The sequence below is a fragment of the Pinus tabuliformis genome, chromosome 3_1 (genome assembly GCF_031772625.1).
Source record: "Pinus tabuliformis cultivar Carrire ecotype Pingquan chromosome 3_1, CPIR1, whole genome shotgun sequence".
Taxonomy (NCBI): domain Eukaryota; kingdom Viridiplantae; phylum Streptophyta; class Pinopsida; order Pinales; family Pinaceae; genus Pinus; species Pinus tabuliformis.
The window spans coordinates 340634545-340778723 of record NC_142301.1 but is presented as its reverse complement, the minus strand read 5'-3'; the positions used below and the strand labels follow the sequence as shown (position 1 = coordinate 340778723).

At 39.2% G+C, this 144179-nt stretch overlaps 1 protein-coding gene and 1 long non-coding RNA gene across 2 annotated transcripts; one reads left to right on the top strand and one right to left on the bottom strand.

Moving 5' to 3' along the window:
• Positions 1-24027: 24027 nt before the first annotated feature.
• LOC149187113 (vesicle-associated membrane protein 721-like) lies at positions 24028-130865 on the bottom strand. The gene is made up of 5 exons (XM_089412749.1): positions 130422-130865; positions 128067-128208; positions 127847-127967; positions 24400-24462; positions 24028-24247 (listed from the first exon to the last, which is right to left on the bottom strand). Exons 1-5 carry the CDS (start codon positions 130609-130611, stop codon positions 24098-24100), a joined length of 666 nt encoding a protein of 221 aa, XP_089268875.1. The 5' UTR covers positions 130612-130865; the 3' UTR covers positions 24028-24097.
• LOC149187114 (uncharacterized) lies at positions 47344-48634 on the top strand. The gene is made up of 2 exons (XR_016256181.1): positions 47344-47507; positions 48417-48634. It is a non-coding gene; the product is annotated as an uncharacterized LOC149187114 (long non-coding RNA).
• Positions 130866-144179: the final 13314 nt, after the last annotated feature.

Below are 144179 nucleotides of genomic sequence, written 5' to 3'. Positions count from 1 at the left end.
AAAACATGCTTCGTTGCCTTCCAAAACAGCTTGGTAGGTTGAACCATAGCTTGACTTAGCTGGTTCACCGCATAGCACAAATCTGGTCGTGTGTTCACTAAGTACATCAGTGAATCCACAAGCTGCCGATACATAGTAGCTTCTACTATTTCTCCTAAATTAGCATCCTCCTTCCTCCAGTTACCTGCTAGAGGAGTCTGCATGGGCTTGCACTTCTCCATGTGGAATCTCCTGAGTATCTCATTGGCATACTTGCCTTGAGACACAAACACTTCTCCATCCTTTTGCCACACTTCCATGCCTAGAAAGTAGTGCATGAGACCCATGTCTTTCATCTTGAACTCTCTTGCAAGGTCCTCCTTGAAAAACATGATCAATTGATTATCACCTGTCAATATCAGATCATCAACATAAAGAAAAATGATCAACTACTTACCTTCCACCATGATGTGGTACAAGTTCGCATCCGCTTCACTCTTTGTGAAGCCCAACTCGGTGAAGTAGTTGTCGATCTTGGTGTACCAAGCACGAGGTGCTTGCTTCAGCCTGTACAAAGCTCTCTTGAGTCAGCACACATGCGACTCACGATCGAAGGTCTCAAAACCTTCCAGCTACTCTATGTACACCTCTTCCTCAATATTGCCATTGAGGAATGCAGTCTTCACATCCATCTGATGGATCTTCCAACCCATCTGTGCTGATAGTGCCAACATTGATCTGATAGATGAGTACCTTGCTATAGGAGCAAAAGTCTCATCATAGTTGATCCCCTCGACTTGTGAGAAACCACGGGCAACAAACCTTGCCTTATGTTTCTCCACACTACCATCAGTAGCTTGCTTTACCTTGTAAAGTCAACGGGAACTCACAAGTGACTTGTTCTCTGGTCTTGGAACCACATCCAAAACACTGTTCTGAACTATGGAGTCATACTCCTCCACCATAACATCAACCCAAATCGGCTGTTGCACTAATTCCTCAAAGGAAGATGGCTCGGTCTCAACATATTCCCCAACAAGGGCCATGTATCCAGTGTACCTATCAGGTGACCTCCTCTGTCTGCGCTGAGAAGATGGTTCTCCCACATTCTCTCTCGCATTCGACAACAATCTATCAGCTTCTCTCGTGCGCTTCTGCCCATCTATGGAAGACTTTGCTTGAGTGGATGTCTCCACTCCTGGAACCTCTGCATGTGGCTGCTTCGCATCAGTCTGAGACTCCTCCTCCTTAGGAACCAAAAGTTCCTCCACGGCCTGTAGTTGGAGCTCCCTCTCAAGGGAAACTCGCATGGCCTTCTGCTAATCAAACTTAAGATCTCTGCAAACCACTGTCTTCCGACTGGTAGGCAAATACAACCGATAGTTGTGGGGTGTATCAGTGTACCCCACAAGTATCCCCAACTCTGCTGTTGGCTCAAGTTTCTTCCGGGCATCCTTGGTCACATGACAATATACCGATGAGCCAAAGATCCTGAAGTGACCCACATCTGGTCTCTTCCTAGAGAAAGCTTCCTCTGGTGTCTTCATCCCAAGAATGCGATGCAGGCTTCTATTCTGAAAATAGACCGCTGTGTTGCATGCCTCAACCCAAAAATGAAGTGGTAGGCCTTGGTCATGCAACATCACCCGAGCTGCCCTCACAATCGTTTTGTTCTTCCTCTCGGCCACCCCATTCTGTTGTGGGTTATGAGGTGCCGTCAACTCTTGTTTAATTCCTTCTGCTGCACAGAAGTCCTTAAACTCTTGAGAGACATACTCTTCAACATTGTCGCTTCTTAAGGCTCTGATCTTCTTTCCTGATTCTTTCTCAACCAAAGCTTTGAACTCACAAAACTTTGAGAAGGTTTGATCCTTCTTCTGCATGAAATAGATCCAACATTTACGAGAAAAATCATCAATGAAAATCACATAATACCTTTGTTTAGCAGTGGAGGCTGTCGAGAATGGTCCACACACATTTGTATGAACTCGCTCCAAGATTGCTTCAGCTCGACTGTCTCGATCATGAAAGGAAGATTTTGCATACTTACCCAAGGTACAACCTTTGCATGTGTCCACTTGCTCAAGTTTACCTTTGGGAAGTCCAGTAGAAATCTACTGCATTATCTTCAAGGCCCCATGATGCAAGTGGCCCAACCGTTTATGCCATAACTCGCCAATATCTTGGATTTGCACCAATTCTGCTTTGGAACTCAATGCAACATAGTCATCTACCTCCATCTTGTAGAGATTCTTCACTCGAATCCCAATCCTCTTGGTCTGACCCATGGCTATGTGTCTCAGGAACACCTTTCCTTTACTGAAGACTACATCATAGCCTTTGTCTTCCAACATCGTGATCGATACCAAGTTTTTCTTCAGTCCAGGCACATACTTTACATCAGTCAGGGAGAGAGGAGCTCCATGCTCCCTCTGAAAAACAACCGTACCTTCACCTGAAACATATCATTGTCCATCTCTATACGCATCTTTAGGTCTTTCTCCTCCAAGGTACTGAATAAACTCTTATCATCAATCATGTGGAATGAGGCTCCACTATCAAGGTACCAAACACAACCCACCATTGATGAAACCATGCATGCGATGAGGGTAAAATCCAATTCGAACTGAGATGCTAGTGCCTCAATTTCTAATCCTTTCGAGGATCCCTTCTTAGATTTCTTCAATGGACAATTAGTTGCATAATGGCCCACCTCATGACAATTAAAGCATCTCACTTTAGATTTGTCAATCTTCTTCCCACAGTGGGAAGAACTCGATTTGGAATGGGAAGCCTTCCCTTTCCCTTTCCTCGCCTTATTTGCTAAGGCTAGATTTTCTTCATCATCATGCTTAGATGGAGAACCATCTCTGGTGTTCCTCCTAATCTCCTCCTGCATCAGATCCGACCACAGTCGTTCCCAATCCGTCAATTTCTCTCTTCCATTCACTAAGTCCTGGTAGCTATGCCAGCGCTTAGGAAGACCGAGGAGAGCAAGACTTACCATCATCGGCTATCGTGATTCCTACACTTCCAAGCTCATCTCTGCAGGTGGCGAGCTTTTTTAGATATGTAGAAATCATGTAGCCCTTTTCACACTTGATTTTTCGAAGCTAGTCCTTCAGTGCTAGCTTCCTCTGATCGCTACTGTTATGATATAGGTCCTTCAATGTCTTCCACATTGAAAACAGAGTCTCATTCCCATGGAGACTCGAGACAATATGGTCTCGAACTCCCTCCAGAAGAATCATCCTCGCTCTTGCTACACATTTCTTCCATTCCGCCAATTCTTGGGCATTCGCTGTTGCTGGCTTGGGGACTTCTTGATCAATGAATTCCTTCAAACCATTGTTTTCTAATACTGTTTCCATGCGATCCTTCCATGCTATGTAATTCGAGATGCCATCTAGGGCATACTCGAGTCTCAAGCCATTGAACGCCATTGATGAACTTCGGGATGTGATAAGAAATTGATTTTGTACCTGCAATCAAGAACTTCAAACTTGAACTTTTCCCTTCTCAATATGTTGTTCACAGCTCTGATCACCTTTGCTCTGATACCATGTCAAAATTCTCACTGTAGATTAAACTTATTATGCAATGTACTAAAGAAAAATACTTAATCTACTTCTACAATCAAACTTGCAGAAGCTTAATCGATTTTGAGCAAGATCAAACATAACACATATAATAGAGAAGAAGATTCAATCACACATGAAATACAGAAGAATACTCTGGGGAAAGCCTCAGCTAAAAACCCCGCTATCTGTATTATCATACAAGTGGAAATATCTCAGTATTACATAAAGTTTTAGCTCTCAAGCTATCCAACTCTCAGTACAATCCCTCACTATTGCTCATAGAAAGAATAGACAACACATATGCCTTCTCCTCTATCCTCCACGTTGTTGAGCCCTGAAACTACATCTCTTCTACACACTTTTCTAGACTTTTTCCCTTCACTAGTGCCTCACAAGCTATCAAAAATCATTACATATTGATTCTGAGAGTGCATTTAAGTGGTTTCCTAACTATGTTTTTGTGTTTGCTATTTGACTTAGATTTTGCTCATCAGCTGCGGAATGCAGCCACTTTCGGCAACTGACTTGAGGTTTCGTAGCTGTTTTTGTTGATCTCTAGGATGGAGGGGTTAGCAAGAAAAACAAGGCACATGGGCAGGTCAGAAATGATCTGGACATGGACCAGGTCCTATTGGTTTAGCCAGATTCGTAAAGGAAAGCCTTGGTCAAATAGTGGTCAAACGAAGGAGTTCTACGACAAACAGGTCTCTGTTTCAACACGTAAAGGGTTCGAGACCGTTCCTAGATCTGTGGATTCATTTTGACAACTGTAGATTGCCTCCAGGACGCAAATCCAACAACCACCTTTTGGTAGATTGAATGATCATGGCAACCAACACGCTAAGCTCACAGATGCTGTCTTTTTACGTGTCTTCTGCTGAAGGAGTTCCATAGGAAAAACAGTTATGTAATTTCCCTTATAAATAATGTGTATGAAAACGCATGTAGCTAGTTTTTGTTGATGTAATCTTACTGTTAATTTTATGTACTGTGCCGTGACACTGGTCCTGCTGTGATAACGAGAGGATCCTTCCTCCGTTTTGCAATATAATAAGACTCTGTTTTATATGACTGTGTGAGCATAATCTCGAACTGACAGCATGTTAACCAAGGCTGTGCAGAGGGCCCCTGCTGGCTAAGGTTTCGTTCTTTTATTTCTGTAAAGATTTCATATGCTGTAGTTTTATTTCCAATGTAGATATTTCGTAGTTTGTTCACTTGTGTATATTTCACATTTCAGTTATGGTGTTAATGTTTCATTCATGTACATGATTTTCCAAGCGTTGTATATTTTTGCTAACACTGATCAGTGTGTTTCAGGTTAGGATAGGCCCGTGCAGTAAATAGTGACATGAGATTGTCCTCTCTGCTGACTTTGTTTTCTTAGCTTTCAATTTCAGTTATGCTTTGATTTCAATCTTATTCATTTGTTGTTGATAGTTAGTTTAGATATCAAATTCTTCATGTCATTTAACGTTATCTCCAAAGCCATGGCTTAACCCCGAAAAGCTACTTGGCGAGCTATCGGATTTTGAGTGAAGTAATTTGATTCTTCATGTTATTGACGTTATCTCCAGAGCCATGGCTTAACCCGGAAAAGCTACTTGGCGAGCTATCGGACTATAAGTGAAGAGACTTGATTTTATTTTCATTTGCAAGTAGATAATTTAGATATCAATTCCTCATGTTATTGACGTTATCTCCAAAGCCATGGCTTAACCCCGAAAAGCTACTTGGCGAGCTATCAGACTATAAATGAAGTGAATTGGTTTTCCTTTTATTAGTTTGCAGTTTTTGATTTGTTTGAATGCAATAGTTTAAATTTTATTTCTGTATTTAGATGAGCAGTAGAGATAGATATTTCATGATCAGTAGTTCATCACTTGTTTGATTCAAATAGGTGCACATTTACATTCTTCTTCAAGTATTAATCTCATCATTAGCATGTTTTGAGCTCCTCTGAAGTGTTAAGTTCTGGAAGTCATCATAAAGGACATAATTGCCTTAAAATCTATACCCATACTTGCCTTCTAAAGTATTCTTAAAACTTAGGAATAGGATTTCCATTTGCATTAGGAGACAAACCAAGATAAAACCCCCAAAAACAAGACAAAATTGAAAACAATAAAAAGTAAGAAAGAGGTTGTCTTGCACATATAGTGCGCCACACTTCATCAGTTTACGACTCCCAGATTGATAATTAATGTAGAAATTTAGGACATACTAAATTGACTAAACACAAGCCTCCTATTTCCTTGCGCAGTTTTCCCTGGGTCCTCCAGCTGTAACCTGTGTGATACTCACCTCAAACACTGCTCTGACCTCTGTAGAAACTACACAATCCTTAAGGAATGAATTCCTTCTGCATGCAAGAGATTTCCTCATGGGAATATTCTTGCAACTAATAATACACTGTCCCTGCCTTTAATCTCAACTGGGTCTTTGTTTGAACTGACATGCATGAGTTATTTATGAGAGAATATTCAGTTATCTGGACTACACTAGTTTCATGCATGCATGCATTAACTGATTGAACTCACAATTAGTTCCATAAATTGTTTGGAACTAATTTAACTGGACTTAACTCAGTTAACTGAGCTAACTAATTACAACTCAAATACAACTCATCCTTATCTCCTTAATTAAGGGATAACTTCCTCAATCAAAGGGATAATTGTTGCATGTCTTCTTTTTTTGCTAAGGCAAGAGCAGATCCTTCTATTCAGTTGGAAAAAAAGAAATAGTGTACAAATGGTTTAACCCACAACTAGTTGTTAGATCCTGAGCTAAAGATCCAATGGAAGAGAAACATTTCGAGTGGCCAAAAAGCGCACCGTTTAACAAGCAAAACGGACCCGATGAACTCATTAGACCATAATTGATAATTCTATCGGGTCCATTTTTGACATAACCTTCGTTCAGTTTCACCTCCCAAAATCCGCCATATGCGCGCGATTCCAGATAGGTCGAGCGAACAGCTCGAAACTTAACCTTTGTTTCGGACCCACAAACAAGCACGATTAATCTTGGCCATAGATTGACCGCGATTGATCCAACGGTTATGAATCATATCGCATGGCCTTAACTCACCGATGTTTACCGCGCGATGAGGGCAGTATTTCCTCCCCACTCTGAGCCACGTGTTGCGTGGTGAGTGGAATCACATCCAAATGAGAAAAAACCGCTTCTGGCATGAAGGTGGTGCGATACACCGGAAACTACTTCGAGGGCGGTAAAGTTACCGCAGGCAAAAAAGCGGGGTTTTGCAGCTGCCGCGAAAGACCGGATTCCGGCGCCTGGGCCAAAGGAAGGTGAAGATCCCTTCTTTCAGCCAACCCCATAAAACTTCTGGTTCGTTGTTGCCAATCAAAGACTTGCATGCCTAACTCTGCATGAAAGTCAACCAGATCCCATCTCTATGGCTCTGTTTTGGTATACCTTATTGTCCTATTCTGCCTGACTAAAATACTGCTCCCTTAATCTGTTCTGAGGCATCTCTTGCCAAATCCACTTGACCCTGTTCTTAGTGCAAACCACTCCTTGATTGGCCAGAATGTCTACCAATTTATTGGCTGTCCTACGCACATGGGTGAAACTCACTGTGCGTAAGTCTAGGAGGTGAAATTGGATCCTTTGATAGACCTAGATCAGCCTCCAATGACTAGAGACTTTTTCCGGCTCTATGCCACAACAAATTCTTTTAACCGAGTTAATGATCAACTCAGAATCGGCTTCAATAATAATATTATGGAGATTATCCTGCTTCAGGAAATCTAAACACTGTTTAAGAGCCATTAATTCAACCATATTGTTTGTAGCTCTTGCCAGATGACAATGGAAAATAAAAAGAATACAACCATTACCATCTCGTAGCACTCCTCCAAACCCAGCAAGACCAGGGTTGCCTTTTGAGGCCCCATCAATGTTGAATTTCATAAAACCTTGAGGGGGGGGGGATGCCAATAATATGGCTTATTTGTCGGATTCATAACCTTCCTATCCATTTCCTGTGGTATAAGCCCCTGCATACCCAGCTGACGAAGTATCTGCATCTCATTTTCTAAAGGTGGATTTTTTGAGGAATTTTGCCTAATAGTGCCAACCGTCTCCTTGAGCTGTCTTAATATCTTCTCAAAAATGTGTTGGGTGGTGCTACAAACATTTTTGAAGATTCTATTGTTCCTTTCTTTCCAAACATTCCGAATTATGAAGCCTGGAATTAAAACCCAAGCCAAGCGAAGAAGCTCGTACTCAGAGAAGTTTCGTCTCCAGTTAGTCAGGGTGTTGATAATGCCTTCTTTGTCCCTGTTCATCTGTTGGAAAATTGAGGCAAAGGTATCCCACAACCTAGAGGTAAAGATGCAGTCATTGAGAAGATGCTCCATTCTCTCCTCTTGGGTTTCACAGAGCTAGCATCTAGAAGGTCCCAGAACACCCCTCTTCCGGATATTTTCCCAAGTCAGAATTTTCTTATGATGAACCAACCACATGAAGAGTTTAATTTTCATCCAACCTTGATGCTTCCAAAGGTTTTGCCAAACCCTATCCGGTACGTAGGAATCCAGCTCAAGGAATATCTTCTTGGCTTCCTTAATATTGAAGGTACCTTCTTTATTGTTGCCCCATCTAAGTTGGTCATGCCCCTCTGAAATAAGAATCTTCCTTTGGTCCAAAATTGTCAGTAGTGCATCTACTTTTGTTTTCAAGGGGTTGTCATCCCCAAATTCTATATTCTTCTAGGTTCTCCATTTGTCTTCTATACTGGTTTGTTCCCAAAAATCTTTAACCCTGAAAAGCCCTTTGTTATCTGTTTCTTTCTTGAGGTCTAGAAAGTCCTCTCTTAACAGTGTAGGTTCTTGTTGCCATTTATCCTCCCAAAACAGAGCAAGGTCTCCTTCTCTGATTTCCCAGAAACTGTTTTTCTGCACCAAGCCTCTATTCTCCCAGGCCTTATTCCAAATGTGGGATCCTTTTATGGTTTCCGTCATCCTTATGTGATCATTATCTTGCCAATTGTTGGCATATTTTTCTTTCCATACACTAGCCCACCGAGCCTGTGGATCTTTTACCCAACACCACCATAATTTTACCCATAAAACCTTGCCGAGTACATCTGGATCATCCAATCCAAGACCCCCATGGGTTTTCGGTTTGCAAATCTTATCCCAGGCTACCAAGGCCCATTTCTTTCTCCTCCCCCTTACCCCAAAGAAAGTCTCTTTAAATGGTTTTAAATAGAGGCAGGTGATCAGGTCATAGGGATGGTCGATTCCGATGCTGGGTCGCCACAACTTAGATCGCTATCTCAAAGATTGAACTACTCATATTGCAACTAGAATCAGGAATCACAAAGTTGAACAACTGAGAGGACCTTTAGGTGCTCTACCATAAGGGCCGCCATCGAGAAGGAGAGGAGAGAAAGATGTTAAAACCTCCGCCTCAGGGGATTGGGTGGGTAAATAGTGGTCGAGCCTGTTGTAAAACTCCCTTTGGAGCAGGAAGTGCTGAAAGCATGAAAATGGGGATTGATTGCAAAACAGCTTTTGTAAGCACCAACCTGCCTGCCAAGTTTAAAGATCTGATAGTCCATTTTCTGATTTTATCCTGCATCTTATAAATTACCGACTCCCAGATGCCTTTGTGCAACGGTTTATCAGTTAGAGGAAATCCCAGGTACTTGGAAGGAAGGACCTCCCTTTGAAAGCCCAGAATTCTGGAGATATTTCTCTAAATAGTGATATTAGTATTAAAGAAAAAAATCTTAGATTTGGATAGATTTACCTCCATACCTGTGGCCATAGCAAAGTCACACAATATTTGTTTATAAGCAAGAGCTTCTTTTACCGTGGGGACTCCCTGCAACATAGTGTCATCAACAAATTGTTGATGGGACAAAGCCTGTCCAGTTTCAGAAAGTTGGATACCCTTGATGTTACCCCCTTCTTTTGCATGCTTGATAGACCGCCCAAGTCCTTCCATCATGAGGATAAAGAGAAAGGGAGAGAGCGGATCTCCCTGTCTGAGACCTCTTGAAGGAGTGAAGGTCTTGGAAGGAGAACCATTGACCAAAATTGAAAAGCTAGAAGAAGTGACAAGTGCCATAACCCATCTCACCCAATTGTGATCAAATCCAAAGGCTAGAAGGACCTTCCTAAGATAGGTCCAATTCAACTTATCATAAGCTTTGGCAAGGTCCAATTGCATAATCATTCCCGACTTCCTATTGCTTAACAATGAATGCACCACTTCATGTGCTTGAATGATGTTATTGAGTATTTGTCTACCCTCCACATAATCTGATTGCTCCACAAAAATTAGAGTGGGAAGAAGGGGTTTGAGTCTATTAACTACAAATTTGGATATAATTTTATACACCACATTGCACAAAGCTATGGGTCTAAACCTGTCTGGAGTTTGAGCATTATCCTGTTTGGGGATCAAGGAGATGAAGGAAGTATTGAGTGCCTTTAGAAGGGTTCTATTCAACTTGGAATCCTCCACTACATTCATAATATCTTGTTTAACAATGCTCCAACAGGCTTTAAAGAAATCCAAATTGAAACCATCAGGGCCTGGTGCTTTGCCATTCTGCATTTCCTTAACTGCCTCATTGACCTCCTCTTCAGTCACTGGCCTGTTGAGATTGAAATTATTCTCTCTTGATACTAGCCTAGGTATATGCCTTGTTAAATCCCTGATAAAGTGATCTTTGTCTACCGTACTCTCCTTCACTATACCTTGAAAGTTCTAGACTAACACAATTTCTATCTCTTCATGGGAATTGCGAAGATGACCTCCCTCATCCTTGATTGAAGAGATCCTATTATGGGATCTGTTCACCATGGTGGATCTGTGGAAAAAATTGGTGTTTCGTTCCCCTTCTTTTAGCCATTGAACTCTAGATTTTTGTCTCCAATATAGTTCTTCTTGTTTACATAATTTCGCCTAGTCTTGATGAAGTTTGGTGACTTGTTCCTCTCTGACTCTATCAAAGCCATCTGTAATAAGAGTTTGATTGAGTGTTTGCATTTTTCCTTCAACCTCAGTTTTCACTGCAAAAATGTTACCAAATTCCTTCTTGTTCCTGTCTTTGGGTCTGAGTTTGATGTACTTTAGTCTTTTTTGGAGCAGAAACATTCTTGTTCCCTGAATATGCAGATCTTCTTTCCACCATTTTGCTATATTGCTGATAAAATTGGGGTGGGTAAGCCATATATTCTCAAATCTGAAAGGTCTGTTCTTGGGGGTACCAATGCCCTGTACCTCCATTTGTATAGGCCAATGGTCCGAGCCACCAAAGGGGGGGATTCTCACTATCGTTTCCTTGTCTGTGAGCATAAGGTCCTCTGAAATTATGAATCTATCCAATTTTGAGGCTACTTGAGACTCCCCTTCTCTCTTATTGTTCCATGTAAAGAGGCCATTATTCATTTCAGTTTCAACTAGCTTCATATTATCAATGAAAGTTTGAAATGCTATAGAATCTTTGCTTAAATTTCTTGTACCTTTTTTTTCCCTCTTTTTATTTTTATTTTATTTTTTCGAAAGTGATTTGATCATGTTGAAGTCCCCGCCCATTATCCATGGAACTACTGCATGTCTATTTCTTAGTTCTACAAGAGAATCTAGAAATTTGAGTTTATCATTCAGTCTTTGTGGGCCATAAACATTCGTGACCAAATAAGTCTCGCTGTCTCCCACAGGTTGAATAACCACTGATAAATAATTCCTAGATGCCTCAGCATCTATTATGCCAATCTTTTGACGGTTCCAAAGAGTGAGTATGGCTCCTGTTGTGTTATCTGCTTTAACTTCTAAAAACTCAAATCTATTGAGCCATTTTCTATGAATTTATTTGATTTTTTGAATGGAACATTTAGTTTCCTAGATAAAGATCATATCCGGAGCTTCTTGTTTCATTTTATTGCTAAGTATTCCTTGTTTTCTTTTACTACCTAAACCTATGATATTCCAAGATGTGAACTTCATTATTAAAGATTTGTAAAGGAGTAACTGGATAGGTCTTTCATCTTACCTGAATCTATCATTAGTTTTCCACATTCCATCAATAGCACATTCTGCTTTTTCCTGCCTCTTTTCTTTCCTGGATTTCTGGGAGCTAATCCTGGTGTGGTTTTCATAGTTTTCACTCCTTCGTTGCCCTGCCTTTCATTGTTTCTTTGCTTTTCCAGCACTTTGGCCTGAGTTTTCCATAGGAACAGCTGTTGTACTTTGTTGAACTCTTCTTGAGGTAATGAGTCTACTTCTCCCATGGTTCCCTATTTCAAGAATCCTTCCAGATCTAGGTTTTCTCTATCCAAAATCTCCTGCAGTTCATGATCCTCCGTTTCCATCTCACTCTGAGTCATTTCTTGATCCATCTCAAGTTCTCCATCGCTCACCATTGTTTCTTTTTGTTTAATAACATCCTGTGCTTGTTCCCTGTCTTCTTCTTTCTCCTTCTCCCTTGAGCTTCCTTCCATTGCCTGATCTGCTTTTGATATTCCTTCCTCTTCTTCGAGAACTTGGAATCTGTTCAGACTGGCCTTTTGCCCTTCTGTTTGCTGTTGCTTTGGCCCCTTTTTGCCCCCTTTTCCTCTATGTCCCACTTTGTGAAAGATTTTAGTGTCTTTCATTGTGGTTGCTTTACTTCTGTTCTCTATTTTGCAGAGAGGGTAGCCTCTAAAAGTGCCCATTCTCATGGCATCTGCGACATCTGAAAAGAATATGTTCATAATCTACTATTTGCACCCATTCTTCATCAAAAGCTTCCAATATGACCTCATCTGGTAGGGCTCCCGATAGGTCCATCTCCACGCATATTCGTGAGAAGGAGGTGTATTTTCCCCTTCTAGTGGCCTCAAAGGCTTTAACAAAACGCCCTAATTTATTTCCTATGGTAGATAACGATTCCGTTTGCTAGTAATCAAGAGGTAGGGAGTAGAGTCTTACCTAGACCGGGACCGAAGTAAAATTTTCTCGCTCTGGGAAAAAATTCATCATCCACGGTGGCATTTAGAGCCCTGCTGCTGCGTAGAAGTAGGGTCCTCCTTCAAACACCCTGTCTTTGTCCTCAATATCTGTAAAGACCACAGTGAAGAAACCCTTTGACCCAAGGTGTAGGTCTATGCTTCCTTTCGGTTTCCAATGGTATTTAATCCATGCTTGTAAAGCCTTTTTAGTGGGCCATAATCCCATGAATTTACAAATGATAGCATAGGTCTGCATGTGGTCCCTGTGCGCCTGCAGAGTAGGATCATTTAAAACTACTCTCGGAGTGACCTCAGCTTTGGGTTTACATGGTCCCTTGTATGCCTTGTTTTCTGCTCCCTATTTTTTGTCTTCTTCCTCATTATCTTTCATGTTGTTGTCCTCCCTTGGTTTGGTAAAATCTTGATCCTCTTCCAGATTCTTTTTCCTTTTTTCTGAAGGTCCTCTGACAGATTCTATAGGTTTCTTACCTCGGCTGGCCTCTGCCTTCCTGTAGGAGGGAGTGGAGCTCCCCCCTTTGTGCGCCTCCATGGAACTCAGAAACCTGAAACCCTAGTTGTTTGTCCGCTGTTCGCTTTTTTCGCTCCTGTTCGCCTCATCAATTCATGTCGAGAGAGGGGAAAGTAATTCCTAATTGTTGCATGTCTTCATAAAGACTTCATGTTTGAATTTCACCAACTAATTAACTCAAGATGAATTAATTAATTATTTTTCAAACAGCTGGTGAGACTAAATTCAAATTTTAATTCTCAATTTTAATTAAAGGACAAATTAAAATTGGAATATATCCTGAAATGCTATCTATAACAATGTTATTTATAGCATTTCTATTTCTAGCATTTCTTGTTGCTTTTTTCAACAATCTCATCGTCGCATTTGGCCCAAAAATGTAACCCATCTTTATGCATTAACTTGTGGGTGCATATTTTCTAGTTCCTTATTTTAATTTTGTAGTGTATTTTATTTGCGAAGAATACATCAGTGAGTTATTTGATATTTGTCGTAAACAAATAAACTGCAAATTAGTGAGGAGAACAATTTCCAGTGGTCACATTTAAGGAAATTTCACAATTCCTTGCCTAGGGTCTTGCAAAAGGTCTCTTCTAACCCTTCTAAGCCTTAGTAACCTTTTCTTAGCATTTTAATTGAATTACTGAAATGTGTATAGTTTGGGATACTCCCAATGGCATTCTATGAGTTGGCCAAAAGTGAGAGGAGAGTGTGTTCAGGCGACAATAGGTGCATATTTTGTGTGTTTACCATTTAGCACCTTGATTGGATCATGCCAAGGCTACTAATCTGGGCAATAACACATCCCACAATTGTTTTCTACAAAATTTTGTTTATATGCACTAATAAAAACATTTTATTTTTTTTTTATTTTTATTTTTTTTTAACTTTTGAATTACCATCACTCTTCACTCTAATTATTGCCTTTGCTCTTAAACTTTTCTACGATAACTACTTGGATGGTTCAATGTCATGGTTATTCCCATTGCTTTTTCCGTCTATCTCACTTCAAGAGCTTAGTGCTCAACTACTCAAATGCCAAAGCTTTATTAGCACTAGTAATGTTAAGGTTTCAATAAAAATTGCATAGAAAGAAGGCAAAATTTTCATAGTTATAAAAATCATATCTTCTTCTTTCATTGTCCCATTAATTGATCTTTAGTATTCTTGATTTTTAACAAATGATGATGCAAGGGATTTTAATTGTATGTAACATATTTTTAAGGAAAAACACTACTTTTGTATGAGGTTTCATGCATCTTTGACGATTCCCCGCATGATAAATGCATCATTACAATCTTGAGCTTCAAGAAACATCTCATTTGTTATTGAGAGCTTTAGCAACTTCATAGACTCTCAATGCTTCACATCATACTTTTCTTGAGCATCTACATGATTTTCACTCTAGATTTCTTTGAGCATTAAATTTTTTGTTCCATCCAACATTGTATAAGATAAATTGGCCATCTCTCTAAGATTTGAATACACCAAAGAGTTTTAGAGCTTCATACCATGTAAGGAAATTAGAATGGTCAATCATCTAGATCACCCCTTTATCCATGTCAGAATGCCCAAAACATTAAATAAAAGCACATGATATCAAAATGGTTAAAACACTAGCTGGGCGATGACCCACCTTCCTTCAAAAGGAATGTCAAATGATGAGAAGTGTCTGACCGGTGCAAATGGTAGAGGAATGCGACATATTATCATATACTAAGCAAATATAGGGTTGTTGGTTGTCCAAAGCAGTGTTCTTAGAACCAGTGGAACTGATTGGTCCAACTGGTTTGAGGGTCAAACTGGTTTGTTCGAGGTCTGTAACCGGAAATGGATGGTTCCGTACCAAACCGACCATTTTCCACTGAATGGGTCGATTTTGTACCGAACTAGATGGTTTCGTACAATGTGACGAAAGACATTCCAAACACGATTAAAAAAATAAAAAATTGAGTGGGGTAGCCTAATATTCAAGCCTATGGCCTTACTATATTTCATTTTCATCCTTTTACTCAAATACTTAACATTACCATGAATTGACTTAGGATGCTTGAGAGTGGTTTCGACCTCATTGGATTTCATATGGAGAAAGTAGGATTTTACATCTCACTCAAAATCCAATAGACATTGTTTCAGGATTTCAGGATTGGGGGGTTGCAATGTTTCCATTGGATTTTGTCATGTACGAGGATGTGGAACTAGTATTTAATTGAGAGCACCAAGGCCTCTATGTACCTTGATGTTAGTGGCATTGGTTTTCGAACTTATCCATGATGATCTTACTAAAAATGTGCCCATTACTAAAACAAAATTTTGAATTGACATGCTACATTTTTTCTATCATATTTTAATGATTAGAGGGTGATATTGATACAAAGATCCCAACATAGTGAATGATTTTGATAATATGTATGCATTTGTTGTAGCATGACTTTTTTTGGATGCTATAGGCCATCTAGAGCTTGTTTTTTGATGTATTTTTAGTTCAAAGATGGATTGCCTTCAATGCTATTTTAGTTGTATGCACCTTTACATGCTACATAAATGAGAACTTTTGCTTATTTGTGTATAAATGGTTTGGATTCACACACACATATATATGTTTTTATTTAAAATTTGAATATTTTATGTGCTTTTGGTTGACGAGTTTTCTGATCGAGTTTTTTCACTGGTTTTGGTTTAGTTCTGATAGGTTCGGTTCAGAGGGTTTTTCAGTTCGATCACCAGTATGGTTTTGATAACATTGGTCCAAAGTATGATTTTTTTTTCTCCTATGGGGTTACCCACTTTTGGTGGGTAACAAGAATAACAAAATAACTTAATTAAGCTAAATATTAACGCGTAGTACCTTGGCCTTGAATTTTCATTAACTTTACAAAAGTTAAATAATTTGCAATGTCATAAATCACAAGATGTGTTCTCATTGAGTCCACATGAATTAACATCCAACGCAAACTTATTGCACCGAGAGACACTTTCCAACACAATATGGTAGAGGTTGTAATGTAATGTTTAACATTTTGATTAGGTCAAATTACATAAAAATAAAATAAATGTTTTTAAAATAAAATTAAATAAAAATATTAACTTAATGTAATGTAAACATTTTAACAGGAATAAAAAATTTATCTTTAATAGTGAACTTGTTGAGCTCCCTATAATCCGGACACATGCGCCATGATCCATCCTTCTTGTGCACCAATACTACTGGAGCAGAGAAAGAACTTTGACTAGGCTGAATTATACCAGTCTCTAGCATTTTTGCAACCATACGTTTAATTTTACTCTTTTGGGCATAGTGATATCTGTAAGGCTTGATGTTTGGAGGAACACTTCCTGGAATCAAATGAATAGCATGATCATGATCACGAATAGGTGGGAGGCCTTTGAGAGTCTCAAATACCTTGAAATGATTGTCCAAGACTTTTTGAAGATACAAAGAAATAGATGATTTTGATGTGGGAACCTCTAGCGAACATAATTGTGCAATTACGCTTCGTTGTTCTTTCTTTAGAAGCTTTGTTATTCCGTTAGAGCCGATTATCTTTCTCGGTTTCCCTGCAATACCATTTAATTCAACTTCCTTTCATTCCGAACAAAATTTCATGAAAGGTTCTTGAAAATTAAAAGCTATTGTACCCAAGGATTGTAGCCATTTGACTCCTAGTACAACATCAACACCCCCCATTGGAATGGAAAACATTGGGCTATTCAATACATATACTCCCATGGATAGCCCAATATTATGGCACTTTCCAAAGCAATTTATGGTTCCTCCACTTGCAACCATCACTTGACACTCTGGTGCTGGATATATGAAGCAATTCAATTCCTTGGCTATATTACAATGAATAAAATTATGGATACTGTCCGAATCAATCAACACTATTACCTTTTTCTTCTTGATATGTCCTTCTATCTTAATAGTTTGAGGAGTGGTAATTCCAGCCAATGCATTACATGGTATGGTCGGATTCATTTCTTATAATAATTTCTTCTCAACACATTTATGACCTTTAGTGTATTTGCTATCACAATTGTAACAAATCCCCTTTGCTCTTTTTTGCTTCCAATTGTTGTGGTGTCAACCTTGTAGGTTGTGGAAGGCTAGGAGAAACAACACTTCCATTTTTATAGTTGTGAGTGGTAGGCTTCTTGGTTGCCATAATTCCACTTTCCATTTTTCTTGCCAACCTGAATGCCTTGTCCAATTAATCAAGTTCCCAAAGGTGAACCTCATGTTGGATGTTATCCTTTAAAGTCCCTATGAACACATTAATCATATGCTTGTCTGGAATATTTTTTACCCTTATATTCAATTTTTGGAAGTCCGCAATGTGCTCCATCATTGAACCATTTCGTTTGAGATTTATCAATTGGCTAAAAAAAGTGTTGATTTTGTACCCTCATAATATTCTATCATTTCTTCCGTAAAAATTGCCCAAGTGACAATTTTTCTACGAGAGCAAAGCCATCGATACCATACAAACTAATTTGGTTCCAAATATAAAATTGCAATATGTACCTTTTGTATGTTTTGCACATTACAGAGATCGAAATATTACTCCATCTGTAGTATTCATGTTACGAGATCCTTGCCATCAAACTTCCTCATATCGATCTTTCGAACATGGTGGGTCTTCAATCCGACGTTAGACTCTATGAAATCATGATTAACATTTATTTTGTTCTCATCATGAATTTCCTTTACTACTTTTTTCACCAATAGTAAACATTTCTTATAGCAACTTTGTCAAATCTATCTTCAAATCTTCCATTTTGCCTTCCATCTTAACTTCCACGTCATCCATCTTAGCTTCCATGTCATTCTTTAAACCATCCATCTTAGCTTCCACGCTTTTCTTTAAACCATCCATCTTAGCTTCTGTTACTTTTTGTGAAAGTGAATTTTGTTGCACTTGGTCTCGTAATTTTGATATATCATGTTGCATTTCTTCCTCTTCTTCATGAGTCATGCTAGAGTTTTCATGTTTCTTACTAGGTGTTTCCATTTCTTTCTCTGGGGCATCAATTAATGATAATTATGCTTCACTATGCCATTTGAATTCCTTCAAACTAATTTTTCAAACCAAACTTATGCAAAATTTAAGAAAAAAAACTACACACTTTTTTTCACTTTGTAGGAGCTCAATATTGAATATGATGTATTTCTTAAACTTCGGATCTCCAAGGTCTGAAATTATGAAATGTGGTAGCCTTTTGAGTTCTCTTTCCAACGCCACCAGTCTGATCGAAATTGGATTCCCCAAGAAAGAGTTATGCCCAATCTGCCAAGATGATCTGATTATACATTTTTCAGTAGAAACAAACTTGTACGACGTGCCACGTGTTACTATTTTAACCTTGGGACCTGAAAACGATGCAAAAAAAACTACAATGCATCCTCATTCTATAACTTCTTACGAAATTTCAATTTGATACTCAGAAAGAAAGTTATGATGATTTTCCCAAGGTCACCTGTTTGGGATGTAATTCGGGAGTTTGCAAAAAGCCTAACTTCCTTCGATCATATCTCCAAAAATATAGCGAGACAAGATCTGGTATTCAGACCTGAGGATCATCGAGATTTCGGCTCAATGGGTTTTTTTTAGCTTTTGAAACGCCACAGAAAAAAAATTTATAGCAAAAATGGGACAATGCCCTGTTTGGAGCATCGAAACCCTAGAATTCAAAGCTTTGATACCAAATGTTATGAACCAGCGCACAAAAAGATAGAAAATATAGATCAACAACTTCAAAATCAACCTCTTCGAGGGGGTAGCCTCCTTTACATTACACAAATGAACAATTCTTTGATGATACAAATGACTAAACCTCATTTCTGTATATAAGAGTCTAAGGGGTTCCAATATCATCAAAGTCGACATAACAATAATAATACAAGGACACAACAACAACAATAGTGGGCTTTTATGGAGCACACTAATAACAATACGGGGACAGTAGGGACACAATAATAATAATAAGAGCTACAATGACAATAGTAATGGGGAATCACTAGTATTATAGGGACCTAACAAAAGATGGATTGCATTTAGTGCTATTTTGGTTGTGTGCACCCTTACATGCTATAAAAATGAGAACTTTTGCTTATATGTGTATAAATTGTTTGGATTCATATGGATGCAAATAGATATATATGTTTTTCTTTAAAATTTGAATATTTTATGTGCTTTTGGTTGACCAATTTTTTGGTCTAGTATTTTTACCAGTTTTGGTTTGGTTCTCATAGGTTCGGTTCAGAGAGTTTTCCAGTTCGATCAACAGTTTGTTTTCGATAACATTGGTCGAAAGTATGAGAATTTTTTCCTCCTATTGGGTTACCCACTTTTGGTCTGTAACAAAATAACTTAAGTAAGCTAAATATTAACTTGTAGGATCTTGACCTTGAATTTTCAGTAACTTTACAAAAGTCAAATAATTTTCAATGTCATAAATGGCAAGATGTGTTCTCATAGAGTCCACATAAATTAACATCCAACCCAAACTTATTGCGCAGAGAGGCGCTCTCCAACCCAGTACGGTAGAGATGTTGTAATGTAATGTTTAACATTTTGACTAAGTCAAATTACATAAAAATAAAATAGAAGTTTTAAAAATAAAATTAGATACAAAGATTAATTTAATGTAATGTAAACATTTTAAATCGATCAAAATAAAATAAAAATAACTAAAAATAAAAATAGAAATAGAAATAATCTTATGAAAATAAAATAAAAATAAAAACGGCCCATAGTATTGAGAACCCATGGTATTCATGTGGAATGTAGCCTATTTAAAGGGGGAAATTAAACCAGTCTTAATCCATCTTAACTCTAGATATACCAAACGCCTAGAGGGATCAAATCTCTGGATATGCAAACCTATTTTAGAGTGAAAAATATTTGATCCTTCTTGAAGCTTAATAGATCTGGAATTAAAATGTATCTCGGCTAGTCTATTTACACATTAGTACATTCACAAAATAGACATAAGAAAAAATATTAACTAGATGATGGACTAAACCACGCTTCGCTCTCTTAGGGACATCGATAATAGAAGAGGAATTTATTTATTTATTTTTAAGAAGAGGATTGATTTATTTTTTTTAATATCACTAAAATGTGTTGAAATCTCCACACATTGGCTAATTGGCTTTATGCGAAGATATACCATCCAATGCCAAAAGGTTAAATGTTCAATAGCATTATTCGATGCAAAAATATTGGTCACTCAGTGAGGTCATCAAGATTCAATGAAATCCATACCTACCTCTAGTTCAAATCTACACATTGCTCAATGCAACAGATCTTGGGTCATAATAAAATCCCTTTTCCTTGTGTTCAATTGAAAAGCAAGGGTGCCAAACCATATCAAGTTAAATGTTGTTATTGTCAAGAAGCCTAATACTTTAACTCGGTATGGGAAACTAAATTAATGCTCTAAATAGGATAATACATTACGCCCTTTCCATTGGGGTCTTGTAGACCCTAAACATTCCATAAGAACACTTTCATTGGGAGGGGATGTTCTTGTTCCTCTATTTTCATCATCCCCTGTCCTGTATTTACTCCATCCATCTCCTTTAGAAATTTGAAAGGGTTGGTCTACATGGCTAAGTCGTACAATGATGTGTGGTTTGACAGTAAGTCTACTTGGGCGAAGCCTGTGACCATAGTTCAAATCTCATTGAGTAAACTGGCCTGTTGTGGTGGATGCTCGAGAAGCAGATTCCCCACCCCCACCTTGGTGGCACGATAGTCTCGCTTTGCTAAAACCATAGGATCTTAGTATATCGACTTGCAGGTAGTTGGATGTACTCTTGGTGTTATAGTGGCAGCTACAAGGATTGATCTTGGGTCTCCCATAGATTAGGACTGGCAATTACCGATTCACCATGTGGTTAAAAAAAAGTCTACATGGCTAAGTCATTCAAGTCAGGCTTCGTCGATGGAATTTTTCCTTTTTCCGTAGGTGATGCAGTCATTTGAAGGCCATGCCCTTTGGAGCTATTGTCTCGATTTGCATGTGCCTCTTAGGATCTATTGAGCTCGGTTTGGGCTGAAAAGCAACCTATGATGGGCTCTGAGGAGTTTATTGGCATGCTAATCTACTGTGTCCCCAAATACCAACTCTCTTGGTTGGTATTTAGAGCAACAGGAACCTAATTTTCCTACGTGGCCTGAGGCTCAACTAAGGTTGGTGGTGTTTTACCCATAACGGGACAATTCGTGATCCAATAATCAAGAATCTGACAATGGAAGCACATACACGAGATGTTAATAAACTGATACAACTTGGCTGATAATCTATTTCTGACCTAAAATTCTATGAATTCCTTCAAGTCATATGACAAGTTAACTTGCACACACATTCTCCAGGCCTTTGTTGAAACATTCTCCCGAAAACATGGAAAACATATTTTTCTATTGTCTAAGCTAAGCTCTCTAAAAGGGGCCAGAATTGGACTAGCAAACCTAGGAATTCCCCCCACACGGGGCAATGAAACTCAATAGATTTCTCTATTGAGAAGTTTTCAATCCAATGAGGACACAACCAATGGATTGTGGTAGACACTTAGGTGGGGCTGCATAACAATTATGCAGCTCACAACTTCCTTGAACGTAAACATAAAGTCCATTTGGTCATATTTCAGATTCACTTTACATGCCAACCACAGGACTCCCGTCTCGTCACTCTCTAAACCAAGCCCTAATTGATTATCAAACGAGATTCAGCCCACAAAATAGTCCACTAAAGCATGCTTGTCATCAGAACAAGCGTTGCACAGAAACAGAGTCAAAACCATTACTTCGTGGTAAACTTTTGGAACAAAGTTTCTAGCCATTTCCAGTGCCATTATTGGGCAGTTAGGTTGCCTAACTCATAACGGTAACATCTAATGAGGAAGGAAACATCTAGGCCTAGGCAACTTATATCATGATACAACAAAGGAGGCAAGTTCTAAATAAGTATTTGTAAATCTTTTTAAAAGGTTATCAAGCCTCGTGATAATAAAAGTGGACATTAGAGTCTTTTATCTCATCTTGTGTGATTGTGTGTGATTCATTTGTTTCTGAGTCAAGTTTTTGGAAAATCCAACTGGGAGGTGAGGCTTAGAGAGCCTCACCTCTGATCAATTGTAGATCAATTGGTATCAGAGCAAGTCGCTCCTTGGGGTCTGATCTAAAAAAGAAATTATGCTCTAAATTTTTGCTTTTAGCATCGTCAATTTTCAGTGGCTACATGTTCTTATTTTCTAGCCATTCTACATTCACCTTCTTTCTTAATATTTATCTTTTTCTTCACACATTTCCTATCTATGATGTCTCAGTTCCTCTGCTTCATCACAACATCTACAACATCCATGGTCACTTTTGTTACAAATTCTGCAATGCATTTATAGTTCAGGTATATCTCTGGTGTGGCTTGGTTCCGTACCCTACCTAGAATCCATGAGTTTTTATATCAGGAGCAACATTTGGAACAGGTTTCTTTTGGAGACGTGTCATCCCACCCCGCTTTAGTAGGCCCCTGATTCACATTTATCAGTTCAACAAAGCAGCATCAGGCTTGAACTCATTTGGAGATGTGCCCTCCCACCCTAGGCTATGTAGGCACCTACTACTTCATCAACAGTGAGCATCACAACACATCAACTCTAGCATCTAAAATATTTCATCAATGGCTTCACACTTAAACCAGGAGGTGGAACGCAGGGGACACTTTCCATCTAAACTGAGAGGCATTGGGCAACCAGGCTGCCTGACTCATAACGGTAACATCTAATGAGAAAGGAAACATCTAGTCCTAGGCAGCTTATATCATGAAAGGCAATATTTAAATAATGTATTTAGCTTTTTCCTGTTTGGTAACTTACAAGAAAGGAGACAAGTTCTAAATAAGTATTTGTAAATCTCTTTAAAAGTTTATCGAGTCTCATGATAATACAAATGAATATTAGAGTCTTTTATCTTATCTTGTGTGATTGTGTGTGATTCATTTGTTTCTGAGTTGAGCGTTTGGAAGATCCAGCTGCGGGGTGAGACTCTCTAAGCCTCACCTCTGATCAATTGCAGATCAATTATCCTCCAAGGTCACTCGTAGAATGAGCAATATTCAGAGCATGGGCTATTTTTAGGCCCTAATTTACTTGTAGGAAAAGTCAAATATGCAAAATAGGGAACTAAATGCTGACTGTAATGCATTAGATATAGCATAAGAGAACTTAGTTCCCATAGAGAAGCTTTAAGGTCACAGGACATCATGCAACAGCTCAAAACCCCGACATCTGCTTTGTCTAACTGGGATGCATTTATAAATTCAACGCATAATGAATCTATCTATTTTTTCAATTCAAGAACCAAAGACAAATAGCAAAGATCAATGTATTGAATTCTAGCAGGCCATCAAAGTTAAATTCAAACTTCTAATGGCATAAATCACAATCTACACTGAAGAGGATAAAATGCAATACATAGGAATCAAGGTGTCCCAAAAAGGTTTTTAAACTCAAATTATTATTAGCATTAAATGGATTCCCTAGAAGACCGAAAACCAAAACATGGTATATAAATATTTAATTTGTGTGTTTCATTTTCATTCATCATCTGGAAAAGGTCATTTCAAATAGTTCTCACCCTTCAAAATTGAGAAATACAAATAAAATGGACGTTCTTGCAATGTGCTCCACTATAGCATTTGAACTTTTCAAGCGAGCAGGCAATGATAAAACTTAACCACCTCTTAACCAACTACATTATTAATGCCAAATGAAACTAGAAACAAGGCCTTAACCATGATAAAATACAGTGCATCTAAGCAATCTAATCATGAGAATATAAAACCACTTGCCCCCAACCACCATGTAACACAAATTTTGAAATAAAGAGTGATACTCTGAAGAAACAGGAAAAAGAACTACCTTTCCAGCAAACACCATTTACATGTAGAGAGAACAACAATAGAAGAATAAAGATGCATTGTATAGCCCTTCACTAAAGGTTAGTCATGTTGATAGCTACAAACTTATTAGTTCAGACATGGCATTTGAATCCACGGCATAGAGAGATCCATATCATGAGAACTACAAAAAGCAAGAAACTAAGACAAATTAGCTTGACTTTTGTATTCCGGAACCACATTTTCCTGCGTATCTTAGTACCCTGATTCTGAAAATCCTGAGCCTGCAAAAGTCATGAAATACTAAGTTTTGAGATCTTTTGAATCTTAATTAAATCATATCAGAGCACAGAAACTTTTTCCCTTCATAACCAAAACAGATAACACTGTAAAATCATTAAATCTTGTAGAATGGTAGGCTAAACTGATATTGAACCTGGAATTGAAGTTGCTCTGTTTTATCAACCATCAGTTCTATCTTCTCACCACGATCAAGGATCTGCAACTCAAAGATGTTACATCAAATTTAGCAGTGGAACTCACAGGAAGAAAGGGAAAAAATGCAACCCTTACAATTTGCCAGCCCTCAGAAAAATTTTACTTCAAAATATTTGCCTTTTCATTTTCAATTGTATTTCTTCTCTTTTATGGCTATTTCACAATCAAACTGACTGCTATTGAAAACCATCTTCCATCACCACACTTCATTTCTCGTGAATGCTATCATCCAAACTTCTTCACACAGTATGAAAAACAAATTCGTGGTACACAATCATACTGCAAAATTTCTTACCTATCTTTATCATTCCATCTCTTATTACTCCTAAAACACTCTTATTACTCTCTTTGGCACTCATTTCCCCCGACAAAATCTAGCTGATTGCAATTGATAACATCTGAACTAGAAATTGAGTATCATCCATATTTTAACAAATACAATATAAAAATCAGTTAACTGCTAGTGCTTAAGCAAATACTGTATTAGATAACCAAACAGTTTACAACCTTTGAAGTAGATCAGAACTTACAACCAAGGACGTTAGCCTCCCCTAATAAAAATCAACCATGAAAATACCATTTGCACAAGAATACTGGTTGCTTGCACACCTAGGTATACTGTAGTTTTCAAAGTAAAAGTAGCACAAAATCTCTGACAAGTAACAAATTATACCCAGATTTGGAGCAGAAATGACAATATGTTTTTCAAGACATCCCATTAAATTGCTTCTACTTCTTTATATAGTTCTGTCTACTTCCTAGGAACATTCTAAAGGAAATTTATAGTAGGAAGAACCTTCTAATAAGCCTTATTACAAATATCTCTCACACTATATCTACTACATGGGCCTTATTTACTAGAGATGGTCTAAATGCATAGCAACCTATCTATCTACTTAAAGGAGTTGGAGTAGGACCCTTAAATGCCCTCCTGTTTATAAAGTAGCACTATCCTCAAGGCTGGAGATGAGGGAATTGTCGAGGGATCTCTGTTGGTTCCTGTTACCCACCAAAAAGTGGGTAACCCCTAGGAGAATTTTTTTCTTTTCTTTGGACAGCCAGCTAGTTAGCAGCCCTATATGATCAGCACATAACATTATGTTAGGATCCTCCACTTCTTGCTCCAGTCAGATTTCTCTCCCGTCTGGCATTCCTTCTTGAAGGAAGGTGGGTCATCCATTGGAAAATACTTTAACCATTTTTGCAATCATGTGATTTTCATTTCACTTAATGTTATGGGTATAGTAATATGGATCAAGTGGCAAACTGCATAATTGACTAATCTTGACTGTATTCTTGTTCCCTCACTTCACCTGAGGGGCTAGCCTTTGACTCTAGTCCTGTGTGACCTCCCCTAAGGTCTTAGGAAGGATACTACTGGAGAAGCACTGATTGATGTAGCATTTCCAAGGCAATACAAACTTACCACTTTCCATCTTTCCTTGTTATTCATCTCCATTCTCAGGGCTAGTGATCAATGGTCATTGGGATTGGCACCATTCATCCGCATCCATGAATTTGGGCCTAGAAACCTAGCCCTAGAGGTTGTTGCAGCTAAAAGAAAGGCAAAAGCATAAGAAAGGCACAATGAAAGAAAAATGTAAAATGCAAAAGATGGCTGGGACATTTGTTTAGTGCATGGGGAAAAGCCTAGCATGAACTCTACCTCTCTCATTAGCCATCACCTAGTTCCTCAAGCATTTAATGCTTCATCTGTAGAAAGGAACTTTTGTTTGTTCCAACCCTAATGAGCAATAATCTGCCTCATCTTAAAGGGGTAATGAAAAATCTCAGAAAGCAAGCTTGGGCCGCTAAGCTATGCATCTTATAAAAACAAATCATAGAAAATAAAAGGTGCACTAGGGTGGAAAAAGCTGGATGCAGAAAGGGGTAACCCATGCCTCCACGATTGCTCCTTACATCTATACACTTAGGATGTTAAAACTCCATTAGCTGGTCACATGGCTATGGCACCTTGCCTCGAAGTCCTTCCCATTCTACAACCATCATTATCACACACACCTACAGATTGATGGGCTAACCTGAGACATGCCACTCCCCTTGGGAGCTGGAAGCACTTAATAAGGTTGTTGATTTAATCATCCCTACTATAACTGAGATAACTTGTTTACATGTCCTAATCTAATTAGACATTTGAAGGTTTTGTGTGAAGTATATTATTGTGCCCCTAACATTACGTATGGTCCATTATGATGCATATATGATTATTATCCCTAATGATTGATGATTTCACTTGATCCTGACAAGGTTTTTTCAAGTAGTGTTGTTACAGCAACACAGGTCTCTTGAGAGATGATTCTCATCCCATTCAGAAACACTCCAAGAGGCGTTTTACCCAATCCAGAGAGTAATTATGACTTTGATGATGCAACGTTTCCCATCAAGAGGTGAGCACTGGGTTATGAGATGCTTTCACATGGTACTTGACTCACTTGAGTACCCCTAAATGCAGAAATGTTGAACTACTAAGGTTGGGAGTTGGATTTATTGATGATGTGCCCCCCACAACCACCACTAGTTAATGATATGCCATATATCTCCACTACTTGCATCAGCCATTTTCTTCTCACTCGTCTGGTAGAGCACAGGGATGAAGGTGGGCTTCCACTCAAAAGGTACTTTGGTCATTTTGCAATCAGGTGCTTATATTTGTTTGTTCTTGGGCATTTAGTATGGATTATGGGGTGATCTGGAAGCATGATGGGATTTGATCATGCTCTTGTTCTCTCACCTTAATTGGGGGGTTAACCTTTGACCCTAGTCCAGTGGGACCTCCCTTAAGACCCAATGGGTATAGGAGGGGCACTACTTGAGAAGCCCTGATTGAGATAGTGTAGTTCCATCTTCCCATATGTCATACTTAGAACTTTCCATCTTACATTACAAGCCCAAATATCACCTCCATTCTTCGAGGTCAACTTGTCATTGGTACTCTAGGATTTGGCACTCATCTATCCACATACCTGAGTAGGGCCCAAAAACTTCACCCTAGGAGGTTGATGTAGCTAAAAGAAATAGAAAGAGCATATCATGGCCACAACAAATCTAAAGAAAGAAAAATCAAAATGCAAAAGATGGCCAGGGACATAAAGATTAACATGTGGGAAAAAGCCTAGCATGAGCTCTACCTAACCCATTATGGCCATCACCCAATTCTTGAGCATTCATTCCTCCATCAAATCAAAAGAAGGAACCCTTGCATGTCCCAACTCTGATCAACGATAAACTGACTCATCATTAAGGGGTAATACAATGCTACATCATTCAAAGCAAGCTTTAACCCTTGAGCTATAAGTAGTAATACAAAGAAAAATCAAGAAGAAGTAAAAGGCACACAAGAAGGGTGGAAAAACAAAGGCCGAGTTGGTAACTCATGCATCCACGAATGCTCCCTCCTCACATCTATACACTCAGGATGTGGACACCCACATTAGTTGGTCCCTTTCACCATGGCACTTGGCCATGAAGTATTATCCCCTCCATTACCATCATTATTATTCACTAACACCTATCAATTGAAGGGTGGACCAGGGAAATGTTACTTCCCCTTAGGGGTTGGAAACACCTAATAGTGTTGCCCTTTAGCCACACCTACTAAGGGAGAAAACACCATTACAAGACAGGTTCTTGATTTTGGAAGGGGATCCTTGTTTGAAGTATTAAATAGCCCATGACATTCAAGTTTGGTTCACTTAGATGCACTAATGATCTTTGTCCCTAATGGTTGGTTGCTTTCACTAGAATTCGTGATGTTCTTGTCAGTTGGTTCAGTGGCCTAGGTCTTGGGCACCTTCTCCATAAGTACCCAAGTCCTCCAGAAAAGCATATTGGCACAAACAGGTGAAGTGTTGAGACTCTTGGGCCCCATAGCAACAACATCAAATGACATGTATCCTGGGACACTTCCTGCACCCAAGATGTTGGATGACTTTGTACCAGATTTGATGATTCTTCAAGAAGACACAGTTGGATCCAATTTGCCCTAGGTTGGCCTTGACACCAATTGATGGATGACAATTGATTCAGAGCCTAGATGAGGTTGGCCTCACCATAAGAGACTATGGAGGGCTTGTTGCACTTGAAAAGCCCTCAACACTGGAGTAGAGGAGGTCACTTTGAGTAGTTGAAACTTGAAGACCCATGGAGACCACTTTGTGGTGCCCCAATTGGATCTTAGGACACCACAAGAGGCAATGAGGTAGATTTGAGGGTCAACCCTCAAATTATGGACTTGACGTGTTTCTACACCACTTTGGACACCTCATAACCTTTAGATGTGCTATTTGGAGCCTTTTCATTGGATGACGTCAACCCTAAAGAGCTTACGGCTCACACATGTGGGCTAATTAGGGCGTATTTACATCAAGTTAGTGTATTGGCTTGTAACCCAAGTACATTGTGGCATCAAACTTGTTTTAGAGGTGTTATTAGGCTAACTAGAATTCATCCTCTTCATATAAATAGATGAGACTATCATTGTATCTCATTATCATCACTTGTGACATAAATTCGACCCTATTAGATATTACAACATCTTGGATTCTTGTGGAGATGTGACTCTATGGTGTATTTTGGCATATTGGAGCTATTCCTTGGCATTGAAGATATTATCTTGGATCAATAAAGGATTGTTCATGCATTTTGTCTTGTGAGTAAGCCTTGTATTGGATAATTTTTTTGATTCTATGTCTAATGTATGGAATGAATTGATTATATAGGGTTTCTCTATTGTGCCATTTATTACTGAAGATCAATTATATAGAATCTAGACACTGTAGATTTTTATGTAGATTCAACAGCTCCTGTGATATACTAAAACATAAGACAAGAATCTACTCCACTCTTTACAACAGAAACCAATAATGATCGATGAAAACAATAATCAGAAAGAGGAAGAATATCAATTGCACACAACACAATATTTCTCTGGGGAAAGCAAATGCTCAAAACCCTGACCATCTATATTGCATTAACCAAAAGATCTGAGATTCACACTAGAACAATCCTCGCACAAGTATGATCTAACTCTCTGCCTCACAAGCCCTCTATAGCCAACACTTAGCCAATTCTGCTGCCTGCTAAGCCCCTACTTCCTTGTGCAATTCTTGAGAGAATCAACCCATCTTTAATTGGGAATCCTTCCTCCATAACTGCGCAATCCAAACTTAGTTCCTCAACTGATTGCATGCACCATCTTTATAACTCGAAAAATTATACAACTAATAGTACATTGTCCCTGCACTCTAGTCTCAACTAGGTCTTCCTCTGAACTAACATGCATGAGTTATTATTGAGTGAATCTTCAGTTAGTTGGTGTGCAACTGAGTATGCATTGACTCACTACTAAACCTCTACTAGTTCCTCCAACAGTTAGAACTAGTTTAACTGACTATAACTCAGTTAGACTGAGTTATCTAATTACAAATCCAATAAACTCAATCTGGACCCCTAAAATTTAGGAATCACACTTACATGACTCCAAATAGACTTCCAAGTCGAAATTCCTTAGTCAATTAAGTCAATTTAACTTAATTAACTATTTACAAGTTGCTATGAGAATAGAATTCGATTTTAATTCACAATTTAATTCAAGGACAAATTAAATTGGAATTTCTTGTTGCTATTTTTAACACTCCCTCTCAACAAGAAAGGGATTATCAGCTACCCCAATCCTATCTCTGTGAAACTCTAATTTACATCTTGACAATGCCTTTGTCAAGATATCTGCATCTTGCTCCTCTGTGGGAATGTACTCCAACAACATAATCATCCTCTGCACACAATCTTGAAGATGATGATACCAGATATCAATATGCTTGGACCGATCATGAAAAACTGGATTTTCAGAGAGTTTGATACAACTCTGATTCTCACAGTAAATCACAGTTGGATCCATTTGCTAACCAAACAAACCAACCAGAATCTTCCTCATCCAGATGGCCTCACAAGCTGCTTGACTAGCAACCATGTACTCTGCCTCTGCTGAACTGAGTGCAACTGATCTCTGTTTCCTGTTGTACCAAGAAACAACCGCTGACCCAATACTGAAGATCCCTCCTGATGTGTTCTTCCTGTTGGATGGACTCCCTGCCCAATCTGCATCAGTGAAGCCTTGAAGCTTCGCTCCCTCGTCCGTCTGTACCACAATCCATACTGAGTAGTGCCTATGAGGTATCTCAACACATGCTTGGCCGCCTTCCAATACAGCTTGGTCGACCTAACCATTGCTTGACTAAGCTGGTTAACTGCATAGCACATGTTCGGTCGTGTGTTCACCAAATACATGAGTGAACCCACAAGCTGCCTATAAACAGTAGCTTCCACTACTTCACCCAAAGTAGCATCCTCATTCGTCTAGTTACTTGCTAGAGGAGTCTCCATGGGTTTATTGCTCTCCATGTGGAACCTTTTCAGTATCTTGTTGGCATACTTTCCATGAGAGACAAAAAGTTCCCCATCACCTTGCCGTACTTCCATGCCCAAAAAGTAGTGCATGAGGCCCAAGTCCTTCATTTCGAACTCTTTTGCAAGATCCTCTTTGCAAGACTTGATCAGCTTATCATCACGTGTTAGAATCATATCGTCGACATATAAAACAATAATCAACAATTTACCTTCCACCACAATATGGTACAGGTTCGCATTCGCTTCACTTTCGGTGAAGTCCAACCCGGTGAAGTAGTTATCAATCTTGGTGTACCAAGCACGGGGTGCTTGCTTCAACCCATACAACGCTCGCTTGAGTCGAAACACATGCGACTCGTGGTCAAAGGTCTCAAAACCTTCAGGTTTCTCAATATACACCTCTTCCTCAATCATGCCATTAAGGAAGGTTGTCTTTACATCCATCTGATGTATCTTCCAACCCATTTGCATTGATAGTGCCAAAATGGATCTAATTGATGAGTACCTTGCAACAAGAGCAAAGGTCTCATCGTAATCAATCCCCTCTACCTGAGAAAATCCTCGGGCCACAAACCTGGCCTTATGTTTCTCCACACTACCATTTGCTACTTGCTTTACCTTGTAAATCCATCGAGAACTCACCACTAACTTGTCTGCCAGTCTTGGGACCACATCCCAAACATTGTTATGAACAATGGAGTCATACTCCTCCACCATGGCATCAACCCAAATCGGTTGCTGCACTGCCTCCTCAAAAGAAGATGGCTTTGTCTCAACACATCTGCTCATAAGAGCCATGTATCTAGTGTACCTCTCAGGTGACCTCCTCTGCCTGCGTTGTGATGTGGGTGCTCCCACATTCTCTCTCGCATCCTGCAATAACTTGTCAGCCTCTCTAGTGCGCTTTCTCCCATCTCTAGAAGACTCTGCCTGAGTGGATGTCTCCACTCCCGGATCCTCTACATGTGGTTGCTCCACATCAATCTGAGGCTCCTCCTTAGGAGCTAAAAGCTCCTCAACTGCATGTAGCTGAAGCTCCCTCTCAAGGGAACATCTCATGGCCTTCTCTTCATCAAATTTGATATCCTTGCGAACTACTGTCATCCTGTTGGTCGGTAGATACATCCAATAGTTGTGAGGTGTATCAGTGTACTCCACAAATATCCCCAACTGGCAACTCTGTTGTCGGCTCAAGCTTCTTCCATGCATCTTTGGTCACATGGCAATATATTGATGACCCAAAAATCCTGAAGTGACCCACATCTGGTCTCTTCCTTGAGAAAGCCTCCTCTGGTGTACTCATCCCAAGAATCCGATGAGGGCTTCTATTATGCAAATAAACAGTTGTGTTGCATGCCTCAGCCCACAAGTGTAGTGGTAGGCCCTAATCATGCAACATCACTCGTGCTGCCCCTACAATGCTTCTATTCTTCCTTTCAACCACCCCATTCTGTTGTGGGTTATGGGGTGTTGTCAACTCCCGTTTAATCCCTTCTACCACACATAAGTTTTTAAACTCATTTGACACATACTCTCTACTGTCATCACTCTTGAGAGCTTTAACCTTCCAGCCAGTATCTTTCTCAACCAGTACTTCAAATTCACAAAACTTTGCAAAAGTCTGAACTTTCTTCTGCATGAAAAGGATAAAGTATTTACGAGAAAAATTGTCAACAAATATAACATAATACCTATGTTTGGTCATGGATGTTATCGAGAATGGTCCACACACATCTGAATGGACTCGATCGAGGATCGCATGTGCTCGACTGTCTTTGTCGTGAAAGGAAGCTTTGGTGAATTTTCCCAAAGTACACCCTTTGCATGTGTCAACTTGCTCTAGTGTACCTTTGGGAAGACCGGTAGAAATTTGCTGCATGATTTTCAAAGCGCCATGATGCAAGTGACCCAACCGCCTGTGCCACAACTCACTGATGTCTTGGCTCTGCACCTTCTCTTCTTTCATGCTCAAGGCAACACAATCTTCTACCTCTAACTTGTAGAGATTCTTCACTCGAATCCCTATCCTCTTTACCTGTCTTGTGGCTATGTGATGAAGGAACACCTTTCCCTTACTAAAGATCACATCATAGCCTCTATCCTCCAACATGGCAACAGATACCAAGTTCTTCTTCAAACCAGGAACATACATAACATCTCGCAAGGTGAGAGGAGCACCCTACTCCCTATGAAATGTAACTGTACGCAACCCGGTAGCACTATACCTCCCGTCATCACCCATCTCAATATGCATCTGGAGATTCTTCTCCTCAAAGTCACTGAAGAGCTCCTTGTTACCAGTCATGTGGAAAGAAGCTTCAGTGTCTAGGTATCATACACTACCCATCATCGATGACACCATGCATGCAATGAGGGTAAAGTCAAATTTGAGTTGTGAGGCAAGAGCCTCCCCTGCCACGCCTCTTGAGGACTTCTTGAATGGACAATTTGTAGCAAAACATCCCAGCTCGTGACAATGAAAGCACTTGACTTTCGACATGTCCTTCTTCTTGCATCCATGACAAGAATCCGATTTGGAATGGGATGCCTTCCCTTTCCCTTTCTTTGGCTTACTCGCTAAGGCATAATTTTTCTCATCATCAGTCTTTGATGAGAATCCGTCTCTGGTGTTCCTCTGAATCTCTTCCTGCACCAAATCCGACCATAATCGTTCCCAATCTGGCAACTTCTGCCTCCCATTGACAGAGTCCTAATAACTATGCCAACTCTTAGGGAGTCCTAGAAGAGCTAGGTTCACCATATCATCCTCAACAACAGTAATCCCAACACTTCCAAGTTCATCACGACAATGAGTGAACTTGGTCAAGTATTTCGGAATAGAGTCGCCCTTCTCCATCTTGATCTTTCTGAGTTTGTCCCAAAATTTGCAGGGAGGCTTGGACACATGTATTCCACAATACCTAGAAATCGTTTTGGGAAATTCCACTCGGAGACAATTTTATTAAAATAATTAATTATTTTTAATGGGTGTCGAAGCCTAAACTTAGGAAATTAAAATAATTCAACAGTATTAATCTAACTGTGGGTGAAACTTCTAGAAGAAGACGAGGATCAAGCCAAAATGATCTGAGCCATTGATTAAAATCTAATTTGGGTCGTTGGTTCTCAACTGGGGGATTATAAGAGGAGGCTTGATGGCCGTTTGGAAAAAAATTTGAGTGGGAGATCAGAGACCAAATTTCTGAAGAGAGCAGCGCTGCAGTTGCTAGAGAGAAGTTTGAAGTGATTTCTTGTAGAGAGGGGTAGGGATAGTTTCGGTTGGAGATTTCTCTTGATCTAAGAATACTCAGGAGAGGAGGCAGAAAGAGATCCGAGAGAGGCAACGCAGAGGAGGCAGAGAGAGATCCGGGAGAGGCAGTGCAAAGACTACGCTGGCCAGCTAGGCTAACACAAAGGAGGCGCAAAACCTTGTGTAGATATGTATTTTTTCTGGAGAGATCGATTTCTGAAGCCGGAAGCCGGGGTGTGAGATCGAGAGGATATAATTGAAGTCTCAGAGAGGCAAATCGATCAACAAAGGGAGTGACGCAGTCCTTAGGAGCTGTGACGCTGGGCTTACATAGTGATTGCGCAGAGGCAGCAAGGGACTAGCCATTATGTGGTCGAATTAGTCAGGATCGCCAATGATAGTGTGAGGTATTTCTCACTAATCTTCTGTCAGTGATATTCTTTGTACTTGATAGTCATCAAGGCATCCAGAGATTGTATTCAGAAAAACTATTGCTTAATAATACAAACCCTCAGTTGCTGCACCGATTTTCCCGAATTGGGTTTTTCTGGGGACTTTTGTCCAAAAACAATGGTGTAATGTGTCGTGTATTTCCTTTTTGCTCAGTTTCTTGTTTCCACTTATAATTTTAATTGGTGAAGACCGCAGTGTATAAGTTTCGGTGTGTACTATAGAAAATAATAAATAATTTGTTCAGTAATTAACCAATTGAAGGAACTTAATCAGTTGTTGCAGTGGTGATTCAGGTAATTGAATTTTCACATGGTATCAGAGCTGCAGGTGAAGCAAGAGAACAACGCCAGAAGAGCCCAACACTGAAGAGAAGGAGGGTCGAAGTGCTGAGTAGGCAGCAAATCGAATCCCCAGAAGGATTGAGCAATCCAAGCCAGGAGGGAAAAATTTTCGAGGAAGGTCTCTCTCTGAGTGAGTCGACAGAGAGGTAAGGCTTCTAGATCAAAGTTTGCTAGTGTCACAGGGAGAAGCACAGAAGCTTCAGCGAAGAGGTGGTTTCTAGTGTGACGCAGTTTTCTACAGTAGTTGTTGGGGTAGAAAATCATCAGAAGGAAGAAGGGAGACATTGTTGGGGGAATTCTTCTTCAGAGGATTTCCAGCCAAAAAGTCCAAATTCTCATTTGCTGAGCAGCTACAAGGAGCAACAGATCTACTAACTCCAGCTGGCAGTGCATAGGCCAGCTTAGTGTTGCGCATAGGAGAGAGGAAGCAGTTCGACACTTTCGTTGGCAGAGATGGAAGCTAGTGAGTTACGAGATCAGGATCGGTTGGATGGTGCATCCAACTATGTGATCTGGAAGGCGAGGATGTCATGCCTTCTGGATGAACATTTTCTCAAGAACTACATCGACAGTGTGGTAGTTGTACCCGCGAATCCAGATCTGCTCAAAAAGTACAGAGGAGAGATGGCAAAGGCCAAGCGGATGATCCTCGATGGAGTGAAGGATCATGTAGTATGTCACATCTCTGGCAAAGGGACTACCAAGGAGATGTGGGATGCCTTGTCCACGCTATACAAAGGATCTTTCGAGCAGTGGAAGATGTACTTGGAGTAGAAGATGAGATCCACACAGATGCAAAAAGGGGAACGCATTGATCTGTTCGTTATGAAGCTTCAAGAGATCTGAGACTCATCGGTAGCTGTGGGGTCAACACTTCAGCCTATCGAGATGGTGAGGCTGGCCCTAAATTCAGTCTTAGAAGAATGGCAAGTGTTTGTCTAGAGTATCCTGGGTAGAGAGAGATTGCCAGATTGGGAAGGAATGTGGGCCGCTCTTCAGTAGGAAGAGATGAGGAGAGACTTAGTCAAGTGCAAACTTAATAGTAGCAGCAACAGCAGTGGGACAAAGCCAAAGGAGGAGGATGAGAATGCAACCCTCGCATCTAAGGGGCAACAGGAGCAGCAAAAGGAAAATAAAGTTGTTTCAAAGATCAAGTGCTTCCGGTGTGGTGAACTTGGTCACTACGCTACACAATGTCCTCTCAAGAAGAAGGACGAGGACGAGAAGCATGATTCAAAGGCTGCATCCGCACAAATCGAGGAGGAGGAGTTTGCCCAGAGGTGGGGTGATATAGAACTGTAGTTCGAAAGAACTGCAAATGGGCAAAATTTTTGAGGAGTCCACCTCTTAGATCAATACCTTGCTACGGGAGCCCAGATCAGAAGTAGTAAGATGAACCAGTGTCAGTTGGTGCAGAGGGGTGCCAGAGTGACAGTTGCAGTGGCTAGGAGTGCCAGAGACTGAGCAACGCAGAGCTATAGTTGGTAGCAATTGAATTGGCACAGAGCAGAGTCAGCAACAGTGCAGAGGCTTCAGAGGGTCAGTGCAAAGACTAGCAGCAGTCAGAACTCTAGCAAAAGATGCATCATGTTGAACACCTGTTTAGTAATTTTGGATGATTTTCCGTTGTTGATGCAGTAGCAACAATAGTTGGAGAAGGCTGCGGTGCAAATGCAGTATTGGCAGTGGTAGTGACAGCAGCAACACGGATGCAGAATTTGAGAGTTGCAGTACATATGCAGTGTTGGCAGTGGCAGGGTTAGTAGCAATACAGATGCAACATTTGCGCGGTAGTTGATGGTCAGTGATCTCAGACATCAACAATGCAGAGGGAGATGTTACAGAGTCTCGGTGATGCTTCAACAGGTTGCATTACTAAAGCACATTCCTTGCTAAGAGGGAGTGTTGATTTCTGGTAGCATAGGATGTGCTCTAAGCCTCAAAATTTGCAGGGAGGCTTAGACGCATGTATTCCACAATATCCAAAAATCGTTTTAGGAAATTCCACTTAGAGACAGTTTTATTAAAATAATTAATTATTTTTAATGGGTGCCTAAGTTTAAACTTAGGAAAATAAAATAATTAAAGGGTATTAATCTAACTATGGGTGAAACTTCTAGAAGAAGGCGAGGATCAAGCCAAAATGATCTGAGCCATTGATGAGAATCTAATTTGGGTCGTTGGTTCTCAACCGGAGGATTATAAGAGGAGGCTTGATGGGCATTTGGAAAACAAATTGAGTAGGAGATCAAAGATTGAATTTCTAAAGAGAGCAGCGTAGCAGTTGCTGGAAAGAAGTTCGAAGTGATGTCTTACAGAGAGGTGCAAGGATAGTTCTGGTTGGAGATTTCTCCTGATCCGAGAATACTCAGTGGAGGAGGCAGAGAGAGATCCAGGTGAGGTAGCACAAAGGCTATGCTGGCCAGCTTAGGTTGACGAAGAGCCTTGTGGAGATTTGTATTTTCGCTGGAGAGATCGATTTATGAAGCCAGGGTGTGAGATCGGGAGGACAAAATCTAAGTCTCAGAGAGGCAAATCGATCAACAGAGGGAGTGACGCAGTCCCTAGGAGCTGTGATGTTGGGCCTATGCAGTGACTACGCAGAGGCAACAAGGGACTAGCCATTCTGTGGTTGGATCAGTCAGGATCGCCAGTGATAGTGTGAGGTATTTCTCACTAATCTTCTATCAGTGATATTCTCTGTACTGGATAGCTAGCAAGGCATCCAGAGATTATATTAAGAAAAGCTATTGCTTAATAATACAAACCCTTAGCCGATGCAATGATTTTCCCGCATTGGATTTTTCTGGGGACTTCCGTCCAAAATCAACGGTGTAATGTCTTGTGTGTTTCTTTTTTGCTCAGTTTCTTGTTTCTGCTTATAATTTTAATTGGTGAAGACTGTAGTGTATTAGTTTCGGTGTTTACTGTAGGAAACAATAATTAACAAATAGAAGGAACTTAACCAATTGCTGCAGTGGTGATTTGGGTAATCAAATTTTCACACTTCAGTGCCAACTTCCTATGGTCATTGCTATTTGAAATAGGTTCGTCAATGCCTTCCACATAGCATACATAGTTTCCTTGCCATGGAGACTTGAGACAATGTGGTCTCGAACTCCCTCAAGAATAATCCGTGTTGCCTTTGCCACACACTTTCTTCATTCAGCCAGATCATTAGCATCCATTGTTGGAGGCTTAGGAATGTCTTGATCAATGAATTCTTTGAGGCCAATGTCTTCCAGCATTGCTTCCATCCTGTCCTTCTAGGCTATGTAATTCGAGTTGTCTTCCAAGGCATACTCAAATCTCAAACCGTAGAAAGCCATTTGCCGACTCTAAAGTATGAAATGCAAATTTGAATATAACAACCTCGAAATCTCCTCTTCTATACTGTCTTCAACTCTCATACCATGTAGATTTTTTTATAGATTCAACAGCTCATGTGATATACTAAAATATGAGACAAGAATCTACTCTACTTTTTACAATAGAAACCAATAATGATCGATGAAAACAATAATCAGGAAGAGGAAGAATATCAATCGCACATAACACAATATTTCTCTAGGGAAAGCAAATGCTCAAAACCCCGACTATTTATTTTGCATTAATCAGAAGATCTGAGAAGAAAATACAATGCTTTTTCACAGTAGAACAATCACTGCACAAGCATGATCTAACTCTTTGCCTCACAAGCCCGCTATAGCCAACACTTAGCCAATTTTGCTGCCTGCCAAGCCCCTACTTCCTTGCGCAATTCCTGAGAGAATCAACCCATCTTTAATTGGGCAATCCTTCTTCCATAACTGCGCAATCCAAACTTAGGTCCTCAATTGATTGCATGCACCATCTGTACAACTCAGAAAATTATACAACTGATAGTACACTCTCCCCGCACACTAGTCTCAACTGGGTCTTCCTCTGAACTAACATGCATGAGTTATTATTGAGTGAATCTTTAGTTAGTTGGCGTGGCACTGAGGATGCATTGGTGCAATGACTCACTACTAAACCTCCAGTTCCTCCAACAATTAGAACTAGTTTAACTGACTATAACTCAGTTACACTGGGTTATCTAATTACAACTCCAATAAACTCAATCTAGACCCCTAAAATCTAGGGATCCCACTTACATGACTCTAGATAGACTTCTAACTCGAAATTCCTAATTCAATTAAGTCAATTTAACTTAATTAACTATTTACAAGTTGCTATGAGAATAGAATTCGATTTTAATTCACAATTTAATTCAAGGACAAATTAAATTGGAATTTATTGTTGCTATTTTTAACAAATACATCATTGTATGGGCTACTCATGTATGAAATGTGAATGGAAATGCCCTTGGTGAATATTTGGAATAACTCTCCAAGTGACCTTGATCCCTCACAAATATAATAGCTAGGGTTTTGAGCTAGGGCATCAAAATTCCCTTACACCTTACCAAGATTTAGCAAATATTTCACCTCCATAGACTCTATCATGCCAAGGACTAGGCACTGGCCTTGTCATTTTGGTGATCACTCACAAATTTATCCCCAAACACATGTTCATTCTCCCTTTTCTGATTTCGGCCCTCTTAAGGTCAAGTCACTAGCTAGGGCTAGGGTGCAAGTTGACTTAGAGGTGGAATTTTAACTTGGGGAAAGATTCAACATTGAGGGGAGATTTGATTTCCTCAAAATCAACTTCCTTTAGTGGCTAATCTATCCATCTTAAGGCCTAATTCTCTTGCCCTAGGTACACTTTATCCTAGGAAACCCTAGTTAACCCCAGGTTTCTACTTGGGTGCGTATTTGAGGTTTCTTGTTCATTTGGTTGATGGTATTCATTGTTGGAAACCTTTTCTTGGCCTCTTGATTCTAGGCTAGTCCATTTGGCTTGCTATCTCTCAAGCCCTAGATCAATTATGCCCTAATAAGGCCTTGTTAGAGGATGTGAGTTACCTTTCTTTGCTTGTTTGAGCCTTGTACTTAAGAAGAGCCATCCTCTATTAGCCTATCTTGTCACCTTGATCCTTGAACCTAGCATACCTCTCATAGGTGACTTATCTAAAGGGAAGCCTCCCATTGGTGAAAGTCCATAAAGAGCAGGAGGTAGTGGTTGTGGTGACAGTGGGCCACACCTCATTGTTGTCCCTTAGTCTAGTTTTTGCCTTGTAGGTTATCCTCTACAAGACCTGCTAGATTTTGAGGCAAAAGTTCCGAAGATCGATTGTGATCCTTCTTCAGCCATTAACCCAGTGTTACTTGGGAGCAGGAGCGAAAACGGGTGCAGGAGCGACATTTTCAGAAGCTCTCGATTTGGGAGTGAATCCCTGAGCGTTTATATATATATATATATATATATATATATATATATATATATATCTATATATATATATATATATTATATTTTGATACATTTATGTCAACAAAAACATGTAGAATGATGAATTAGATATAAAAAACATAAAAAAACATAGATTGAACCATATAACAACAATCATCTAGAAGTTATAATCTTCATCAACCACGTCCACAAGTTAGTAACATAGTAACATACAACATATTGAGTCTCATGATTCATCAATCTTAAAATTTCAAGGTTTCAAAATTCAATATATAACATTTATCATCATTGATCACCAAGTTTCTACTTGTAAGCTAAATGTAACCATTACAACAAATAATATCTAACATGAAATGAAATGTTATAAAATGAAATGAAATGAAACAACTTTCAACTTTCATGAAGCATCATATTCATAATTCATTACTAATGAGTTATAATTGCCAGCTTCAAACTTAAATTGTCATATATTGTTTAAAAAAATATCATAATAAATATGAAAGAGTCAATGGTTATAAAAACTACTAGAAACTAGAAAAGACAAGTAAATCTATTATCTATTTCTTATGCTTGGGCCTCTTGCCACCACAAGAAATGTCTAATTTTTTAGTCTTGTTGGAAAATCAGGATCTTTGTCATTAATATCACCCTCTACGCATTAATATCCAGAGGTATCTTTGTCATTACCTCTGTATCTATATAGGGATCTTTGTCATTAATATCACCCTTTAAGCATTAACATATGATAGAAAAAGCATAGCATGTCAAGTCTAGATTTTGTTTGAGTGATGCGTACATTTTTAGGAGGGTCCTGATAGAGGAGTTCGACAACCAATGTCACTAACATCAAGGTACATAAAGGGATTCGTGTTCTTGATTAAATACGAGTTCCATACCCTAATACACGACAAAATTCAATGGAAACATTGCGATCCACCAATCCTGAAATCCTGAAAAACTGGTAAGTCTGCTGGATTTTGAATGAAATCTAAAATTCTACTTTCTCCATATGAAATCCAATGAGGTCGGAACCACTCTCAAACATCCTAAGTCATTTCATGGTAATGTTAAAAATTTAAATAAAATGATGAAAATAAAGATTAAGGAGAATTAATCTTCATTTTCACCATTTTACTTTAAGAATTTAACATTACCATGAACTGCATATCAATACTAGGGCCATAGGCTTGATCATTAAGCTGCCCCACTCAAAACTTATTTGTTTCTTTAAAAACAAATTGCATTTGGAACATTACTACAAAAAAAATTGCAAAAAAGGCTAAACGCTCCCGAGTCACTCCCGCCCAGAGTGTGGATTGGAAGCGGGATAGGGGGGGGGGGGGGGCGGGCGCTCCCCCGCAACACTGATTGACCATGTGGTAAAATTCAAGTATGCTTCAGGGATCAAGATGGTTCATGAGAATGCTCTAATGACGTTGTTCATCAATTCTCTTGGGAAATACCAAAGTGAATAGGTTAAATACTCTTGTGAACCAAAAAGTAACTTTTCTATTAAGGTATTTATTGAAAAGTTTCTTGAGTATTAAGGGGCAATGTTTCAGAGTTGTGAAGATACCCTTAAAGATTTGGCCAAGGCCCCTCAAAAAAGTGTCTTTTAGATTCTTTTGAAGATGTAAAGGAGGAAGTTGAAGAAGAAGATCACAGTGATCAAGAGGAGACCTTTCTTGATAATCAAATGAAGCATGTTGAAGAAAATCATGATCTTTTTATCTATGAAAAAAGTCATGGTAGTGATGAAGAGGATCCTATTAAAGATTCACCTGCACACAATAAGATGATCAAGAAGATGATTGCTAATTTGTTTAAGCCATTTTCATTTCCTTTTGTTATCATTCCTCAATCATATTCAGATTCCATGGATTATGAACGTGATGAATCGACTTTGGCTGCCCCTTTTGAATGTGATTTTTGTGACGAGTTGTGTGTTTCTGGAGACCTAATCCTTTAGTCATCTCTCTCCACATGCCACTCTCAGCATGTCCCGAGTGACATCAATGAGAGTTGTACGCTTGAGATAGCCATTGGACAAGAATGTTTAGAATTGATCATTGATTAGTCCATACTTAGGTTGCAAGAGAGGATCCAGTGGTGTGGGCAAAGCTTTTCTTTTCCCTTTTCATCTTCAAGCAAGGGTGAGCGATGTTTGTTTTATGATAATTTTCCCACAAGCCACCCTTATTTCTTTAGCTTAGCATTTAAGTATTATAAGATAATGTTTGTTGATTGTGATATTTCCTTGTTCTATCTCATGATTAAGCATAGGGGAGAAAGGTTGTCAAGGTGACAATGGCAACCCTTTATCTTGTTGCCATAAGGTCTCGTTCTACCCACTGGAGCTTTGCACTAGGCCTCTTAGATTTTGCAGAAACAGTTCCCATGTGACATCCTTAGGCAATGTATCCTTCCATTGTATTAGGATCCCTTGGATAGTGTGTTGGTAGAAATGAAACTCTATTTTATCAAGGGCAACCTCAGGCTACCACTAAATGGAACCTTATTTTTCTAGTTATGGAAGGTTAGTATGAAAATGGTAATAAGATCCAACCACTTTTTTTAAGCAAGGGACATGAAATATTGGATGAATTTTTGAGTGGCTAGGAAGCGCTAATTTATAAGCCATTGGCCCAATAAGTTTAAGGATCTTACAGGGACCATAAAACTTGGAAGCAAACTTTTAGTGGTGGTTGTCTTTGAGGGAGGTCTACTTATAATGTTGTAGATAAAGGAACACTTGATTCCTGTTACCATGATACATTGTGATAATCAGAGTTGCATTAAGGTCTCTGAGAATCCAGTGTTTCATGATCGCTCAAAGCATATCGAGATCCAGTATCACCATCTTAGAGATTGTGTGCAGAAGGGGATAGTCAAGCAACCGTACATTCTAACAAGGGAGCAGACAATATACATCTTGACCAACGCATTGGCAAGACACAGTTATGCAAACACACAGATAAATTGGGAGTTGTATAGAATCCATTCTTCGCTAAGAGTGATTGTTGAAAAGTACTGAAGGAATGGATTCCTTGATCTATGCCTTGATTCAAGGAATCGATTTGGAGATCTTCTTAGTCATGTATGAGTTCCAATGACGAGGACGAGTTCAAGAAGCAGTTTGACTAGTGCAAGTTTGTAGAAGACCAAGTTAATTATCTTCTGGTGTGAGTTAAATTGGGAACTGAGTGAACAAGCGGAGTTAGCCTCCTAAATTTTAGGACGATCTAGTTAACTAAGTGTGTTGACTTTTGCTAACTAAAAAAGCTCCAATTCAACTCCTAATTTAGAAAGCTCACTAACAATAGCCTAATCGAAAAGCTTATAAGGAGATCGAAGACGCACAATTGATCATAATGGTTGAGCACGAGTTTGTGAGCAAGAGAGCTTGTGAGAGGAGCAAGCAAGAGGATTTATCTTGTGCGAATTGTTGGAGGAGAATTTCCCTTGGGAATTAGATTAATATTCTTGCAGAGTTGTTTCAATCCTACTCCAAGGCTGAGAGATCATATTGCATTCTCTATTGAAGCAGGGTTATTTGTAAGAGATCTATAGCCTATTTTTCTTCAATAAAATTCTCAAGCAAGCAAGGGTTTTCCCTGTTGGGTTCCCTAGAAAAATTGTGTTGTTTTTGTGTGAATTTTGTGAAATTATTTCTGTTCTATTCCGCTGCTATTTGGTAGAGAAATTTTGTGTCTGTGAAAATAAAAATTAGTTTCAGATTGTTCATAACAACAGATCAGAATTTCGTGGAAATTCTACACATCCTCCTCCAATTTGGAAAGTGCTCTCTGGCCACAATGCCATGAATGAATCCATCCCATTTCTCAGTGAACCCATCTAATGCAATCTTGACCAACTGGTTCTTTGGGATAGCCTCTTCCACGGCAGCCAACTCATCCTTCACCTGTGAGATCCTAGTGAGGTATGAGGTCACATTGTCAGTCTTGGTCATCTTGGTGTTTCCTAGCTTTTGCCTCAACACCATCTTCCTGTTCTCATTGGAACTTTGGTGTAATGTGACCAAGGACTCCCACATTTGGTAGGAAAATCTCATCTTGGTCATACGAGGGAATAAATGCTCCTTGATGGCATCTAGAAGGATCCTCTTAGCCTTCACATTTTTCTTGTTGAAGTCCACTAACTGAGTTGGATCAGTAGGTGGTTGCACAGGAGCCTCTACAATGTCCCACACTTCAACTTCCTCCAGTAAAAGCATCATTCTCTCCTTCCAAGGGCCAAAATTATCAGCCCCTGCCAATCTGTCCTCTACCCTCAACCTTGTTGCCATGACCTTCACACCAACAAAATGGAGCAAATATGATACTAGGCAATCCCCTCCCTCTTAACCAACAACACTTTAGGTTTCTGACTGAGGTTTAACGACTGTTGTTCACTGAATATGCAGAAGTATTGCTTGCTGGTCTTTGTATCAGCTGATGAAAACTTTCATATCTCACTACTATCAGGTTCTGATACTATGTAGAAAATAAATGACCTGCACCCTTTCCCAAATTTCAAATTTTGCTAGTGTTTTTCAAGCCCAACCAACATGTTTTGACATGCTAATATAAAATCTCTAAGCATTCATTTGAAACATAAAAGAGTGCTTCTACTATTTACTTTTGCACAACCAATACTAGAGAAAATAGCAAGCACACACAATGATTTAACACACTTTGTTTTGGTCAACTTGACCCTAGAAAAACCCAATAGTGGGGAAAACCATTGCTGAAGGAGGATTTTTATTTTGCTTCTTTAGAGAAATTTTCACAACAAGAGATTAACTTATCTCTCCCCTTTAAACTTCTTCTCGGAGATTGCTTATGCATTGAGTTCATTGACTGATGATTTGATGCACCCTCAGTCTTCTCTCCTTAGCGAAATACACAGCCTCTTATCAGCTTTTCATATAGAGGAATCAAACCACAAATTAATGTCTCTTTTCCTTGAGACTCGATCTTACATCACTACTTTTATACATAGGTTGAACAGGTTGTTGCTTCCCAAAATTTACACTGTTACACACTCAGACAGACTGCACAGTACTCACGACTTCCCTCGTTGACAAACCAAGATTATCGATGTGTGTAACGCGAGAATCTCACTGGCAAACATAGGAACTCCAGTTGGCTTGCTGAGATAAAAAAATGTGAGCTTCTAAACCCTGGCTTATGTTGAGAAATCACTAGAACAACCTTCGACCTGTGTGCCACAGTGGTGCTTAAGTTTTAAAAAACGGCTGAATCGAATCCGAAACGGCCGAGTTGATCCAAGTCATTGGGATTTTTTGTGACCTGGCAGAAAAAACGGAACGGGAGGCCGAGTCATGATTGACTTGGCTGAGTTATTGCATGACTCGGTCAACCCGGCCGGTTCTACAATAACTCGGCCAAGTCAATGAATGCTGCTTGTAAGTTGTAACCCCAAAAAAATGCGATTTTTCATATTTTTTTTTTAAATTTTAACTGTTCGCTGAGTGTTGGGGACTCCAAGGTGTTTTCTAAATTAGTTAAATACTATTTGGGGTCCATTACCCTCTCCTAGTATTGATATGCTATTCAAATTTCATGATAATGTTAAGTAAAAGTGACATTCTCCTTAATCTTCATTTTCATCCTTTTACTTAAATTTTTAACATTACCATGAAATGACTCAGGATGTTTGAGAGTGGTTCCGGCCTCATTGGATTTCATATGGAGAAAGTAGAATTTTAGATTTCATTCAAAATCCAACAGACTTATCAGTTTTTCATTATTTCAGGATTGGAGGATTGCAATGTTTCCATTGAATTTTGTCATGTATTAGGGTATGGAACTCGTATTTAATCAAGAGCACCAATCCCTCTATGTACCTTGATGTTAGTGACATTGGTTGTCGAACTCCTTTGGGATTAGCTCCCAAACCAGGAGCTTCTGAAAATGTCGCTCCCGCTCCCGTTTTTGCTCTCGCTCCCCACTTTCGCTCCCGCTCCCAAGTAACACTGAGCCAGACGATGTTGGCAACTCTAGCAATAGCCAGTAGTACTGGTCACATACTTTTGTTTTAGAGGCCATTTATAGCCTCCTTGGTTATATGTTTTTGTTTTGATCTCTATATCATCATCGTGTATGTATTGGACAGTGCACTGGGTGCCATTTTGATATAATGGATATATTCATGAGCCTACTTTGATCATATGTTGTCTTCTATCTATATTCTAATGCTGTGTGCTTGGAAACATGAATGAAAATCTTTAAAATTATGTGTTTTTATAAAAAATAAATATTTAATATATTTTTTACAATGACCGAGTCATTGAAATCGAGCCGGCCGAGTCGATACGGATTCGACCCTCGGCCAAGTCGGAGTCGGAGTCAGAGTTTTAAAACATTGCTACCTTAAATTTCATGCTCCCTGTCTCAGCTTTAACTCTACCTTCTAGGGAATCAACTGTTGTAGCTTCCTTATCTTTTGTTGTAGTCTAATTTATTCATAAATCCTTCCTCCTCCTTTCTCTTAGCTCCTCTCCTCTTTTCTCAATACTCTCATGAGAATAATGAGCCTCCAAAAACTCTTTTTCTCCTTTTTTGTCTTCCATAAATGTGGAGAACCCTAACCCTTGAAATTAATGGCTGAGTTAAATCTCAACTTAATGAAATCAATGGATGAGATCAAACCCCTACTTGATGCCTCCTCATGTGGTACCCCTATCTATTAATGAGCCTCTCTAGTACTTTTTAATGTTTTAGTACCATGGTCACTTTTCCTCATAACGTAACTTTTAGAATATAAAAGTTACTTCAATAATATAATGTGTTTTTTAGTACTTTACACATAAAGTCACGTTTAGAAACATGTGATTTTAATAACTTAAAAGTACCTAGTACATCTCCCCATAAACAGTACTTTAGCCCCTTTGATATTAATAAATTCATAATATCACTTAGACAAAAGGTATTAATGTGTCTCCCTAGGCCAAAAGGAGAAATGCCTAGGAAACACCTCCTTGGTACCATTTTCAACAGTTGATATATATTTTTGCCATTTGGATATTTTTTTAACATTTTTCTCCATTTGTGTTTGTAGGGTATTAGAGGTTTCCCTTTCTTTCGAAAATTTTTGTTGAATTTCCCTTCAAAACACTCTTGCAGACGGTTTTGTTCTGGGTAACAATCTACCCTGGCTCGAATAGTATTTGGTTACAGGGTCACGATGCTCTTTAATCTCCATATGCAGATAACCCAGGTGAGCTTTTCACTTGTTTTTTCTTAATTTCCACAGTTGATATGATTCAATCACGAAGGTTTTCCTTTACTAAGGTTAGCATAAAGCCATTTAACCGTTTATGGTTCCTTTGGTAGATTGTTTCCTGATGTTATAATCGGAAAAGGTTTTCAAACCCTTAATGATATGTTCTTTTTGGTATTTTTTTTTAATTTACCCTGAACCCATTTGGAATATTTTTATCAGGTAATACTATAGAAGGAAAACGTGTTGACCTCGAGGTCTTTGGTTCAACTATAACCTAGTTCTTTTTCCACTTCGCTTTATTTTACAGTCAGTTTGCAAGGGTTTATACCCTTATCATCTTCTGCTATAAAATCAGTTGGCTGTAAGAAGCCATTCCGCATCCACTGTCCCTAAAAAAAAATCGACAGGATTCTTTTAACACTTGTGTTCATTACTATAAATCTCTCTTTATAGCCTAACTGGGTTTTCGTCTAACGCTTGATTTATAGAACGACATTATTGAATTTGCTATAATTTCCGGTTTTCTTTTAAACCCTAAGCGTCGAATGTAACAATGTTCTTTTGTAGTTGTGAATATTGTTCTTTTGCGTGGCATGCTTTAATCTTTAGATGGAGTTTCTCTAGCTCTGATTTCCATCTACAAGACTCATTTCTCAGATGACACTGTAGCTATCTACAAGGGTTTAACAGTGGATAGATTTTGACATTGAAATTGACATTTACTTTCTCAATAATGAACTACTATATTGGATTTACATTCACCTGTAATTCTATGCTTACATATATAGTTATTCATTTCATAGCTTCCTCCGATACGCTGCAATTGTCTTAATCTATTAAAAAAAATACTTGTGCACATTTTTAAGTACAGTGGCTAATTTTATTTTTATTTCCACTGTGCAGGCAAAGCGAACGACTGAACCTTCAAATCTGGACTCAGGGATTTTACTCTTACTCCTTTGTGTTGATTCTCTCAAACTCAAGTCTCTTTTAAGTTTTCGGTACAATTTTTTTTTTAATGTTGGTCACTTATTCTATTTGCGTTTCATTTCACAGGTACCGATACCAACTCAATCATAGCATATGAGGTCTTGTTTTTCGACTTACTCATTTCATTTACAGGTTGTGGTCTCCCAACCCCTGGTTTCTTCTCTGCATGGACGAGATTTCCTCCATTTGAAGACCAAACTCTGAGTTGTTTATTCTAGACGTGTTTATGCACGTATTCTTTAATGCCATTCCTGGCATGTAGTTCCTCCAAAACTAAGATTACTTGGACAGGCTACGAGCCTCTTTTTTTGTTTGTAAAATTGTTATATAATGAATGGAAATTTTCTATTTTCTAATTTAAATTTATATTTGATACAATTGCCATGAAATTGTAGATGTTTCTTGTTTCAGTTGGTTTTTCTTACACTTTGGTATTACAGAACATCCAAAATTTCCTTGTATGATTATTTTGAATAATTAATACTATAAGGTTCGATACCATTTTGTCTATATTTCGAAGTGTCTAAATAAAATTTATAATAACACAAAAGTTTTACATGGTTTCTCAGTTTACTTTTACTCATTCAGAAATATTTCTGTGGTCTTTGTAACAAATCTAATATTTAGCTATATTTACATTTACTTTCACAATTCCTTTCTATTTGAAAAATCCTATTTCAATTTATCATTACAAAATAAAATTTTACTCTATAAATTTAACACTTTATAGCACAGTCTCCCTCCCCTTTTTTTTCGTTTTTTATGAATCAGTTTTCAAATAGAATATAATATTATTTATTTTTCTTCCTTCTACCAATTCATGCATTTTGTTAAATTTTATGTTGTACAGAGTAGGAAAATAAAATATAATATCTAAAAACTCCAATAAAAATCATTTTTATTTTTCTAATGCATAAAGACTATAAGTAACACAACCAATTCCATTCTCTTGATAAACAAATAAGTACAAAAGCTAAAGATACCAACTTGAAACAATAATTTATTTTCAGGAAAATTAATAGTCAAGTACTTGGCTCCTCCCAACCTTGATACTGCAAAACAACCAATGTCCCCCTGAGCATACCAAGCCTACAAATTTTTCTTTCTGTTTGCTATTGTTTGTTTCTCTTTAGTCTCCTTTGTTTTCAGAGTGAGACAAAGCAACTAAAAACAAAAGATATTATCCATCCCATCTACCACTCTTTTGGTGGTTAATAATTGCCTCCACCTCACCAAGAGGTGTCAGGGGAATAATATGCTCATTAATGAGCTCCTATTTCTCACTCTTGAGGACAACTCCCTGTCTTCTAAGAAACAGTTAATTGGCCAATATCATAATTCTTCAATTAAATCTTGAGGACAACTCCCTGTCTTCTAAGAAACAGTTAGTTGGCCAATATCATAATTCCTCAATTAAATCTAATCATCCAGATTAGATGCCTTGGACTTATTGATGAGCAATAAATATTCCACAATAATTTGCAACCTCATCTCATTCAACCCTCTGTACTCAACAATTAATTTTCTAGATTTTCTTTATTAACAAATATAAAACATCATCAATTACAAACTTATACATAGTTACTATCAGTAATTTATTACTGATAATTAAAATTTCAAATGTTTTTCAAACCAACATACTTTAACATGAAATACAAATATGTACATTTAATTACATAATTTATCAATCCAAAGGATATTACATTTCCCTCGGGCAAACCCTAGTTTGGTTATAGATTCAACTTGGGGGATTCTTGAGGGTTTCATGTGCCATAACCTTGTTTGAATACATTGTGGGAAACCCTTTTTTTGTACCTAGACCTTTGGTCATTCCAACTCTCAACCTATCAATCAAATCCTAGGTCTTGGGTTGCCCTAATTTGGCCTCTTTCAAGGAAAGTGAATTGCCTCCTCTTGAAGCCTTGTACCTAAATTGTGATTTTACCTTGGAGGTCTTCTTGTCACATTGCACCTTTAAGCTTACAATACCTATTAGGTGATCTATATACATACGGTGTGGGAATTTACAAGGTAAGTTCCTCAGATAGAACACCGAAGGACACCGCTCACAAACAGATCACATATCAATACACCAATATTCTTGATGTGGTTAAAACCCTCAAAGAGGGAAACAGTCCACCGCTTGAGCCAACACAACCACTTCAGGCAATTTATTAATAAAAGAAAGAAAATTTGCATAAGCTTCTCTCATGAACGGTCACCCTACAAATGACCCTCCATGCTCTTTAAATATAGATAATGGACCAATAAGGTGTTAAGCCACGGATCAAGTGTCAGTAATACCAAGGAAAGAATGAACCGTCAGATCACTTATGCCTAGAACATATCATGATCGTCGGATTGTAAGTTACAAATGTACATAGTAAAGAAACACACTTTACCTAACTCTACACTAGACCAAGTCATACTTAACTATTTCCTATGTGTTGAAATAACCTAACACCCCCCCTAAGAACAACTTGGGATAGGATTGAAGGATGTACAAATATGACACAATAGGAAAAAAAAGGCGGCGTTAGAACATATCCCCCCTTAGTGACAACTTCCTGAACTCCAACCATAAATCAAAGTTTAATAAACTTCGCCTCTGTGAGAGCCTTTGTAAAGATGTCTGCAACTTGATCATCGGTTGAACAATATTTCACTTCAAGAACATGGTCATGAATGACCTTTCTGATGAAGTGCATGTGTAGTTCAATGTGTTTGTTGCGCTGATGTTGGACTGGATCTTTGCATAGTTGAATGGCACTTTGATTATGACACCAAAGTGTAGTCGGATGTTGCTGCTGAAAGCCAAACTCTGACAGGATCTGATGAAGACACATGGCTTCCTTACTAGCTTCTATGGCGCCATGATACTCTGCTTCTGCTGAAGAAATAGAAATGGCACTTTGTTTCTTGCAAGCCCATGTAATAGGTCCAGAATCAAGAGTGAAGACATAACCTGCAATAGACTTCCGATCATCAGGGTCACCAGCCCAATCGGAATCAGTGAAACGAACCAATAAAGGAGATGCTTCTGCAGTATAATGAAATCCAAACTGAACTGTACTTCGAACATAACGAAGTATTCTTTTAGTTGCTTTCCAAGGACTTTCATGTGGGTTTTGCATACACCGAGCAATAAGGCCAACAAAAAAGGAAAGGTCAAGATGAGTATGGGTCAGCTACAAAAGTTTTCCTACAAGTTGACGGTATAAGGTAGCATCAACTTCAGGTTAAGTACAAGTGACTGAAAGTTTGGCTCCAGACTGAAAGGGAGAAGGGGTTGTCTTACAGTCTTCCATGTGAAAATGGCGTAGAAGATCACAGGCATACTTGCATTGGGAAAGGGAAATGCCTTCCTTGGTTTGGAAGACTTGAAGACCAACAAAATAATGCAAGTGTCCTAAGTTTGTCATTTCAAACTTCTTTTTAAGGCTGGACTTGACATGGTTTATAAGGTTGGGATCACTATTAGTAAGGATAAGATCATCAACATAAAGAACAAGAATCATAAGATACTTACCCACTTTCTTGGTGTAGATAGTATTGTCAGAATGACACCTAGAAAAGCCAGTATCTAAAAAAAAGCTTCCATTTTGCAATACCAAGCCCGAGGGGCTTGCTTGAGACCATAAAGGGTTTTCTTAAGCCGACATACAAGGCTGGAGTCAGTTTGTATAGAGCCAGGAGGTTGTTCCATATAGATTTATTCATGCAAGTCCCCATGCAAGAAGGCAGATTTAACATCCATCTGATGGATTCCCATTTGAAAGAGGCAGCAAGGGAAAGAACAAGGTGGATAGAGTTCATTTTGGCAACAGGGGAGAAGGTTCCAGTATATTCAATGCCTTCAACTTGTGAAAAACCCTTAGCACAAGACGAGATTTATGTTTATCAACTTTTCCATCTGGTCCAAACTTGGTTCTGTAAACCCATTTGCATCTAACAAGTTTTCGCCCCTTTGGAAGAGGAACAAGATCCCATGTATCATTTGCCGATAATGAACGATCTTCTTCATTCTTTGCGGTGTCCCAATCTGGATGGCTGAAGCTTTTGCAAAGGTGTCAGGATCATGATTCGCTGAAGCTTGAGCCAGTAAAGAAGAGGCTCTATCAAACTGAGAACATGTACGTCGTTGATCTGTAGGATCACCTACAAGAGCACCTGCTGCATCCCGAATAGCACAAACCCATTTTGGAAGATGAGGAGCTGAAGGAGGATCCTGAGAAGGTGGGGGAGGATTGTCATCCTCGCTATCATAATCTGAAGAAGAAATATTTTCAGAAATAGAAGGGATAGAGAGACGTGGCACATTTGTCGAACTAGGCTCGTAGGCCGATATATTTTCAACAAACTTTACATCTCTTCTAATCATAACATTTTTGGACTTAAGTAGAATAACCCTATATACATTGACATCTTCAGAATATCCAACAAAAATACATTTTTCACTCTTAGGTTCTACGGCTTTATGTTTCTCATGGGGAATGTGGGCCTATGCTTCACTTCCAAAAACACGAAAGTGACTTACATATGGTTTAATTGAGCTCCATGCTTCTTCTGGAGTGATATTTTTTAAAACCTTAGTAGGAGTGCGATTTACTATGTAATTTGCACAGTTAATTGCTTCTGCCCAAAAATTAAGACCAAGTCTTTTAGATGGAAGCATACAATTAGCCATTTCCTTTAAGGTGCGATTATTCCTTTCAGCTACACCATTTTGTTGTGGAGTATATGGAACAATATGTTGCATTTGAATTCCATGCTCAGTGCAAAAGTTGATGAATTTGTTGTTAACATATTCTCCGCCATTATCATATCTTAGCTTAAGAATTTGATGTCCAGATTATTTCTCAACAAATGCCTTAAACGCCAACATGTTAAATACTTCACTCTTGAGTTTTAAGAAGTATACCCAAGTGCGTCTAGAGAAATCATCAATGAAAGTTAAGAAATACTTGTAGCCAAAAAATGAAACAACTGGAAGTGGACCACATAAATCACTATGCACACGCTGTAAAGGGGCTGAAGCGTGCCAAGTGACACGTTTTTCAAAACTATCACGATGATGTTTTCCAAGTACACATTCAGAACAGACACCATCTCTGCAAGATATCATAGGAAGACTTATCACCATATTTTCTTTACATAGATTTTGAAGGTAGCGATAGTTTAAGTGACCAAATCGCTCATCCCAAAGTTTGCTCACTTCATTATCAGCGACAAATACCGAGGGAAGAGTTGATGACCCAAAGTTGTTAAAATTATACAACCTTGTAGAATCATTAGCAATGCCAGTAGCTAAAATTTGTTTAGGATCTCTTAGGTCTTTAATTACAACATCATGAGGTGAAAATTCAACGGTTTTACCTTCACCTGAATGAGTTATCTGATATATAAATAGAAGGTTGCAAGATAAGGTTGGAACACATAATACGTCATTAAATTGACCATTGTCTAGATGAACAGTTCCAGTCCCTACAACACTAAGAGATCTATCATCACCAACATATATATTTTTGGTGTTACAATCATTTAAAGAAGAAAACATGGCTTTGTTTTTGGCCATGTGATAAGAAGCTCCAGAATCAATGAGCCATTCATGAGAATGAGAAGAAGAAGATACATTTAGTGCATAACCAGACCGAGATGCTTGACAACCACATGCAGAAAGTGCTATTCTTGAAGATGAAGTTGAAGTTGAAGAATGCTCCAAATGGATGCTATGCTTCTTCATTGTTGCTTCCAAGGCTTCCATCTTATTCTTAAAGCATTTGGATTCTAAGTGGCCATCTCGATTACGAAAGTTGCAATGCCTATCAATCTCGATTAAGAAGCTCCAGAATCAATGAGCCATTCATGAGAATGAGAAGAAGAAGATACATTTAGTGCATAACCAGACCAAGATGCTTGACAACCACATGCAGAAAGTGTTATTCTTGAAGATGAAGTTGAAGTTGAAGAATGCTCCAAATGGATGCTATGCTTCTTCATTGTTGCTTCCAAGGCTTCCATCTTATTCTTAAAGCATTTGGATTCTAAGTGGCCATCTCGATTACGAAAGTTGCAATGCCTATCAATCTTCTACCCTTTGCTTTTATTTGCCTTATCATTTTGTTGAATTGATTTTTCATTTTGAGACTAAAATTGCTTAGGACCTTTGTTTGTTTTAGGACCATTCTTTTTAGGACACTACTTTTTAGGATTCTTTGAATTTGGTTGTTGTTGGGCGGCTAAGGCTTTCTTAGAAGAGTTTCCAAGATTAAGAAGACAAAGATGTAAGAGTTTTTCTTGTGCTCTTATTAAAGAATCACAAAGAGCATCAAAAGAGGGGGACTTGTAGTCTTGTCCTTGAGAAATAAAGGCTTCTCTAGTAGAATGGAAGGTGGAAACAAACACAGAGTAGGCTGGTCCCAACTTAGTAAGAATGGAATAAATAAGGCTACCATCTTCTTTCTTAATCTTAACACCTTCCAAGAGAAGTCTAAGGGTTTTGAACTTGGACAAAAAATCTTCAATGGAAAAAAAATTATTGGAGTCCAACGTAAGCAACTTATTTTAGAGTTAATGAGCTCTAATTTCATTTTTAATTCCAAAAACTTTAGTGAGTTGTTTCATTGCTTCATTAGGGGTATCAGGTTCTGCGATATGGAATCTAAGGTCTGGAGAAATAGACATCCCTATTAACCCACGTGCTTGATCTTGCCTATTTTCCCATTTGGTTTTCTTATCTTCATATTTAGGTTTAGTTTCTTGGCTTGAGGCTATTCTATAAAGACCTTTACTTCTAAGTAAATCCACAATGTAGAACCACCATTGGAAGTAGTTGGTGCTGTCAAGAATAACTTGGCATGGACTCTCCATTTTAACAGAAACTGAAGTTGTAAATGCTGAAACTAAGTGTTCCAATGGAAAGATCGCGAAAAATTACGCTGATTAGAAAAAAACGGCTCTGAAAACGGCTTCCAGATGAAGAAGTTATGGCTTTTTGAAGAAAAGTTGTTGAAGATGCTGACGAAATGCGTGAATGTGCGGAAGTGAATGATAATGTTATATTTAAAAAAAATCCTCCCCCTTTCCAAACTTAATCTAATTAGCTCACTTAAAAAAAAAATATGTGACCCACTTTTATAAATAAGTGAAAGTCACATTTACAATGGTACTTTGTGAGCTATCCATTAAATTGTAACTTAAATAAAAGATAAAGAGACTTTAGAATTATAAGTGACTCACTTTTTATAATGGGTGAGAACATTTTTACATAAAGTAACTTTAAAACATAAGTTACATGTGTTTTTTGAAAAAGTAACTCAACAAAAAGAAAGACTTGAACTCAAGACCTCTATTCTCATAAAGTAACTTTGGACCAAGTGAGCTAGTTTACAAAGTCAGTAATTTTTGGAAAAGAGGAAGGGTTTTTTTTTTTAAGTCACTGAAGTTTTGGGGTGCGTGCTTACTTGAAAAAACGTTTTTTGCCTACAAAACAAAAAAACACACAACCCAACGCAAACATACAAAAAAAATCAAACATTATGGCTTGAAGTTAGCTTTTGCTGCAAACTAAATATTTTTCTCAATGTTTTTAATTTTCCGAGATCACATTGAGGCGCGGCGGAAAAAAGCATGTGTATGAGAAAAATCCTTCCTTTATGTTTTTTATTTGCCTAGATCACACAGAGTCGCGGGGCAAAAAGCATACGCAGAAATAAAAGGTATAGATCCGGTAATAAAAAAACAAAGAGATAAATAAATTGAAATAAACAAAGAGATAAATAACTAAAACTACAAATAAACACTGTATACCTCTAGATCTTAAAAATGACGTAGCTAGGGCTACCAGAAACCTTTTCGCGTGAAACAAAATGGGTTCCTCACTGGAACAGATGCTTCTAATACAATAGAGTAGTCCACTTGGCCCAAAAGCAGTAAAAAATAGTAGATCTAGGAAACGACAGTCGGATGCAGTTGTATCGGCTTCTGATTTGGATCACCGTCGGATGCGGCCCTCAAATAGCTCTGATACCATGTAAGAATTTACAGGGTAAGTTCCTTAAATAGAACAGCACACCGCTCATAAACAGATCATAGATCAATACACCAGTATTATTGAGTGGTTAAAACCCTCAAAGAGAGAAACAGTCAACGGCCTGAGCCAACGTGGCTACTTCAAACAATTTATTAATAAAAGAAAGAAAATTTACATAAGCTTCTCTCATGAATGGTCACCCTACAAATGACCCTCCATGCTCTTTAAATAGAGATCATGGACCAATCAGGTGTTAAGCCATGGATCAAGTGTCGGTAATACCGAGAAGAGAATGAACCGTTGGATCACTTTATGTCTAGAACATATCGTGACTGTCAGATTGTAAGTTACAAAATTACATAGTAAAGAAACACACTTTACCTAACTCTACACTAGACCAAGTTATACTTAACTATTTCCTATGTGTCAGAATATCCTAACATACGGGGATTCCTCCCATTAGTGAAAATCCGTAAAGAGCAGGGAGTTTTGATTGTGGTGACAGTGGGCCATTACCCCATTGTTGTCACTTAGTCTAGTAATAGCCTTGGCCCTTGTAGGGTACCCCTCTCCAAGGCTTGCTAGATTTTGTGACAACAGGGCATTAAGATGATTCCACATGATGTTATATCCCTTGATGAGCCTCCGGATGTTGGAATGTTGAGCCTAAAGGCTTGGGTGTTCAACTATTTGATGATGTGCCTAGATGGACCCATGATGCCCCCAGGCTAGCCTTGACCCTATTTGATGGACGATACCTTGCTTCAGAACCTAGATTCGAATGATTATCATTGAGATGACTTAGGAGGGTTAACACATCCCTCTTTGATGCCAACGCTTGCCCTTGAAGATGCCACATCACTCCCACATGCTTGTAATGGGTGACGTAGTTCCTCCCTTGGATGACATCATGGTGGAGGAGGCACCGTCTGAGATGTACATGCACTTTGGGAATTTCTTGGAATGAGGGGCACTCTTGGACCTGTTGACCATGCTTTGTCAACAATCCAAGGAAGTAGGGTACAAAGCAGTGAAGAAAATTTTTCGAAGATCAAAGTCATCAGCCAACATTATTGTATCATTGTAAACCCAATTTCTGCAAATTGTATTGTAAATGATGCTAGTATGACCATTTAAATATGTAACAACACCTAGGTAAGCCTTTGATTTTGGAAAAGAATTTCATCCTAGGAAGTTTTTTAACCTCCCCGAATCATGTGTGCTTCTAAACATAAATAATCGACAAAGTTTTTCTTCCAACTTAAACCCCAAAGCTAGGGAGGAATTCCTTGACAAAGTCTTAGGTGAGTCCTAGTGTTATATAAAGTCTTTGCAAAAGTGTGTTTGGGAATAATTTAAGCATATTTGGCTAAATTATTTTATTACAAACACACTTGGTCTATACTAGATCATATTGTGTTGCAGAATTAAGTAATTTCATGAGGGTCTATAAAAAAGGTGTATTCTCTCTTTGAGGGTTGAATTAATTGTAATATCTTGACGTAAAAAATATTTTAATGCATGGTCCCTCATACTTAGACACCATGGTTAAAATATTTGAAGGGGAGGGAACAATTAATCCCCTCTAGTGTCAATTAATTATTTTTTTCTGGCAAAAATAAATTAAAATCCTAAGCCATAAATTAATTAATCTTGAGTCTAAAATAATTATAGAGAAATCAATCTCTCCAAGTGGAAAATAATAAAAAATTCGTGGGTCAAAGGAAAGTCAATTTTTGGAGGTTCACCACCAACGCAAAAATGGATATTTTAAGAAAAATTGAGCCCTTGGACCTTGGTGGTTAAGTCAAAGTCAATTTTTTTAGGAAATTAATCCAAAATATTAATTTTGGATTAATTAAAAATGGGTTTTAAAAAAAAGTCGAATTTTTCCTTAAATTAAAATTTTGATGGTGGAGATTAAAATATCATCAAGCTATTTTCAATGATCGAGATTATTTTGACGGAAATCAAACCAACTAGCCGTTATTTTTCACTTGGAAAGATTTATCTATAAATAGAAGTCATTTTGCTTCTATTGAATATCTCTTTGGATGATATAATTTTTGAACGCTGATATTGAGCTATTGCTCTGCTGAGAACATTTCTTTTTTTTCCAAGGAAAAAGCGTAATTTTCATTAGAGTCTACTAGGAGCATTTCTATATCATAATAGAAAGACTTTGGGGTTTAGTTCATGGTGTGTTTCTTCCATTGATTTGTGGTATGTGCTAGTTATGTGCTATCCTATATTGTGCTAATTTTTTTTATGAATATGTTATTTCATTTGTCGATGATAAGAGCATTCTATTGGTAATTTTTTAACTTAGGTGGTCTGGTTCACCATATGATCTAACAATTCTACTGGAGAAATTTATAGAGATTTGCGGGTACACTGGCCCTTGGGCTCCAAGTTCACAGACTGTGGGGAAGAGCCGACTATGTTTGGGCTCTAAGATTTCTATATGGTATTTTAATTTTGTAGGAGGGTTTTTGGCCAATATTCAATTTTTTCGAAAAATATATTCATCCATTGCTATTACTCAAAAAATATTTCTCCAAAATTTTTAATTTGCAAACGTTGTATATTTATAAATTATTTGTAAATTATTTCTAACTCATTTGTTTTGCAGCGCTTGGGGTTTTATTTTTGGAGTTTTATAATTTTGTATATATTTGGGGTTTTGGCATTTTTCTATTCATTTGTGCAGGTGAATTTCAAGTTGATCAAAGGATTTCGCTGGGGTTTTGAGGCAGATCCAGGCTTAGGAAGGCAAGATCTAACCTCCAAGCTAATCGTCAACGCAAGAAGGAAGTCGTCTAGCTTTTCTGCAACAAATTTGTGGACAATTTTTCATTTGTAGGGGTTTTGAATTTTTTTTGGCCCTAAGGCCTGTCCGACTCTCTTTCCTAGTTGTTAGCCCCTCCTCTGCCTTCTTTTCCCTTTAGCCTCCCTATTTTGGCTAGCCGCAGCACTAAAAGGGCCACAACCTCCCTTCTTTGCCCTAGTCGTCGGCTCAAAGAGGCCTCAACCTCCCTTTTCCTTGGACAACAACCCTTTTAGGGTTTGTCGTGGGCCTTTAAGGCTCCTCCCTTTAAGCGCAGGCCCTAGGGGACTTTCCCTCCTAGTTGCAAGTTTAATTAGGCCAACGATTGCCCTTCTTGGGCCTTCCCTTGCCATATGTCAGCCCTATTGGGCTTGACGTCAACCCTAGAGGGCTTACTTTCCCTTGTCGTGGCCTTTCTTGCCCTCATTCCATTTATTTCTTCCCTTGTTCAGCCCTTCTAGCCTCTCATTTGCCATTTCTAGCCCTAGTTGGGGTTTTCGAGCTCTTTGGTCCGTGCCCTAGCTTTGTATTCAGTCATTTCAGATTTTTATATTATTTGAGTGAGCTAACATTGTGGTTTTGCAGCAATATTAAAGTAATTTGGTGGGTTGCAGGTATCCAAGCTCATTGGGGATCAAAATAGCTCTCAACTAGGTCTCTAGGCCTCTTGGTTTGCCTCTTTTCCCTTCACCATCTTCTCTATTTTGCTACAGCCATTTATGCAGTCATATAAACTCAAATATAATCATCAAACTTGACTTAGGATAATCCAATAATCATTCAACCTAATTAGCTAATCATTGGAGCCATTTGGGCATTGATAATTTGGCACCTTGTTGGTTTATTAAGCATTGAATCACTGATTTTTTGAGTTGTGTTAAGTCTGATATATGCCATTTTGAAGTCTTTGGAAGTTAAATGCATTGAGTTTCTAGTTTATCTTGGGCATCTTGCATCATTTCTTGACTGCTGATATAAAATTACAAACCTCTGAATACAAGGTTGTAGTAGTAATAAAACATATATAAGTCTCTAAAATTGGCTAATAGGCTCTTGTAACTCATAATCATTTGTGGTTGAAGTGATTTGGGCTAAGCTTTGGTCATTGGCATTTAGTTTCATTCTTGCATCTACACACACAAGTGCTCTAATTGAATTGATAAAGTTTTGGCTAATTGCACTAATTGATATTGTGGATAAATGCTCTGAATTTTCTTATTGCCATTATTGTCATTGGATAAGTGGATTTATTGTTCATGGTTAAATTGAGTATCTCTTGTGATAAGTCATCTAATTCCTTCTCTCACATATCTAATTGGAATATTGGCGATTTGTTATAATCTTGAAGAAGCATTGATCATTAAAGCAATTGTCTATTGGTTATATTGGCTACATCTTCTGGCACCGTTAAGTTTGATCACTTTCTCTTGTGGTTGGTATTATCATTCATATATTGTTTAAGTACTCTATGTCATTATTGAAGATCATTGTAATCTAGTACTTGAGAACATTAAGTAATCTCACCTTAAGAGCTCTCATCCATCTCTTGCACTTGCATACTAGGATTAGTATCTTGCATTAATTAATCTACTTCCAAGCTTAAGCTTGATCGATAGAAATATAGGCCCACCTTTCTCATCTAGCTTGAGGAGCTCAGCACCTCTTTAGTGGTTAACATGATGACCTTGTAGCCGTTAGAGCCACAGTGTCTGCAGCGCCGCAGGCATTGGGTGGTTAGAACCCCGAGGGAGGTATCGTTAACCAACCCTCATCTTGCTTCCCCCCAGTTTCTCTCTCACAACCTACTCTAGAGACTAGCTTCAAAATAGTTAAGAGGAAGGATACACTTAGAATAGGCATATAACTTAAAATAAACCAAGATTTTGCATCTCACCCAGATTGTAGGATTTGCATCTCATTTAAGATAGTGAAGTATCCTTAAGCAACAATTGTTCATCTGGTGACTTGGTAAATAAGTTATCTGAAGCAAGTAATTAACTCCATTTAAGGCAGTGGTCTTTTAAGTCAAATCCAATCTAATCTTCAACTTGCTAAAATTAACCAAGTTGCTAGGCCATTCGGTCGTGTCTCCCAGATTTGTTGGTTGCCAACAAATCTCCCATCTTCAAATTTCATAGGGACTACCCCCCATAGCTAGTTGTAGGGAGAAAGCTAGAACAGAGAAGGAAGGGGTCAGAGTGACATCCCCCCCCCCTTTTTGTCGCATTTAAAAGTACAATTCGGGCAACAAGACCCTTGTCTCATGTTCCTTGATGCCTATTTGTGTCTTTTGGAGGATGATGTCATGGTGGAGGCCATTTCTCCCATATGTGTGGGCTATTTTTGGCATTTTGTTATCCTTTAGAGTTGTTTTAAGGTCAATTTGTGGCCTTTGACCTAGTTGAATGCTCAAATGAACTTTTTTAGGGGATTTGCTTATAAAATTAATGAAATAAGTCTTGGCTGCCCTCATATAAATAGGGGAAGCCTTGTCAATCAGGGCTTTTGTGAGGAGAGTTGTTTAGAGATTCTTCTTTCGGATCCATCACATTAGAATTTGTTGCTGTGACAGGAATAAATCCTAATGTGATGGATCCAGAAGAGGGAAGCCATATTAATTTTGGATAATCACTCATTCATCACACTTCCTTCTCTTTGGAAGTGCACACTAGCTCTTTGTCTCTTCTACTAGGACACAATGTGATTCCTATGGTGCGAATTGCTTTTGGAGGTGGATCTTTTGTTTGAAGTTTGTTTATTGGAATTGATTGAAGATATTTTTGTGTAAATTTTGTAAGTTTGTTGGATATCTTCTATATTTTGTTAGGGTTTCTACATGTGCCATGGTTAAAATTGCTAAATTTATCTAAAAATCTTGATCCTCTATGCCATGCAAAATTGTTTTCCTTGAATTCTTTAAGAGAACTCTGATTTGTGCATCTTTTAAATTTAAACTTTCCCTAATAAGGAAACCGCCATGGTCTAGGTGGTGGTACTGGTGATCAAACCTTCTATTTTTACTAATTTCTCTCTCTTCTCTCTTAAATTCAAGATATCTAGAGTTAGCATTAGGGTTTCTTGAAATATTGCTAAAAGAGTAATTATATTTTATGTCTTTTTCCCTTTTAATAGAATTGCATTAAGTAATTGATAAAAAGCAAAATCTAAATTGCATTGTAAAACACTATTTCTAAATTCTAGGGTTGACATCATCGTTATATTGTTTTGTTTTATGCATGTTTCAATCATAAAAGCTCCATTGCAAACCCTAAACTCTACATGTCTAATTGATAGTCTCAATCCTTTGTTGATTAATCATTGTAATATTATTTCCTCCAGATGTTATATGACAATGCATGCCCTATCATTGAAAATCTATCAAACCCTAACTTATTACTACCCTCTAATTAGCTTAAGTGGTCTAGAGACAGAGTACTTGTACTTTGGAAAAGATTATCTTAGCCCTCAAGGCTCCACCAATACCCTATCCCAGTCATTAGACCTCATCCATCACCTTGAACCCTTCTTATTGAATATCCTTTAGGTGAACTATATATGGAAGCCTCTCTTGTGGTTTAAATACTAGAAAATAGTTGGAGAAAGGTTGTTGAGGTGACAGTGGTAACCAAGCTCTTGTTGCCGTGAGGTTTGGACCTGCCTAGTGAGGCTTTTGTTAATTTTTGGTTAACATGTTCTTTACTTAGGATAGTTACTTCAACATTCCAAATAGCCCATTTATCAATCCATTTCATTTCCATTATTAATCACATAGATCATCATCACATTGACAGTAATTGAAGAAAGAGCATAAACGATAAATGTAGAAGATAAGCCAAGACAAGAGAACACAAGAACATGGCTCAAGCCAGGGAAAAACCCCAAGATGGGGAAAACACTTGATCAATTCGTCTTATTATTAATATCAAATGCTTCGCAGAGAGAAAGTACAATAATTCATGGTCAAAATTGACTTGCCAATTTGAAGATCCAATATCATTGCCCTTAGATAAATAACTGGCCCAAAAATGCAATTATGGAGAAGACAAATTGTGCCCTCTTAGGCTCGTGTCATATTGCTATAGAAGCTTTTGCTTTTTGGTGTTCTGGTTAGGGTTTTTTGGCAAGTTGCTACAACCTTCTTCCACTGCTCCTCGACCCCTTTCGTTACTGTGGCCTCCCTCCAAGTTAATCTGCCCACATTCCTGTATTATCCTAGGTTATTTCCAACCCTCTAATATGCCTCACAACCTCCTAGCTTCAAGGGGATTACGCCTACGGTCCTTCCTGTAGCCACAAACAATCACACAACCCCTTGATCTAAGGAAAATAAGGCTTGCGGTCCACCTTGAAGTGCTCCTAAAGGATGCGGTCAGCTTCTAGGAGAAAGACTCCACCTCAAACAATCCCAAAACATCACCAAAACTACCCTCAACAGATGCGGCCTCTTCGCTGCTCTAACTTGGACTTGATCAGAGACAGAAACAAGTCAAAACGCAGTCCCAAACATACTCGAACTCCTCCTATTGAGCTCGGTTGCTTCAAATGCATTACCCATGAGAAGAATTCATCTTTTGGATGTGACAAATGAAGTTGGAGGACACTTCTTTTTATAGGAGATGGAGAGGGGTTCAACTTGATTAATTAACTCCAAGACGACCTTGATAATTTGCAAATGTGTGGGATTTATTTCAAAAACATATTTCTCCTTGTCCAAATTTAGTGATCTTTAGGTCGATTTTGGTCCTCTCGAAAAGAGGAATTCAATGCAATAATTATCTTCATCAAATGAGCTATCCAAAGTGGAATTTGGCCTTAGTTACCAATTTTAACACTCGCTCTCAACTAGGGAGAATTCCACCTGCCAATATTTGACCATCGATCATCTCCTATCATTATGTACCATCTTTGCATCTCGTCTCAACTTTGTTGAGCACTAACATAGATAATGAAGAAGAATTGATTGAGAGTGAGTCACAGGACCTTGCCACTCTCCACTAACAAGAGTCAATCCACATAACCATAGGTAGAACCCCAATCGAACTTGATCGCAGATCAAGTTGTTGAACACCATGCATCCTAGACATAGGGAGGACGGCAGTACACGATGCGTCCATTGGTAGTGTTGTGGTCCCTATCCACTTTTCCCAACTCATTGGCCAAATGAGAGGTACTTCCCATGAGTCCCAGACTACATGGGTAGCATGAATGTTGGGGTATCCGCAGGAGAAGGTGAACCACTCATCCCTGCCCATATGCCATAGGAGAAGGTGAACCACTCATCCTATGCATATCTCATCAATAGTAGGGGAAGGTGAACCACTCACGCTACACACGTCACAACCATCCTAGGGAAAGGATAAACCACATCCTATGCGCATGAAAATCACCAATAGTAGGGAAAGGATGAACCACGTTCTACATGCATGCTAACCAATAATCGTAGGAAAGATCCTACAAGTGGGGAAAGGATGAACCACGTCCCACCGACATGTCAACCACCAAACGTAGGGAATGACCATCCTACATGTGGGGAAAGGATGAACCACGTCCCAATGACATGTCCACATAGTAACTGACAGATGCCTATATGCATCTCTTATTGGGGTAAACACGTATAGGGAAAGGATGAATCACATCCTGTACATAGCAATCACATCCTATGGTCGCACATAGCTCCAAAAAGTATCCCTAGGCTCCCAAGAGCTCCTAGAGCTCAATGTTCAACCGGGGCCCTCATATTAGGGTCTATCCACGACTTTGAAGGACTTGACCTTACCAGGAGTCCATACAGAGATGACAATAATTTGCACATCCAACCAGAAATGAATGGTCTCCTTTGTACCATATCCAGAGGAACATGGATTTTCTGAAAAATAGCAATATACAATGGTGGTTACCTGCACGTCCTCAAATGGCTCACTGAAGAGCTTCTTCAACCAACTGTCTTTATAATAATACATACTTGTTCCTATATACATTCAGCCTCAATAGTGCTTCTAGAGCAACCAAATTGATGCAGCAAAACTGCATCCTGAAATCAATACGTGCGTGGACATGTGGGTTATGGGCCGATGTATACATTGGAAGCATTTCAATCAGCGGACTTCACAACAAAATAAAAACTGCAACTGCAATATAACTTTATCGACCGAAACCCTTATCGCAATATAACTAGCTTCGCCGATCTCCACCATTGATCAATCCTGCTCGATTCAACGACTATTGTGAAAATTCTATCCCTGCAGCAACTAATTTACTTTTCCTACTTATTTCATCATAAGTTATTCATAAAATTACTTCAACAAACATTAAAATAAATATTGTTGCAGATATCACACCATAATACAAAAACAAACATATGCACACATTGACAGTTATTTTGGATTACTGTCCTCGGAAAAATCCCATGTGGGAAAACCGATGCAGCAAGGGAGGATTTTATTATTCAGCAATTTTCTTGTACAACAGGGTGCCAAACTAGCTTACCCACAGATAGACAAACTTCTAGCACTTTTCTAAACCCAACGTAGGCCCTTCTGACCTCTGTTATAGCCTGAAACCCTCTGCGTCAGCCTACTGAAGCTCTGCGCAGCCTCTCTGGGCTTCTGCGTCACTCCTGCAACCTCTGTGTGGATGACACAAGCCCTTTTGGCTCTGCGTAGTCTCTCTGGCTCTGTGTGGCTTCCTCTGGCTCTGCGTCTGCCTCTTCTGCGCTGGTCTCCCATCTCTCTGTTCCGTACTTGCTACCCCCTGGACTGCTCTCCAGACCACTGGTTCAATTTCTCAGCAAACCCCGCTCCAAAAATTGAACTGACTAGTCTCCCTCAGTGTGTTCTCCAAGTGCCCCTCAAGCCTCCTCTTATACTTTTTCTATTGACATCTCAACGACCGAGATTAAGTCCCTAATCAATGGCTAAGATTAGATCTGGCTTGATCCTTGTCTTTTAGACCATTCTAATACAGATTCATATTAATACACATTAATATTTTATTTTCCCTAAGTCTAACTCCATTAAAAATATTAATTATTTTAATATCTCCTGATCTATTTAGAATCAGCCCAAACCTTTTCTGGGTATTGGAGATCTTATGTGCCCCAACCTCTCCACCAAATTTCGTGGCTAGAGCACATCCGATGCTACCCCAAATCAACACTCCCTCTTAGCGAGGACTGTGCTCTAACAATACTCCTCACTGAGTATTGCTCTGATCATCCGGCATCGGTATCTGTGCTGATGTTAGGGCTTCCTGCCCAACATCCTCTACACTGCTGCCTCCTGTACTGCTGCCCATGACTCTATTACTGCCACTACTGCATCTGTACGACAACTCCCTCTACATCTGTGCTGCTGCTGGTCCTTTCTCCCAACACTGCATCTGCACTGCAACTCCCTCTGCATCTATGCTGTTGTTGGTCCTTTCTCCCAACACTGCATCTGCACTGCAACTCCCTCTTCCTTCGTGTTGTTAACACACTACTTCTGAAAGGAGTTCTTTACCATCCCCATCTTCTCCCTGAAGTAGTCAAATTTTGACTTTCTAAGGGCCTTGGTGAGGTTATCTACCACTTGTTCCTCTGTAGGAGTGTAGCTCAACTGTATAGCTCGTCGTTGGACACAATCTCTGACAAAGTGACAGCGGATATCAATATGCTTCGACCTATCATGAAATACTGGATTCTCAGAGAGTTTGATGCAACTCTGATTATCACACATGATCCTGGTCGCCTCCATATTTCTTCTGAATAGGTTTACCAATAGTTTTCTAAGCCATATGGCCTCACACGAAGTTGTGCTTGCTACCATATATTCTGCCTCAAACGAGCTCAGAGCCACGAACTTCTGTTTCCTACTGCACCAGGAGGTTATTCCTGATCCAATGTTGAAACAGTACCCAGAGGTACTTTTCCGATCCACTGAACTTCTTGCCCAATCTGCATCAGTAAATCCACTCAACTTGATATCCTTCCCCTTTTTGTACAAGATCCCATAATAAACTATTCCCTGTAAATAGCTGAGAACATGCTTGGTTGCTGCCCAGTGAGCCCTCTTTGGTTCCACCATGAACTGACTGAGGGTGTTGAGTGACAATGTAGCAAATATCTAGCCTGGTATTGACTAGATACATCAGGGACCCTATGAGCTATCAATATAGGGTGGGATCGACATCCTTGTCTTTTGATACATCAATCTTTTTCCAGTTGGTGATAATTGGCGTAGTCATAGGTCTACAGTCTCCCATCACGAACCATTTTAGGATTTCTGTAGCATACCTTCCTTGCCCAAGGAAGATTTCTACTTTCTGCTGCGAAACTTCCAACCTTAGGAAATAGTGCATTCGTCCCAGATCCTTCATATCAAAATCTGTGGCTAGATTCTTCTTGCAGTCTTCAATGAGTCTGGATGATCCTATCAGGAAGAGATCATCCACATATAATACTAAGTTAAGTGGCTTGCTCTTTACGACCAGATAGTAGAGATTCGGATCAACATCACTCTTGACAAACCCCATCTTCTGCAAGTAGCCATCTATTCGACCATACCATGCTCTTGGTGCCTGCTTCAACCCATACAAGGATTTTTTCAGTCTGCATACATGAGACTTCTTCTCATGAGTTTCAAAGCTCTCTGGTTGTTCAATGTATACTTCTCCTATTACCCCGTTCAAAAATGTCGTCTTGACATCCATCTGATGGATCTCCCATCCCATCTGGGCTGCAAGAGATATCACGGTCCTAATAGATGTATACCTGGTTACCAGGGCGAAAGTTTCCTCATAGTCAATCCTTTCCTTTTGAGCATACACCTTAGCCACAAACCTAGCCTTGTATTTTTCAATACTATCGTCCGCAGCATATTTGATCTTGTAGATCCATCTTGAACCTACCACAGATCTGTCTTGAGGTCTTGACACCACCTCCCAGACATCATTTACTATTATGGAGTTATACTCCTCCACCATCGCGTCTAGCCAGACCTGATGCTGAGCTGACTCCTTGAAGCTAGCAGGCTCTCCATCCTGAGCTACTAACGTCTGATACCTTTCTCGTTGTTTTCGCTCCCTTTTACTATTCCTTGGCTCTCTGATGAAGTTCTCTACATCACGCAGAATCTGACGAAGTTCCCTGTTGGTTCTTCCTCTTGCCAAAATGTGCTTTTGTTCGCTCCTCTTCCTCATCCTGAGAATCTTCTTGATCTGAGGAAGGATTCTTCACTTCCATTGGTTGAAGAGGCATGACCAACGGATCCTCTTTCGACTGCTCCTTGGAAGGCATTTTGCGAGATCTTCTGAAAGCTTTGTCCTCCATGAACTTTACATCTCGTCATACTACTACCTTCCTGCTCCTTGGAAGATAGATCCTGTATGCCTTGGCGTTCTCGCTCTATCCTGCCAGATACCCCTTTTCTGCAGTGTGATCCAACTTCTTCCTCTTTTCTTCGGGTATGCAACAATATGCCAAACTCCCAAATATCCTGAAATGACTGACTTCAGGTGTCTTCCCAGTGAAGACTTTCTCTGGAGTAATCTTGCCCAATGCCCGATGAGAAGCCCTGTTCTAAATGTAGACAGTTGTGTTGCATGCCTCTTCCCACAGGAATTTTGGCATATCCTGATCATACAGCATGGCCCTAGCTGCTTCTACAATAGTCATGTTTTTCCTTTCTGCCACCCCATTCTGCTCCGGATTGTAGGGAGTTGTCCACTCTCTTCTGATGCCCTCCTTAGCGCAATAATCAGTGAAGTCCTTATCGACATATTCTCCACCATTATCTGAGCACAAGACTTTTATTTTCTTACTTGTCAGATTCTCCACTAGAGCCTTGAACTCCTTGAATCGACAAAAAACCTCATCCTTGGTTTTCATAAAATAGATCCAAGTTTTCCTCGAGTGGTCATTAATGAAGGTAAGGAAATACTCGGCACCGCTGAGAGCTTTAACGGACAAGTCCGTAGATATCTGTGTGTATCCATCCTAGTACACTCTTGGCCCTGTGGTTTCTCCTAGGAAATGTTGCCTTGACATACTTTCCTAGAGCACATCCCCTGCACACATCATCTCATTCCGTACTCAGGTCTGGAACTCCTGTTACAGTGATCCTGGGAATTCTTAGAGCTCCATGGTGCAAGTGATCCATCCTTCTGTGCCATAGTTCGTTCAAGTCTTTGTCCCCATGACTACCTATTAGTGCCATTGGAGATTCTAGTTGTAATTTGTACAACCGATTACTTTTGATCTCGATCTACACTTTCTTTTTCCAGCTCGGGTGTTTGACGTATACCTTTTCCTTGATGAAGTAGACATCATAGGCCTTGCCTTGTAGTTGTGACACGGAAAGTAAGTCCATCCTCAATCCTGGCACATGCAGCACATTTGTGGCACGGAACCGTTCTGTTGATTCTGTCTGAAAAACTATGGTACCCTTTCCTACTGGAGTACACTTTGCCTTGTTCCCCATGGTTATCTGAAATTTCATCTTCTCTTCTCAGTATTTTGAGAAACACTCCCTGATTCCTGTCATATGCCACGAGGCTCCACTGTCTATATACCATACTTTTGATGATGCAGCACTAGTCATGCACGCCACTTCTTCTTCCAACTTGGAAGCCAACATAGAGAAATCAAAATCTCTTTCTCTTGTGCAATATTCTGAAAATCTGCGTGAGTCCCCTAAGGTGGATGCCTCTGCATCATGGTCTCGACCCATAACTAATTTTTCATTTCTATCTCTTATTAATTACTCTGATACCATGTGAAAATTCTATCACTGCAGCAACTAATTTACTTTTCCTACTTATTTCATCATAAGTTATTCATGAAATTACTTCAACAAACATTAAAATAAATATTGTTGCAGATATCACACCGTAATACAAAAACAAACATATGCACACATTGACATAGTTATTTTGGACTAATGTCCCCGGAAAAACCCAATGTTGGAAAATCGGTGCAGCAAGGGAGGATTTTATTATTCAGCAATTTTCTTGTACAACAGGGTGCCAAACTGGTTTACCCACAGATAGACAAACTTCCAACACTTTTCTAAACCCAGCATAGGCCCTTCTGACCTTTGCTACAGCCTAAAACCCTTTGTGTCAGCCTACTAAAGTTCTGCGCAGCCTCTCTAGGCTTCTGCGTCACCCCTGCAACCTCTGCGTGGATGACGCAAGCCCTTCTGGCTCTGCGCAGTCTCTCTGCCACTGCATGGCTTCCTCTGGCTCTGCATCTGCCTCTTTTGCGCTGGTCTCCCATCTCTTTGTTCTGTACTTGCAGCCTCCTGACTGCTCTCCAGACCACTGGTTCAATTTCTTAGCAAACCCCGCTCCAGAAATTAAACTCACTAGTCTCCCTCAGTGTGTGCTCCAAGTGGCCCTCAAGCCTCTTCTTATACTTTTTCTGTTGACATCTCAACGGTCGAGATTAAGTCCCTAATCAACGGCTAAGATTAAATCTGGCTTGATCCATGCCTTTTGGACCATTCTAACACAGATTCATATTAATACACATTAATATTTTATTTTCCCTAAGTTTAGACTTAGGGACTCCATTAAAAATATTAATTATTTTAATATCTCCTAAACTGTTTAGAATTTACCCAAACCCTTTCTGGGTATTGGAGATCTTATGTGCCCCAACCTCTCCACCAAATTTCGTGGCTAGAGCACATCCGATGCTACCCCAAATCAATAGCTATCATGTCGTCCACTCGCCAACTAGCCCGGACAATCTCCACCGTCGATGTGACCCGTCCAATCAAACGGCTATCGCGCAATTTCGCGAAGATTCTTGCACGACCGATATCAGGTCGAGAGCGCGCGAGAAAAGTAGTTTTCTCGTGCTACGTGTCACCTGCTAAGGTTAATCACGTGAATTCTAGAAATACTGTTTACCACTTTGAGACCATGCGATATACTACTTACTGTCTTTGTAGACCGCTCCATCCTTCCGCTAACACGTGGTTTTAATCTTAGCCATTCCTCTTTCGTCGATATTATCCGTCGATCTTGCCAATCCGACGAATCTCTTGTTCACTTATTGGTGGAATTTTTATTACAACACAAATTTATCTCTGCCATACTTCGTCTAAGGCGAAGTTCATAGGAACTTCGTCCTTTACACTCGCACACACAATTTATCAATTTACAGTAAAGAATGTATATGTAAACAATACAAAGACACACGAAATCCAAATTTCACCTAGATGTATAATAACACGCATATTTCAACATAATTCGATTATAGGCTAAAGCCTCACGGCCCGCGTCACAATGCGGCTCCATTGCATACTCTATCTATCCCTTTCACAAAACACAGACTCTCTTATATAGGAAATTACAAAGGGAGGAATCGTCTAATATTCATGAGTTTCTCCCACAACCGCTCAATCAAACCCCTAAATCTCTCTATTTACATGCATGGCAGATAATTACATTTAATCAAGCCTTCTAGAGACTTATCAATTCCATCAATTTAGCTTTGTTTAAACAGAATTTGCCCTGGTTTACAATGATTGTCCATGTTTCCCCTTTCACAGCTTTGAATTTAAATTTTGATTAAGGGTGTTCCAATGCTCCTACATCAGACTCTCGAGGTACAAAACTTTTCTATGACCTCCTAGTCATATGCCTTGATGTAGGAAGTTGACGAAAATGAGGTGGTAGTCTGGAATTCAGCTACTGGTTAATCGCGCAAACTTGGAACAATACTATTTACCTCTTCTTAAGCGCACGAGATATTGTTTACCACTTGGGAATACTGCCCACGTGCTTAATACATACTTTAAGAAACACAGTTTAATAGAGGTTTAGCTTAATCTCATGATAAAGCCTTAACGCTAATTGACAACGATTAACAATAAAACACATAAATGGAAATTAATACCCGATTAGGGTCCAGAGTGCTGATACACAGCTACAAATGAATTTCTGCACCATAATAGTGCGTCCACACCACACTTCAATCAATTATTCAACAAAATGGAAATTATAGAGTCTTGGCCCTCTTGGCTCGATTACAACAGTTTGTCTGACCTCTTTTTCAATCTCAAATCCTATCTCTCACTCAAAATCTCGCTTACTCACTCTCTTCTCGATCATCTAATCTCTCTATCGTTACATTCTTTCCTCTTTTATGAATCAAATCCTATCCTAACTGCATTAACAACTCAATCTCTATTTTTATCAACTCAACCATTAAATCCCTATTCTCGAGCTCTGAAAATCTGCGTGAGTCCCCTAAGGTGGATGCCTCTGCATCATGGTCTCGACCCATAACTAATTTTCCATTTCTATCTCTTATTAATTACTCTGATACCATGTGAAAATTCTATCACTGCAGCAACTAATTTACTTTTCCTACTTATTTCATCATAAGTTATTCATGAAATTACTTCAACAAACATTAAAATAAATATTGTTGCAGATATCACACCGTAATACAAAAACAAACATATGCACACATTGACATAGTTATTTTGGACTAATGTCCCCGGAAAAACCCAATGTTGGAAAATCGGTGCAGCAAGGGAGGATTTTATTATTCAGCAATTTTCTTGTACAACAGGGTGCCAAACTGGTTTACCCACAGATAGACAAACTTCCAACACTTTTCTAAACCCAGCATAGGCCCTTCTGACCTTTGCTACAGCCTAAAACCCTTTGTGTCAGCCTACTAAAGTTCTGCGCAGCCTCTCTAGGCTTCTGCGTCACCCCTGCAACCTCTGCGTGGATGACGCAAGCCCTTCTGGCTCTGCGCAGTCTCTCTGCCACTGCATGGCTTCCTCTGGCTCTGCATCTGCCTCTTTTGCGCTGGTCTCCCATCTCTTTGTTCTGTACTTGCAGCCTCCTGACTGCTCTCCAGACCACTGGTTCAATTTCTTAGCAAACCCCGCTCCAGAAATTAAACTCACTAGTCTCCCTCAGTGTGTGCTCCAAGTGGCCCTCAAGCCTCTTCTTATACTTTCTCTGTTGACATCTCAACGGTCGAGATTAAGTCCCTAATCAACGGCTAAGATTAAATCTGGCTTGATCCATGCCTTTTGGACCATTCTAACACAGATTCATATTAATACACATTAATATTTTATTTTCCCTAAGTTTAGACTTAGGGACTCCATTAAAAATATTAATTATTTTAATATCTCTTAAACTGTTTAGAATTTACTCAAACCCTTTCTGGGTATTGGAGATCTTATGTGCCCCAACCTCTCCACCAAATTTCGTGGCTAGAGCACATCCGATGCTACCCCAAATCAATAGCTATCGTGTCGTCCACTCGCCAACTAGCCCGGACAATCTCCACCGTCGATGTGACTCGTCCAATCAAACGGCTATCGCGCAATTTCGCGAAGATTCTTGCACGACCGATATCAGGTCGAGAGCGCGCGAGAAAAGTAGTTTTGTCGTGCTACGTGTCACCTGCTAAGGTTAATCACGTGAATTCTAGAAATACTGTTTACCACTTTGAGACCATGCGATATACTACTTACTGTCTTTGTAGACCGCTCCATCCTTCCGCTAACACGTGGTTTTAATCTCAGCCATTCCTCTTTCATCGATATTATCCGTCGATCTTGCCAATCCGACGAATCTCTTGTTCACTTATTGGTGGAATTTTTATTACAACACAAATTTATCTCTGCCATACTTCGTCTAAGGCGAAGTTCATAGGAACTTCGTCCTTTACACTCGCACACACAATTTATCAATTTACAGTAAAGAATGTATATGTAAACAATACAAAGACACACGAAATCCAAATTTCACCTAGATGTATAATAACACGCATATTTCAACATAATTCGATTATAGGCTAAAGCCTCACGGCCCGCGTCACAATGCGGCTCCATTGCATACTCTATCTATCCCTTTCACAAAACACAGACTCTCTTATATAGGAAATTACAAAGGGAGGAATCGTCTAATATTCATGAGTTTCTCCCACAACCGCTCAATCAAACCCCTAAATCTCTCTATTTACATGCATGGCAGATAATTACATTTAATCAAGCCTTCTAGAGACTTATCAATTCCATCAATTTAGCTTTGTTTAAACAGAATTTGCCCTGGTTTACAATGATTGTCCATGTTTCCCCTTTCACAGCTTTGAATTTAAATTTTAATTAAGGGTGTTCCAATGCTCCTACATCAGACTCTCGAGGTACAAAACTTTTCTATGACCTCCTAGTCATATGCCTTGATGTAGGAAGTTGACGAAAATGAGGTGGTAGTCTGGAATTCGGCTACTGGTTAATCGCGCAAACTTGGAACAATACTATTTACCTCTTCTTAAGCGCACGAGATATTGTTTACCACTTGGGAATACTGCCCACGTGCTTAATACATACTTTAAGAAACACAGTTTAATAGAGGTTTAGCTTAATCTCATGATAAAGCCTTAACGCTAATTGACAACGATTAACAATAAAACACATAAATGGAAATTAATACCCGATTAGGGTCCAGAATGCTGATACACAGCTACAAATGAATTTCTGCACCGTAATAGTGCGTCCACACCACACTTCAATCAATTATTCAACAAAATGGAAATTATAGAGTCTTGGCCCTCTTGGCTCGATTACAACAGTTTGTCTGACCTCTTTTTCAATCTCAAATCCTATCTCTCACTCAAAATCTCGCTTACTCACTCTCTTCTCGATCATCTAATCTCTCTATCGTTACATTCTTTCCTCTTTTATGAATCAAATCCTATCCTAACTGCATTAACAACTCAATCTCTATTTTTATCAACTCAACCATTAAATCCCTATTCTCGAGCTCTGATACACACCTATACTAACAACTTATCTCCTATTCTAAAAATAATACAATATTCTAATTATTACAATAATTGAAATAAAGATCAATTCGAGAGATCCAACCCTCTCTACAAGAACTGATTTTGACCACTCAGGTCAATGAAATTCATCTCCTATTAGCCACAACATGTGGACATACAATCACATTGTTGGCTAAGTCCGGATGCTCTTGCATCAGACTCCCAGGGAAGAAAATAATTCTTCATCAAACTTTTAGGATTTACTCCATACTTCTGTAATTCTGTTGTTGTTATCCAACTAGCATCCTCCACTAGCTGTCCCTTCCATTTGACTAGATACTGAAAATAAACCTGTCCTCTGGTTCTTTTGGATACTCTTTTCTCCAAAACAGCTTCCACCTCTTTCTTGACTATCTTTGGCATTTGTTCTTCCCAATTTAAAGTTTGAACTTCATCTCCTGTAGGTTCCTTCTGTAGCTCTGACTCTGTCTCCTTGTATGGATACAAATCTGCAACATTGATATTCCAATTCCTTCTGGCAATTCAATTTCATAAGCATTAGTTGAAAACTTCCTCACAATTTTGCATGGTCCTATCTTTTTCATATTTAGTTTATTGTAAGTCCCAACAGGAAATCTTTCTTTTCTCAAGTATACCATCACTAGATCTCCCACTTGGAATTCTTTTTCTCTCCTCCTCATATCAGCTCTCTGTTTGTATTTTCCACTCCCTGTAATCTGTGTTTGACATCTTCTTGTAGTCTCTATATCTGCTCTGCAAACTCTTTAGCTTTTGCACTTCTTGTCTCCTGTTTACCCAAATTTTTGAGTTCATACACACCTCTTGGATTCATTCCAAAAACAATTTGAAATGGATTCATCCCAGTACTTCGGTTTGGAGTGTCATTATAAGCAAACTCAGCTTGAGCAAGTGCTAAATCCCACTGCTTAGGATTGTCATACACTAAACTTTTCAATATGTTTCCCAAGCTTCTGTTTACCACTTCGGTCTATCCATCTGTTTGAGGGTGATATGTTGCGCTGAAACTAAGGTTGGCACCTAGTTTCTTCCAAAGACTTATCCAAAAATGCCCAACAAACTTTGTATCCCTATCAGACACAATACTTACAGGCAATCCATGTAACCTTACAACCTCTGAAAAAAACAAATTAGCAATATGTGTTGCATCACTAGTCTTTTTACATGCAATGAAATGTACCATTTTGGAAAATCTATCTACCACAACATAAATAGAATCATTCCCTCTTTGAGTTCTAGGTAACCCCAAAACAAAGTCCATACAAATTGCATTCCAGTCTGGTATTGGCAATGGCTAGTACAATCCTGTATTTTGGCTTCTCCCTTTAGCATGTTGACAAATTCTGCACTTCTCAACAAATTTCTTAACATCAGTTTGCATCTTTGGCCAATAGTAAAAAGCATTTACCTGAGCAAAGGTTTTGTCTTGTCCAAAGTGACCAGATAATCCTCCACTGTGTTTCTCCTTGATTATGTTTTCCCTCATAGAACATTTGGTGATGCCAGCAGAATGACATACCTTCATAAATCCCATGTGGACCTATGAGCTAAGGCCACATTTGCATCGGAAGCGCTGTTATAAGCGTAATTCACATAAAAACCCGAACCATACAAAAACTCGGAATACATAGGAAATACACAGGAAACCCGCTCCAAACACATTAATCGGACTCCAAATGGAATTAAACCTGCGTTGATAACTTATCGGGTCTGCTCAACCATTAACTCGCGTGCACATTCCCACGCAATCACTGTCCGATCCAGCATCCAACGAATGGTCTGGATGGTCGGACTTCAACGACGGTTAAACCTTGTTATATAAAACCCCATCGGGTCCGAAATCTGAATTAACCTCCTCGCTTGTTCGCACCCGATATCCGTCTGATCATCCATTCAACGGACGGTCTGATCACCTCCGTATTTCAACTCAAATAAATCTCGGCTCATAACCTCATTGGGTCCATTTTCTGGAAACCGCTTACGGCTTTTGAGGCCGCCCGATAATCCGCTTACCACCTTTGGGAAACCACTCTTCTGGTTAATATGTGCGCGTCTTCTTTAAACCCATCAATGAAACATTATGATGCGAATTAATCTTCGTCGTTGATCAAGTATATGATCCAACGGTCCATGTTATATCGCAATGTCGCGATCGGAGTTGGAAAGTGGTTAGGGTCCGGTCCATCCACATAGACATCTTGCGATGCGATATATCGGCAATTGTTCATCGCATAGGCTTAAGGCCTGAAGTCTGTCGCATACACATGAAGTTCGCCGATGCAATAAAGTGGCTCTGCTCGGTCCGATTAGATATGGTCTGTTGATCTTAGAGATCCAACGGCCACTGTGCCTTCCCTTTATCCTTTCATCCGCCTCTTTACTTTGGGTTTTTTCGTTGTTTCTTCAATGGTTCCTCTGTTTACTCTTGGATCGACGACTGGTTTTAAAAGCGGCTCAAACACTGTTCTTTACACTAAGGACCCCAATTATACTTTGAACACTACGATTTATAACTTCAGGGCATAAAAACAAAGAAGAATTCTTAATTTGTTCCACAGGCAAATGTACAGAGAAAAGCAAAGGATTTTAATACAAACGGCCCATTAACACACACACTCAATCATTTATTCAATATAGTAATATTTACAGAGTCTCGGCCCTCTGGCTTGACTACAACAATAAAAGGACCCTGTTCTATCTTGAATCCTTGCTTTCTCTTACTCGACTCTAATTTAGCTAACCTCTCTATCCTCTCTCTCGCTAGCCTTCTGAATTATGAAAATAAATCATATTTTATACAAGAATGGATTCATGAACCAATTTTGGTTCAGATCCAGAAATCTCTCACTTTCTCCTAAAGAATCTCTTCAACTCCACTATTTTCTAAAACAAATGCTAAATTAAGCTTTCAAATCCCTCATATCCTATTCAAAACCAAATAAATCTAATTGCTTGGCCTGATCTCCACACAAGGAGGATCACTCAGCCACTATACCCTTTTTCTCATATTCGACAATAAATAAACACTCTCACACATTTAAATAAATAAAATTAACTAATCTCTCATCTTCCAACCCATTGTTAGTCACAACATGTGATCATTCCATCACATTGTTGACTAGGTCTAAATGCTCCTGCATCAGACTCCCAAAGTTGAAAGTTTTCATGACCTTCTGATCATGTGTTTCCTCTACTGATCATCCAGTATCCAAAACTTTACTTTGTAACTGGTCATCACTTTCATCATGCTGCTGATTCAATTTTTCTGCCACTGTCACTTCTGTTCCTCCAGATTTTCAAATCTTATTTTGTTGTTGCCCTCTTTCCTTGTTGTCCCTCTTCTTAACTGTCTTCATCTTCCACAATTTCTCAACTTCCTCTTTACAATTTGTTCTCAACTGAACTCCACTGACATTTGCCAGTTGTACATTTTCATATACCATTTAAATTATAAAATTTCTGTCCAAATCTTCTTTGCCTCTGTCATTTACAAACTGTTGTTTGTACTCTACAGCTTCCCTTTCATTATCATTAAAGATAATCTTTTCCTCTATGTTATCAGGTTCATCTAATAATCTTTCCAAAAAAATACAAATTCCTTCATATTCAATAAGCATGTCATTTTCATATGACTTCTCCTTCCTGAATAAAACATAATTTCCATCACAATTGTCAGATTGAAAATAACTACGGTTTCCACTTTCCATAGATAATTATACCATCAAATCTTTATACTTTCCTTCTGCAAAAGTTATGAAATTGTCATCAATTCTCATTCCAATACTTTCCTCTACATTACACAGTGTTTCTTGTTTTGACACAAGACTATCATTCAATAATTCAATAGCTAGGATTTCTTGGAGCATATCATTATGAAGTACCCTTTCCTCTTCTATACTTATACTATTGCAACAAAATGATGTTGTTTTATCTTCTCCTACAACAGAAACAAAATTTTGGTTTTCTAAAGCTTCTTCATGGTTTACAGATTCATAAAAATAATCCACTTTAAAATCACAGAATTCCTGAACTTCTGTATCTATCAACATCATCTTATATTCCTTCATAATTTCCATAGTACTTTCATTTTGATTCTCTACTAAAGATATTTCATTCTGGTTATCATCACAAACTTTCATTTTCTTATATTCAACTTCTTTAATCATGACAATTTCCCTGTCACTGCCATCATTCTCAAAATTATTAAATACATGCTCAAAATATCTTTCTGTTTCAGCCATTTCTTCCAGTAATCTCACTTCTTCATCAACATGCATAAGCACATTGTCCAATTGTTGTTCATCACCTGTCAAACCTGAAAACATACACAACATGTCAGTTTCAAAATTACAAGGCTCTTCATTTGAAGCCTCAATGATCAGATCCTCATGCTTCTCTGAACTATTCTGATAGTTCACTAAGTTATTGAGAAATTCTTCCTCAACATCTCTGACTTCTTCCTCATTAAAGAAAACTTCTAGGACTGCAACTTCTTGACTATGCTTGGCAACTTCATCATAGGTTTGTAGAATACCTTTCTGTTCTACACAATTTTCCCCAACACTCAATTTATCCAAATAAGACAACAATGCCTCCTCCTCTTCTATGATAAGTCTTTGATCTTTCAAAGATTTCCTTGACTTAACTTCTTTAGCTAAGTTCTCTGTGTCAGCTTTCCTTCTCTTCACTTCACAAATCTGCAATGCATCTGTTTCCTTTCCTTTTTCCATTTCCCATTGGTCTTCTATCCATGCTAAAATTCCTTCAAATATGATCCAATAAGTTTTCACTAAGAAAAGACAACCATTCAGCAATACCTTTTAATTTACTACACCAATTGAAGTCTTGAAAGTCTTTATGCATCTCCTTTTGTGTTTGTCTTGCCTTTGCCTCTTTCACCTTTTCATACACAGGTTCAAATTCATTAGGTTGCATACCTGCAATTTTACATTCACAGAAATAGTTAATCCCAAAAATATGAGATCCTCTTGTCTGTGAGGATGCTACCAGCACATTCCTCTCATTTTGATTTACACAGATCAGTTCTTCATCACTGTCTCCTTTCCCAAGAAGAGATCCTTTCTCTAGTTCACAGATGTATTCTACTCCTTCATCCTCAACTGTTTGGAGTATTAATTTCTCAGCAAACAATTCTTTGACAGGCCATTTAACTCTTTTTCCCACATAAAATCCTTGTTTCCATTTTTCTCTAATTCCTTTCAATACCAGCTTCTTCAAACGACTGAGTTCTATCTTCATCTCAACCAACTCTGTGTTCCTTTCTTCTTTACTCATTCCTTTGAGTCCAACTGCTTCAACACTCTTTTTCCTTTGCTTTTGACTTTCCTCTGTACCCCTGTCATGACTATCAATAGTCAATTCCATTTCTTCCTCTGGTGAACTTTCCTTGTTCACTAGTGAGCTGCAACTAGCCTTTTTCATTTCACTTGTAACAAGTCTCCTTCATGCCTCACCAAACTTTCCTGAGTTTAGCCTTTTGGCACCTATTGGTTCTTTCCTCGAACCTTTCACTGACTAACAATTCTACCCAGCGCTCCTCTTGCTGGAATTGTTATCTTCTATCCACAATCACAATTGTGGAGCTGCCTCAACAACTTCTACCCAACCACAGTTGGAAGTTGTTCTCATCTTCTCTCGAACACTCCTTGCTTTAGGCTCTGCATCTTCAATTGCTCACTTCCTTCTTTCATTCAATAATTTCATTTACTGTTGGGTATTGTCACCTTTACTCATCTGAGAGTTCTTCTTGCTCTATCTTCTTTAACATAGCTCATATGTTATGATGCTGGTACAACTCATTCTACCTTTTAGCGATTCCACTGACCTGCACAATCTTATCTCAAGATACATCAAAGTACCTTTCAAACCTGCAATATTTCCTTCAAAGATGTCTTAAAACTAATTCCCATTCCATCAGTTAAATCTTTGCCAAAAGATTCATCTGTTCACTCTTTCATTTAGACTTTCCATTCAAAGACTCCATATAGCCAACAACTATTCCCATTTTACTTTTCATAATGGACTCTTCAGCTTCCAAGATCAATTAGGATTAGGTCTGAATTTCAATTATTTTTACCAATTCGTGACAGACACTATCAATTCCTTCTGATAACCTATTTATAAGAAAATCCTGTTTTGCTTTTACAAATTCCAAAATTCATTCCTTGTAATGACTCTCTTTTCAGATCTATTGAATCCAACCTTCAGTCTAATTGTTCCTTTATCTATCGATATCATTGTCTTCAACAATTCTTTAAGCAATCCTCAATCATTCTCAATTTTCACAAAATTCTTCCAATCTTTTACCAATTCATGATAGACACTATCAATTCCTTTTGATAACCTGTTTATAAGAAAATCCTGTTTTGCTTCTACAAATTCCAAAATTCATTCCTTGTAATGACTCTCTTTTCAGATCTATTGAATCCAACCTTCAGTCTAATTGTTCCTTTATCTATCAATATCATTGTCTTCAACAATTCTTTAAGCAATCCTCAATCATTCTCAGTTTTCACAAAATTCTTCAAATCATTTAAATGACTTCAATGCCATAGCAAACCACTCTTCTATTTAGCTTTAACTTCTAAACCTTTCATTTCAATTTACCTTTTAAATCAAACCAATCATTCAATCAACTTACATGGAAATTTCATTTTCCTGAAAGGAAAACATCTTCTCCTTTGAAATTTCAATCCCTTGTTGCTCTTTAGACATTCAAAACACATCTCTACAAAACCATCAAAATAAACATTCTTACCAGACCTTCATCAGAGATTCACTGCTTCCCCCATTCTGATATCAGTGTCCTTTGTAGTCTGATCCCCATCTGTATCAAATTCACTTCAGTGCAATTATACATATGCTGGAATTAAAATTCAGTCTCTCAACCAATCTCTACAGAGCGTTGATCTAGCTCTGATACCAAAATGATGCCAACAGAATGACATCCCTTCATAAATCCCATGCGGACCTATGAGCTAAGGCCACATTTGCATTGGAAGCATTGTTATAAGCATAATTCACATAAAAACCCAAACCATACAAAAACTCGGAATACATAGGAAATACACGGGAAACCCGCTCCGAACACACTAGTCGAACTTCAAATGGAATTAAACCTGCGTTGATAACTTATCAGATCCGCTCAACCATTAACTCGCGCGCACATTCCCATGTGATCACCATCCGATCTAGCATTCAACGAATGGTTTGGATGGTCGGACTTCAACGACGATTAAACCTTGTTATATAAAACCCATCGGGTCCAAAATCTGAATTAACCTCCTTGCTTGTTCGCACCCGATATCCGTCCGATCATCCATTCAACGGACGGTCCGATCACCTCCAGATTTCAACTCAATTAAATCTCGGCTCATAACCTCATCGGGTCCGTTTTCTGGAAACTGCTTACGGCTTTTGAGGCCGCTTGATAATCCGCTTACCACCTTTGGGAAACCGCTCTTCTGGTTAATACGTGCACGTCTTCTTTAAACCCATCAATGAAACATTCTGATGCGAATTAATCTCCGTTGTTGATCAAGTATATGATCCAACAGTCCACGTTATATCGCAATGTCGCAATCGGAGTTGGCAAGTGGTTAGGGTCCGGTCCATCCACACAGACTTCCGCCGATGCGATATATCGGCGATCGCTCATCGCATAGGCTTAAGGCCTGAAGTCTGCCATACACATGAATTTCATCGATGCGATAAAGTGGCTCTGCTCGGCCCGATTAGATCTGGTCCGTTGATCTTAGAGATCCAACAGCCACTGTGCCTTCCCTTTATCCTTTCATCTACCTCTTTACTTTGGGATTTTTCGTTGTTTCTTCAATGGTTCCTCTGTTTACTCTTAGATCAACGACTGGTTTTAAAAGCGGTTCAAACATTGTTCTTTACACTAGGGACCCCAATTATACTTTGAACACCACGATTTGTAACTTCAGGGCGTAAAAACAGAGAACAATGCTTAATTTGTTGCGCAGGGAAATGTACAGAAAAAAGAAAAGGATTTCAATACAAACGGCCCATTAACACACACACTCAATCATTTATTCAATATAGTAATATTTACAGAGTCTTGGCCCTTTGGCTTGACTACATCAATAAAAGGACCATGTTCTATCTTGAATCCTTGCTTTCTCTTACTCGACTCTAACTTAGCTAACCTCTCTATCCTCTCTCTCGCTAGCTTCTGAGTTATGAAAATAAATCATATTTTATACAAGAATGGATTCATGAACCAATTTTGGTTCAGATCTAGAAATCTCTCACTCTCTCCTAAAGATTCTCTTCAACTCCACTCTTTTCTAAAACAAATCCTAAATTAAGCTTTCAAATCCCTCATATCCTATTCAAAACCAAATAAATCTAATTGCTTGGCTTGATCTCCAAACAGGGAGGATCACTCAACCATTATACCCTTTTTCTCATATTCGACGATAATAAACACTCTCACACATCTAAATAAATAAAATTAACTAATCTCTCATCTTCCAACTCCTTGTTAGTCACAACATGTGATCATTCGATCACATTTTTGACTAGATCTAAATGCTCCTGCATCATTTGGGAATGCACAATTTGTTACCTTTAAACAGTATTCTTGGTTAAGATAATCTAACCATTGACTTCTGTTACGAACTATTGGATTTTGTACAACTGCATAAATATCTTTGAATTCTGCATCATCTTTATACATATCGACCATTTCTTCAAATCCTACAACACCAACTCTTAATTCTTGTACAATGAAATTTACCTGCTCAAAGCATCAACAACTTTGCTCAACTTACTACTTGTGTGTTTTATCACAAAAGTAAAACTCTGTAAAAACTCTACCCACTTGGCATGTTTCTGGTTCAATTTTGGCTGGTTGTTTATGAACTATAATGCATGATTGTCAGAATATAATACAAACTCCTTTGGTAGTAAATAATGTCTCTATTTTTTTAAAGCTTGCACAATAGCATAAAATTCTTTATCATAAGAAGAATACTTCTTCTTAGCTTCATTTAGTTTCTCACTAAAGTAGGCTATTGGTCTTTGTTCCTGACTCAAAACTGCTCCAATTGCAACTCCACTAGCATCAGTTTCAACTTGGAAAACTTTCCCAAAATCAGGTAAAGCTAAAATTGGTTTCTCTGTAATTTTCTTCTTCAGCAACTTAAAATTTTGGTTTGTTGCTTCTGTCCACTTGAATGGCTGATTAGTCTCTTTGATTGTTTCAATAATTGGTGCACAAATCTGACTAAAACTTCTGATAAATTTTCTATAAAAACTTGCAAGACCATGAAAGCTTCTTACCTCAAATATGTTTCTTGGAGTAGGCCAGTTCCAAATTTCTTGGAATTTCTCTGGATCCATTTTCAAACCTTCTTTAGAAAATACAAATCCCAAATAGATTAATTCTTCTTTCATGAAACTACATTTCTTCAGATTTATCAGCAGTTTCTCTTTCTGCAAAGTTCTTAAAACCAACTTAAGATGCTCCAAATGTTCTTCTTTGCTTCTACTGAAAACTAGAATATCATCAAGATAAACAATGACAAACTTGCTTGCATATTCCTTCAAAACTTCATTCATTAATCTCATGAATGTGCTAGGTGCATTAGTGAGTCCAAAAGGCATCACTAACCATTCATAAAACCCACTATTTGTTTTAAATGCAGTCTTCCATTCATCTCCTTCTCTAATCCTTATTTGATGATATCCACTCTTCAGATCTATTTTAGAAAAATACTTTGACCCACTTAAACAATCCATCAAATCATCCATGCGTGGTAAAGGAAATCTATAGCTGATAGTAATCTTGTTTATGGCTCTGGAATCTGTACACATACACCATTCACCACCTTTCTTTGGACTGAGTACTATTGGTACAACACATGGACTAAGACTCTCTCTGATTAATCCCTTATCCATCAGTTCTTGTACTTGTCTTCCAACTTTTTCGTTTTCTTGAGGAGTTAACCTGTATGCTGCTTTGTTTGGCAAACTTGCTCTAGGTATTAGATCAATATGATGACTAATACTCCTGATGGGTGGTAATGCATTTGGCAACTCATCCACAATAATATCAACAAAATCATTCAACAGAGTTTTGATTTCTTTAGATAAATCATCTAAGTTTGTGGAAGTTAAAATTACCTTAGGTCTCCTTATGACAACAAAATGCATTTGTTCATCCTTCTTGACTTCTTGCAGCAATTCTTTCCCACTCATCAGCATAACACTGTTTCCAGGCGCTTCTTTGCCTGCTTCATCCTTCAATGGCAGCAGTGTGTGTTTATTTCCATCCTTCTCTAGAGTGTAAGTATTTCTTCTCCCATCATGAATAGCTTTCTGATCAAACTGCCAAGGTCTTCCCAGCAACACATGGCATACATCCATTGGCATTACATCACACAATATCACATCCTTATAAGTACCAATTTGTATCTCTACCTTGCATTGTTCTGTCACAATAAGCTGATGTCCTTTTTGCAGCCATGATACTTTGTAAGGAGTAGGGTGTATTGTTTTCACTAGTCCTAACTTGTCCACCATTTCTGTAGAAACAAGGTTATCAGTGCTTCCACTATCAATTATCACTTTATAGCATTTTCCTTTGGACTTGCATGTAGTTCTGAATAAACTCTTTCTCTGAGTTGGTTCTCCTGTCTCTTTCTCTGCCTTAAGCAATACCCTTTTCAACAAGAAGGATTCTCCTACTTCATGTTATTCTTCATTGTTTGCAATTTGAGGTTTTTCTTCCCTGACCTCAACCACATTCACATTCCTTTGATTTGTTACTTTATTATGAGGACACTCCCATGATCCATGTCCCCATTCTCCACATGTGTAACATCGAATTTCTCTTCCTCGGCCTCTTCCTCTGGGTGCGAATCGTACTCTACTAAATTCTCCTCTTTGTGTTGGTCTACTACTTGAACTTCCTGCCTCACCTTGAGGACACTGAAATCTTGATCTGGTAGCTCCTCTACCTTATGCTAAACTTTTTCCTCTATTCCTCTAATTTTGCTTCCTCAACATCTTCTCTTTTGCCTTCAAAGCTACTTGATAAACATCTTCAATTGTCTTCAAACTGAGCAAGCTGATTTCATCCTGTATGTCATACCTCAACCCATTGATATATCTGGCTACCTTCTCTTCATCATCCTCTGCATGTCCTACTCTAATGCTCAACTTATAAAACTCTTCTGTGTATTCTTTGACAGTCATTCCTTTTTGCCTCAAATTTTGTAACTGTCTGAAAAGATTTAACTGATAATCTTTTGGCATAAATTTGGCTTTCAATCTACTTACCATTTTATCCCATTGTTTGATCTTGGACTTCCCTTTTCTTGCTCTAGATGTTTGTAGTTCATCCCACCAGATAGTTGCATGACCCTTCAATCTGGTAACTGCAAATTTCACCTTCTTTTTGTCATCAACCTCCTCATAGTCAAAATACTTGTCTAATGAACTGATCCAGTCCATCAATTCTTCTACATTGAGATTCCCGTCATACAAAGGTATTTCCACCTTTGGTCTTCCACTTGCTTTGGCCAATATCTTGATAACTTTGGCAGCTTCACTTTCATCCTCTTCTTCTTCCTCAGAAGATTCTTCTGCAACACTGGCATCTCCTTCATCAGGTGCTCTCCTCTGAGTAGTCTCCATTGTCTCCATCCTTGTACACAGATTTCAGATCTCATCCAGCAGAACTGCATTTGCTACAAGTCTCCCCCGACCTATGCCTCCTTCTCTCCTCGGTGGCATGTTTACTGTAGCAAAACTTAATCTTTGTGCTCTAATACCAAAATGACATAGGAGGTTGACGAAAATGAGGTGGTAGTCTGGAATTCGACTACTGGTTAGCTTTAGAGCCAATCAGCTGCGCACTAACAGATTCTATACGTGGATTTTCCCCTTGAGGATCCCGCTTATCTGACCAATCACTGTCGATTCCTAGTTGACTTTTCCTTTTATCAAGCGCTTCAATCGCGCCATTGATCTCACTTCTCCAGATCCAATGGATATCGCATCGTCTGCTCACCAACTAACCCGGACAATCTTCACCGTTAATGTGACCTGTCCAATCGAACGGCTGTCGCGCAATCTCGCGCAGATTCTTGCACAACCAATATCAAGTCGAGAGCGTGCGAGAAAAGTAGTTTTCCCGTGCTATGTGTCGACAGCTAAGGTTAATCGCGCGAACTTGGAACAATACCATTTACCTCTTCTTAAGCGCGCGAGATACCGTTTACCACTTGGGAATACTGCCCATGTGCTTAATACATAACTTTAAGAAACACGGTTTAATAGAGGTTTAGCTTAATCTCAAAATAAAGCCTTAACGATAATTGACAGCGATTAACAATAAAACACATAAACGGAAATTAATACCCGATTAAGGTCCAGAACGCCGATAGACAGCGACAAATGAATTTCTACACCAGAACAGTGCGTCCACACCACACTTCAATCAATTATTCAACAAAATGGAAATTACAGAGTCTTGGCCCTCTCAACTCGATTACAATAGTTTGTCTGACCTCTGTTTCAATCTCAAACCCTATCTCTCACTCAAACTCTCGCTTACTCACTCTATTCTCGATCATCTAATCTCTTTGTCATTACATTCTTTCCTCTTTTATGAATCAAATCCTATCCTAACTGCATTGACAACTCAATCTCTATTTTTATCAACTCAACCATTAAATCCCTATTCTCAAGCTTTGATACACACCTATACTAACAACTTATCTCCTATTCTAAAAATAATACAATATTCTAATTATTATAATAATTGAAATAAATATCAATTCAAGAGATCCAACCCTCTCTACTAGAACTGATTTTGACCACTTAGGTCAATGAAATTCATCTTCTGTTAGCCACAACATGTGAACATACAATCACATTGTTGGCTAAGTCCGGATGCTCCTGCATCATGCCTTCTTCATCCCTTAGCAATTCTACCCACATCCTCTGTGGAATTGCCTTTATGATCTTTCCGTGAGCTGCAACAAAACCTCTGCAGTAACCAAGCTTCTCTCCTCTAAGCTTAGTCTTTCAACATCTCTCTGGTTCTCTCTTCTAGAACCAATTGAGCACTCCTTGCTCTAGGTTGTTGCAATGTTCTCACCTTCTTCTGCAGCTACCTGTGCGACATTATAAAGACCACAAACTCTCAAATATTCAACATAATTGTACCTCCTTCTTTTGCATGCAAACTGTTGTCGCAGGAAACCTTTCCCTACTTTGATACCACTTTGATGTAGCAAAACTGCATTCTGAAATCAATACGCGCGTGGACCTGTGAGTTATGGACCCATGTATACATCGGAAGCATTTCAATCAGCGAACTTCACAACAAAATAAAAACCACAACCACAATATAACTTTACCAATCGAAACCTTTATCACAATATAACTAGCTCAGGCGATCTCCACCGTCGATCAACCCTACTCGATCCAACAGTTATCGCGTCGTCCGCTCGCCAACTAGCTCGGACGATCTCCACCGTCGATGTGACCCGTCTGATCGAACGGCTATCACACAATCTCGCGCAAATTCTTGCACGACTGATATCAGGTCAAGAGCACGCGAGAAAAGTAGTTTTCTCGTGCTACGTGTCACCCGCTAAGGTTAATCGCATGAATTTTAGAACTACCGTTTACCACTTTGAGACCACGTGATATACCACTTACCGTCTTCGTAGACCGCTCCATCCTTCTGCTAACACGTGGTTTTAATCTCTGCCATTCCTCTTCCGTCGATATTATCCATCGATCTGGCCAATCCGACGAATCTCTCGTTCGCTTATCGGTGGAATTTGTATTACAACACAAATTTATCTCTACCATACTTTGTCTAAGGCAAAGTTCATAGGAACTTCGCCCCTTACACTCACACACGCAATTTATCAATTTACAATAAAGAATGTATATGTAAACAATACAAAGACACACAAAATCCAAATTTCGCCTAGATGTATAATAACATGCATATTTCAACAGAACTCGATTACACGCTAAGGCCTCACGACCTGCGTCACAAATTGCCCTGCGGCTACATTGCATACTCTATCTATCCCTTTCACACAACACAAACTGTCTTATATAGGAAATTACAAAGGGAGGAATCGTTTAAGATCCATGAGTTCCTCCCACAACCGCCCAATCAAACCCCTAAATCTCTCTATTTGCATGCATGGCAGATAATTACATTTAATAGAGCCTTCTAGAGACTTATCAATTCCATCAATTTAGCTCTATTTAAATAGAATTTGCCCCAGTTTACAATGATTGTCCACGTTTCCCCTTTCACAACGTTGAATTTAAATTTTGATTAAGGGTTTTCCGATGCTCCCGCATCAGACTCTCGAGGTACAAAACTTTTCTATGACCTCCTGGTCATATGTCTTCTTCATCCTTAGCAATTCTACCCACATCCTCTATGGAATTGCCTTTATGATCTTTCCGTGAGCTGCAACAAAACCTTTGCAGTAACAAGTCCTCCCTACTACACGATATCTCACCAAGCTTCTCTCCTCTAAGCTTAGTCTTTCGGCATCTCTCTAGTTCTCTCTTCTGGAACCCATTGAGCACTCCTAGCTCTAGGTTGCTGCAATCTTCTCACCTTCTTCTACCGCTACCTGTGCGACAATATAAAGACCGCAAACTCTCCAATCTACAACATAATTGTACCTCCTTTTGCACGCAAACTCTTTCTCGCGGGAAACCTTTCCCTGCTCTAATACCACTTTGATGCAGCAAAACTGCATCCTGAAATCAATACGCACGTGGACCTATGGGTTATGGGCCCACATATACATCGGAAGCATTTCAATCAACGGACTTCACAACAAAATAAAAACCGCAACCATAATATAACTTTACCGACCGAAACCCTTATCACAATATAACTAACTCGGTCGATCTCCACCATCGATCAATCCTGCTCGATCCAACGGCTATGGCGTCGTTCGCTTGCCAACTAGCCTGGACGATCTCCACCGTCGATGTGACCTGTCTAACCGAACGGCTAGCGCGTAGTCTCGTGCAGATTCTTGCACGACCAATATCAGGTTGGCGCGCGAGAAAAGTAGTTTTCTCGTGCTACGTGTCGACCGCTAAGGTTAATTGTCTGAATTTTAGAAATTCCGTTTACCACTTTGAGACCACGCGATATACCACTTATCGTCTTCGTAGACCACTCCATCTTTCTGCTAACACATGGTTTTAATCTCTGCCATTCCTCTTCCATCGATCTGGCCAATCCAACGAATCTCTCGTTCGCTTTACAACACAAATTTATCTCTGCCATACTTTGTCTAAGGTGAAATTCATAGGAACTTCGTCCCTTACACTCACACACGCAATTTATCAATTTACAGTAAAGAATGTATATGTAAACAATACAAAGACACACGAAATCCAGATTTCGCCTAGATGTATAATAACACGCATATTTCAATTATAAACAGAACTCGATTACAAGCTAAGGCCTCACGGCCCGAGTCACAAATTGCCCTGTGGCTACATTGCATACTCTATCTATCCCTTTCACACAACACAGACTCTCTTATATAGGAAATTACAAAGGGAGGAATCGTTTAAGATCCATGAGTTTCTCCCACAATCGCTCAATCAAACCCCTAAATCTCTCTATTTGCATGCATGGCAGATAATTACATTTAATCAAGCCTTCTAGAGACTTATCAATTCCATCAATTTAGCTCTGTTTAAACAGAATTTGCCCCGGTTTACAATGATTGTCCACGTTTTTCCTTTCACAACTTTCAATTTAAATTTCAATTAAGGGTGTTCCGATGCTTCTGCATCACAAATAAAAAAATATAGCACTAGATGTGCTCTTTCCATCCATCACACCACCAACTTAGCCAGCATCAGAATATCCATGGAATCTTAGATTCTGTTAGTGTATCTCAGATTATAGATAATAGAATCACAAAGATCTCAATAAGCAGTTATCCAATATATGAGGTTTATCCATAGATCGACTCAGAGTCTTCATAGCGAGGCATATGATTAATAGGGTGTTTATCAAGAACACTAGGGATCCCACAAGATATACATATGCAAACCAGCAACTTCTCCATCTCATCAGACCTTTAAGTGCAGGGAATAATGCATCAAGGCTAGGTCTTCCATCTTGACTTTAAAAGTCAACTCCCTCTTACATTGATAAACGAGAGGGTCATCAGTCAGACATCATCAATAATTGTATCTTTACAATCCAATCAACATGGCTCGTCCATAACTCCCTTTGAAAGTTTGAATGTAGGGAAAGTGACCTTGCCAGAACATAATCATAGAGCCACCTATAACCTGTCCCTTTTCCTGCTATAGACCCTTAGGTCCATGTGCCAAAGTCATTAATCATAATCATGCAGCCTCTCAAGTAACAGGGATATATTTAGGCATCATCACAGTCATAATAATCATAATCAGCTACCATGACTTGCCTTCATCAATAAACATCGAGCAAGAAGAGTCATTAGGTCATACTGCCAGGGATTTCTATAGCTCCCTCTGAAGTGTTATTCCAGTTGGAAATCTAGCCTTCATCAATCTGCTCCTCATATTTATTATGCAGCAAACTTCCAATTACCAAATCCCAGCAATACACATGCACTAGCAATCTCTTTTACATGCTCTGCCCGTTCAACTGATAAACCATATGTTGTTGTTGCTACAAGGTTTGTTATCAAGATAGGGATAGTATGCTTCTTTGTCACATATCATTATCACAAATTCTTTCATGCAAGGATTACCTACCATGCCATGTCAAGGGTTACAGTCGTACACGAAGAGTGTTGTCATGATCATGTATTGAGACAATATCATGAATAAATCTCTATATTGCCATCTTCCAATTCGGCTGTGTCATATATCAAGGTTAGAGTCACTGCCATTAGAGATGCAATTGTACTGTCATAATGAAGGTCATAGTCAAGTTTGAAGGTTATGACCAAAGTCACTCCCAAGGTCACTGTACATCAAGATGTCTGAAAACATTTAGTCATGTATCATCAGTATTGCTACTGCACAACTTTCATTATCACCAAACTTTGCTGACACATAGACCAACTAATGTGGCTGCTATAGAAGATCTGAGTTTTCAAGTGCCCATCCACAAGCCAAACGTTTAAACCTTAAGAACTCCTGGAATAATAACGATTAATTACTAGAGTATACCATAGTGGAGAACAAGACCAAGGTTTTCTGAAATTATCCTTGGCTCAACATGTTTCATGGACTGAATCCTTCACAAAAGAAGGATAAAGTATCTTTCCTTCCACTGATGTAAACTTCAAATGAGGACAATTCTAATTAGACTGATTTCAAGAACCAAACTAATAGATATCTGTTGCAGGTTTACTGAATGCAAGAGTCCATTTCTGAGTTTGTTTTAGGTCACATGCAGTTTGAAACCAAACTGCTGTGCAAAGTAATCTTCAGGACAGATTGACACCTCAACAACTTGGATCTCTTAATTTCCACAGAAATATGTCTGTATAGAGTCAACATTGCTTTCAGAACAAATTGAAGATATCAAAGATTCAATCAAGCTTCAGATTTGCCAAAATCGTTTGGTAAACCTTAGATCAAATCTCCACATGAAGATGATTGCACAGAATGTTGTGCTAATGCCTAGCAACAATCAATGAAAAGCACCATGTATAATGACCAATATTTTGCCCAAAATCCCATTGTTGTTTAAGCCTTAACTCAGAGTTTGTTAGCTCCTGTAGCATTCAACATTATCATACATTGCCAAGTGTTCCACAGATCCGCATGAGGATAGCTTTAGATAATGTTACAAAGGTTGCCAAACATATCATAAAACAAAACCCTAATTCGCATTGTTCTCAAGCCTTGTTGATGATAATAGATCTTTCAAAATATACTTCGTTGTTTTAGAAAAGGTACCGAAACCCTTCCACTCAGACTTGATGCCCTAGACAGAGGTTAAAGTGCCTCATCAAACAAGTCTTGCTTCAAGAATGAGTTGGACGGAAGTCATTGCCTTATAACATGCCTTGCCAAAAGGAAACCCTTTTCCGGTTGCTTTAGAAATGACCACAGGCAGCAGATAGAATACGTGTTTCCTTGATATGATAAGAGCGGAAACAAAAAGAATTTCAGATCAACTAAAGAGCCATCATGTCAAGCATCTCAGGGCCGCAGATCAGATTTTCAATGCTGCAGGGTCATATTTTAATCACATCATTTGAAGAATGCTGCAAATGTGCCCAATCAAATCATAAAAGAAAGACAAGACTTCGATCTCCTCAAAAGATTCACTTGGTCGCAGTCCTTCACGAAACTTTTGACAACTCAACCTTCAGATCTCTTTAATTACCAAGCCGAATTTCAGAAGCCCATTCGTATCTTTTTCTCGGTTCTATTGTGAAAGTGACCTTCTTTCCAGCCCTCTCTGAAACTCTGAGAAACCACAGGTCTGAAACCAACTGTGGCTACTTCAATAAGACCAGTGAACCTCTTTTCCTTCCATACTGTTGTAGTGGCTACAATCACCCTCCAAAATTTTGCTTATGCTTTGATTTTGGAGCCTTCCTTTCTGTTGACATGAGCTTACCTTTGACTATTGTCAAGTATTCATGTTTTGATTGAGACTTATCCCTTTCATCTGTGCTTGTGTTTGCTTGTTTTTACACTTAGCTGATCTTTCTAAGTCACAAGCTAACCTCCTGACTTGGCCTTACAGCAGTTCTGGGCTTGCCTCCAGAAACTGCGCAATCCATGAGGGCAAGCCAGCCTTAATGAGTGGAATAGCGCAATCCAGACTGGCAGTGCTGCCTTGAACTCAGAAACTGCAGAGTCATGGAAGGCAGCCCAGCATTGAGCCTGTAAATTGCGCAATCCATCACTGAGCTCAGAAACTGCACAGTGCACTGAGCCAAAAAGTTGTCCAATTCCCCAAAATTGTGCAATCTTTCTCGGCAATGTGCATGGCGAGTTTCTTGAAAAAGCAAAAAAGAAATCCCTAGAAAGTAGGGATTCATCATTAGTTTCCCGAAGGTGGCACAGACCCTATTTTTACAAATTTCCGCCAAGTGTCGTTTTTTCCTTGATTTTAGGCATGTGCGTCATAAACCCCAATCTGCCCAAATCTATTTAATAGACGCCTTTAGAGCTTATTTGTGCATTTGATCTTGGAGCTCTTGCATTCCCAAGGAGATTAAGGAACCTTTGGTGGAGTTGTCGTCGCTTGTCTAGGTGAGTTTTTCTTTTGTCGTCTTTTGCTGCTTTTTGCCTTTTCGCTTCTATGAGTGTTGTTTTGCTTGTTTCTCTTCATGGCTATTGGCGTTTTAACTTGTATTAGCTTGTAGAAGTGTTGTTTCAATTGGTCGTTCATCTTTCATAAGTGTCGCATTGATTTTCTTGTTTTTGCACACCGACGATCATCATTTCGACGACTCTCCTCATACATTTGTTTTTCCTTCCGTTTGTTAAGTTTTTGCACTTGATTCATCTATATTAAGTCATATCTACACTCAAAATCACATCATCACTTAGATTTTCTTGTTTCCCACACTTCCACCAGGCAGATCCACACTTTCCTTAGCCAGTTTTCACATTGCTCGGCTAGGCATTCCACAATCCATAAGCTCAAGTTGAGGCTTGGCCTCTGAGACTGCGCAATGCGCAGTACAGGCTGGACCAACTGCGCATTGCACAATCCCAGGGCTCAATCTACCCTTGGTCACTGAGACTGCACAATGCGCAGTCTCTCCCAGCCACTGCCCAGGCTGGATTACACATTGCGTAGTCTCAAGCCTCAGGCTGCACCTTGGCTAGTGGGACTGCGCGATGCATAGTTCCCACTGCCAGTCTCCCTCGCTTGTTCAAGAAAATTGCGCAATTTTTCTCACTAGTGCACAGGTTTGTTGCCTGATCTTGCTGTGAAGATAGATTTGCAAAAGGCTAATTGTTTGCTTGCCATAAGTGTCTTTTCTGTCCCACAGGTACAACAATCGTTGATCACTTCTCTCCAAAATTCACTGTTACCATGGTACCCTAGAGAACTGCTTCAAAAGATACCACTAAGAGCAGTATCGAGGAAGCAATTGAGCAAATGCCAGTAAACTTGCCAGTATACTCAAACACTCAACTATATGTAGAAAAGGACTCATATCTTACATGGTAGAAAGTAAATGAAGCTTTCTCGGAAAAGGAATTCGCAACAGATCTATAGGACCAACAGGTATACATTAATGTCCAGAGATCAGGGCTATACAAGGTTGCATGAAGATATCCAACCTTTCCATGTGCAAATGTCATTAGTTGCATTGTCTCACATATTGATGTGAAGACCATGACTTTGGGCAGTGCCAGCGGACGGAGGTTTGCTACTTTTCCGACAGTAGATTACCGACGTATGTAGCATTGGCTTGAGCCAAAAACACGGATGGATTCACTCTTCTATGCCACCAACAACTATGTGGTCACGAGGGATGTTGTTAAGAGTTGGGTGAAGGAGCCATCAAAGTTTCGACAGACACCCACCAACACATATAAGACAAGGTCTCTCAGGAGGGCCTATCAGTTGCTGATCATCTTAGCTTGCAGAATCCACAATCAGCAGAACACAGAGACCTTTCCAGAAGGGTGGGAAGTCCTTCTGAACCAAGTTGTGAACAATGGGAAGTTGCTCAACTGGTCAGATTTGTTGGCTCAACAATTAAGGATCCATGTAGGTAATGCCCTAAATCCTCCCAAGGGCAGGCAAGCGAGATTCTATATGTCTGCATATTTACTGGATGCAATCTGTGCACATAACGCATTCCCTAGTATGAACTGGGCTTGGTCACCTTGAGAACTTGTCATGCACATCCACTGCAAGCTGCTCTTGGATTGCAGCCATCGAGGGGTTATGGAGAAGCTAACTAACCACTTCCTCATCCCGCTATACAGGATGATCTTTGAGGAAGAACCACCTTGCATGTCGCTTGCAGCAATGGAGGCAATATCAGAGATTACAGATTGGTTTGCCTCACTGGATGGCACCTTCCTTAGAGTGTTCGGCGGAGAGAAGTCGCCACATGTTTTGCCAAGGTATGCCACCAACAAGCTCGTCATGCAAGAAGTGTCATATCATCTCGCCACAGGGTTGTCAGCTGCTTTGCACAGGAAGAAGAAAGCACCTTGGCCAACTCTTCCTATGCAAATTGGATTGTACGAGATAAAGAACCTGAAAGTCACAGATACCAAAGGAAAGGCGATAGAGAAGTTTGCATTCGGTACTCGAGACTTTAATCCGTACGATCCCCGTGGTATTTGCAAGAACCACTGTGCGAGAATTCACTTTCAGTGGCTCAGCGGGACATTTCATTGGTAGGAGGAGGATCCATGGAAGAATTGTTATAATGCCTCCAAGACCCACGAGTCATTCAGTTTTGTAGGAACTTCACAGGTCACTCCACAGAAGGCAGCTACTCCAGAAGTAGTGCTAGCAAAAGGGAGCAACCCTGTGCAAGGTAAAGGAAAGAGAAAGGTTGCTCACAGTCCAGGGGGAGACCTACAAGATGAAAGCAGATCCAGTTGTTATGAAAGCGGCTTTATCAATTGAGGCAACAAGAAAATAGAGAATGCAGAGAGCGGAACAAAAGAAGAGGGAAGAGCAGTGGAGGAGATTATAGGAAGAAAAGCAGAAGCAAGAACAAGAAGAGAGGCAGAAGCAGGGAGAAGAAGAAAGGAAACGCACAATCGCAGAAGAAATAGTGCAAAAACAAGTTGAATAGCAAGAACAAAACTCACAACCAACAAAAGAGGGCGAACAGATGCAGGATCAGGAGCTTGCTCAGCAAATTGAACAATTGATAGAGATCGATGACATGGAGGCGAAACTGGAGCTGCAGAATCAAGATGTCGACCTGATGCCTAGCACACAACAGGTCACTATTCAGTCTCCACCACCTCCAGTAGCAGAGTCAACTCCAGGCGAGGAAGGGGAAGTTGTTCCTCTTGACAATGATTTGGTTATGGACACGTACAATCTGTCGTACAATGAACTCCAGAAGAAGATTGTACAAGCGTGTAAGAAGCATTTTCTGGATGATCTCGCATCTCCTGCTTTTATGAGAGAAAGGGTGATTGTGGCCGACACCAAGAGAGATCCCAAAGCCATTGCCTCAACCAACTTGGCCTTCGCAAGTGCAACAAAGTCAAACACTCAGTGTTTGATGGCCGAGAATAAGCAATTGGCAAAGAGCTTGCAGGTTGTTAGGCAAGAGGTTGAACAACGTCGCACAACAGCTCAGAACGCAGCTTCTGCACAAGTCCACTTGGAGGAAATGAAGGAAGCGATACTTAATGAAGTGTCAGCACTAGGAGAGACCATGCAGAATCTCTATGAGGAGTTTGTTACTGCGCATAAGGCAGTTGTCTGTGTGCTTGGCTTGCAGCGACAGTGTAAAGACGTTGTCAAAACTTTCAGAAATATGCAAGCTGCGATCACTGTCGTGCATGAATGGACAATGCGATACAAAGGGGCACCACTTGACTTCGGTAAAAAAATGAAGCCACAGGCAGAGCTAGAGAAAGCAAGAGTGCGTATGTTGACATAGAACAGCAAGCAGTTCACCTCATTCATTGGCAACATTCAAGCCTCGTATGCACGGATTGGTCCAAACTTAAACAGGAACACAACAAATTACAGATATAACCATGAATACAAAGATGCAACAGAAATAACACTTCATTTCATTAATATTAGAAAGCTGAAATATTCTTACAAACATAATGGAAATAAACTAGCTCGGGCAATGCTAGCTTATCTCTGAGAAGAGATGTGGCGACTACATGCCTCTGAACTGTGTTACAATGAGGCTCAAAGGCCTATTTATTGTTGAACAACCAAAACCCAAACCCCAGGAGATGGAATGCCAAGAGTTTATGGGCCCTATTGAGATTAGTTGGGCAACCAACTTCACGGGGTCGTAACTTGGTCATATTATCTTTATTTTGCACGTATGATACCTTGTTGGAAAGGTCTCTCCGAGTACTACAGGATTTGCAGCAAGTCCCTGCCTATGGCTATGAGCTTGTTGCAGACCTCAAAAAATCGTAGTTTAGGGGATTAAAACTGCTCCGGAAGTTCAGGACCTGAAAAATTGCTAAAAATAGTAAATGTTGAAATAAATAAGGAAACAGATGAAACTAACTGGAGGTCTAGGTGGAATAGGCGGGTGGCCTCCAATATCCACCTAGATCAATCCTCCCTCCTTAGGAAGCAATGGTCCCCATTGCGTGCAGAGCCTCCATGAGGTGAGGAAATTTTTGTTGAACCCGGTCCATGATGAACCACCTGCCGTAGTGAAGGAGTTGGCCTGCTTTGACAACTCGATATAGTTGGATCCTTTGTTGGCGAGTGTTCTTGATCTGCGTGTCCATGCGCTGATCAGTTGTGGCCTAAGTCACAGGACACGTCCTCCAGGGTCCCGTGTCCCGTATTTTACGTACTGGACACGAAAACGGCCCTAATACGTGTCGAATACGGTTTTTATCGTGTCCTGTAAAATGGAATACGTATTCGCCGGTTTTCGTCGTGTCCTGAATTTGGAAAACGCGTATTTCGTTGGTAGAAAATGTTCCCTGCATAAGCTGCAATTTTTTTTGAAAGAAACAAATAATTTTTGAGTGGGGCAGCTTAATGATCAAGTCTAGGCCCTAGTATTGATATGCTATTCATGGTAATGTTAAATTCTTAAAGTAAAAGTGACATTCTCCTTAATCTTCATTTTCATCCTTTTACTTAAATTTTTAACATTACCATGAAATGACTCAGGATGTTTGAGAGTGGTTCCGGCTTCATTGGATTTCATATGGAGAAAGTAGAATTTTAGATTTCATTCAAAATGCAGCAGACTTATCAGTTTTTCAGGATTTCAGGATTGGGAGATTGCAATGTTTCCAGGTGACACCACCTGCCCGGGCTACCCCTGCCACCAGTAGAGGACGTGGTCTACCTCCTATAGCTCCTACTTCTAGTTCTTCAGCTTCTAGAGCATAGCAAACTTCACTGCCAACTCCACCAGCACCAACATCTACATCTAGAGGGAAAGGGAAAGCTGTGGCATTTTCTCGCAAGAGGGGCAGAGGAAATCAATAGGATTAGACTTTAGTTATTTTCTTATGTGCTTGTAAGTTGTACATGAACAATGAACATTGAATATTCAAGAATCAAGACCAAGCATATCACATTCTAATTTCTAAATAGTAAATTTTGATTCTATTTATTTTTTTAAAGTGAACTATGAACTTTGAGAAGTAATTATATTTTAATTTGATTAGATAAGCCGCAACTTGCAATTTAATATGGATAAAAAACTATATTTCGGTATATATATATATATATATTATTAAATATATATAAAACGTGTCCCCCGTGTCCTGTTTCCAGGTCGTTGCATTTTGTATTGAATACTCGTATTTACGTGTCCTCCGTGTCTCGTGTCCTCGTGTCATGTGACTTAGGTTGTGGCTTGTTCCATGCAGTCTGGGTTTAGCTTAGTTGGTGTGAGTTGACCTGCAATGTCAAATGTGTCCAACAATGGTGGAAAGTATGGCCGAAGGCGATCTACATTGAACACTGGGTGCAGCCCAAGAAACGGTGGGATGCTGAGCTCAAAGGCATTGTCCCCTAGAGCCTTAGTGATGGTGTATGGCCCATATCGGAGCAAGCGAAGCTTGCGATGGGGTCCAGTGAGGCGCTCCTTCTGCAAATGTAGCCAAACTTTGTCGCCCACCTGGAACTTGTGCGACACTCAATGCTGATCATGGCACTGTTTGTACTTAGCATTAGCTCTATCCAATATATCATGGACCTGCTAGCGGATGTGTTGAATGCGCTCAATGAAGTTGTTAGCCCTATCGGCTTCGGACTAGACGTGAGCTAAATCTGCCTGAGTAGCTGCAAATGGTATGGCCACATCAATGGGACATAATGGCTAAAATCCCAGCCCTACCTAAAAGGGGCTATGGCCCGTTGAGCTATGGAGAGCTCTGTTGTAGCTGTGTTGGACATAGGGGAGGCTTTCATCCCATGTGCGTTTATGTTTTGAGTTGTACATGCGCAGAATGTGTACAATCATCCTGTTGACGACCTCTGTTTGGCCATCAATTTGGGGGTGGAACGCCATGGACCTAGTCAGTTTGGTATCCAACATCGACCAAAGACTTGACCAAAATGCACTTAGGAATATGTTTTCCCGATCTAAGATAATGGACTGTGGAATCCCAAAGTGTACCCACACTCGCTCAAAGAAGAGCTTAGCAGTGGCCTCTGTTGTGATACTCTTCTTGCAGGCCGCCATGATGGCCATCTTAGAGAATCTGTCAACGACCATGAAAACACAGTCGTTGTCATGCTTAGTAGAAAGAAGGCCCGACATGTAATCCATGGAGATGGATTCCCAAGGTCGAGTAGGAGTAGGTAGAGGAGTATATACACCTTGCTTCTTGATGGTAGGTTTGGCAATGGTGCAGGTGGTGCAAGATCTAATGTACTTTCCAACATCCTGACGAAGTTTTGGCCAATAAAAATACTTCTGCAGTACCGCCTCTATTTTCTCTACTCTGAAATGTCTAGCAACCCGAGTGTAATGCGCCTCCCAAATCATCTTTGTGAAAATTTCTGAATCTACACATCATAAATCCTATTGCAATCATTGATTTATCATCTCCTACTTGTTCTTTGCATTCAACAAGTTATTTAATTTTAAATATCAATGAAAAACACTATTGCAGCCTACACATACATACAGATCATGAACAGAAATAAGCCGAGATAATCACACAAGGGACACCATTATTTTTGGACAATCATCCCCAGAAAAACCCGATGCGGGAAAACCGGTGCAGCATATAGAGGGTTTGTATTATTAAGCAAATTTCTAAATACAACTAGGGTGCCAAATCCAGCTCACCCAACAGATAATAAACCCGGCAGAAGTACCTCTATCCGGAGATAGATATTTCGACAATTCCAACAATTGGATGATCAAACCCCATAGATGACAATTGTTGTTCCCAGTGCTGGGCAGCGATGGCTACTCCAAGCTTTGTGCTAGAACTGTGTCACCTCCTCTAGTAGCTAGGTCACCCTCCCAGTGAGCCTCCCTTGCTCAGAAGTCGATATGTTGCACTGTTTCTCTCTCTGCCCCACAGAAAACCCCAGCGTTGTCTCTAAGGGACTGTGTCAGCCCCTCTAGCTTCTACGTCACCTCTGGAGCTGCGCTATCTCTCTTGCTGCTGCTCTGCCTCTCTGCTATGTATTCTCGGCCTTGGACTGAAGTCCCTCTGCCGAATTGCCCCTCTCACTGCAACTCAGATCACTTAGCTCGACTTTCTCAGCAAACCACGCCCCAGAAAAATCAAACTCTTTGATCTCTTGGTGTATCTCCAACTGACCCTCAAGCCTCCTCTTATACTTTTCCTATTGATGAATCAACGACCGTGATCTAATCTCTAATCAACGGCTAAGATTAAAACAGGTTTGATCCTCGTCACTTAGAACCTTCTCACCCATATTTTTATTAATACCCATTAATATTTTTATTTTCCTAAGTTTAGACTTAGGAACCCATTAAAAATATTAATTATTTTAATAACTCCTCATCCGAGTGGAATTTCTCCAAACGATTTCTGTGTTCTAGAGATCTCATGTGTTCTAGCCCCTCCACAAAATTTCAAAGCTAGAGCACATCCAATGCTACCCAAAATCAAGACTCCCTCTTAGCGAGGAATGTGCTCTAGCAATACTTCTCAATGGAAGTATTACACTAATCCACTGCATCGGTCCTCTTTGCTACTGATGCTTGGCCTGCTGCCTTCATCCACTGCACTACTGCATTTTGTACTGCTGCCCATAACTCTGCCACTGTCACTGCTACATCTGTACTGCAGCTCCCTCTCAAAATGTTGCATCATGCTGCCCATAGCACTGCCATTGCTAAGTGTTGCACTGCAACTCAATTACTGAGAAGTAAGTAACTGAACTTCACCCAAAAACTGACATGCTGGTCAATATGGATGCCTTGTGACGCTGAAGCTACCTCTGCTGCTAATCTATGCTAACCCTCTGTTGCTATTGCGCTGCTGCAATCTGCCCTGTGCCTCTAGCGCTACTAGAACATTGTTGCTCCATCACAGCTCGTACCAACCGACACCAGTCATTTTGGTACTGTTGTTAAGGGCTCACGTAGCCGTATGTAATCCAAGAGTTTGGGCACCTCAAGGATCCTGCCCCTATGTAGTCCTCTCGACTACAACTCCATGTCGCCCCACCTCTTCTCGACTACAACTCCATGTCGCCCCACCTCTTCTCCAAAGGTGTATGAGCACTCATGGCACAATCATCATCCTCGCCTTCCTTATCAGCTTTCGCTGGAGCAGAAAAGCTCTTCTTGTCGAAGAGCTACCCACATCTCCTCCCAACTGGGGAGAGTCGCTCTGCCCAAGATACTTTGGACAAAAGTCTCCCAGTCCTTGATGACTGCATTTAGGGCAGTCCTGACCATGAACTCAGGATCTAGTGTAGACCCCACAGAAGTCAACTGGTCGCAAATCCCTTGCAACCTGAGAAGGAAGGGATCGATCTCTTCTCCCTTCTACATCTGGTACTGTCTCAGCTGATTTTCTAATAGCATCTTCCGTTGGATGGAAGATCCCTGATACAAGGTGGTCAACGCCTCCCACATCTCCCTTGTTGTGTTCTTCTCAACAATGTGTGGTACTACATGATCTTTGACCCCATCTAGGATCATGCACTTGGCCTTAGCCTGGGCCTCCTCGTACTTCTTCAACGGATCAGCGTCGACCAGTTCAGCAACTACCTTCAAGGCATAGTCCTTGATGTGATGTTTGTCTAGGATTGCCAGGATCCTGGCCTTCCAAATGACAAAATTGGATGCTCCATCGAATCTGTCCTGATCCCTCAACCCATTAATTGCCATCTCTGCTCAAAAATAGGATTGGTTCTCTTCTCCCTCTCCTATTGTCAATCTAGCGAGACTTGGATCTGGATTTCTTTGGCGTAAGAAACCCTAAGGAACGAGCTCCTCTAGACTCCCTCTGAGTCTTGATTTCCTTCACAGAAATCCTCCCGCCAATTGTGGAATCACTTCCTCTCCAATCCTCCTTTACTGCAGCAACTCAGATCTAGATTTCTTTGGCTAGAAATCTATCAAGGCAGTGACTCCCTCTACCCGGGCTCTGTCTCCACAAACATTGTTTGCAACCAACAGAAACAACATCCCACCAGCTCCACTAATTGAATCTGTACTGCTTCTCCAGCTCCAACAACTAACTGAATTGAGCCTCTCAGGCTTTGCGCTGGCCCAGAGAGCTGACACAATCACTGCGTGGGCTCCTCTCTGGCTCTGCATCACTCCTGCAGTTGCTCCTCTGCCTCTGAAACAACGCTGTCACTCAGGACAACTACTTCTTTGCAACAAATTCTCTGGATCTTCTCGGCTGGTGTCTTCAGTCTCCTATAATCTGCAATGCTCTAATAACATGTGAAAAAATTTTAATCTAAACATCAGAAATCCTACTGCAATCACTGGTTTATCATCTACTATTATTCTTTACATTCAACAAGTTATTTAATTTTAAATATTGATGAAAAACACTATTGCAGCCTACACATACATACAAATCATGAACTGAAATAAACTGAGACAATCACACAAGGGACACTGTTATTTTTGGACAATCGTCCCCAGAAAAACTCGATGCGGGAAAACCGATGCAGCATATAGAGGGTTTATAGTATTAAGAATATTTCTGAATACAACTAGGGTGCCAAATCCGGCTCACCCAACAAAGAATAAACTTGGCAAAAGTACCTCTATCCAGAGACAAATATTTCGATAATTCCAACAATTGGATGATCAAACCCCATAGATGACAATTGTTGTTCCCAGTGCTAGGCATCAATGGCTCCAAGTTGTGCGCTGGAACTGCGTCACCCTCCCAGTGAGTCTCCCTTGCTCAGAAGTCGATATGTTGAACTGCTGCTCTCTCTGCCCCACAGAAAACCCCAACGTTGTCTCTAAGGGACTGTGTCATCCCCTCTAGCTTCTGCGTCACCCTCTCTGGAGTTGTGTTGTCTCTCTTGCTGCTGCTCTGCCTCTTTGCTATATATTCTCGGCCTTGGACTGAAGTCCCTCTGCCGAACTGCCCCTCTGCTATATATTCTCGGCCTTGAACTAAAGTCCCTCTACCGAACTGCCCCTCTGCTATATATTCTTGGCCTTGGACTGAAGTCCCTCTACCGAACTGCCCCTCTCACTACAACTCAAATCACTTATCTCGACTTTCTTAGCAAACCACGCCCCAAAAAAATCGCACTCTTTCATCTCTTGGTGTATCTCCAACTAACCCTCAAGCCTCCTCTTATAATTTTCCTATTGATGAATCAACGACCATGATCTAATCTCTAATCAATGGCTAAGATTAAAACAGTCTTGATCCTTGTCACTTAGAACCTTCAACCTTCTCACCCATATTTGTATTAACACCCATTAATATTTTTATTTTCCTAAGTTTAGCTTTACGAACCCATTAAAAATATTAATTATTTTAATAACTCCTCATCTGGGTGGAATTTCTCCAAACGATTTATGGGTTCTGGAGATCTCATGTGTTCTAGCCCCTCCACAAAATTTCGGAGCTAGAGCACATCCGATGCTACCCAAAATCAACAATCTTGGCACGCTTGCTTGAAGGAATACAGATGTGTCCCAGGTGGCATAACAATGCATCCTAGAGGTGAAAATTTGGAACTTGCTTCCCTTCCAAGAGTGTTTGGTATGTGTTGCCGAATTCTGGATCGCTCTTATAAAGATGCAGCCACCCCGAAGTCTCATAACCACAAGAGTCGAGCACAATGATCAACGCCATGACTAGGGGTCGGTTGAGGCAGTCTGCAACAGTATTGGTGTTGCCCTTCTTGTAGTTAATGTTCAAATGGAATTGTTGCATGTATGTGGACCATTTCTGATGGTGATCGTTTTGCAACTTCCCTTATGTTTGTATGAACTGCAAGGGTCGGTGGTCTGTGTGGATGACCATTCCTTCCCCAAGATGTAATCTTCCATTGACAGCAGGCCTGCACAATGGAATACATTTCTTTGTCATAAGTGGGATACTTTCGAACTGTGTCTGAAAGTGTCTCACTGTGGTAAGCCACTGGATGCCCCTGCTAAGTAAGAACTGCACCAATAGCATAGTCAGAGGTGTCTGTCTCAATCTCAAATGGTTGTTGCAAGTCTAGTAATGTGAGCACTGGTGCAGAGCAAAAGCAATGCTTCAACTCGGTAAACGCCTTCTGTTGGGTTTCAGGCCAAAAAAACTTTGCTTTCGCTCCGCCATTAGTGACTTGACTTAAAGGCCAAGTGATATGAGAGAACCCCAACACTAACTTGCGGTAGAAATTGGAAAAACCCAGAAAGTTGCGGAACTCTGTTAAAGTGGTTGGGCCTGGCCAATCTCAAAAGATTTGTATCTTGGCTGGGTCCACATCCACACCCTACTCATTAATGATGTGCCCTAGATATTGAACACGAGTCATGCCAAAAGTGCATTTCTCCAAATTGGCACACAGCTTGTGTTGTCGCAGGGTTTGAAGGACCTGTCGAATATAGTGGAGGTGCTCTTCCCAACTATGGTTGAAGATCAAGATGTATCTAAATGCATTGGTGAAGGGTCACAAGATGTCGTCCATCAATCTCATGAAAGTTGTGGGGGCATTCGTCAACTCGAAAGGCATGACCAACCATTCAAAAAGGCCCTCCTTGGATTTGAAGGCAGTCTTCCACACATCAGAGGGTTTGATAGGCATCTGGTGATAACCGAACTTCAAGTCAATCTTGCTAAAATATTTGACCCCATTGAGCTGGTCCAGAAGGTCATCAATCTATGGGATTGGGTACCTATTCCGGACAATGATGTTGTTCAGCGCCCGATAGTCAATACAAAGTCTCTAGGTCCTGTCCTTCTTTTATACCAATACAATCAGGCTCCCAAACGGTGATGAGTTTGGCCTGATGTGCCCTTTCTGAAAAGGGCCCTAAATCTGCCTCTTGATCTCATCCTTGTCCATAACAGAGTGTCGATAGATTGGTCCAATGGATAGTGGCACGCTCGGGATCAGATCGATGGAGTGCTTGACTTGACAATACAGGTACTCCTGTAGGCTAAGTCACCGGATTCGCCGTTTTTTATGCATAAAATTCGAAATTCGGCGAATTTGAAGGTCAAACGAATATGTTCGTTCGAGTTCGCCATTAAATTCGGCGAACTCGAATTTCATGCCGAATTCGAATTTTAGCCGAATAAAATCGCCATTAAATTCGTTTCGATGCGTTGAAATTCGCCGGCAGCAGATTAAATTCGTTTTTTTTCGCGCCCGCGGGTATGAGTGTTCCTGTTTTAGGTTTCATTGGTTTCAACTTTCATTGACTCGGGTTTCGTTGTTTCAAGTTTTCATTGCCGCCGCTGGTCATTGCAGACGCCATAGACTACACCTTGACGGGCTCGGGTTTTTCCAGAAACAAAGACTCGTATCTCCTGAACAGGCATTGATATCTCCCAAATCAGTGTAAGAGAAGTTTGTTGGAAGACAAGGCGTGAAAGAAATGGCGTAAAATCTCAATTTTGTTACACATTGAATAACTAGATAAATGACTTTATTACGCATATGAAATAATTACATAAATAAATTTATTGAAGAAAAATTAAATTATACATAACAAAAAATAATCGTATAATTTGAATCGGTTTATATATATATATGATGGAAGAATAAAACCATCCTTCACCCCTAGAGAAATATCTTACATCAATTTGATTTTTAATTCGCTCACACAACAAGATATCTTACATCAATTTCATTTTTAATTGGCTCATACAATTAATAGACTTGCGAGGATATTATTGTGCTCTGCACTATTAGGGATTAGACTTATATTACATATACTAGAAGTTAGAACAACTTGCTCACACTTGCGAGATATTAGGCATTAGACTTATAGTGTAATATATTTTAGATCCTCAAAATCGACCATCTTTATTCCTTTTGATAATGTGTCGGGTAATGTTATATTTCTTCACTCTCAAAGTTGAAAGCAATATTTTGCGTTTATGTCGCTTACGAGATACCGCTAAGTATATTAATTAAATTAAGAATGTATATTAAATATAGATATGCATATGGTATATTAATTAAGTATATTAATTTAATTATATAATTTAATTAAATTAATTTCTCATATGCATATCTATCTTTAATATACATTTTTTTTTTCGAATTTTTATATGTCGAATTTTATGTCGAATTTTATCGACAAAATTTTAGTTGCCGAACTTTATTCGAATTTCATGGGCGCCGAACTCGAACTCGAACTCGAACCTGGTGACTTAGCCTGTAGTTAAGGCGAAAATGCCTGTGTACTCCTCCACGACTTTGTCCATCTGTTGTTGCTGTGTGGAGGAGCCATCTCTGGAAGCCGTGGCCACAACCTTCTTCTTGCCCTAAGGGCGAATCATAAGGAAAACAAATTTCCTGGTCTAGGAAATGATCTTACTGCGTTGCTTGGCAGTGATCAAAGAGATGGCGGTAGGCGAGGCTACCTCCATTTCCTGTACAACTTATTGCCCAAAGTAATAATCACAGAACGAGGTTTAGACTCATATATAACATGTCGCTTCCACAAATATGGTTGTCCTAATAACACATCACAAACTTCAAGAGGAGCAACATCACACAGTGCCTCATCCATGAAGGGCTTGATGCTGTAGGGAAGGCGACACTGTTGGCTAACGTGGAGATCTCGTCCTTGATGAAATCACCTGATGGTGTACGGCTACAGATGTGTTGTCGTCAGTAGGCCCAACCGCTTCACGACCTCTATTGAAATGAGGTTCTTTTGGTTCGCACTGTCGATAATGAACTGCAGCAGAGAACCCTTCACCCACATTTTGTGAGTGGAAGAGGTGTTCCCCCTCTAGATCTTCAAGCTCATTCTTCTAGATCTTGGTGGTGGTCACAGTGGCACTGGGCTCCACATCAATGATATGCTTCCCTTTGTCATTCCCCTTGTCAGGTTCTAACTCAGAATCGGAACCTGCGTCTAATTCAGAAGCCTTCAGCTCGGCCACCAATGACTGCTTGGCCCGACACTCACTTATGTTGTGAGTGGAGCTCTTATGGAACTCACACCATTTTCCCGTGTCCTTCTTTGTCTTCGTGGTGTTTTTCTTTGCTTGTGGCTTCGGCGGGTTGTCCTGGGTCGCCCCGCCTTGGCTTTGGCCTTTGCTCTGTGGTTTGGGGGTGCCTTTTCCTTGCTTCGGATTTGCAGATCCAAAGTCTTACTTCTTCTGTTTAAACTTCTGCTCAATCTTGGCAACGTATTGGTATGTCGTGCTGAGCAAGGAGATGTCCAAGAAGTCCATCTCATCCTGGATGTACTTGTGTAGGCAACCACGGTACTTGAGTACCAAATGCCGCTCAGAATCCTTGATACCCAATTTTGTGCGAAGGGTATGGAAAAAATTTGTGAACTCCGACACATCTTGGTCCCTTCCCTACCGTAGCATGGTCCACTTTATGTATTTAACTTCACAGCTCCCGACAGGGTAATATTGTTCCTTGATGACGCCTCAAAAAGAATCCCAAGTGGGTGCCACTGAAAACAGTGAGGATTCCCTCGTCCTTTTGTTCACAGCAAGTTTCCCACCAGTCCTTGACATGTGGAACGACTTTGAGAAGTACAAAAGTAATCTTTTCCTGATTGGAAAAGTCATGAACTGAAAAATATCCTTCCAACAAATTCAACCATTTATCTACGGCATCTGCATCTATCTGGCCCTCAAATATGGGAATGTCAAAGTTAACTTGTACCTTAAAAGGAGTGACGCCTCCAGAGTGGTTGCTAGATGAAGATGCGTCGCCTGTAGGTAGTTGTCGAAGGATCTGGGCAAATTTATCCATCATCGCATTCCTTTGTCGCTCAAGGGCTTTCTCGAGCAATATTTTGATAGGATCTCTTGCCCCCTTATCTTTCTTTTTTTTCACCATAGGAGGCCATTGGGGTTTGCGAGGTTGGTCTTGCAAAGGTTCAACCACACCGAGACCTAACTCCTTATACCTTGACCTCATTGGGGGCATACAAAGAAAAACAGAGAAATAGCAGACCCCTCTAATACCATTGATCCAAACTTAAACAGGAACGCAACAAATTACAGATATAACCATGAATATAGAGATGTCGCAGAAATAACACTTCATTTCATTAATATCAGAATACTGAAATATGCTTACAAACAGAATGGAAATAAACTAGCTCAAGCGATGGTAGCTTATCTCTAAGAAGAGATGTGGCGGCTACATGCCTCTGAACTGTGTTTCAATAAGGCTCAAGGGCCTATTTATTATTGAACTGTTAGCTCTGCTATGCACTTGTGTGTTTCGAAGACCAAATGACTACCGTGGCCGTGTGTCTTTACAAGGAGGGAGCTCACAGCAGTTTATTTCATCCTTTTACCTTTGTTTGCTTTATACCCTCGTAACCCCTTTATCTCTATTTTCTTCTAAAACCTTGTGTAAACCCGTTTTCGGCCAAAGCCCCTCAGTGCTAAAGTCTAAACCCATGCGACCATTTTCACGGGACTACGCGCCTGTACCGCCCCTTTCCCGTCAAATCAATGTAAATCCGTGCATTTAACTCCGCGTCGTCCGATCTTACCCCGCCGCGATCCGATGATATACGCTACTCTCGCCACTGCAAGCTGCACGCTTGATAGCCCACGGGGAAAGCGGTTTCCCCGTCGTCCCATCCGCCACGCGTCGCTATTATACTGGATCGCTCCTCTGCATATGGATATCGCCCGCCTCTGATAAGCGGTGCAGGGAAACTGCTTACCGCCGTCCTGTACGATCCCCGCGCATTATCTCCCGCGTTGTTTTACCTCTCGATAGCCATCTTATGTACCCGATCATGATCCGACGGCCCACATTTCTCCATTTACGTATCTCCCGATAGACTCCATAAACTAATCTCGGTCGTCCGTATATGTGATCTGACGGTTCATAGTTGCTCCGCCCCGCGTCTTCCCATCGCCTCCCGCCATGAGATCGTAGCCATCTGTCAGTTCTATCCAGGCTAGAATTCACTACCAGGCCCTCGTCCATTTTCATTGCGGTTTTCGTGTTCTTGGCCTGCCCTGTGCACTCGAAGGAGGAAGGAGGCCATGATCCAGCACTCTGCGCATTAAATATGCAACAACCGCATTCAACCAGCAGCACGGCCAAGGAAGGAAAGTACAGCCTCGAGCAGTTAAGCGCCTTCAGCAGTTATGGAATTCCTTCAATCTAGCACTCCACTGGTTCATGAAGTACAACAGAGTACCAGACAGGGTCATTTTGTCCATTAAAACAATCAGAGTGTATCAGCGACCCATATCAAACAGTTAATGTGGTTGGTGGTCCATTATGACCCCTCCACGCATAGGATAGGAGACATTTTGTAATCAACCTCCATATATACCCAGAAACAAAATGTAATGGGGGTTGATAAATGTTATTTGGATGTAAGGTTCAACTTCTGGAGACTATAACTACTGTGATACCTGCAGCGTCTGGTCTTCATTTTCAGCTAATGCAAGCTTCTTTTGCTGTTAATTGCTCACTTTCCACTTCTTCGTTGTTCCAGGCTGTGCCTGTTATGCACTTTTCATGTGGTCTTGATGTTTAGCATTAGAGGGGCTATCATCCCACCTCTGTGTTAGAATCTAGTATGTATTATTGAATGTGTATGCAGGTTTCTATTGTTTTAATGCCAAAGAGCTGTCATCCTGTTTGTGCATTAGGAAATAGATTTACAAACCTTTTAACTGGTTGCAGCTGGCCATCACAGGGTCCTGTGCATCTGCTGGTGTGATCAGTATTCTCCATTTCCACTTAATCCTCAAACTGTGAGTAATTGGTGGTCTAAAGCCTTGTAGTATGGGGGTGTTCACCCATGTCTGGGGTTAAGCATAGTAGAAGTGGTTATCTGGCTTGAATATGCATCATTTCTTCCATTCATCCACCATTTTCCAACATTTTTGTTGAGTTTGTAATGTTCCCGAGCATCTCTGATATACAACCTAGGAGAGTTTCTTGGGGTGATAACATTAATTGGCGCCGTTGCCGGGGAGAGGAGATTGAAGCTCAGCTTCCCTGGGAGAACGACACAGTTCCAAGCTTTGATGATAGACAAGGTTTGGGCACATATTCTGGTTGTAATCATCTATCTGGCGACTCCACTGGAGGAAGACCAACCTTTGGCGACTCCACATTGAAGTTCTGGCTCAGTTTGTGAGGCATACTCGAAGAAATCCTCAGAAATCACCAGCTGAACCAGTGCCTGACCCTGAGAGGACTGTCAAATCGAAGAAAACATCACAGAAAGGGGCATCAGGATCAAGTAAGCCTAAGAAATCTCATGCATCTCTGAAAGATAAAGTTATAGCTGAAGATATACAATTTGAAGATTTAGAGCCCAGCATTGTTAATAAGGAAATTCCTTCAGAGATTAATACAGCCCCTTGTGCAGTTAGTTCCCCTTTGAATCTCAGTCCAAAGAAAACTTCCCATACAGTCCATAACATCCCTTTGTCTCTGCCATCCATCACATTACTTCCTACCATTCAATCTGCTAGTATCCTTCCACATATCCCAATCATGGCAGGCCAGCAAGCACCTACGAAGATAGAGAGAATTGTTGTTGCTAGATATGGACCTTTGGTCTTGCATGTTCCTTTAAATCCCATGCCTGTGGGAGAATATCATAAATATATGCCTAAGTTCACTGACACAGAGGGAGTAACAGCGGAAGAACATCTAGAAGCTTTTTACAGTTATGCTGATAATTTAGATATAAGTGAAAATGATGCGTGGATGAGAGTTTTGTACAGAGCCTTGATGGAGAGGCTAGGAAGTGGTTCAGAGAATTACCCCAGAGATCTATAACAAATATTGAAGCCTTAGATGATGCATTTTTGAAGCACTGGGAAGATAAAAAAGACTCGTTGTATTATCATACTGAGTTTGGTAATCTGAAGAAGGAAAATGGGGAATCATTGCCTGATTTTAATAAAATATTCAATCGTATGTATAGTAAAATACCAGCTGAGGTAAAGCCTACCCCCACCTCTGCCAAACTCACCTATGCCAATGCTTTTGACTATGATTTCTGCTTGTTATTGAGAGAAAGAAGATGTGCCACTCTAGCTGATATGCAAGATGCAACTCTAGAAGTAGAGTCTAATATTATGGCTGCAGAAAAGCTCAAAGGTCAAGCTGACAGAAGGAGGCAGAGAGGTCAGGCTTCTACTTCCTCTACATCATCTTCAGAGCCTAAATTAGACAAAATGACTAAGATGATAGAGTCATTGGCTGCTGAAATTTCTAAGCTAAAGGTTGAGCAAAATTCAGGGAAGACAAGGCAGCAAAACACATTTGCTCCAAGAAATCCAAATCCATTCAGAAGAGCAAATGAGCAGTTACAAATAATTCAGAGGGGTGAAGAATCAAAAGAAGAACAGAAGGTTAAAGCTCCTTTCCAAAATGTAGTCATGGAGGAGGAACAATTTGAAGATGAGGATGAAATTCACTGCATGGAAGATAAAGGCAGTGCTGCATTTTTGACATTGGCTGCGTATGAAGAATCTTTGCTGCAGGAACAAGATAGTCAAGAATGGGACAGAGAGGCTGTTCTACAAACTGGTGAACAGCAAAGATATAATCTGAGGTCAAATGCAAAAAATGTCAAGGAGAATGCTGCCCAAAGAGCTGCTGTCCAAACAGAGTCACAAAATATTAGACAGAGAAGACCAGCAGCTGACCCAGTCATCCTCAAAGCACCAGTTCAATAGGTAAGAGGTTCTGATAAGTTACCTTCCTCTTTCAGCTTTGACTCAGAAGTTCAGAAGTTGAAAATATCTGTGCCCCTGATAGAGTTGGTGAAGAGTGAAGTATTTAGAAAGCCTATCCTTGAAGCTCTTGAGCTGGAAATCACACAAACCCCCACTGACTTTGTCAATCTACAAGATGACGAGTCTGCTATTGTGCTTAGCCCCATGATTGAACCTGCTGATAATAATTCTCCATCTTTTTATGTCTCCTTGACCATTCATGACAAAATCCTCCACAATTGCCTGCTAGATACAGGGGCCAGCCACTATTTAATGCCTAAAGCTGTCATGGAAGAGTTGAGCCTTGATATCATCAAACCATACCATGATTTATTCTCTTTTGATTCAAGGAAAGTGAAATGCCTAGGATTGATTAAGGATCTGGCCATTACCTTAACTCAGCTGCCCATGAAGAGTATGATGATGGATATTGTGGTAGCAGATGTCCCTCCTAAGTTTGGCATGCTACTGTCTAGAGGATGGATTAAGAGACTAGGTGGGACATTACAGAATGATCTATCTTATGCCACTGTCCCAGTTTTTGGAGGAGAGAGCAGGAGATTGTACAGAGAAGCACAGTTGGCATACATCATTAGTGATGAGAAGAATCCTACTAATCATCCCATATATGCTGTGGACACTGATTTTGGAGCATGTATTCTCCAAATAGAAGAATCTCAGAAGGCCTCAATGCAGATCAGGAAACCAACAGTTCAGGTCGAAGAAGAGCAAGGAAGTCAAGTTTGGGAGATGTTCTTTGATGGAGCATGTTCCAGGGAGACTGCAGGAGCAGGGGTGGTGCTAGTATCTCCAAAACAAGAAAGCATTCAGCTGTCTTTTAAGCTGGTTTTTCAAGTCACAAACAATATAGCAGAATATGAGGCTCTGTTGTTGGGCCTTAATGCAACAAAAGATAAGAGGAATCAAGAATCTGAAGATATTTGGAGATGCTGATTTGATCATCCAGCAAATAAAACATTTCAGGCAAAGCACCCAAGGTTGAAAGCATACAGAGATGAGGTATGGAGAATCAGATATTCTTTTGATTATTTCTATATTTCATATATTTCTAGAGCCCAAAATCAGCTTGCTAATTCCCTTACTGTTTCTGCCAGTCTATTTATCCCTCCAATGCCTCCCAGACTAGTTTATGAAGTGCAAATGAAATATAGACCATCCTTGTCTGATAATGTCCACCATTGGAAATTTTTGAAGATGATAATGAATTAAATAGGTTTTTGCAAGTCATTGATGAATTTTCTGAAATGCAAATTGACCAAGAAAATGAAGTCTTGGAAGAAAAACCCCAGTCCCAGCTTAGAAATAAAATTGGTAAAAGTAACATTGTCCAGCTTCCTAGTAATCATATTCCAAGGGTCTAATTCCTCTTGAGAGATTGTTTGACCAAAATGATGTACCTTACAAGGCTGCCCAAAAAGAAGATCAATCTACAGTCTGTAAGCATGATATAGGAAGTCCAGGTCAGCCTAGATACATAAATTTGTCCACTCATCTATCTGTTGATCAAAGTGCTGAATACTGCAATTTAATGAGGCAATTTGCTGATGTGTTTGCCTGGGAGTATAGTGATCTGAAAACGTATGATAAGAAGATAATCCAGCATAAAATCCCTCTGGAGAAAGACACCATTCCTTTTAAACAGAAGCTGAGACCAATAAATACTATGCTTCTTCCTCTAATTGAAAAAGAAATTAAAAAAATGTTCGCTGCCAAGATTATAGTTCCTCTTAGATATTCAAAATGGGTGGCCAACCTAGTAGTGGTGAGGAAGAAAAGTGGAGAAATCAGACTGTGTGTTGATTTCAGAAACTTAAACAAATGCTCTAAGAAAGACAACTATCCTCTACCAAAGATGGAGCATTTGCTGCAAAAGGTCTCAAGAGCCAAAATAATGTCTTTCTTGGATGATTTTTCAGGCTTTAATCAGATTGTTGTGCATCCAAATGGCCAAGAGAAGACTGCATTTACCACTCCATGGGGCACTTTTATGTATGCCAAGATGCCTTTTGGGTTGATGAATGCTGGAGCCACCTTTCAGAGAGCTATGGATATAGCATTTGTGGGAGAGAAGGATAAATTTGTCCTTATCTACCTTGATGACGTAACAGTTTACTCCAGCAGCCATCTAAAAGATGTCTTAACACAACCTGATGCTGATGGAAGAAGGGCAAAATGGATTGCAAAGATGATAGAATTTAATATAGAATTAAAGCCCACCAAACTTGTCAGAGGTCAGGGTCTTGCCAGGTTGTTAGCTGAAGAAAATTGCAGATCTTTGGATATTGATTCCCTGTGCACAATTGCAGAAATTGGTCAGACAGATAAAGAAGAGGAAGCAGCTGAACCAGACAGAGAGCAGTCAGTGGCAGAAAATATAGCTTCTTGTGAGTGGTATTCTGCAATAATTAATTTCTTGTTGAAGCTAGAAATCCCTTCAGGATTTACTCAAAGTCAAGCCAGGACTATAAAGCTTAGGGCAGCTAAATATTGCATTAATCAAAATCTGCTCTACTGGAGGGATCCATCTGGAGTGCTTTTAAGGTGTCTAGACAAAGAAAAGTCAATAGAAGTCATGCAGCAATTTCATTCCAGCATGTGTGGAGGGCACCATTATTGGAAAACTACAACCCACAAAATTCTCAGAGCTGGGTACTATTGGCCCACTTTATTTTCTGATGTATTTTCTTTTGTTAAATCTTGTGACAGGTGCCAAAGATTTGAAGGAAAACAACAGTTGAAGTCCCTGCCCTTAAAACCAATACATGCAAAAGGTCCTTTTCAACAGTGGGGCTTGGATTTCATTGGAGAAATCAATCCACATTCCAGTGGCCAACACAGATGGATATTAGTAGCCACTAATTATTTCACTAAGTGGATTGAAGCAATTCCTACCAGAATGGCTGATCATAATGTGGTCATGAAGTTTTTGACAGAGAATATCTTCAGCAGATTTGGTTGTCCACATAAATTAGTCACAGACAATGCAGCAGCCTTCAGGGCAAAGGAATTGGTGGAAATGTGTGATTCAATGGGTATTAAACTTGTTCATTCCACCTCATACTATCCTCAAGGTAATGGTCTAGCAGAATCCTCTAATAAAAGTCTCATAAGGATAATTAAGAAGCTGTTAGAGGACAACAAAAAGAATTGGGATTCAAAGCTCAAGTATGCATTGTGGGCTGACAGAGTGACCATTAAAAAATCCACAGGGAATTCTCCTTTCAAGCTGGTATATGGCACTAAAGCTATATTCCCAATTCAGTTAACTCTCCCTGTGGCAAAATTCCTTCAAGAAGAGCAGAATGAGGAAGAAGAAATGGCAAAGAGGATCACTGATTTAGCAAAAGTACATCAGATTAGAGAACGATTGAAAAGACTGCAGCACATCAGAGAAAGATCAAGGAAGTTTTTGACAGGAAGGCAAAAACAGATAATTTTCAGGTTGGTTACTTGGTTTTGAAGTGGGATGCATTGAAAGAAAAGAAAGGCAAGCATGGAAAGTTTGATGCTTTCTGGATAGGCCCTTTTATTATTTCACAGATTCAAGAGAACAGCACCTTCATACTGAAAAGTATGGGAAGAGATGCAGTTTTTGATGGCCCAGTTAATGAGCGTTTTCTGAAAAATTATGTTGTTTAAGGTCTTTGGCCTTAAAGATTGTAAATAATTTGTTTTTATCAGTTTTGTATAGGCAAAGTAGACTCCATGCCCAATGGAACACTAGGAATTTTGTTAATTTGTTTTCATCAGGAAGGCATTGATCTGCAGGTTCTTGAAACCTCACAGGGAGGATCTCATCCCTAGAAGGAGCTAGTGTTAGCTCTGCTATGCACTTGTGTGCTTGGAAGACCAAATGACTACCGTGGCCTTGTGTCTTTACAAGGAGGGAGCTCACAGCAGTTTATTTCATCCTTTTACCTTTATTTGCTTTATACCCTCGTAACCCCTTTATCTCTATTTTCTTCTAAAACCTTGTGTAAACCCGTTTTCGGCCAAAGCCCCTCAGTGCTAAAGTCTAAACCCATGCGACCTTTTTCACGGGACTGCGCCTGTACCGCCCCTTTCCCGTCAAATCAATGTAAATCCGTGTATTTAACTTCACGCCGTCCGATCTTACCCCGCCGCGATCCGACGATATACACTACTCCCGCCACTGCAAGCTGCACGCTTGATAGCCCGCGGGGAGAGCGGTTTCCCCGTCGTCCCATCTGCCACGCGTCGCTATTATACTGGATCGCTCCTCTGCATATGGATACCGCCCACCTCCGATAAGCGGTGCGGGGAAACCGCTTACCGCCGTCCTGTACAATCCCCGCGCATTATCTCCCGCGTTGTTTGACCTCCCGATAGCCGTCAGATCTGCCCGATCATGATCCGACGACCCACATTCCTCCATTTACGTATCTCCCAATAGACTCCATAAACTAATCTCGGCCGTCGTATATGTGATCCAACAATTCATAGTTGCTCTGCCCCGCGTCTTCCCATCGCCTCCCGCCATGAGATCACAGCCATCCGTCAATTCTATCCAACAGCTAGAATTCACTACCAGGCCCTCGTCCATTTTCATTGCGGTTTTCATGTTCTTGGCCTGCCCTGTGCACCCGAAGGAGGAAGGAGGCCATGATCCAGCACTCTGCGCATTAAATCTGCAACAACCGCATTCAACCAGCAGCACGGCCAAGGAAGGAAAGTACAGCCTCGAGCAGTTAAACGCCTTCAGCAGTTATGGAATTCCTTCAATCTAGCACTCCACTGGTTCATGAAGTACAACAGAGTACCAGACAGGGTCATTTTGTCCATTAAAACAATCAGAGTGTATCAGCGACCCATATCAAACAGTTAATGTGGTTGGTGGTCCATTATGACCCCTCCACGCATAGGATAGTAGACATTTTGTAATCAACCTCCATATATACCCAGAAACAAAATGTAATGGGGGTTGATGAATGTTATTTGGATGTAAGGTTCAACTTCTGGAGACTGTAACTACTGTGATACCTGCAGCGTCTGGTCTTCATTTTCAGCTAATGCAAGTTTCTTTTGCTGTTAATTGCTCACTTTCCACTTCTTCGTTGTTCCAGGCTGTGCCTGTTATGCACTTTTCATGTGGTCTTGATGTTTAGCATTAGAGGGGCTATCATCCCACCTCTGTGTTAGAATCTAGTATGTATTATTGAATGTGTATGCAGGTTTCTATTGTTTTAATGCCAAAGAGCTGTCATCCTGTTTGTGCATTAGGAAATAGATTTACAAACCTTTTAACTGATTGCAGCTGGTCATCACAGGGTCCTGTGCATCTGCTGGTGTGATCAGTATTCTCCATTTCCACTTAATCCTCAAACTGTGAGTAATTGGTGGTCTAAAGCCTTGTAGTATGGGGGTGTTCACCCATGTCTGGGGTTAAGCATAGTAGAAGTGGTTATCTGGCTTGAATATGCATCATTTCTTCCATTCATTCACCATTTTCCAACATTTTTGTTGAGTTTGTAATGTTCCCGAGCATCTCTGATATACAACCTAGTAGAGTTTCTTGGGGTGATAACATGAACAACAAGGGAAAACCCTAAACAACCAAAACCCTAACCCCAGGAGATGGAACACCAAGAGTTTGTGGGCCCCGTTGGGCTTAGTTGGGCAACCAACTTCCCGGGGTCGTAACTTGGTCATATTATCTCTATTTGGCATGTACAATACTTTGTTGGAAAGATCTCTTCGAGTACTACAGGATTTGCGACAAGCCCTTTCTTATGACTACGGGTTTGCTGCGGACCTCAAAAAAAAGTCGTTTAAGCGATCAAAACTACTCTGGAAGTTCAGGACCTGAAAAACAGCTAAAAAAATGCTAAAATAAACAAGGAAACAGATGAAACTGACTGGAGGTCTAGGTGGAATAGGCAATTGGCCACCAATATCCACCTAGATCACGGATATACAACAATTTGGATCCTTGGTGAGGACCCACAAGATCCCATCAGTTGGCTCACTCACTGAAGCCAAACCCAGGAACCAAGTCAGAAAGGAGATAGAGGAATACTTGGAGCAACTGAGACAGATTGCCACCAAGGAGGACTTGGAGGTGAATAGACAGAACATGCACAACTACATTGGTGGCCCTATCCAAGTGCGAACAATGTTGATCATGCTTCAGAAGGAAGTAGAAACTAGTTCCAAATCATTGTACCCAGATGCCATGGAGGCTAGAGTTCACTTCAAGCCAAACACCATTACACAATTTGGGGATGTCATTGCACAGTACCAGGCTTGGCACCACTACATGACCGACAAACATCAAGTGGAAGTTGTTGAGCTAGAGTTTCCCCAAACTCAAGTATCATAGTGTTTTTGTCTTGTTAGGCTGTCAAGTTGTCTCTAGTCTCATATGGGTACTAGTGTAAATTGTAATATTATTTGTAATTAATTTGTAAGTGGAATTCCAAGAGTCAATATTGGAATGCGAACAGTCATGATGTCATGTAATGAGTTATTTTGTAAAGAAGTTGAAGAGTCATGATGTCATGTAATGAGTTATTTTGTAAAGAAGTTGAAGAGTAATGAGGCAGTCCAAAAGTCACAGAGGGGAGTTGAAGGGTCACCCCCTCTTGTTATAAATAGAACCTCATAACTCATGTAAAGGGCTTTTGGGAGCCAAGATTTTGGCTAGGCTTAGGCTTAGAAAGAGCTTGGGAGTTTTGTGAGAGCCTTGGCTTCTCTATAGCATAGAGGGAGTATACTTCTTTGGAGGAGCAGGTGTTTTTGACTTCATGTTCCACTATTGGGGCTAGTGGTTCGTCAATGGTGTATGTATGATTGGAACTTTCACTTTTAATAAAAGTTCAAAGCCGACATGCTTTCATGCATATGTTGTGAATATAGTAGGACTATTCTTGTTGTATTTGCAATGTATGTTATTTAATTTACACTTATGCTTATGAACTATTTCGTTTGCATTTGTATGAATCTTGTTGAATGCGTGTTGTTGTATTAATTTGTCACTGTTAACTTGTGGACTATTTTGCATATTATCTTGTGATGTCATTATGCTCGTGTGTTCCTTTCAAGTTGCATATTATTATAGGCTTCTAAGGGGCTCACTTCTTTTTCCCTTCGTGTGTTAGAACCTTCATGCATCGCACTTGACCTTTTACAAGGTCACACACTTGTTCTCACCAAAGATATCGTGCACCACTTTATGCGCATTCGCGACCAAGTCATATCATTAACACCCCAGTATTGGGACTCCTACTCCAAACGATGTGTGGTCTAGTTGGGAGTTCATATCGAGGAGATCCCCTGAATATTGGTGAGTCCAACACTGTCAACACATACCTTACCTCATTCCTTCCACGCATATTCTTCAAGTGTAGGAGCCCTAAAACAAACCTTCTTGTGTCGGTCTAGCACAAGGTTTCCTACATGACTCAATTTCTGATCCACATCAGATCTGAGGTAAGACAAAATACTTATCCTTAGAACAAAGATTCTGAACTCGATATCATTACAGCTAAAGACTATATAAGAACTTAGTAATTTGTGCGAAAATCAATACCTAAAACAAAGGAATCCATCCTTCTTTCTATTGTTGATCAATCAGGCAGTCTGCACTCATAGTCCACTTCATTTTGTCTTACCTTCAAACTTTCAGAGGGAGTAGATCATGGAGACTTATCAACAAACTTCTCCCAGTGATTGCTTTCACTTTCACTCTTGCTTGGGCTTGTCCTCACCTAAGCTCTGATACCATGTTAATTTTAGGTTAACATGTTCTTTGCTTAGGATGGTTACTTCAACATTCCATATTAGCCCATTTATCAATCTATTTCATTTCCATTAGTAATCACATAAATCGTTATCACATTGACAGTAACTGAAGAAATAACATAAATGATAAATGCTGAAGATAAGCCAAGACAAGAGAACACAAGAATATGGCTCAAGCCAAGGAAAAACCTCAAGATGGGGAAAACCCTTGATCAATTTTTCTTATTATTAATATCAAATGCTCAGCAGAGAGAGTACAATAATTCATGGTCAAAATTGACTTGCCAATTTGAAGATCCAATATCACTGCTCTTAGATAAATAGCTGGCCCAAAAATCCAATTATAGAGAAGACAAATTGTGCCCTCTTAGGCTTGTGTCATACTGCTGTAGAAGCTTCTAGTTTCTAGTGTTCTAGTTAGGGTTTGTTGGCAAGCTGCTACAACCCTCTTCCACTACTCCTAGACCCCTTTCTTTACTGTGGCCTCCCTCCAAGCTAATATTCCCACATTCCTCTATTGTCCTGGGCTATTTCCAACCCTCTAATATGCCTCATGACCTCCTAGCTTCAAGGGGATTAGGCATGTGGTCCTTCCTCTAGCCACAAACAGTCACACGACCTCCAGACCTAAGGAAAATAAGGCCTGTGGTCCACCTGGAGGTGCTCCTGAAGAATGCAGCCTGCTCATGATCCGAAGTCTATAACTTGTTGCAAATGTGGAGGGATGTCATCAATTGCTAAAGGCTATACTCCCATAGTCAACCCCTCCACGTTGTGCGTGAACTCGCGCAACGCATCATGTTACTCCCCCTCCTCCTAGGAGACTTCTCATTGTAATGTCCCTTGTGGATTAATTGCCCAAGGGAGGATGAAGTAGCTTATCCAACCCTATAGGTTATAGTCTTTCATGAAGGGGGAAAACCATTATCCAATGTTTTGGGGCAACATAGGGTAAATTTTGGGGCAACTAGGGCAAAAAGCCCAAATTAGGGGCTACAGTTGTAACCTCTCACATTAATTTAAGGATACGAACCCCCACAAGGAAATCTATAAATATGAGAGAGTTAGAAACATTTTTTCATCATTGAATTGGATTAAATTGTCTCTATTGTTTATTGAGCCTAAGGCTCTGAGGGTCTTAAGACCCCTTTCTTCTTGATTAGTTTTGGTGAAGGTGATCCCTCCCTAGCTAATCCCGTCTAGTTTCAGTGGAGTTGATGCCACAATACCTAGACACCTCTTTTCTTTGTTTTGGCACAACATCTCTTCTTGGAAACCACTCGGTTCTGTTTGGTTAGCAACGAAACTACTCTACGATTTGTTTAAAGTAGTGGAAGTCTACCCTACAAAGAGTTTGTTGTGGCAACAAATTTTTTGAGATCTCTTGGAAGGCACTGAGGGAAAATAGAGGCCAATGAGGCCCTATCCTAGGAGAGGAGACCCCTTTTTATTGTTTATACAATCACTGAGCTCTGGTCCAGAAAGAAAGGGATTCTTATCTGAAGTTTACAAAAAGGACTAAGGCCATTGCGGCCTACAACAGTAGGAACAAAAGTTGCGGAAACTCGCTCTGAGGCATCCAGACAACAAATAACCCCCCCAAACAAAGCGGATACATCTGGGAGCAACAAACAACCCAATCGATGGTAGTGAGGCCCTAACCAAGGTCATCTGGAGCAGAAAAGGTTCTCTGCAGGTATTATTAAGAGACTACGAACGATACCTTGTCCCACAGTGGCAAGTCCAAGCACCAATCCGTAGTAGGGAATCAACCAAATTAGCAGTGGGTCAGCAGCTGTCTTTATACCAAATTTGAACCAGCGACCAACAACAGTAAGTTATCACAAGGCATCAGCTTGTGGACTGATTTCTGAGGCCAACTATAAGGACGAGTCAATGGTAGCAAACGACTATGGCACAGTGAGGGAACTGATCTATAAAATTGGTTATGAAGTCGGGATAAATTAGTAATCTAGCAAAGCAATAGCCGATAGTGTTAGTTGGTCTTCATAATTTGTCATTACAATCAAAGGCGTATTGGTGAATTTTTGGTGAATTGGATCTATTGTTCTTTGGGCAATCAACCCTAACTCATTGTGTTTGTTGAAGAATTGTATCACTATTGGATATATTTATTATTGTTGGAAATATTATGTTATTCAATGATACCTAGTGTTGAATGAATGAATAAATGTGCATTGTTGTTGTATCATCTTTTGATATATTGGGAACCCTAGCCAATATAGAAACCCTAAAGGCAATAAAATTCCCTTGGGATATTAGACTCGTTCTATTCTCATGGGCGTTGCTCCTCTATGATAGTAAGGGGACTAAACTTGGGGATGGGTTGGTGCCAAGTTTGTGTTCACAAAACCATAATGTGTCAGTGACTGAGCACCCATAAAAACAACAAAAATATCATATATGACAAAAACCTAAAAACACTAAAAAAAATTCAGAAAACCAAAATTTTCTTACCAATGGCACTTCATCGAGCACCTTGGGGTAGGGCTAACTCAACATCATCTCAGAAATTTGTGCCTGAGTAAGCATAATCGTCAATCACAACATATTGTTCTCCAAACTAGGAGAAGAACACTTGATCAAACCAACACACTACATGCCCCCCTCAAGTCTCCCCATCAACTATATCCAATGCATCATACATGGATTAGAGGATAGTGGGAAAGGAGTGATCACTCTTGGCCACATAATTGACACTCTCTCCAAGAAAGAGGACATAAGAATACTTCCATAGCCAAATTACTTTTGCCTTCTGGTCCTGCATTTTGTGAGTTGGTCCTTCATATTGGCCAACAACTCTTCACACCAATTGAGAATTGTGGGCTTTAGGCATCTCACTGTGATATCCATTTGTGCTCTAGAGGCCAATTGAGACCTTGTTGAACTTCCTACATGGGTAATAGTAAACAAAATGGTTTGGAGAGTGAGGTCAGTCACCTCCTTGATTGGTACTTTACTGCTCACTTTCCTTTCCCCATGCACAAAATATCAGACCACATAATCATTCATGCTTTCCTCACCTGTATTCCTCGCTCCTGCCACAACCATCGAGGCTCCCCGCCTCGATAAGTCAGTAAGGAACAGATATCTCCGACCTCTAGGGCCAAAGGTTGGTCTTGTACCATGAAGTGTTGCTCAGCAAGATCCCACAACCCAATTAGTCTTTGAAGGACCCAACTTGACCCTTCATATTCTGTGTTTTGAAAAAATTGAGCAAGCCACACTGTCGCAATGCTTTCACTGTGGGTGGATGCATAAGAGCCCTCATATCATCTTCTTGGTGCTCTCTTTCTTTTCACTCAATCATCCTTCTTGAATACCTCTCATAATAACATGCAAACAAGTCAGCATTTTACCCTATTTGTTGTTGGCCCTAGATCTAAGAATTATATGCCTTATTGCTCCCTAGGAGAACCACACAAGGTGGCCATCGCCCCCAAGCATAAGATTACAAGGCGGCCTACTTTATCGAAGTTGCTCCCAAGCCTCTAGATTGGGGGCAATGGCACCCTCGAGCTCAAAAAGAGGTTTGTTAGGGGTCAAATCTTAGACAAATTCAAGCAAAAACTACTAAAATGATGAGGAAGGGCAAGAGAAATACCCGGTGAAAGCGAAAAGTTGATTGGTGCCCTATGCACACTAGGATATTGATCCAAAGTTTAGGGGGTAGGGTTGGGTTTTCTCCATTAATCTAGTTTTGTAAAGAGAAATTGTGCAAATGAATCCAATTTGGCCCAATTTCTCTTATAGTAGGGCCTAAATCACTTGAAAGTGGGTGCTCTCCGCTTAAACAATTTTTGTGATTCGGATCTCATTTTTATGCATATTTTATGTTCAATTGACCCTTTTGTGAGATGTTATGGATCAAGTTTGCAATGGTTCTTTTTGGAGCTTTTTTGTGCCACCGTCATCATGGATTCTAGGTGTGTTTTTCTTGACCTTGGCATATAGGGGTACGTCTCTCCCTATCATTTGCAATGCATTATTAACTGTTGTTGCCATCTTCATTGTGCCTTAGGTCTGATCTCGTTAGGTTGCGACGGTAACTCTTCTTTATTTGCACATCTTAACGTGTACAATAGAGCCTTCCTATATATGGATGCCCTACTTTAGCACCTGCTTTCCATTTTGGTGTCCATGTTGTGTCTTTTGATAGGTTCGAAATCCTTCCTTCAGACCTGCCATGAGTTTGAATTTGAGCCTCATTTTCTCTCTTTTGCGTCAAATCCTAGCCATACCCTGAGAGAATCCCAATTTTTTTGTACCTTACGATTGTTGATTTGCATTGCCTCTTATGCTTACACATGTCAATTCATCCCAGCCTCACTTATAGTCATTCCAGTGACATTGTCATTGGCCCTATTGTTAGCTTTTGCTTGGTGTTTTTACCCTTTCTGGAGAGACTACTACAATGAGTGGGTTTCTTTTGCTAGCCTTTCTACTTCACATTGCTTAAGGTGGTGCCATCAGCTTGGAACAATTTGTTACCCTCTATACCACTCGTTTCTCTAGGGTGAGCTTCCTTTGTATTCTTCTCATGCTCGTTAAACATTAAAGGGTAGCAAGCATCCATGTATCTCTTTCTTAGGCTCGTTAAAACCTCATGAAAAAGACACCTTGTATCAAGCATACTACTACCTCTTCTTCAAGCTCGTTAAACCATGAAGAAGACACCTTATCAAGTATCCCTTAATCTGTTTTGCAGGCTCATTAAAACTAAATGAAAAAGACACTTTCAAGCTTACTTTTCTCTTTCAATGCTCATTAGACTATGGAGATACAAAAAAAAAAAAGACGGGGAGTATTTTGGTAATCTATCATTCAAAATGGCAGCATCAGTCGCATCGCCCTTGAACATGGAACCTGTTTGCGTCAGTATCTTATAGATGGGTTTTAGCTTGCCTAGGAGTCTTTTTACTCCTCCGACTAGTTACACTTCTAATCATTATCAAGTGTGCTTCAATGTCTCCTATGTTGTTGCATGATATCATGTGGTGCTCATTAATCAATGATGTCAAGTCACTTTTGTGTCATGCCACTATATGTTCAAGGGAAGTTTAAACCTTAGTCAACCATTTGCAATCCTCGTTGACCTTTTATGTTGACCATCCCTGTGTTAGTTGTACTTGGTGAATTCATTCGTTCACATCATCCCTCAGTCTATTCTGTGTCAAGTAATGGGGAATACTTTAAGACCCTCCTTCGATTGATCTTCTCCTATCGACTTCAACTCATTATCCAGGAGATAGATCTAGGAACCACTAGTACCTTGGAGCTTGTAGTCCTAAGTGGTAGGCTTCCCCGTGAAGCATAATGGGTTTACCTGATTGACTCCTAATTGATCGAGTCCATGAATGTTTGACATCAGCTCATTTATTCATACTCAGTGGATTGTGCTATGTACCTTAGGGTCCATTTACATCATTGGTGGGTTCCCTCACGTTTGTTAATGGTATATCTCAATAATCAACAATAAGATAATTTCTACCATGCTTGACATCAAACCATTTTATCAGATGTTGTAAATTGGTACCATCAAGGTTGAGTAGAAGACCTTGGCTATGGGGACATCTCACTCTTATATGTATTGAAAATGGTTGTTATTGATGTCAAAGGCTGTCCAAATGAAAGAGGAAATTACATAGTCAAATAGCATATTTTGAGACCTTTCCAACGATATATGGCATTCCCTCTAATTCCATAGGAATGAGGAGATATGAAATATTTTGTCAAGATGACGCAACCAAAGTATAAGAAGGCCCCATTTAGATACCCTATCTTTGAAGGCATTTTTACTCCAATTACCTAGCTCAAATGGGAGCATAGAATATATGGTTAGAAAGATTATTCCGAGACCTTTCCAATGACATATGACACACCTTCTAACTCTACATGGTCGAGGAGAAATGAATTTTTGAATATTCACTATACATTCTATCAATTGCATCAGTTGGTCCAGCTAGTGGACAAATCGGCCCTAACCAAACAACTCAGTTATTTGGTGATTGACCAGGTCATACTGCTTCTAGGCTTAAGCAACCTATGGAGGCCTCCTTGCAAACTTTGATTAGGGAATGAAACACTGATTTAGAAGAGGAAATCATCTGTACATGTGTATTAATTTATGCTTCTGCCATTCACTGTTTTCCAGTTATTATGTGGTTGCTGCAGTGTTCAGAATTTATATTTTTATGTTAATTAAATTCTGCAATTAATTTGTTTGATTGAGAACATAAGGACAACAGTCACCTAAGGCAGGAAAATTTAAGGTTTTCACGTCTAGAAACTATTATTTGGTTTAATATTCAATGTTTATTATCATACACCCTGAGAGGAGAGGAGGTCCCACTGTTTATGACCTTGGAACATTCCAGACACAGCATCCGATTGTTTATTATTTTGTTTAGTATTCGTGATGTATGACATATCGGACCAAACCTCCAAACCACCGTGCGATATCATACAAGAAGAGAGGAGGTTTTAACGTCACAGGAGGCTAACCAAGCACATATTCATGAGCAACCAATCAGCGGAATGAAAGGCTACTACCTCTGCGGACATCCTATAACTAGAAAGGAACTAAATCATTCTCCCTGTATTAATTTGATATCATAAACATAGTCCTTACGATTCATAATTACACTATCAGATATGTTCACAATGCCCTCCTTAATGGCGAATCCATACAGGGGATGAAGGGACACACACACACATATATATGTGTGTGTGAGAGAGATCTATGGAAAACACTCTTTACAATAATAAATTATATCCAAAGTGTCCGAAGATATAGCAACCATGATACCTAAATAGTAAACATTAAACCAGAAATATACCTTTTCAATATTGTCCATCATAACGCCTTTGACCTCTGCAACCTGAGCCTTGGTTTTGGCTAACTTATTGATCTGTTCTGGATGCTGTGCACAATAGTCCATGTGCTCTTTCAATTTTGGCCTGCATGGTTGATCAACATGACAATATATCAACAAGAAATTCCCTTGGTGTTAATTAACCCAACTGGAATATATCCAAACAATGCGAGCACACACCTACCCAAATTCCTGGTTAAGACCGTTGGCAATAGCTACTTCAGCTCTTCCATCACTATATGTCTTCTTAAACTCATCTTTAATGCGCTCCAGGAAGGCCATCGGTACTTGTCTTCCAGCTGATTCATCTGCCACGACACAATATGCTGCAAAATCCAGAGAAAAAGAACGTAATTAATCCCAAATAATGAAACAGCACAACTGTTAAACTACTCAACCAACTAACCTCGCTGTCCTTGACTCCATTACAGGTTTGTGTGCATGCTCTAATAAAACGCCAAAGGAAACTATAACATCTCTAACATTGTGTCTAACATCCATTAGCCATTACCGTACCCAACCCACTACATTCACTACCCTGGGATCATTCATTGCAGGTTTCTATACGTGCTCTAAAACTGTCAACTATGATACCAACAACAACTTGATCCTCTGATAACCTGTAAGCCCATTAGATGGATGCCAAACATTGGCTAAACCCGCCCCAAGTAATATGATACCAATAGAAAAATCAGAGGGGAAGTCCAGCATTGAAGAAATGTACAAGGTTTTCTATAGGGTGCACTCGACAGTATCCTGATTCCTAAGAGCAGAGATTCATCTAAACTAGGGTATGACATAAATTTAGAGGTTGCAAACCTCTATATAGTAACAGCCATCCATCTTAAACCTCTCCAATCTGTGAAGTATCAACAGGTGGTTCAATATATCCAGACTTCTATCTATTTGCATAGATCCCTCTCCTACACATTTAGAGGGTGCATATTTTCAAATTTCTATAGATTAACATATATCCACCTTAAACTTTCTCCAATCTAGTTACTTAAATCTCTTGGAAATATCAACTGTAAAGAAGATTAAAAACGTTGAATTTAATTATCTACGATAATAAAAATAACATTAAATTTATCGACAATCCATTTATTTAAAACAAATTTACAAACAACCAAAATATAGCACTTTGCAAGATGTGAAATGTCAACCTCATGAAATAGCTATAGCAAATGACACTGCGCCAAACCAAAATCATTGGCAATATGGCAGGATGCAAGATGTCAACCTCGTGACATAGCTATGACCAAATGGTGATTTGTCAAGCTGCCTAAACCGCACACAGAGTGGTATAAGCCTTCACTTAAACTTGAAATATGCATCTTCGAACTTTGCAACTAACATGTACAGAAAATGTCATGTGAAATTGAAATATGGATTCCCACATATTACAACTTCCATGTACAGAAAGACAAACACAGACGCAAAGAATCAATTAATGAAACAATGGTTTGAAGGACCATTCCTCCCCTTTTCTTAGTCAAGGTTTTTTTGGATAACTAATACATATATGTCAACCAACTTTTCTTTGTCCAACCATTTCAGATAACTAATATCATATATGTCGATTCAGTCCTGAAAGAATATAATGTGCATATAAAATTGGTAAGCAATTCATGTGAACCATGCTACTTTCATGCACATAAATACAAGGACATACAAATTCGAAAAATTGAAGCACACAAAGTGCTAAAGGATCATTCCCAAACTATAAAATGCAGCCCACTTTTCTTATTACAAATATCTTGGAAGCGCTACAAAGTGAAAGTAACAAATTATAGCTATTGACAGATATTTATGGCTTTCAAACGATAACCCTGGCAAGACGCTAACTCCAGAGGTAATAATAAATATAATACGATTGGAATTAAATTAAAGGTGCCCAGTTCATGATTTATCCACAACATTAAATACAATAATAGTAATATTTTTCCATGACATTAAATATAATAATAATCATATTTTTAAGATAATATTTTACTTGTCTCGACCCTGTATCAGGCTTAATATTCATTAAGGATGACGGATCTGTTGGCATATGCGTACTAGTATTACCCGTTGAAGGGAATAAGCATCAAGAAAGCTCAAAGGCCGCTTCAAACGTAGTGCTTCTAGGTAATGCTAACAGCATTTGCCGGTTATCGGTTAGCATTTCAACTCCAAGAGCCTCATTTAACTTTGGTCTTGCTTCGACAGAAACCAAGAAGACAGATTACAAAGAAGGCTACAGGAAAATTGATCTAGAGTATTTTCCCTTCAACGACATCGAATATATATGAGATAAAGATTATTAACACTACAGTAATTCATGTTGGCAATTTATATCAAGAAACAATGACCAAAAGGAAAAAAGAAAAGTTCATAATAGGCCAGAACAGGCCGCCGCCAATATTCACCGATTGAAATTTCCCCTCTTATTTAAAACAACTACAACTAATGCAGACTGGAGCTGGAAGTATTACTGAAAATATTATCTGATCTGGAAAAAATGGGCCTCAAATTTAAAAGCATTTCAACGGACACTTACTAAATCCATCTTCAACGAGATAATTAAAGGTGTGGTGTTGACAGTCAAATGTGAACTTATTGCTGGTGGCCGGGAGCTTCTGGAGGCACTGGAAAGCTATAGTGGTAAAATTCCCAGTAAATTCTGTGTACTCGGCCAATATGACCGTCCCTCTCGAAACAAAACCGTAAATGAGCGACTGATCGACCATTCTTTTGGCCCGATTTTGAACGAAGCCGTTGCCTGTGCTGGCCCTCAATAACAGGAAAAGAGCAAGTCTACAGAAGAATTCAGCGGGCTGATGAGTAAAGTGGTCAGGATATCGAATCCCGAAGCAAACAAGAAGATGGGAGAAGCACGGAAAAAGTTTCCTGCTGCTCACGACCGTACTGACGTTATGGACACTGCTCCAGGCATGCGTTACGGTTTGTAGTTATGTATGTAACGTTGGCTTACATTTGCATGAAGTGGGAACGCTCTTATTGCACTTATTTATCGTGATGGCGTAGGATAATCCCCGCACCATGGTTAGGTTTAAAGAGTACTATAGTATAGCGAGGGTATAATTTTGTTTGGAAAATAATAGAAATTTTGGTAAGATTTTCATAAATCAAGTAATTTTTTGGAAATTTGGTTTTTAAATTTGATTTTGGGTGTTTTGGGGGTTTTTGATGGTGCCAAATCCATTTCCATCATTAAAAAACAATTCAAACACTCTTTGGGTCATATTTTTTGAAAATTTTCTTGTCTCATTCTAATTCCCCCTTGAAATTTGTTATTTGGTCTAAATTGTGGCTTCCGCTTAGTGGGTTTCATTGACTTTTGAGTTTTATTCACATGTCCATAGATATCAATCCATGATGAGCACCAAAACACTTATCTTATTTATTTTATAATACATTTCACATTACCAAGATTAAAATAATATCATTAAAATCAATCAAATTATAATTTTATTTTAAATTAATATCATTAAAATTAATTAAATTATAATTTTATTTTAAATTATTATGGTTATTTATAAAAAGAATTAATATAAAAGTTGAACATATATATGTTTTAAAAAACATGTAACAATCTTTTTAACTATGGAGATTTAACTCTATTTTACTATGGAAATTATTAACTTGTAAATAAATGTTGTTATAATATTATGGCTTATCAATCTCACATGGGCAATATAATACATGTTGTTATGACATTCTTTTTAATCAATTAATTTGTAAATCTTAATCTTTGATTTGTTAATATAACTACAAGCATGGATCCATCTTAAGTACAGATCTAACATGAGCCGAGAAAGATCAAATTTCTTCACATGCAAACTTTTTTAGAGTGCAAAATACAATGTGTTATTTTTCATTGTTTAAATTGTATTTTTTAATGCTAAATAGTATATATGTAGGACTAAATTAAAAATTTTAACCATAAAAACTTAATTTATTTTCTATATAGATATATATGAAGTTGATATAAACATAGATAGTTAAAATAAATCTTCAAATAATTTATATAAATCTCTTTTTAAAATATTTTGAAAAATATAAAACCTAAACCTCTCATTAACACATTTTTTTTACTTCTAATTACTTTACAACATACTATTTTTGAATTATAACCAATATTATTTTTTTATTTAGAACATATTTTTTATTTTAAAAAGGCACATGGACAAACTTAGATATCCCCTTATATTAACTTGTAGAATGAGCTTCTAGACTCAATGAATATTTTAGCATATTCTATAAAAATTAAATTTCTACTATTTATCTAATATTTAAATTAAATTCTAAAATAAACATATTTATCAACATAATTAAAATAAATATTATAAAAATATAAAATAAATAAATAAATTTTCTCTAATATTCCATCCCATATATATATATATAGATATATAGATATATATATAGTGATTAGTTTTTGCCAAAGGATCAATAATATCTATAAAATTAATGACTAGTTTTTGCCAAATGATCAATAATATCTATTTCAACATTTTAAGTGCCGCTGATGCAGGAGCATCTAGCTCACCATGACCGGGTTCAGTCTCTGCCAGGTTGGAAGGTTGATTATCTGGATTGTTTTTTTTATTATTATAGTTTATGAGTCATGAGACAGGAGTTTGATTTGTTTTTTGTTTTTAAGTTGTTATGACTAATTCAAGGTTAAATAGACAGTTAGGGTTGTCATGGTCTAAACAATAATAAAGCCGTAGTTACGAATTGATCTGTTAATTTAGAAGAGAAAAGACAAAACTGTCTAATCAGAATCTTGTAATGTCAACCATAGCATGACTGTCTAACCGAAATCCATGACAGTTTAACTAACTGTAATCTCAATGTATAAGAGCAGAAATGTAAGACAAAGACAGGGTTCATCAATTCGAGAATAGAGAGAAATAAAGAAGAGAAAAACAGATCTTGTTTGCAGAAATAATCTATCTGGTTCATTCATTTGTTCCTGTATTGTAATGTTATATTCTGTACATCTATTGTGTAATGTAGAATAGTTCCAGCATACTATTATCGACCACTGCAGGTCGCATTTTCAGTCATTTCCCACAAACAGAAATTCTCAAGTGCATTCGCATAATACGGCAGAGCAAGAGCGTGCAAAACTGGAGAATGAAAAGAGAATAGCCAAATCACAATGAGTCCTCTAACGAATTACTGTGGAGCAGAGTATCGAAGGAGATAAAAACCAACACAGGTAACCCGATAACCTTTCCAAGCTTTCACGATTTAACAAAAATATACAGAACAGTAGCCATAGTCATTGTTATTCAAACATATTTACAATACAGCCGTTATAAGCAAAAGACGGGTATCAGTGTCCTAGAAGGACAAACCCCAGGTTAGGGTTTTACCACAGAGTTCAGTTCTTTTTGTTGAAGCATAACAGAAAATTCAACCAGAAGTCGAAACCAAACCAAATTACATTCTACAGACAGCGTTTCGGGCAAAGCGTGACTGCCAGACAGCGAACAACAGACCTTCCAAGAAACCCTACCAAACCCCTAACAATAAACCGACGGGACTCAAGCATCAGAGCCTACCGGACAAGGTTTTGTAGCATTGGAAAGTCGAATTGTAGAAGAGTCCATGCGCCCAGGTCGAACCACAGACCTGCATGACCAAACAAAGTTCTGTTAGCCATATTCACAGTGAAACCCGAAGTAAAAAGTTGAAACAGAGGACAAAGGGAAGTCCCAACATACCTGAGCAAACCGGACCGAGAGTTGCAGAACAAAGCCGCTGATAAGTCGATAAAGCCTGTGACAGAAGGAGCAGTTCATGGTTAGACTCCACGCCAGACGAGGGAAAGATTAAATCAAGGAAAAGAGTGATTACCTGCGCGCCTTTGCCGAGGTTGTTTGTCCCGTTAGCTGCGTTCATAATCACCAACCAGCTTGTAAATCGAACAGTGGCCAAGGGCAATGAGAGTAACAGTAAAAAGGAAAACCACAGATGGGAAACCACATGCAAGAGACTAGTGATTGAACAGAACCGAAAGACTTACATTCAAAGGAGAGCCCGCGCACATACATTTCCAGGACTCCGACAGACTCGCGCCACAGAAGTAAACCACAAACAACCACATTGTCAAGCTCAGGAAACCAGCAGGCGTTTGCAACCATAGCAGGGACAGGAACAGAGACCGCTACATGCGCTTGAGGAGGAGCCATACAGGGTAGCTCCCAAACCCTCGCCAGACCGCACAGCAGCAAGGAAAGATCGCGAAAGACCAGACCGCCAAAGCATTTTGGCAAAGGGTGCACGGAGGAAACAAGCCTGAGGCTGGTAGCTGGGTAATAAATGACTCATTAACACATTCCAATTACCAACGAAAATATCCATTGCCACCCTACATACAACCGCCAGCGCAATAGATCAAAATCCGCCATGTCACAGAAGCCGAGACCAAGTGTAAAGCGAAACTTAAGTGTAAAGTGCGGACCCGTGTGGGTTGGGCCACATCAGCCGCCCATCAAACCCTTAATCATAATGTGTAATGGGAAAATAAATAATGCAATGCAAAGGAAAGGATTGGTTATGTTGGTAGCCATTATGTATCTATGAGTGTTCCATTCATCTCAAGTTGTATTGATATTGTATATCTTTAAGTTATTATATTGGTATCCATTTTGTATTTATCACTATTTGTATCGTAGTTATTTGGAAACCAAGTAATTGGGTTAAGTTAATAAAATTTATTAAATTTAAAATTTATTGAATTTTATTTTTAAGTAAATTTACTTGGTGAAGTTTGTAAATTTTAAAATCATAAAAATTAAAATTTATTGGTTTAAAGTTTAAAAAAGTAGTTTCAATTAATTGAATGTTGTTTCTTAATGTCAAATTTAAAAGTTAAAAATGTTAGAGAATAATGTTATTAATTTAGATACATCTTGATTCTTTTAAATAATATTTTTTATTTTTATTTGTTTATCTTTATCTTCACAATTTTGATATGTTAATTTTTTTATTTATACTGTAAAGACTTAAATTATATAAATTTATATATTTATAGATAATTATAATAGAAGTGTAATATTTCAATAACATATAAAAGTTAAATATATAAAAAAACAATACACATTAAAAATATATATATCAGTTTTTAAATTGTGTTGTAGTTCATTATTTTTTAATATATATGTATGTATTAATTTTATATTTATACTATACACATTTAAATTATATAAATTTATATATTTATAAAAGTCATAATAGAAGTGTAATATTTCAATAAAATATAAAAATTAAATATGTGAAAATAATATATGTAAATTACAAAAATCTTTAAATCTTTAAATTATATATATAATAACATACACACTTAAATTATATAAATTTATATATTTATAAATCATCATAATGGAAATATAATATATTAAAGAAATATATGTATATTAAAAAATATATTTTAAATTTTAATTTTTGCTGTCATACTTACCTCAAAGATTAATTCATACATGTGTAAGCATAAACTAATTAAAACTATAAAATTGTAAATGACTGATTAAATTAATTATATATAAGTTACAATAAGTCTTAGCATTATATATAAAAATGTTACATATTATAATTTTCAAATTAATTTTTTAATACATTGTATTTAACATATAATTTTAATTTTCAAATTTTTAATTATTTATTTTTTTCCAATTTTAAAATCTTGGATTTCTTACACTCACATAACCATGTAACTTAGTTTGGAAGTAATTGCATTATCTATAAAAATGTTACATATTATAATTTTCAAATTAATTTTTTAGTATATTGTATTTAACATATAATTTTATTTTCAAAATTTTAATTGTTTATTTTTATTTTTTTTTGTCCAATTTTAAAGTTTTTGATTTCTTACACTCGCATAACCATGTAACTTAGTTTGGAAGTAATTGGATACACTTTATATGCTTCATGAGAAATAAAGGAATATTTGTTGTTTGTAAGATTGGAATTAGGAAAGATGTTCCATTGATAAAAAGTATCATAAAGTCATTTGCAATAATTAAGAAATAGGGAAAACATGCAACAACAACAACAATAAAACAAGATAATATTACATAGATGATGTTGTAATGTAACTTAATAGATCTAAAAATAAAAAATAAAAATAGATATTAATCTGAGAATAACATAACAAGTCTAGTCAGTGACAATAAATGAATAAACATGCAAGAATTGTAAAGAAAAAAATTGAGATGCGGTAGCATGATTAATTATTTTGGAGGGAAGGAAACAACTCCATAAGTAATGTTTGTTGCAATTACAATATATCTCACAGTGCCCCATTACAGTGCTTTTACTTTTTTATATAATTTAATCTGAACTCCTAAGCACTTTCCAATCAAAGAAACGTTTTAGTAGGTAGAACATTCTAGTAAGTCATCTTACAATTATTGCTTTCATACTATGTGATTTCCTATCTATTACTATCCCCCTAGCATACTTATTTGGGTACCCCATATTATCCTCCCTCACTCTGTTCTGTCCCCCTTCGCATGTTTCATCCTTGAAATATTGGAGTAAACCATACAATACAATTTGTTAAGCAATGTAACCATCTAATACGAAGCACGAGCATCCATCCATCCAAGTGAAATGTGAAGATGAGGTCTAATTGTTTCCGTGCCACCTAGATTACTCTAGTGTCTCCATGCTTTATCATTCCTCCATATGCCTTTCAACTTTTCACCTTTTTGGTTCCATGATGGTTCATAATAAGTTTGTCGATGCTCGCACCCTTGCATTGATGACTAATGTTTCTCTAGGTGGTGTGAGTGGTGATATTTATCAACCCTAATTCTTATTTTTTCTTGCTTTGACTCTTCAACATGGGTTCCTTTGACCCAATTAGCAACTTGGCTTTTTCTTCCATTTTATGTCATTCCTAAGGCTGTTCTTAATGTTCTTTTGTAGCTTCTTCTTTTGTTTCAACCTCAAACTTTCAATTTGATGTGTTAGTAGGTACTACAATTTATTTTTGTAGGGGCATATTCATGTGTTCCTTTGTATCCTTCTTGTTTACTAAAAGGGGTATGCTACAATATGATTATTTTCTTATACCAAAGCTTCATAAACTTATTTTCCACATTAATATTAAATGTACCAATTGATTCTATCCAAGGGTAGCGAAGAATAACATTCACATAATTCATATCTATAGCATGAAAATCTAAATGTAGAATGTATATTTATCCATAGTAAGCTTTAAATATTTAAAAAATTTAACATTCTTGTTGACACATACTCTTTGGGATTAGGAAATCCATTTACATATTGTAAATAAAAAAATAAAAATAAAAAAAATTGGAAAACGATATTGGGAGATGAAACCCAATAGTCTCCCTCTCCCTCCTTATATAATATGTCCTTTTATACATTCATATTAACTCTTAATGCAAACACAACAATTTGATTAGGAGTTACAACATGGTATAGAGACAGATCTTGGTTTACCCTGTAACTCCTGTTATTATCATTTGTCATATGTCCCTCAGCATCGCTTCTTGAAGCGTTGGATTAGAGCGTCATAAAACTCATGCTATGTGTTGAAGCAGCGTTGAACTCTCTGCTTTGTTTGTGTGAATACCCTGCATTGAATTGGTCGATTTATGACTGTGGATAGTTGGTGTACAGTTGGTTACTCTTGTAAATTGGTGCGTAACAGCTCGTTCAAGACTCGTGTTTTGAAGACCGTGTAAAGGTATGCTCCCCTTGTGTGTTGAAACTTTTTGAAGAGTTGTGTTTGGTAATGGTAAATTGAATGCTTTGGACACTTTGTATCATATGGTGTGACTGAATCTAGAAATTGGTGTGTATGGTGTATCTGTTATCCTTGCAAATCGTGGATGTGCATGTGTTATGATGGGTGTGCGACTGGTTTGTTGAATGTCATTATGTGGTTGTTACCGCATTGAAAGGGTCATGAGTGTTGCTTTCAATGGCGTGGGTATCAGAACCTTCACGTCCTCTCTTCGGTGTATTGCTCATCTGCAGTGAGTTCTTTGTGATGGCCATGTTTAAATGTGTTGCCTCAAAATATTGTGCATGAATAATTTTTAAAATTCGTAAATGTGTTTTGAAAATTACCATGAGTGATGGCTTATAATGTGTTTTAAAGAGTGATGGGATAACACATATATCTTGAAGACCGTGAATCATTTGTGATGGGTTGGTGCATTGAATATGCATATGTATATCATGTATTTGGTAAGATGAAAATATGTATGGTGTGTTATTTGTTCGTAAATTTTTAAGACCATAATTTCTATGTTAAAGGCACATGTTGAATTCACCTCTTATGAAGTGCATATGTAAGAATATATTATGAAGTGCATATGTTGGTATGAATATATAATTTATGAAATATGGTTGGAATGACATGGATTAAAAGTATGTGATGTTTAATATAGGTTGTGAGTTGCGGTAAGAGTTGATCATATTTTTTTTACTTTTGAGGTGAAGTTTTTTTGGGTACATAATGTACTTCTTAATTTCTATTGTGGGAGTAGTTTTATTAGCAAAGAGAACTATCATGAGTGGTCCCGGAAGATAAAAACATGCCCTTATTTTCAATGAGTTTTGGAAAGGACTTCGTGAAGGAGAATGAGACAATACACCTGAAAACTCCACTCCAGACAAGGAGCTTGCTATTTGGGAAAAAAAATAGCAAGGCCTATGCCTTGATTGCAACCTCCATAAATAAAGAGGTGAATCGTCATATTTCACCATTTTTAAATTTCTTTGAAGCCTTGAAGAAGTTGAAGGAATTGTATGACTCGCACTCTGAACTTGAAGTTGTTCGATCTTGAGTTGAAAAATGATGACCCTCTTGTCTTGGCATAAGGAATAAGATCCATTATGCATGACATAAAGGCCACCAGTCTTGAAATAGATGTTCCTCTCGCAGCCTATGTCAAGGCACTATATCCCACCTATTCACATTATCTTAACTCATTGCAAGCAAGTGGTAAACTTAAGGAGATTTCCTTTGACTCCCTTGAAAATAACTTTGTTGAAAGAGAGAAGGCTTTTGGGAAGAAGACAACTCCTCAGTCTTCTAAAGTAGTTGTGTGCCTTGCACATAAGGAGAAGAATCAGGGACATTTTTCTAGAGGAAGAGGTGGTTGAAGAGGAAGAGGAAAGAAGAATTTTAGAGGCGGGGGGGGCAGGCATTTCCAAGGAGAAAGCCCTAATCTTCGTTTCATATGATGCAATAGAGATGGGCATGATACTTCCACATGTAAGATGCCTTGGGACAAAATTGAGCAAGAAAGAAATGAAGAAAATGGGTAAAACACCTGGTAAAGGGAAAGGAAAACCACCTGAGTTCGCTCATTATATTGTGGCCCATTGCAACATTGGAGTAACTGAAGACTTATTCAATGCTTCACTTCATTCATGGTGTAACACCTTCCTCCCACATCTACCCAAACAACTGGCCAGTCGGGGTAAACATGTGACGAGAGGCCACTATGATATGATTCGACCTCCTAAGTCACGTTAAGGAAGTGGAACCGACAGAAACACACCATACAAACATTCAACATCAGCTACAAGACCCTCAAGAACCAATCCAATACTTTAGACAGCTTGCCCTTGCATTAAAGAAAATTTCAGTCTAAAAATGACCTCCTAAGGAAAAATAATAAAATAATAGTGAAAATAATAAAATAATAGTTATGAATTTTGGAGGGAAAAGAAGAAAACTAATTTTTTAATTGTATTTTTGGCTTACCTCCTTATAGGTCTACTCAAATTTCTAGTGTAGAAACTCATTGGATGCGGAATTTAATTACGCATCCAACGAGAACCCATCATGCACACTTTTGACAATACCCACATTGATAAAAATTGAAGATGAACACATTTTTTAAATGTATCTTCAATTTTTATCAATATGGATCTTCTCAAAAGTATGCATGATGATTACTCGTTAGATGCGGAATTAAATTCTGCATCTAACGAGTGTCTACACTTGAAATAAGATAAGCCAAAAATACAATTAAAAAAATAGTTTCTTTTTTTTTTTCCTCCAAAATATTTACATGTACCTCTTTTTAAATTTAAAGTATTTTTATTGGTTTACATATTATGACATGGAAATTACGTGAAAATTTCATGGGCACTTTTAGGCTAAAATTTCCTCTAATGGGTCCCATTGAACTTTTGGACATCTTAAGCCTTGGTCACTTTCATGTTATAGGCATGAAAACGTCCGGAAACCCAAAGTCACTCTCATAGGCTTGTCTACTAGTGACCAAAGACTAAATTTTTCAATGCTATGCCAGCGACCCTGGAATTTGCGCCACTTTTTCAGACCCTAAGCCCAGGTCACTGCCCATAATTTCATGATACTTTCATAACAGTCAAATAACATGGAAATGACAGTATTAAAGCAAATATTTGTTTAAGACCTTGACTGAACCCCTACTAGCCATGACAGACATTTTGGCAAACATATCACGAATATGTAATCTACATGTGTAAATAATCATTCTGAGCATAGGGGTCTCATACTTAGTTGAGAATTGCTAAGAACCATTGATGCCTCAACACATCAACTGTCATTCCATCCATTAAGTCATAGATACATTGATCATTCAATTACAAGTAAAAACATGATGAAAGCCATACATAGTTGTTATCATCAAAAACATACATAACCAACATAATATCATCATAAATACTCATGAAAGTACAACCACGTAGACCACATATAATCCATCAAATGCTCATAGAAATACAAGGAGAAATAACCTTTCATTAATGATGCAAAATCCAAACCCGGGATGGGACTTCCACGTTCCACCCGACTGTAGAATGATTGAGCCAAATCTTTCTTCAATCATTCACCCTTGTGCTGTATTCCAAGCATGAATATGGGATCTCATAGAAAACATCAATCAAAAACCATCCAGGGCTTCTAGAGGCCATCCACTTCAACCCATCAAACAGTGATTCCACCTCACGGTCAGACATCACCAAAACCATCATTAGTTCAGTCTCTATCCCAGTGATCTAAGGTTCCAGAGCCTTTGTCCAACCAAGGCTCCGGGACTAGTAACTCAACCTGCAACTTTTACCGGGTTCCAGAGCATTTGTCCAACCAACGCTACGGGACTAATAACTCAACCCAAGTTGTTCTAGGGCTCCAGAGTGTTTGTCCAACCAAGGTTATGGGACTAGTAATTCAACCCAAGTTGTTTTAGGGATCCAGAGCATTTGTCCAACCAAGGCTATGGGACTAATAGCTCAACCCAAGCTAAGGAAACATGAGAACCAACCAAAACACAACAATGACCATGGATATCTAGGAAATGGCAAGGCTAGGCAATCCACTGTCAATCTCGGCCATCCTCCATGCCAATAACAGATCACAATAAAAAATCCACATGCATATGCCATGCATGCCAAAATTAGTGAACAAAACATACATGCAACTCGATACCTGCAAGAAAATCTGATGTAGTTGTTGATCTCGATGCCTTCTTGCGCGTTCCTACTCTTTCTTTGCCTTCTTGCTCCAATAATCCAAGTATCCGACACCCTACAAGAGTGCTCCAAGAAAACTCTAAGTCTCTCAAAGAGAGAGAGAGAGAGAGAGAGAGAGAGAGAGAGACAGAATAATGAGAGAGCTCCAAAACTAAACTAACAAAAGGTTACCAACTAATCCTTAGAAGCCTTTTTATGAATGAGGCCTTTATTTTCTTCATTTTCCATTAATTTCCTTCATTTTCCTCCTCACATGCAACTTGTGACCTTTCACCTCCCTTTTCTCCCAATTTCCATTATTTTCATAGATAAATGTGCCAAAATTTTATTCTGCCTTTCCAAAGCCTTAGCCATTGCCTTTACCAATTTCCTTATCCATAACCAATCACAAGTTATCCCCATCACTAGGATTTTGCCAAACATTCAACTTGGAGTAAGTGTCCCATCATCCGTGGTTATTATTTTTCCTTTATTTACTTTTATTACATAGAATTTTCACTAGGGTTGTTACACATGGAAAGATGCTTGGTTGTTTGATTCAGGAGCAACTTGCCGCATGACATTCAAAAGAGATTTCTTTGAAGAATTCATTGATAATGTTGATGGAGAAGTATACTTTGCAGACAAGTCAAAACTCAAGCCATTAGGGCTTGGCACCATTAGGCTCAAATTGCCTAGTCTTCCAGACTTTATTCTACATGATGTTCTATACCTCCCAGAGTTGAGGAGAAACTTGTTTTCTTTGGTCCACATTCTTCAACAAGGACACTCCATTCATATATTTGCTAGCAAGGTCGAGGTCAGAAAAGCATCAGATCACTCACTTGTCATGATTGTGATAGAAGAAGAAAGACTTCTGAAGCTACAAGGAACCTTTACTCATGCACAAAACTTTTCATACAGTTCTCACTATGATGAAGGTACACTTCCATCAAGTCTTTTATGGCATGCTAGATTTGGACATTTGAACTATGACAACCTTCATTTTTTGAAGAAAAATGGTGTTACTAGTTTGCCAACTATTCCTAGGAAACTTAAGCAATGTGATGCTTATATCTTAGGAAAGCACAACAAACAATCTTTTCATGATTCTCATTTTAGAGCACATAGAAAAATTGAACTCATTCATTCTGATTTATGTGTCCCAATGCATGTTCCTTCTGTAAATGGTAATAAATATATGATGACATTTATTGATTACTACACCAGAATGTGTTGGGTTTATTTATTGAAGAACAAATATGAAGCTTTTGAAACATTCAAGAACTTTCATGCATGGATTGAAAATGATGCACAATCTCATATTAGATCTATTTGTACTAATAATGGAAAAGAATATACATCAAATGAATTTGAAAACTATCTTCGCCAACATGGGATCAAACATCAAACAATTGTGCCTTATAATCCCCAACAGAATGGAGTAGCTAAAAGAATGAACATGACAATCTTAAATATGGTATGTTTGATGATGTTTTTCAAGAATGTTAAGTTGATGTTTTGGGTTGATGCAGTTCTGTGTTGTGTATATAAATAATAGGTGTCCATCTCATGCTATAAAAAACAAGAATCCCTATGAAATGTGGTATGGACACATTCCTTCAGTGAGGCATCTCAGGGTTTTTGGTTCCACCTGTTATGCCTTGATACCTAAGAAACAGAGAAGCATGCTAGGTGCAAGGAGTTGCAAATGTATCTTCTTGGGGTATTCAAATACCTCCAAAGCATATTGTCTCTATGATGAAGTGAATAAGAAGTTTATAATATCTAGAGATGTGATCTTTCTTGAATCTTCCAAGACTAATAATGTTGTTGAGTGGCAGCTTGATCACTTGGATAGATTTAGACACACAAAGTCTTTTCAAGAGTTTGATAATGAGATACCACATCTTGAAGGGGGGATCCCTATACTAGATCAATGTGTGGAATCTTCCTCTGAAGCACTCTCTCCCTCGCATGAAACTCCAGTCACCGATCAAGATGACACTTTGAGTGATGTGGTTGACATAATTGGGAGACTAGATCTTGACTCAACCCCATCTCAGTCAACTGAGCAGCCTGGACCATCTCAAAAAGGTCCTCCAAAATGAATGACAAAGACACTTGAAATTGTTTATCCTGATGAGGTTGGAAAGACAAGAACAAGAAGCTCAACCAAACATAATGGAGGCAATGTAGACAATCTTGATTCACCGGTTGATATGAACATTTCTTATGATTGTGAACTGAATTTGTCTACAGATTTCGAACCAACTTACTTCAAAGAAGTCACTTCTCATGATGAATGGAAAGAAGAAATGCAGAAAGAATATGACGCTTTGACAAAGAATGGCAGCTGGAAGCTGATTGATCCTCCATTGGGAACCAAACCAATAGGTTGCAAGTGGGTCTTCAAAAACAAGTATAAATTAGATGGCTCACTTGACAAGCATAAAGCTAGGCTTATGGCAAAAGGTTTTGCACAGAAGAAAGGGGTCGATTATGAAGAGACTTTTTCCCCCACAGCCAAATGGGCTACCATTCGGACACTCTTTGCCTTGACAGCACAGAACAGTTGGAAAGTCCATCAAATAGATGTAAAAACTACTTTCTTGAATGGAGATCTGAAAGAGAATGTTTTTATGTCCCAACCAGAAGTATTTGTTGTGAAGGGTTAGGAACACAAAGTATGCAAGCTTATAAAATCCTTGTATGTCCTCAAGCAAGCACCATGAACCTGGTATGAAAAATTGACTGAGCATCTTTTGAAACTCAATTTCAAACATTATGA

What these genes read in the sequence shown, in the direction of transcription:
- LOC149187113 (XM_089412749.1), bottom strand. Translation starts at nt 130,611, where the DNA reads ATGGTCGATCAGTCGCTCATTTACGGTTTTGTTTCGAGAGGGACGGTC. An exon ending in TCTCGTTGAAGATGGATTTA is followed by an intron (nt 128,209 to 130,421) that starts GTAAGTGTCCGT and finishes TGGATTTTGCAG; the next exon opens with CATATTGTGTCGTGGCAGAT. An exon ending in CAGAGCAACTTCAATTCCAG is followed by an intron (nt 24,248 to 24,399) that starts GTTCAATATCAG and finishes TGACTTTTGCAG; the next exon opens with GCTCAGGATTTTCAGAATCA.